The sequence below is a fragment of the Phodopus roborovskii genome, unplaced genomic scaffold, assembly GCF_943737965.1.
Source record: "Phodopus roborovskii unplaced genomic scaffold, PHOROB, whole genome shotgun sequence".
In the NCBI taxonomy this organism is placed as follows: Eukaryota; Metazoa; Chordata; class Mammalia; order Rodentia; family Cricetidae; genus Phodopus; species Phodopus roborovskii.
The window spans coordinates 1,078,833-1,223,011 of NW_026125640.1; the positions used below are offsets into that span (position 1 = coordinate 1,078,833).

The 144,179-nt window shown below is 38.8% G+C and overlaps 1 protein-coding gene and 1 pseudogene across 1 annotated transcript; both read left to right on the plus strand.

Moving 5' to 3' along the window:
• The first annotated feature begins 16,638 nt into the window (after positions 1-16,638).
• LOC127217119 (PRELI domain containing protein 3B-like) lies at positions 16,639-17,179 on the plus strand (annotated as a pseudogene).
• Positions 17,180-25,295: 8,116 nt separating this feature from the next.
• On the plus strand, positions 25,296-88,319 carry Otc (ornithine transcarbamylase). Its single transcript, XM_051177933.1, has 10 exons — positions 25,296-25,514; positions 36,212-36,350; positions 37,961-38,042; positions 47,282-47,369; positions 67,947-68,100; positions 72,851-72,973; positions 77,294-77,347; positions 77,434-77,583; positions 80,621-80,758; positions 88,154-88,319. The coding sequence occupies exons 1-10, from the start codon at positions 25,438-25,440 to the stop codon at positions 88,211-88,213; spliced, it is 1,065 nt and encodes a 354-aa protein (XP_051033890.1). The 5' UTR covers positions 25,296-25,437; the 3' UTR covers positions 88,214-88,319.
• Positions 88,320-144,179: the final 55,860 nt, after the last annotated feature.

The window sequence follows — 144,179 nt, forward strand, 5'->3', positions numbered from 1 at the left end:
AGGGAGCAGGAAGATTGAGTCAGGGAAAGAATAGAGGAGAATAAGAAAAGATATACCATACTAGAGGAAAACATTATAGGTTTTAAGAGAAATCTGGCACTAGGGAAATGTTCAGAGGTCTACAAGGATGACCCCAACTAACAATCTAAGCAATAGTGGAGAGGCTACCCTATATGGCCTGCCCTGATAATGAGATTGATAACTACCTTATATGCCATCCTAGAGCCTTCATCTAGTAGCTGATGGAAGCAGAAGCAGAGACCCACAGCTAAACACTGAGCCGAACTCCTGGAATCCAGTTGCAGAGAGGGAGGAGTGATGAGCAAAGTGGTCAAGACCATGTTGAGAAACCCACAGAAGCATCTGACTTCAGCAAGTGGGAGCTCTTGGATCTCAGTTTGACACCTGGGGAACCAGCAGTCATTTCTTCTATCACATCTACAGTGCATGAGATTCTTTTGTATTATGTTGGCAAGGCTTGATGTGTGAGGTATTTGTTTGAATTCCTAAATATTTCATTTCCAGCTTTCCTTCTATTTGGGTTTTCTTTATTGACTCTATTTCCACTTTCAGTTCTGTGGTGGTTTTATTCATTTCATTCCTGTTTGTGTTTTCATAGATTTCTTCAAGGGATTTATTCATTTTCTCTTCACAGTTTTCTATCATAATCTTAAAGACTATTTGAAGGCTTTTGTCTTATGTGTCAGCTATGTTGCAATACTCCAGGCCTACTGTTGTAGTAATGCTGAGCTCTAGTGGAGAGATATTATTGTGGATGCTGTTTAGTGTTTTTCCTAGAATATAGGTATATGGATTGCTAGATTATAATTCTAGGTGCTGATAGTTGGTCTTATTTATTGAGTGGACATTTTGTTCCTTGGTTTCTGTTGCCCTCTCTGGTACTTAGGAAAATGTGGTAGCTATATGCTGCCTTGTAGAAAATTCTTCTAGGGTCCTTATAGGTGTGATCACTGAGTGCTCTGAGTGAAATGTGTTTCTAAGTACATGGAGCCATCAGGAATGTGGATGAGTTTGAAGCATGGGAGGGGGCCTGAGACGTTCTACAGGGTGGAGGAAAGCATGGTGTTCCAACAGGATCTGCTTTATTCCGTTGGGAACAGAAGTGGAGAATAATAGAAGCCAAAACAAGTAGTCTGCTATAACATTGTGGTTGGGACTGAGGGATTGGCTATGGAGAAGCTTGCCTATCTGCCTATTTGCTGGCCTTCTTACTTCTCTGGAAGGCTTGGCTTGTGGGTCCCCAGGCAATACCTGCTGGAGTTGGGGTTGGGATAAATCTATCAGTCTGGTGAAAGGAAGTTTGGAGGGGAAGTTATGTGTGATCCATTAGAGATGGATAGATGGGGGTGGGGGAAATGAAGGCTGCAAAATGTTGTCTCCTATGAAGCTGGGGATGAGACTGGGGATTGGACTTGGAGGAAAGGAAGGAAAGGTTAAGGTCTGTATGTAGTTGCCCTACCTGCTTCCCTAGCTGGAGTGGTATGCAATTTCCCAGGGAGTTACTGCTGGAGTTGGGTCCTGGGATAAAACAATGAGTTGGGGTAGGGTAAGATCTGTGGGATCCACTGGATATTGGGAGGGTGGTGGAGAGGCTGCATCAGTGGGCTGCTACAGAGCTAGGGATGAGACTAGAGGAGTCGATTTGGAGGGGAAGAGGGAGATGTGAAGTCCTGCAGTCAGCCTTCTTGCTTCCATGACCAGAGTGATTTCTGATAGTTTTAGCTGCACTCACATCTGTGAACTGAGGACTTACAGGTCCCAAACTATGGAGTTTCAATTGTGAAAAATACAGTGAAGTGCATGGTGTTTTCAACAATAGGGACTTTAACTTCTGTAATGTCTTGGGAGTCTTATGAACAACCCCGATCAGCCACCCCAAAGATGGCTTCTTGTGTCTTAGGCTCTTGGAAGGGAAGGAGCTTTGTCAGACCAGATGGAAATTTTCATAAATTTTCAGACTTAACATGTCTTAATTTTTTAGGTAGGTAGTATGATTCTTTATCACTTTTTTCAGATATCCTTATTGTTATTTTCCCATCCTCCATCCTTCTTCTGTATTTATCTCCCTCTGCATCCCTAATTAGAGCCACTCCTTTTCCATTTCTTCACTGAGATCACTTGAACCCTGATAGTCCCTACTTCATTGCTCTCCCATCACCCTAACTGAAAATGGTCCCTTTTTACGTCCATGATTTCTGAATTTACTCTAGGCTATGGACTTATATCTGAAGATTTGGAGCTAGGTGCCTCAGAAGAGAGAGAATATGCAACATTTATTTTTCTTGATCTTGATTATCTCACTCAGTATGATCTTTTCTAGATCCATCCATTTACCTGCAAAGTTCATGATTCCATTTTTTCTTATAAGTGAATAGTATTTCATAGTGTAAGATGTCACATTTTCATTTTCCATTTATTGCTTGAAGAACTTCAAGTTGTTTGTATTTTCTAGCTATTGTGAATAGAGCAACAATACAATTGCTGAGCAAGAAGCTGTGGATAGGATGTCAAGTTGTTGGTCATATAACAAAGTATAGTTTGGTTTGGGTGTGATAGTAGGTTTATTTTTAGATGTGGAGAATTATCTATGCTGATTTCCATAGCTGCTGCACTATTTTGCCATCCAACCAACAATGAATGAAGGTTCTCTTTCTCTGTATTTTCTCTAGTACTTGTTTTGATGATATTTGCCATTCTGTCTGGGGTAAAACAAAAATCTCAATGTTGTTTTGATTTACATTTTCCTTATTGAAGGAACAATGAGCACCTTTGGAGATATTTCTTCATCATCTTTTCCTTCCTTTGAGAACTCTCTGTCTGAGTCCTGGGCTTATTTTTGAATACATTATATTTTATTCTTTGGTATTTTTTTTAAATTCTGGACATTAATCCTCTCTCAGATGTATAGCTGACAGGGATTCTTTCCTATTGACTATTTTTTAGTGGTGAAAATAAGTTTTTAAGCACTGGCCCAAAAGCCTCCTCCCTGAGGACTAACTTTCATTGTATCAAAACAAGCTACATAAGTTCCCAAAGCAACCAACAGTCCTGCCCAGCTATGATGCATATGAACAATGATGACCAACATGGTAACATAACACCAAGGGTACAGTAGTGGTAACTACTAGCTCTGTAATTGGACTTAAGGCCTGCTCAACAAGAAGAAAGTCATGTCTGGTACTGGAAACCCAGCCAACTACCAGGGCTAGTGAAGCCATAGAAATTGGAAGAAAACTTATAGTCACCTCTTTACTAAACCAGCATAATCCTTAACTACATTTGAAATATTTGTCATTATAAGTATAGTCTTCTTCCCTCATCAAGTGAACTTCTTTGCAACAGATTTATACCATTCAGAAAACCACAACCAATCAAAATCCAGGGTTGTTGAGCCCAGCCCAAATGGATACATCTACAATACAACTCCTGCACCTAAGGTTGAAGGACCACTTTGGAAGAGGGGTAGAAAGACTTTCAGAGGTAGTAAAACAGGGAGTTTGATGTGAGACTGTCTCCTAGTAATGTCACAAGCTACACACAGCGAGTCTCACCAGCACCCTTGCTTCCACATTAGTTGAAAAGGACAAATTTCAATATTCCAAAGTGGATGGGAAAATCTCAGGAGGCTTCAGCTCTAGATAAAGAACAACTGACAAGGAGTGCTTTAAGCAGAAGAAATCATTTTCCCCCAGAGAAGAGCACACCAATTGGTTACCCAATATCAAATGGTCATCCCTGAAAACATACATACAAAAGTAACATTATATAGACTGAGACAGATATATACAGAAATATATAGATATAAATATAACCTATGTGTACATAATGACAGTTAATGAAAAAAGAGGCCGTGAATTTTCAAGAAAGCAGGGAGAGATTCATAGCATGGTTTGGATGAAGGATAGAGAAAGGGGAAATAAGGAAATTATGAACTCAAAATAAATGAAATAATTTTTTAACAAAAAAGTGAAGGCAGTTAGGGTTTAGTTAACTATGCTCCAGAGGGAAAATCTTACACTTTTATTTCCATTCTATTAGATACAGTATTTATCTTTAACTTGAATATAAATCCTTAAGTGATTTAAAAGCACAATGCTAAGCACAAACTAAGCTCAATTTAAAAGATAACTTGTCTACAAAGAGGCATGAAAGAAGAGCCTCATCATAGTATTTAGTCTAGTTAAAAAAATGTGGAAATAACCTGCTCCATTTAGATAAGATTCTTCCAAAGGCCCATGTGATGAGGCTCAGATGCCAGCTTTCAATACTACCAGCAGGTGGTGCAAATTTAGAATGTGAGACCTAGTGACACAAAGCTAGTTTATTTAGAATGTGTTCTTGAAGGGTCCTTGGTCTCCCCCTGACTTCCTCTGGAGCAGTTTTCTTTGTCACAGGCTCCTACTATGGTAATAGGAACAACCATTCATTGTCACAGGCCCACATGCAATAGAGTCAACCAGACATAGACTGAAACATCTGAAAGTATAAGTGAAGCTTAGAGGGTAATCTTCTTATGTTGGGTAATTTGTCACAGTGGTGGAAAGCTAACACACATACGCAATTCCTGCATCAGTAGAGGAATATGGATGGACTTTATTTACAAAGCAGAATATTAGCAGTTAAAATTAACAAATTACTTATGTTTTTGGTTGTGAGCCTAGCCTTTAATGGCTGAGCCATCTCTCCAGCCCAAATATGTTCATAGCAGCATTCTTTGTAATAGCAAGAACCTGGAAGCAACCTAGATGCCCCTCAACTGAAGAATGGATAAAGAAGATGTGGCACATCTACATAATGGAATACTACTCTGCAGAAAAAAATTAATGGTATCTTGAAATTTGCAGGCAAGTGGATGGCGCTTGAAGCAGCCATCCTGAATGAGGTAACCCAGTCACAAAAAGAGGAACATGATATGTACTTGCTCATATATGGATTTTAGACCTAGAGCAAAGGATCACCAGCCTATAATTCACACCACCAGATACACTAGGATACAAGGTGTATTCTAAGAGATTCATATAAAGTCACTCACAGAAGGGGGAAGTGACAAGTCCCCCAGAGCACATGGGAAGTGAGGGGGCAGTGAATGGAGAGAGAAGTAGGAGAAAGAGAAGGGAGATTGAGTCAGGGTAGGAATAGAAGACAGGAGAGAGAGAAAGAGAGAGAGAGAGAACATACAAAGGGAGCCATTATTGGTTTGAAGAGAAAACTGAACCTAAAGAAAGGTCTAGAGACCTACAAGACTGCCGCGAACTAACAATTTGAGCAACCGTGGAAAGGCTACCATAAATTCCCTTCCTGGATAGTGAGATCAACAACTAACTTATCCACCATCATGGAGCCCTCATCCAGTACCTGTTGGAAACAGAAGCAAACACCCATAACTAAACACTGAGTCAAACTAGAATCCAGATGCAGAGGACAATACCAGGTTGCAGAAACACGTAGAGACAGCTGACCTGAACAAGGAGGAGCTAACAGGCCCCCTAGACTGATAGTTGGGAATCCATCATGGGACTGACTCAGACCCCCTGAATATGGGTCTCAGCTAGAAGGACTGAGCAGTCTAAGGGACCTCAGACAATGGAACCAGGATGTATTCCTGGTGCACAAAAGGACCTTGTAGACACACCCCCATGGAGGTATACTGCCTTAACCTAGAGAAATCCTAGTCCCACTTCAAATGACTTGACAGATTTACATGACCCCACCTGGATGTCATTGCCCTACATGTGGGATGGGGGTGGGGGGATGGGAGAGGAGGGTGGTCAGGCTGCATGTGAGGGGGCAGAGAGAGTAAGAAGGAGGGAGGGAGGGAGGGAAAGGGAACTGGGATCGACATGTAAAATACAAAATAAATAATAAAAGATAATTAACAAACTACCTTGCATCTGTGAACAGGAAGAGTTCTCAAAATGTAATGTTCTATTAATAAATTAGAAAATTACATGCAAAATATGACATATAAAAATGATCAAAGTGGTTAGAGAGATGACTCAGTGGTTAAGAGTACTTACTGCTGTCCTAGAGGCCCAGAGTTGTTTTAGTTAAGGTTACTGTTGCTGTGATGAAACACCTTGACGAAATGTATCAAATGAGATTGGGAGTTTGTGCAAAAAAAAAAAAAAAAAAAAAAAGAAGAAGAAGAAGAATGAGGAGGAGGAGGGAAGGAAAGAACGAATGAACGAAAGAAAGAAAGAAAGAAAGAAAGAAAGAAAGGTATGGTAACACAGGCCTTTACTCCCAACACTTGGAAGGCAGAAGCAGGCAGATTTCTGTGAGTGTGAAGCCAGTCTGGTCTACAGAGTGAGTTCTGTAGAGAGACCCTGTTTCTGTTTCCTGAGTGATGGGATTAAAGGTGTGTGCCAGCACCACCAGGCAATATGCTAACTTTTAATGTGTGTATGTCTTTAAATAAGAAGGGGTTGAAAGGGGGTATAGAATATGAAATTAAATAGGATACCACAAGTGGACAAGAGGTGTTGAGAAATAGGGATAAGGGGGCAAAAGGTCACATGAGACAAGAATGTGGAAAGGACGATGCTGGTAGTGGAAGGCATGGGGAAGAAGGAAGGGTGTGAGGTGGAGTAGAAAAACTTTTTTTAAACAAAATGTCATACTGAAACCTTATTCTTTGTAAGCAAACAATCTTAGTAAGACTATTTTTAGAAGTATATAATTGCTAGAATAAAATTAAAGATGTCTAAATGACTTCAATAAAATAACAAAATAATTCAATTTCCCCTACTTCCCTTTTTCCTGTTTTCTTCATAGTGGGAGTGGGGCATTGTGGTACAGGGAATGAAACCTGGTGCCTGGCTTAGACTGGCAAAGTGCTGTGTCACTGAGCTGCTCCTCGGCCTGCATGTTACTCTTCATTTGTGGCAGGATCTCACCAGGTCAGCCAAGCAGGCCTTGAATTTGTAATCTTCTCACCTCAGCCTCCCAAGCAGCAGAGATTATATATAGGTTTGCACCACCTGGCATGACTTAATAAATATGTCCTAGGAACTATTAAATCACTTTATAGAGGTTAGTGATCTGTAGGTGATTCCATTAGAAAACATTGGCCCATGATTCAGCCCTAGTTTTATTAGACACGGATGACTGGACTTGTCCCATTACACCATTCACTTATAAAATGGTGAGATTTTTGCAGTACCTTGAGAATTATTTTCTTAAGGTATAACTTATTTATCCAAATGAGACATTTATTGTCTTTTAGCAGATCACCCAGTCTAGCATTGCTTTGATTACTAAGAATTGTTTTGCCTCTTTGTTTTAAACAGGTGCTAGACTATAAGATATATTGTGATATGTTACCAAAAGCCATAGATATAGAGAATGCCCAGTCTTCACATTTAAATACAATTCAAAAACAGATTGAATTAAAGTTTAGAAAACAAAGTTACTTTAAAGAATACTTTGAAGCTTGAGCTGGTGGACACTTAGAACATCATTAGGGAGAAAAAAGGAATGATCATTGTACTGGTTATTTTGTTGTCAACTTGACCCAAGCTTTGATCATCCAAGAAGAGGGAATGACAACTGAGAAAATGCTGCCAGCAGATAGGACTGTAGGCAAGATTCTGGGACATTTTGTTGATTAGTGATTGATGTGGGAGGGCCCAGTCCATTGTGGGCAGTGCCATTCCTAGGCAAATGGTCCTGGGTGTAGAAGAAAGCGGGCTGAGCAAAAGAAGCAAGGCAGTAATCAGAGTAATCAGAGTTCCCCTATGGTCTCTAGTTCGCTTCCTGTCTGCAGGCTCTTGAGCTGACTTCCCTTGGTGATAGACTATAATCAGGATTAGTAAGCCCTTTCCTCCCCACACTACTTTTGACTATGGTATTTATCACAGTAATAGAGAACATAACTAAATGTTCCATTATTTGTTTTCTTCAACCAAGATAGATTGGCTTGAGCATTCCTAGGGAAGTTGTCCTGTCCCCTCAATTTAGAGAACAAGCCTGATATAAGCCAGGCTTCAGACACATGATTTTTTTTTTTTTTTTTTTGGCTTACTAGCCTGGTCAAGTTGTTTCTGCTCTGTCTCTCATTCTTCATCTGTTTAATCTGGGATTCTAACTTCTAACTTGCAGGATTGTGTGTTTTAGGGTGGGAGGGTGTGGATAAATTCTCTACATTGCCTGCTTTCGGCAAGTTTTTTACACATTCCTTCTCCTGTTACTTGGTTTCCATTCCCGTTTCTTGTGTCTCCTGGCCTGTGCTCTTTAAATCACATGGTTTGCACACACTCCCATTCTCAAAAGGAGGCAGCCTTGCAGTTGAACTTGGTGCATCTAGATGGAGCCAGATTAATAGCTTTCTCATACTGCATCATTCCAAATACAGCACAGCCTTTCTCTTTGACAGCAAAGAAAACGGGAGAAGAGGCAGCTGGAAAAAGCTGCATGCATTTTCCATTTTGAACAGCACTATAGGAATGGGGAGGGAGAACCTAATCTCTGCCAGACAATTCAAAATGAATGCCCCACTGTTGACCAATTGTGTGTCTATGAACACAAACTCTTATATCAGCTATTAGTCCTTGCCCTTTGTAACTGGAAATAAGGCTTTTAAACTTTCTAAGTGTATTTTGAACTATTTTCATCTGTGCATTTGTGTGATTACCATTTTATTAGCATCTATTCAGTGAAATGATAGGTTTCATAAATGATACTTTCACAAAAGTATGTGGTACAATTTACCATATTCATACCCCATTATTTTTCCTGTCCCCTTCTTTTCCTATTGGTCATCAATAGCTTTTGTTCAACAGGGTCCCTCATATAATTCAGTTTCATTTATAATCATTCACTAAAATTCTCACCGTTCATGTCAATTCTGAGGTATTATTCCTTCTTAGTCCTCTTACTAGGATGTTGTGGTCCCTTTTGAAAACATTAACCAGAAAGGGATGTACATACATGTCTATCAGGCAAGTTTCCAACTAACAAATAGCAGTCTGTTATTAAGATATGGATGGAACGTGAATAAACCATCCTGAATGAAGTAACCCAGTTACAAAAATAGGAACGTGGTATGCACTCAGTCATATATGGATTTTAGACATAGAGCAAAGGATCACCAGCCTATATTTCACACCGTCAGAGAAACTAGGACACAAGGAGGAACCTAAGAGATTCATACAAGGTCTCTCACAGAAGGGGAAAAGAACAAGATCTCCTGAGCATATGGGGAGGAGGTGGGGAGGCAGTGAGTGGAGAGGTAGCTAGGAGAAAGAGAAGGGGAGGAGAGGAAAGCATGTGGGACCAGGAAGATTGAGGCAGGGGAGGAATATACAAGAGAAAAAACAAAGAGAGAGAAAGATGTCATGAAAGAGAGAGCCATTATAGTTTTGAAGAGAAAACTGACTCTAGAGAAATGTTCAGAGACCTACAAGGATGACCCCAACTAACAATCTGAGCAACAGTGGAAAGGCTACCTTAAATGCCCTTCCCTGATAATGAGATTGATGACTAACCTATATGCTATCATACAGCCCTCATCTAGTAGCTGTCGGAAACAGAAGCAGACACTCACAAGTAAACACTGAGCCAAACTGGAATCCAGATGTAGAGAGGGAGGAGTGATAAGAAAATGGGGTCAAGATCAGACTACAGAAACCCACAGAAACAGCTGACCTTAACAAGGGGAGCTCTTGAACCGCCAGACTGATAGCTGGGAATCCAACATTGTACTGAATCCGACCTCCTGAATGTGGGTCTCAGTTAGAAGGCCTGGGCAGTCTAAGGGACCTCTGCCAGTGGAACCAGGATGTGTCCCTGGTGCACGAATGGAGTTTGGGGACATGTTCCCCATGGAAGGATGCTCCCTTAGCCTAGAGACAGGAGGAAGAGCCTAGACCCTATTCCAAATGACTTGACAGATTTTAATGATACCTCCTGGAAGGCATCACCCTCCATGGGGAGTGTGTGTGTGGGGGGGTGAATGGAATGGGAGGGTGGTTGGGGGCATGGGAGGGAGGGAGGAAGGGAGGAAGGGAGAGAGGAAGAGGGAACTGCGATCAATATGTAAAATAAAAATAAATAAATAAATAATAAAGATAATTTGAGAAGAATTTACTTAGAAATAATTCATTTGAAAAGTTGTTAGAACACACAGAAAGAATGGTGTGACCACTTAGGGCTAACATCAGTGGGACTGTCGATATGGTGTGGCCCGAAGCAATGAAGGAACAGAGCATTTGTTAGAACCCAAAAGGAGAGACAGCCAGAGTGGCACTGCCTTGAGAAAAACCGAATTTCTGTTGAGAATAAGCCAAACCAAGGCGTCAACATAAGGGTGGAAGAATGAGTTCGTATATGTAACTTCACTTCACTCTGTCCCTCCATTCTCCCTGTATGACTCCAGTGGCCAAACCTAGCCAGAGGCTGAAAGACATGGTAATTCTTTGATAAAGCCTATGCACATGTGCTCAGTAGGCACTACACCTGCCACTTGAAGTTAGCAGCTGATATCCAGACTAAATGAGAAAGCAGGCCTCAGAAAAAAGAAAAGACTGATCTAGAACGGCAACCTAGCAGACACAAATTGGATAGGCTATTAGTGCCAGGCACAGCAATTGCGTTCAGCATACTGCTAATTTCATTGTCCCTTTATAATTTGCTCACATTCTCAAGAGCAAAGTCCTGAGTGAAAACATCCATTTGAGTAGGTTAATTGCTCTGCCTACATCTTTGCTGAGGAATAGACACTATCAACCACCTTACACTTCTTTGCTGGGAATCCATGTGCTTCCTTCTTTCAACACTCATATTAAAATACTCATATAACTGGAGATTTCTAGATATTAAAGAAGAGTTCAGGATTGGGCCTACAACTCAATGATACAGTGCTTCTTAAGTATGTACAAGGTACCAGGTTCATTCTTCAGTGCAAATACATAAATGAAGTTCAGAAAGAATATTCTGTCCCTTTTTTAAAAAGAATGCTTCACTGCTAAATGGCCTCTTCAATCCTTAAACTACAACAGTTTAAGACAATAGAGAATACAGGGTGCCTGGTTTTGTATTTGCAGTTTCAAGTTGTCTTTCTCACTTCCTTCCTTCCTCCACTTCCTGTTTTCAAGAATGCCCCTTCCACTGTTATCATTCTAGATCTTTATACAATAAGGCAGGGCTAAGTTACATATCTACTTAGGAATTCAAATGTTGGACAGTTGAAATACATATATGCAGTCACTCAACCCTTGGGACTACTGATTTCTAAATGTCAATGAACGCACATGACTTTCAATATGACCTTAGGGTTTTTTTAGCCATCATTTACATAGATATTTATAAAATGTTTATAACCTTAAAACACAATGTAACATTTTGTAAGAGCCAGGGTAGTTTTATTTTGGAAATATATAGGAGTAATAAATAAGACAGACTGAAATTTCCTCCATATAGTATATCTTCTAGTTTCCATTCACAGGCCCATCAACAGTCTGACCGTAAGAAAAAGAAAAGTTCATTCTCTCTCTCTCTCTCTCTCTCTCTCTCTCTCTCTCTCTCTCTCTCTCTCTCTCTCTCTCCTGTCTTTGTGTGAGAGAGAGAGAGAGAACATAAAAGAGGGAGCCAATTTTGGTTTGAGGAGAAAATTGAACCCAAAGAAAGGTCTAGAGACCCACAAGACTGCTGCCAACTAACAATTTGAGCATCCATGGAAAGGCTACCATAAACGCCCTTCCCGGATAGTGAGATCAACAACTAACTTATCCATGGAGCCCTCAACTAATGCCTGTTGAAAACAGGATCAAACACCCATACATAAACACTGAGTCGAACTAGAACCCAGATGCAGATGGAGAGGACAAGACCAGGCTGAAGAAATACATAGAGACAACTGACCTGAACAAGGAGGATCTAACGGCCCCCAGACTGATAGCTGGGACTAACTCAGGCCCCCCTGAATATGGGTCTCAGCCAGATGGACTGAGCAGTCTAAGGGACCTCAGACAGTGGAACCAGGATGTATCCCTGGTGCACAAAAGGACCTTGCTAACACATCCCTCATGGAGGGATAACTGCCTTAACCTAGAGGCAGGAGAGAAGTCCTAGTCCCTACTTCACATGATCTGTCAGATCTACATCACCCCAACTGGATGGCATTCCCTTACATATGGAATTGGGGTGGGGGATGGAAGGGGAGGGTGGTTAGGGTGCATGTGAGAGGGCAGAGAGGGTAAAAGGGAGGGAGGAAGGAAGGAGACAGGGAAGGAGGGAGAGAGAACTGGGATTCACATGTAAAGTAATAAATAATAAAAAAGAAAGAAAAAAACGTTCATTCACATTTTTTTCTCAAAACCTTCTTATCTCCAGCCCTTAATTTTATTTCTTCCATCTTTTCACTTCTCTGGGACTATTAATTCATGAAGTTGTATGGATTAGTGCCCCAGATATTTTCTCACTCCTTTGCCTTATGCATCCCTTGGATTAAGGGTAGCTGCCCATTTCACCAGGAATCTTGGGGTGTTAGATTCACAGCAATCTAACGTTGCATTTCTCAACCTTGATTAAGCATCTTCATTGTCTTTCCCTATATATATTTCCTGGGGTTTTACATTTAAAAAAAGCTAGAAATGTAGAAATGTGGTTGTATTCTCTGTTTTTTTGCCTTTGTTAATGTCACCTCCCCAAGGTCATGTTAAATCCAACAAGCAATATGGAAGCAAAGTGAATGAAGAGAACTGGTTTCACATTGTGGGGTAACTCTCTCAGGTTAAATAATATCTTCAATTAAGGTAACAACAGTTTCATCAGGAAAGGTAGGAGAGATTTCTTAATCTAGCAAGGGACATTCAATGGGAATTAAGAATTCAGCCCTCATAGGGCCTTCTAAATCCTCTCGTATATTTCTGTGTCAATTTCTCAGCTTTCAAACTAACTCTGTTAATACCACAATGTGCAACTCTGAAACCTGTCAGAGCTGTGAATACCACAGATATTATAATTATAATCCGCACACTGGATCTAAGTCTGAATTTATATTTGACCATCTCAGTTCTACTAAGGCAAATTACTTTTTTTAATACTATTAAGCTATTTATTGTAAAGAGCAGCCACTTCATTATCTGTCATTGAATTAATTCCTAAGACTCTTCATACTATTCTTTCTGAGTTAGATAAATGATGGGCATTGCAGATGACTATGGGCAACTGACAAGCTAATTTGTTGCTGTATTTCTGAAGAGGGATGTTACTTCCTGCCAGCAAATTCTGATCTTTATTAAGTTTTTCTGCAGCTTAGTTTATGATAGCAATTTCTGAATCAGAGTTCTTGAAAGAAAATAATTTAGTAAGAAAACATCATATAACTCAGAATTAGCAGGCATTCTGGAGACAAGTCCCTGGGTGAAGATAATAACCTGTGGAAGTAAAGCAAGAGCAACAGAAGCCTGGGTCTGGATACAGTTGATGCCTTTGCATAGTCTACAGGCATTGGTTTTGGATGCCAAGGCAAGGCCAGGCAAAGGCCTTGACACAATCAGCTCTGTTTATTGTTAAGGATACTGTCAATTTCATCAGCATCATTTCTTCAGTGATCCAAGTTTCAAAATCCTACGTGGAAGAATCCACTGGGTCCTCTCCTCATAACCTGGCTTTGTAGGTTATAGAGGGAAGCACAACAAAATAATTATATGGTAAGGCATACAATGGGGACTGGATGTGAGGTTCTGATTCTCTGTACTAAAAACTCCTTTTATTTCTCAAACCATGCTGGAAGAGCTTTTATTAGGAACACCAAAGTTATTTACTACTTCTCACATTCTCCCTACATTTTCAACTTTGGAGAATGTCGCTATACTTATCTAGTGTTCCTGGAGAAGAGAATTGGATTAAGATATTCAGAGTCCATCTGTTTAAAGCATGATTGACGACATCTCCTGAATGTAGTTTGGAAGGAATTATGCTTATATTAAGAATTTAAGAAATACACCATGTAAGATTTTCCTTTTTATTCAATGAGTTGTTTCAAATGATTGTGTTAAGCTAGTTCCTCTTTGACTATGAGGCTTTTACACATGCCAATTCTATGTATTTATTGAAATTCTCTATAATAGTAAATATAGGAGCATTGTTCCTCGCTTGCTTCTTGACATTTCATATTGATTTTCGTAGTTTCCTTAATAACTTATCTCTTCTCTACCAATTTAAAATGCGTATAAACATCAAGGTGAATCTAACGGAGCACAATGATAAAGGAAGTTGATATTTTAGGAGGCCTAAAGGTCTTATCAAGGTTGAAGCATCAGCTTTATTTAAATCTCTTATCTATCTAATTATTTAACCACTTGGATTAAATAAAGGCAAAATTGGTATTGATGAAAAGAGAAAGCACAATCAGACAAGCAGATAAGCAAATAATTGAACACAAATAACTTTTAATTATACTTACTTAATAGAGTTAAGGAAAGATCTCAGGTGCCAACATCACTCTAGCAAAATAAAAGGCAGTGTCAGGGTGAAAGCAAGAAAACATCACAGAGTGTACAGAAAATTTTGGTCATTTTCAAAATTGCGAAATACTTTCACATGACTTTGATTCCAGAGTAGTTCTAAATCATGAGTGAAGGACATATTCATGCCAGTCAATGAAAACATAATTTTTTTTCTCATCCTTTTACATGCTGTGATCTTTTGTAGGCTCCTGTGAAAGTCGTCAGTTTCCTTCAAACAGAAAATTGGATGGGCTTCCAGGCAGTTTCATCTGGCAAGATTAAAATGCTGTTCCACTTAAAATTATAGTAGGACAACTAGCAAATAGCTTTTGTTTTAAGTCAATCTTATAGTTTCTCTTAAACTAAATAGTGAACTTTCCCCTTTACCTCCTCCTAAACCAGATTGCCCGGGTTAGTTATGCTTTCTGTCTGGGGTCTTTCTGATATGATCCAATGCACATATAGGGAAAAAACCCATGGTAGTGATTTCTTTGTGATTTATAACTTTATAGTGTATGAAACAATACAAATTTAACAGAAAATGAGTATGCAATTCAATTTTAAACATTTTTCTATTCGAACATCATACAGTTCAATAAGCTCCTGTGCTAGACAGCAAGAGCAAGTCACAGTGCCCACTCAACTGCATGATCACAAAGGGAAATAACCAGCAATTTACCATGTACTACGTTGCTAAGCTACAACTTTCCATAGAGTAGGCATTTTGAATGCATGAGCTTATTTGGACGTAACTCCCATTATAAGTTGAGGAACATTTGAAAGCTAACCAACACATGCCAAAGAGATGTGAGCAGCACATTCATTAATTACAGAGAGGAACTCTGGGTTAGGTGACTCAATGACATCAGGAATTGAAGGTGATCTTCATACATTACTGTCATCAGATCTTGACTGAGGGAAGCATATTTTAGAAAATGACTGGATTGCTTTCATGTTTCTCATTGCTTTGAATAAGCAGGCTTGAATTGTAAATGTTAATGGGAAGAATAGGGTTGTGGCCATAGCAGGAAGTGATTTTGTGAGACATTTTTATACTTCTACTTTCCACTGGCAGGCAAAAATTTGCTCTTGGCATTATAGAGTGCTTTGTAGTTTTGAGGCACTTCATAATCATTAATTACATTATCTCCTTTCTATCTCAAATGAAGTAGGCTATAGCATGACAAGTTTATGCAAGAACGGTAAAAAATTAGAAACTCACAATATTAGGCAGTTGATATATTGAGAACAGGATTTTTTGTTTTCACATCATGTATAGAGAATAGAAACCATGAGAAGACACCATTTCCCATTGAGAAACATTGAATATCTTTCTTTTTTGATCTTTGATTAATTTAGAGGTTGACAATTATTTTAAAGTGACTTTTAAATAACAATTCCAAATAATAGATGAAAGAAAGAAGCAGACATCAATACTTGTTTTACTAGGAAAATAACTAGAGCTTGCCTACAACTAGGACAGAGATTTTTCAGAAGCTAGTATTTATCAAGGGCTGTAATAGGCACTTTGCTACAGCACTCTACAGTCTACTATGATATTTAAGCCTCATAACAAATCTACCAATTGCTAGTGTCACTTAATGGGGGAAGAAACTGAGTTTTAGAGAGACTGAATAATTCATCTCAATAAGATGCTCTCCAACCCATAACTGACTTCCAAACCTTTTGATAGTTCTTATAACAATCCACACATGACCTGAATATTCCTTAATGGAAGTACACTGGGTAACAATCCAGGGTAACTGAATATATATGACCTACTTAATTCCCTGGAAGAAATTGTCTAACTGAACTCCACTGAAGAATTGTGAAGGAAGAAATCAGGGACGGTGAGCACCCAAACCCAATGAACAATGTTCTATGCAAACATTAATATTGGATACAAAAGGTTTTAATGAAATTTGTCTTCTAGATAGTGTTAATAGTAGAGCAGCCTTAAGAAAAGATGGCTGGAGCAAACCAATAGCTTAAGGTGAGACAATGTACTGTGTAGCAGATATGATCTAAGACAATCTAGAGAAGACCAAGATGAATTCACAAGTAGGTGAGCTGCAAGGTTGGCTAGCCGGGACAGGGTGGGGCTGGTGAACTTCTGTGATTCATCATCCCCCGGACACTCTGGGACCCCATGCAGGAAGCTGGCACCATGAAGAACTGGACTTCGGAGCATGTCTTTGACCACCCATGGGAAATGGTTACCACCACCCAAACCCCATGAACCCAAACGTGGTGGGCATTTATGTGTTGGACAGACTTGTTGATCCCTCTTGAAAAATGCACAGCCACAGTCTCGGCAGGAAGAGCCGTGCCTTCCATTGTGAAGTCTCTTACTGGTGCAGTAAGAGCGAAAACATATGCAAGATCATTCTGTGTCCACTAACATCTCATTTACAAATATGGTCTCAGTAAATGAGAGGCTCATTTCCAAGCTGTACCCCCAGGACCCAGAGAAAACATTCCTTATCCAGGAAGTCATCATCACTGTGAAAGGGATCAGACTCAGCAACTACCTGGAAGTACTCACAGCAAGCACCATATTTTCCAATGCTAACAAAGGTCGAGAAGTAACAGACTGAGTGCTACATAAACTGAATGTTGAGATTGAAGAATTGACAGCATCAGTAAGAGAAAGCATAAGGACACCAATGGCAACCATGGCAGTGTTGGTGGAAAAAATGACAATGTGAAATTGACAAGGCCTCCAGGACTCTCTAAGCTGATATCATATTTGTTTGTTTTTTAAAAATACAACTATTTTACATAGATTTTTATTATAATTTTAATGATCTCAGGTAATGCTGTAACTTTTGATCAAAACAAAAGATGGAGTACTGATGGGAGATGTCATTCTGTAAATATGTTTCTCTTATTGGTTAATGCATAAAGCACTGTTGGCCAATAGGAAAGGAAGATAGGAGGGACTAGGAGACCAGGAGGAAAGAGCAAGTAGTAAGGAGGGTCAGCATGTAGAGAGAGGAGAGAACAGAGATCCTGGCTCACTCTCCGGTAAGATGAGACCACAAGGAAATAATTAGATTAATAGAAATGGGTTAATAATTAAGACAGAGCTAGCCGATAAGAAACTAGTACATGGCCAACAGAATTATATCTAATACAGGGTCTCTGTGTGTTGTTTGGTACAGGCATGGCTGTGGGACCATGGGGGGAAATCTACTCCTAACATATGGCACCGCAACGTGGCTAATAGGAACTTCCACTTAAAATTTAACAAAAGCTTAAAAAAGGGTTTTACAAACAAAAGAACAAAGATAAGCAAGGCTTTTTGCTAACAGCATTTTTCTGGGTTGTACTCTGTTTTGAGTGAGACAAGCAAAGACTTGTGCAGCTCCTCTAAGGGAGGTTTCCTGACTCAGCATAAGCTGCAAAAAACCACAAGGCTTTTAAAGAGCTCTGCTAGCAACTGAATGGTGTGTACAAGAACTGGCAATGGCAGTGACCACATCTCCAAGCCGGCAACATGGTGCTGGGTGCAGAGTAGACCAAGGCAGTGGGCACAGCTCTCAGTTCTGGTGGTAAAAGTACCTACCGCCATTTTGAATAGACCTCAGCTAACACAGCTATGACTTTCATATGACTTTCAGCAATATTGTTGTTTACCAGATAAAGACTCCTGGTCAGAAAAAGATAAAACATTTACAGTAAAGACAGATTCACATTAAGAAAAAGCACTAAAAGTTTACAGTGTGTTCTAAAATATACATAGGCTTGGGAGAGAAAAAGAATAAAATGGTTTTTAAAAGACAGTGTGGAGCTGGGTGTGGTGGCACACACCTTTAATCCCAGCACTCTGGAGACAGAGGCAAGCAGATCTCTGTGATTACAATGTAAACCTGGTATGCAGAGTGAATTCCAGGACAGATAAAAGTTACACATGCATCCTGACCAACCCCTCCCATCCCCCCACCCCAATTCCATATGTAGGGGAATGACAACCAGTTGGGGTCATGTAGATCTGACAGGTCATGTGAAGTAGGGACTAGGGCTTCTCTCCTGTCTCTAGATTAAGGCAGTTATCCCTCCATGGGGGATGTGTTCACAAAGTCCTTTTGTACACCAGGATACATCCTGGCTCCATTGTCTGTGGTCCCTTAGACTGCTCAGTCCATCTGGCTAAGACCCATATTCAGGGGGGCCTGAGTCAGTCCCATGCTGGCTTCCCAACTATCAGTCTGGTGGCCCATTAGCTCTTCCTTGTTCAGGTAAGCTGTCTCTATGTGTTTCTGCCACCTGGTCTTGTCCTCTCCATCTGCATCTGAGTTCTACTTCAACTCAGTGTTTATGTATGGGGATTTCTATTTTTATTTCCATAGAAAATGAAAAGCTGTGGACTAAACAGATTAACATGGTTTGATCAGGCCAGACCCTGAAACAGAGTTCCTGGTGATCCAACATTTAAAACAGCTTGAACAAGGCAGCCTTGCAGACTACAGCCAGGATTTCTGCATCTTTTAGGATCCCCATAACAGCGCCCCCTACCAGCAGGAAGCAGTTTGGAAAGAACAACTCCCAATTTTTCAAATATTATTCATAAATGTTTGTTTCCATTTAAATTTGGTTGGTTATAAATGGTTAATGACCACAACCAATCTCTTTTTAAAGGTAAAAATGGGATTATAATATAGCTATGAATACTTTGTTTTGGAATGGATTTTCATTTATTGATATAATTTAAGGTCAATTTTGTGATATGTATATTTCTCCTCTTATTTTCAGAGAGCTTCTAGACCAAAGTGATCCTCTGAGGTGGAAGGGCTTGAGGGAACAGACTGGAGTCTTGTGTTCATGCAAATAGTTCATGGGTTTGTTTGCTTTAGGTGTTTCAGTACTTAGAATTAATTTTGATCTTGAATCTCCTTAGGTAGAATCTTAGAGCCATTCAGGTACTGGAACACTATCTGTCTGTAGACCAACCAGAACACAATCCAAGTGCTCTCCAGTCCAAGCAGTTGCCCATTGCTGTGAACTAGAATGGTTTTTGTGAGGAACTCACTTGAAAAGAGAAATTGTGTAATTTCAAATGACATTAATTTGTATAAAATAACTTGCTCTATTGGAAACCGGTGTTTGCATTTGGTACTTAAATGATATTTTTGGAGTGAAAATTAGCACTAAGGTAACATATGACTCCAACAAAAATAGCATTTTATTGTATTGACAGGTACTGTATTGATTGCCCAAGTTTTATGACTTAGTAAAGGCATTCCCTTCCTCAAATTTTACTTTGTGATACGTGCTGTATTGGGGGTGGATATGCTAACTGAAAGAATAAAGTCATTGCCTGAATGTCACATCACTCTTAAACAGGACAGAGAGAGAGAGAGAGAGAGAGAGAGAGAGAGAGAGAGAGAGAGAGAGAGAGAGAAGAGAGAGGTAATAACCAGAAAGATGACTACAGATTTCATCAAGATCTGAAATTGAGAAAGGGGACATCCACTAAGCAATGACTTTTGAGGGTATTCAAGGACATGTGACCTGGGCTCCAAGAGAGAATATTGTCATGGAAAATATTTCCCAGACAGTGCTTTTCTATTAAACCCTTGTCAACAGAAAACAATGCCAAGGTTCTCACAGAGCCTCCGTTCTCCTGGCCATGGAAGTGTCTGTTAGTCACTTAGATGTTTGATGAACTTTAAACTTTTGTGATTTCCTTGTTTGCTTAATATCTGATAGCCTTTGGTGTGCTAATAAATCTGCTTTATGCACAGGTTGATCTCTGAACTTCTAAGGGGTGGGATAGGAATCAGCCTATGGGAGAGGAGATGGATTGAGAATTCTGAGTGGGATCCTGAGCTAACAGAGTTATCCTTGAAAAAGAATTGGCCCCTTGCATCTCATCTGCCTCAGACACAAACATGGATTACTTACCGTACTTACTTGCCCTTTTCCAATCTCATAAATTGTGCTGTGCAGTTTCACAGTCTTCTCTGTTTTGCTGAAATTTATCAGATCACAAAAATGAAAAACACCCAGGAAGAGTTGAGATTTTTCTGTTGTTGTGTAAACTCTGAAAAATTCTTTGCTCTGCTCAAAATCAAGAACTACCAGAGTAAATGATAAATGGAGAATGACTTCAATGGTAATATGGTCTATTTCACAAGAGAGAAGAAATAGTAGAACTCAGTCCGTTGATCAGCATTGCACAGGGTTCAGAACTTTGGTCTTTAAATGTCTCACTTGAAAAGGTATGGTGAGGAAGGGGTGGAGATAATCTTTACTGATTTCACAGTTTTCCCTAAGGCCTGCCTGTTTGAACAAATATTTAGCAATGACGTAGAAAGAAAACATCCCTGAGTCAATATTTTTAGTCAAAGTCCCATTACCATCTGTTAATTGAACAGTAATTTTCAGCTTTCTATAAATCATGAGCTCTTTGGATGACATATTTATACAAGGAAAGAAAAATATAGCCAGATGATAGGTAATTTGGTGTTTTCACTATCTTGATTCAACTTTATTTCCTATTTCTAGTTCTCATGCACATCCAAGCTACTTGCAGCTTATGAAGCACTGCCAAGATAATAAGAATTACTGGATTCTCCAGCATGTGTATATGACCTAGGACATAAAAGGAAGATAAGAAAAGGGAAACTGAACACCAGTTTATGGGGGGGGGAGCTCAACATAAACCTAAACCTTTACATAAAACAAGTAAGAATGGATCATGGATCTGAATTGATTGTAAACTGTAAGGCTATAGAATCTTTAGAAGATAACAGAGTAAGATGATGAACTGAACTTGATCAAAGAACAAATTTTTGTTTTAAGAAAGGTACTGCCCTGAGAATTAAAAAGCAACTACATCCAATACAGTATATATATATATATATATATATATATATATATATACATATACATATACATATACATATACATATACATATACATATATATATATATATATATATATATATATATATATATATATATCAAATGGATTACCCAGACCTTCTAAGTGAGACCCATGTTCAGGGGATCTGAGTCGGTCCAATACTGGTTTCCCAGCTATTCGTCTGGGGGTCCATGAGCTCCCTCTTGTTCAGGCCAGCTGTCTCTGTGGGTTTCTGAAGCCTGGTCTTGACCACTTTTCTTATCACTCCTCTCTCTCTCTGCAACTGGATTCCAGGAGTTTGGCTCAGTGTTTACCTGTGGGTGTCTGCTTCTGTTTCCATCAGCTACTAGATGAGGGCTCTAGGATAGCATATAAGTTAGTTATCAATCTCATTATCAGTGAGGGGCACTTAAGGTAGCCTTTCCATTGTTCCTCAAATTGTTAGTTGGGGTCATTCTTGTAGGTCTCTCTCTCTCTCTCTCTCTCTCTCTCTCTCTCTCTCTCTCTCTCTCTTTGTTTTCTGTTCTTGTCTATTCATCCCCCAACTCAATCTTCCTGGTCCCACATGCCCTCCCCTTCTCTTTCTCCTATTTCCCTCTCCACTCACTAACCCCCCACTCCCATTATTCTCAGGAGATATTGTTCCTTTCCCCTTCTGTGAGGGACCTTATATGAATCTCTTAGGTTCCTCTTTGTATCCTAGTTTCTCTGGGGTGTGAATTATAGGCTGGTGATCCTTTGCTCTATGTCTAAATTCCATATATGAGGGAGTACACACCATGTTTGTTCCTCTTTTTGTGACTGGGATACCTCACTCAGGATGGTTTCTTCAAGTTCCATCTATTTGCCTGAGAATATCAAGATTCCATTTTTTTTCTGTTTTTTGTTTTTTTCTGCTGAGTAGTATTAACTTCAGGTCATATAAATCTTTCACCTTTTGCCAATAAAGGTCTTATACCAAGAAAACACTGCCTCTACATACATGTGTGTGTGGATACAAGAAAACAAACCAGTTTTTGAAAGCAGGAAAGAAGATTAAACCTATATCACTCAAGAGGAGATGGAGTGATGAAAACTAATCACAGGAAAAACATTTAACATTATTATCCTTTAACTAAATGCAAATTATCATCATCAGTTAGGATGGAAATCATGAAAGCTTACTTACAATACCAAATGCTGACATGGATATGCAACAACTAAACCTTCCTTGTATTTCTTATGATACTGCAAAATCATGCAGCCATCCTGGAGAGCACTGACAATTTCTTCAAAAGTAAAGCCATTATCTCATAGGTCTTTACCCTAGAAAGATAATATTTATATTCTTACAAAAATCTATACATATATATTTGCAGAAGATCTATTAACAAACTTCCTGGCAAGAGATAATCGAAGTTCTACGTAATGGAAGAAATTGGGAAATAAACTGATACATCCACACAATGAGATACTGCTTAATAAAAAAGGAACATAGTAATGACAGTACAATAATATAGCTAAAGGATAAATCTCAAAGGCATTAGGATGACTGAAAGAAGCCAGTCTCAAAAGAGCACATACTGTATGGTTCTGTTTGTATTGCATTATGGAAAAAACAAAAGTATAGGGAAGAGAGAAAAGATTAATATTTCATAGCTTAGGAGAGAAGAGAATGTGGTTACCTGTTCATTTAAAAAGTAGTCTTCTGTTGTGTTAACTGTTCTGTACCCAGGTTGTGGTGGTAGTTATCTAATCTGTACACTTCACACAATTATAAAGTGGGGTACTTCAATAGTCTACTCTTAAATGAAGGTAGGTGTTAAAACTCATGTATGCACAGAACAAAAATAAGGTTATGATATGTTAATTTACAATTTTAACCAATAATAGAACTTATCAGGCTAGAGATATGGTTCAGTGATTAGGAGTACATACTGCTCTTAAAACGGACCCAACTCACACTCTGTAACTCCAGATTCAGAAGGTCTAACAATATTTTCTGATCTCTGTGGGTGCCTGCACATGTGCTCATGCATACTCATACACAAACACAAACACACACACACACACACACACACACACACACACACACACACACACCATATAATTAAAAGTCAAATCTTTAAAGATAAAATACATTAATTTAAACAAAAATAAAAATTGTATACATATTGTTTTCCATTTGCAAGAGAAGAAACTTAACTTTTCAAGGTCATTCAACCAATAAATATGGATCTTTAGCTGAATCCACACCCTTTGGAAAGTTTTTGCTTTTTCCTTATTGTTCTATGAGAAAAAAACTTCAAACACTGAGCTAATTTTGTGTTGTTGGCATTTGAATACCAATGCACAATTTAAAAAATATGTCCAGAATGCTTTAAATACTAAAGACATTTATTATTTTACATTGCAAAGGAATTTGGTGGTAGGGAAGGTCATGAGGTTGGCTGGTGTGAAAATTTAATAAGGTCATGAATGATTAAGCCCTCCTTCTAACACTGCCTATCATGACCCCATTCTAAGGTTGTCTCTCATCCTGCTTATATGCTGTGTGCTCATCTCAGACACCAAAACAAGCCCTATTTGTTCAAATCTAGCTTAAGGTATATCACCCTCAAAAATTTCACAAACCTTTTAAGATCTAGACATGTACTGTATGCAAATGCTGTGATTTCTAACGCTTAGTATTATATAAGTATGTAGGGAGGTCTCTGTGTGAGTGTATGTCATGCAAATATATATGTGTGCATGGGTGTGTGTGTGTGTGTGTGTGTGTGTGTGTGTGTGTGTGCATGTGTGTGTTCTTGTAGATGCCAGAAGAGGGTGTTGGATTTCCTGAAGCTGATCTTTGAGGCAGCTCCATCCAAAGTGAGTTCTGGGAACTGAAACTGGGTCCTTTGGAAGAGCAGGGCATGTCTGTCTTCCCCTGCCTCACCTGTGTATCTAGGCTAAAAGAGTATCCATCCACAGGAAATGAACTCCCGAAGACAATTTGTGCACAAGGATAAAAACTGGTTCCACTGCCAGAGGCCTCCTAGCTGACACCCATGTTCAGGGGGTCTGGTTTGTCCTATGCTGGTTCCCTAGAGGTCAAATTGGGGTTCATGAGCTTCCACTTGCTCAGGTCAGACCTATAGCATTTGACATCCTTTCCCCCCCCCTGTCTTGTCTTCCACCCTTCCTGGCTTAGTTTTCCCTCTTGTGTGTTATGAAGGACATCTTTCTCTGAACCTTTCATATGGGCTTGTACTAGGAATATTATTTACAGATGTCGTCACTATTGTTGAAATCTTAAGCTCTGCAGTGATAGGATCATTTCCTCTTTTGAAATTCTAGTCTATCCTAGATGAGAATTTGAAACTAGTCAATTCCAAGCTATGGATAAAGGAATGGATGTGAAGCTGTGGACCTCAGTGACCTGGGGAGTTGCATGAGGAATCACAGCTACTCAATGGAAGTGCATACCAGAATTGATAAATACCTACTTATTTATTAAAGACCTATTATGTGCAAGACATAAAAGGAGCCCTGGGACCAAGATCTTTTTTTATTATACCTCTATGCGTCTCTAGCTTTTTGCCATGGAAACCCAACTTCGAGTTGCCCTTTTTCCTATCTGTTTTTGTAGAAAGGATGGGAGTGCCAGGTAGGAAAGTGAAGTCAACAGAAATACTCAGGGCTGTCATATCTCCATCTGTGGTTTTGTACTGACAATTCCCATTTTCTGAATGAGTTATTTCTGTGTACCTTCACAGCAGCCAGCACGGCAGTGCCTTGCATATATTATGTGCTCAGTGGGTACTTGTCAACTGATTTTATACAAGCAAGTGACAGCATAAATACATACTGAATAAAGAAGAGGCTGGGCTCTGAAACAGTTAGGTTCTTTCTTTAAAAATCAACACTGGAGTTAGGCTTAAAGTCCAAGTGGCCCCACACTGTGCCCTGCTCTATCTCTAAGCAGGCTGATCTGATAAGTTAGGGGAAGGGTGCTAAGACCTTTGCTCCCTCTCTGCAACTGAAGCGTTCTCTGCTTTCCAGTGGCCCTCACTGCCTGGCTGGCTGAGGAGCTCTTCAGAACAGAGATTTCCTCTTTTGCACTAGTAAAAGAAGATGCTGTCTAATTTGAGGATACTTTTCAACAATGCAACTCTTAGAAAGGGTCACAATTCCATCGTTCGAAATTTCTGGTAAGTGGCAGAGAATGGGAGCTAGCCAGTCTGAACCCTAGAATTATGTTCTGCAGGGGAGCACACATAGTGCTTCCTTCTGCTCAGTAAATGTAGTGTCATAGTTAACAGTTGCATGAGACAGCGTCTCTCATTCTAGCTGGGTTTTCATTTCTCCGTCATTGTGTAGTTGAATTATACCATTCTAACCAAGGCAAATACACTAGACTGAATGTTCTTGACATCTCCTATTTGAGTACATTTTAAACGAGCTACTGGCTGAAGGAAACTAGAGGCAGTAATTTACAAGGGCCTTCAACTCTTATTTGATTTTTCTGGAAAACAATATGTCACTCTAAGGTGTCAGGACTAATTCAGTCTTGAAAAGACAAAAAAAGCTGCAAATGGAATCGAAGTGAATACTTACAGAGTTGCTGCAAAGAACGCTTAAGTATTTGGGCTACCAGTACCTACAATGGCTTTTTTTTAATGAAGTAAAAATTTGAAAATAATCTCTGAAATAGTTGGTGGCAAGTACAGCAAGAGTCTATTTCCAATGAATGTGTTACAAAAGTTTATCCATTGACCACTCACAGCCATAGAGCACATGGCCGAAGTTGGCATCCTGTGCACCAATGGTAAACAGGGAGGGAGAGAAGTTAGCTGGTCAGCAAAGCTATCAGGTACAGACCTGGTGGCCAGAAAGCTTGTAGAAAAGTTGTTTGATGACAATCAGAATTTCCCCACAGCCATTTTGCAGTCTAAATCTACCAGGGAACAACATCCCTGGATTACTAAGGAGAGCTTCCAGTTGACAGTTTTCTCTCAGTATTAAGAAATGTATTTGAAAATCTGGCTACAGAAACCCACAGAGACAGTTGACCTGACAGACTTTGATGATCCCTCCTGGAAGGCATCACTTTTCCTGTGGAGTGAGGGGGGATGAGATGGGAGGGAGTTCAAGGGGGCATGGGAGGGAGAAGGAACTAGGATCAATATGTAAAATAAGAATATGTATGTATGTATGTATGTATGTATGTATGTATGTATGTATGTATGTATCTGAATCAGGCAGTGGTGGTGCATGCAGTTAAGCCCAGCATTCAGGAGGAGGCAGAGCTCTCTGTGAGCTTGAGACCAGCCTGGTCTACAGAGTGAGATCCAGGACCACCAAGGCTATACAGCCCAGTGAAACCCTGTCTTGAAAAACAAGCAAAAAAGAAATGTATGTGTGGCAGTGATTCTTGGGTTTCCTTGCTCTCAACTACCTGATCTAGATTCATTAGCCTCCATCTTTAACACCCTTTCTCTGATATCTGGCTCTGACAAAAATATTATACACAATATTGTAAATTAATCTCATGTTATCAGACCAGCTGAGAACTCAAGTCATCTAATTATGCATTCTCTTGTTTTATAGATAGATACGTAAGTGGAGCCCAGAGATCGTGGTGCATTAACAATTAACGCTATTGTATAAATAAATCTTAGAAAGCAACCACAAAAAACAAAAAATACCCTCAGGTTTTAACAACTGCAGAAATAATCACTAAAAGTATACTCTTGTCCGGAGGTTTTGGAATCTATAGAGCTGGCCTCCAGGCTTGGCAGCATTGGTTATTGACTGTATGACCTTGAGCAAGTCACTAAGTTTTTCTGCAATGTACTCCACCTATAAAATGGACAGGGATTTAACATATGCTCCATATTATAGAGTGATTCATTAATTCATTCTTGAGTACAAATTTGGTCCATTCAGTATGCATTATGTGAGAGATACAATGGCAGATAAGGTGTGCCGGCTAGTTTTATGTTCACTTGACACAAGTTTAAGCAACCTGAAAGGAGGGAACCTCAACTGATAAACTGTCTCCACAAGGTGGGGCTGTAAGCAAGCCTGTATGGTATTTTCCTAATTACTGATTGATGGGGAAGGGCCCAGCCCATTGTGGGTGGTGCTACCCCTGGGCTGGTGGTCCTGGGTTCTATAAGAAAGCAGGCTGAGCAAACCATGTGAGCAAGACTGTCAATAGCACCCCTCCATGACCTCTGCACCTGCTCCTGCCTCCAGGTTCCTGCCTTGTTTGAGTTCCTGTCCTGACTTCCTTTAGCAATGAATAGCAATCTGGAAACATAAGTGAAATAAACCCATTCTTCCCAAAGTTGCTTCGGCCATGGTATTTCATCACAGCAATAGAAACCCTAAGTAGGATATAAGATACTTCATTCCAGTCACATGAAGTGATACTCTAGTGTTAATCGATGAGATAATTTGTGCAAAACCTATAAAAAAAACAGGTAAGTGCTCCCTGTTTTTCACTTCACCTTTCTGAGTAACATCAGATAAAAGGGTGATTCCTCTTTACTCTATAGTTTTTAACAAAGAAAAATCACTGAACTGAAAATACTATGGTGAATAAATAACCAATGCTTAGAACTCAGACGTTTATTCTTTTTAGCAGGTTATATTCTGCTTTAAGTTTTATACTCATAGCAGGTTGAAATTTTTAAGTTAATTTTTCTTTAAATTAAAGCCATCTTATTTTACATACCAATCTCAGTTCACTCTCCCATCTGTCCTCCCATTTCCCCCATCATCTCCCCATCCCACCCCCACCCACTCTGCAGGGAGAATCATCCAATGGGGGATCATCAAAGTCTGCAGGTTGAATTTTATAAATGAAACCTCTTCTTCGACCAGTACTGATATCCTCTTATCCATACATACTAGCCTCAGTACCAATAGTCTCATCTGAGCATTCACTACCAAGATTGCATTTCTAAAATTCCTAGTCAGCCATTTCTAAAACCAAATAGGATCTGGAGTAAAATCAGCTAAATTAGCCCACATCTGTATTGGCTTTAAAAAAATTCAAGTCACCTAGGTTTTTGGAAAACTGAATAGTATATGTCTTATTAAAAATAAGATGATGTTATGTGATGATTAACCTCTTTAACTTGACCACACTGAAGAGCATCTAGGATATTAGTAAAGCGCAGCTCTAGGTGTGTCAGAGAGGATCAACTCATTAGGAAAACCTGCCCATTCTCCTGCTTTCTGGCCGCCATAATGTGAGCTACTCTTCTTTGACACATCTTTTCCAACACAATGAACTGAACTTTCTGGAAGTCTGAACAAAATGATATCTCCGTTAAGTTGTTTATATTATCATCTATATCATTCCAATGACACAAAGGCTATGAACACACACTGAAGTGTTTTGCATGGGGTATTCTCATGTATTGTGCGCATTTGGCATTCCTGCTGCATTTTTTAGGCCTACATGCCATATAGATTAATTCTGAACTGCTAGTCTCTCTCATGACCCCCAGACTTTGACAAGGTTCCTTTACAACAGAGAAAAGCTCCCTGTATTCACAGTTATAACTCTTCTTAGATTTTTCCAGCCTTCATTCAAGTTTGACTTCTTTCTCTCTTTTCCATCACTGGGGGAAAGCGGAGGGTTCCTGTTACACAACATACCATATGAATTTACCATTAGAGACTCACAGGAGATGTGTGGTTAGGATTTTAACAGAACTGTATAGCCACATATTAAAATGTACACAAGAAAATAACAGCTGGAATGATGCTGAAGTCATCGACAGACACCTGGATCAATCAGTTCTAGCCAATTAATTTTTGTCTTTTTGTTTCTTTTTCAAAATCAATAGGATCAGACACTGAGAATGGTAAAAACAGCAAATCATCATGCATTCCATGTCATGCACAAGGCTGTGGAGCCTGGCTGGGTTTGGATAATAGTAGTCCATGATTTGTTGGAAGTTAGGAAAACCACTTATAGCTTTTAAAGAAACCACTAAAAATCTCTTTCTTTGTCAGAGAAGACCAATTTATAAGTGCAATTCAATTTCATCTTCCAAATAGAAATTTCTTCAGAGAATATTGAGCCAAGCCAGCCAATTCTGTGGAGGTTATGGATTGCAGCTGGAGGTGACTGGTTTGGGGGCATTTCATTCCAGACCTCCACAAGGACTCACGTGACTCATTATGTTTTCTTCATTCTAGACATACATTCCCCCATACACACACAGACACATGGATAACATGATCACAAACAGTGCACAGAGGAGAGAGAAGCATGAAGGATCTTTGATTGTTTGCTTTTTAAACTGCCCTAAAATGGTTTTCCTATTCTGACCTTAGAAAACCATATAAAGCATGGGACCAAACTGGAATGGGGATAACAAGCTCTCCTTTGGCCAACAGTGGATTCCCCTCCACATCTACTATTTAGTAATTTCACTAAAATAATGGAAGCCATTTAGTTTCAGTACTCTAGTGATTTTAGTGAAGAAAAGTCATCAGGCTTTTAGTAATAGGTCCACACAAAGCTGCTGCCAGTCTTTATTCTTCAGTGTTCAAAGAATTTTCACAAATTTTCACTATTGATGTTCTAAAATGTTTTTAGAAATCATCATTGAATTATCAACAGTAAGTTATGGCACACACACACACACACACACACACACACACACACACACACACACACACATGTAGCAACAGTAAGGAAGGTTTCAAATAATTCCATGAAAAATTATTACAACAGCTTATAATAAAGTTTCTAAATTTAGAAAAAGACTTGTGGTTGTCTGTTAACACCAATGCAATCCAATCAGGAGTTTTGTGTGTAAATAAAGTCCTGTGACTGCTTTCTAATGTGCCTTATTAAGAAAGTCAGCCAGGCACTGGAGGTACACACCTTTAATCCCAGCACCTGAGAATCAGAGACAGGTGAATATCTGTGAGTTCAAGGCCAGCCTGGTCTACAAAGCTACACAGAGAAGCCGTGTATCAAAAGAAAACAAGAAACAAATGAAGGAAGGTAGGAAGGAAGGAAAAAAGGAAGAAAGGAAAGAAGAAAAGAAAAAGAATGGGTTTAAAGTTGGCCATTGAAAATTCTTGAGTTTACTAACTTTTTGGAAAACCAAAGACAGGAACAACCACTGACTTAGTTCCCTGACTCAGCTTTGCAGAAAAGAAATTGATGCTAGATCTGACAAATGACCTTATCAAGGTCTTAGTTTATTCCTGTGCCTAGGACTGCAATTCAACTACTTATAAAAAAGTAATTCTCCAACTTTGAAACTTTTGATCCCTCCAAATTGGTGAGATTGGCCAAGCTATAAGGATCCAATATTCTTTTTTAGATATAGCCAAAATATATTAATAAATCAACAAAAAGAAATATGTATTAACTTTTCACATTACTGCAAAGTTAAAGACGCATAAAATCTTCAGCATGAGGTCCATTGTCTCTCTCTAACGTCTTCAGAAGCTAAAGTCTTCATCAAATTCTCTGTAGGGATCAGAGGATCAGTTAATACTAAAGTTTTTCCTATTCTCAAAAAATCAGTTCCTAAGTGAACACATTTTACTCAAATCAACCAGTTTCTATTCCAAAGAAATACAATTATCCCAGAGAACACATCTAAGTACTCCCCTCAACTAATCTGTCAGAATTGGAAAATTCAGACTGAAGTAATAAAAGGCTTTATTCTGCCAGTAGCCCATACACTTCCGTTTCCTAGCTTAGAAAGATATTTAGGTAAAGCTCATATATGACTCTTCACTGAGCTTCTTAGTATTTAGTGATTTGGGCTTAAGAAAGCTCTTCATTTATTTTTTCAAATCGTGTAATTTGAGGAACTAATTATGCTTTTCTCAAAGGCTCTAGCTCTAATTAGACTGCAAATTGGTTTTTAAATCTTATTTTATTTTAATTTTGAATTGGCACATACTATTGTATATATTTGCAAGGCACAATACCTTTAGATTCATGTCTATGAATCGAAAATTGAGTAAAGCCCAACTGGTATACATGTCCCATTGACAACCTTAATGGGAAGACTGTACACAGTTCTCATTGGTCCCAATACTGTATTCTGTCTGTTATATGAGAGCTGAAGAATTATAATGTGGGGCTGTAAATGTAACTCACTGGCAGGAGGCTTTTCTGGCATGCACAAGGTTCTGGAAATCCCCAGTTTTTCAATAAGATAAAATAAAGGTATTTCTTTTAAAAAGGAGACTGATAATGTAGCTTGGTTCTGATGTGAGAGATGCCTTTATTTAATTTTAGTTTCTTTATTATATGCTGTAGTACAACAAGGGTAAATACTTCATGGGAAAAATGAAGAGTGGTTTGTGTGGGACTGGAGAGATGGTTCAGTGGTCAGGAGCCTATCCTGCTCTTGCACAAGGTCTCAGTGCTGTTCCTAGCACAGACATCTGGCAACTTACAAACACATAACCACAGCCTAGGGGGATCCAAGGTCCCTAGTCCAAGTAGAAACCTGCACTTCCATGCACATACCTCTCCACTACCCACTCAACCAAAAATTAAAGAAATTTCTTTTTGAAAAGAGTGATTCGTTCCTTGGTTTCAGCTCTCCTGAGTTAGAGCAGGCTATGTCTGATTGGAGCTTAGTATCTTGATGTCAGTGCCTTTATCTGGCAAATTTGAATGTGGCTTTATCACCCCAATCAGACAATGTTTAACAAGGACGAGGAAAAAGAGGTTTGTGTGTGCATTTTCTTAATGTGGCCCAATTGTGGAGCTCTTGTACTTTTCTCTAATTTTTATTAGCTTGGGAAAGAGGTGTGGCAATTTCATTTTGTAGCCAAGGCAAATTCTATGAGTTGATAATAAACAGGATAGGAATTAAACTAAGACCATTGTCTTTGCTTCCTTTTAATGATAAATTTTCCTGGTTAGTTCTTGGTATCTCTGAAAAACAACTTTTTCCCAAGCTAACATTTCCTGCTCCTCCTCCTGGATAGAATTCAAAAAGGTAATGACTACTCTAATGAATTTTCAATGGCATAAACAGGTTGAGGTACATTTCATCTTAATATTTTTTTCTAGTCAATAGGTAAAACTCTCCCATATTGGTGTCTCACAATGTAGCATGCCTATTTATCTACACTTTTTGACACTGAGAACGATGGCAACTTATTCTGTCTGAAGGGGGATTGTGGATCATTCTTAGCATCCTTAAAACTCATCTTGGTGCTGGGGGTACATGTTAATTCCATCTGTTTTTCCCAACAGTATTTTTTGTAGGTTCTAGACACCTGACATTAAGAGATATGTATGTTTAGGATGTACACTAATTTCTGAACACATGCCCATTTATTTTTCTCAGGAGATCAAATATTGTCACAAACTAACTTGAGTCCTAGGGGAATTTGAGCTTTAGCAGTATCACAGGCCATGAATAGTTATTTTTCATACCTCACAACTCTTTGAGTAAATCCACATGAAATTGTAGAATAAACAACTGGCTATGGGATTGTTGATTGCTCCCCTGCTTGAAAGACACTAATTATACAGCCAGAACAACTAATGAAGAATAATTTTTGACATAAATGCAGAAAATGGCTGTAAGGAAAAAACAAAATTGTCTGTGAGGAAGTGATACTGACTACACACATGTTATTAAAGAATTTTTGAGAGATAATATACAACATTGAAAGTGCAAAGGGTAAAGCATTAGCAGTTAATCCAATCTGTGGAAGGAATATGGCGATTCCTCAACGGGTAGAAGATGGCCTAGTTATATTTGGGAAAATATATGATTAAAAAAAATCAAACACTATGAAAACTGCTCTTGATGGGTTTTATAAAGGAACTGTAGTGCATAAAAGAATTGTAGTGCATGAATGCTGTGATGATTTTGCCATTCTCTCCACAATCATGCTGGGAAATAAGAGAACTTTTTAATGCTTTGGTGATGATTTATTAGAAGTCACAGAATACTAGCAATTTCCCACTAATTATTATATTTAATGCTTATTTGTAATCTCACACAAGTATGCCGAGGCAGGAAACACCTTTGGAGGATCTAACACTAAGTAAATTAGGCTAGCCACTGAAGGACAACTACTACATAATTTCACATACATATCACATAGAAAATAGTCCTGCTTGGAGAATCAGAGACTGCAGCAGTGATTGTGAGGCTGGAGAATGAGCAATATGAATTAAGTTTTAGTTATGCTACACAAAAAAATTCTGAGAGCCCTGTTTGGTACAGTAGTTTGTAATGACTACAACGGTATCTTCCACTTCAACATTTGTGAAGAGCCTAGATTTACTTATTGCAAAATAAAGCCAAAAAGGGCACAAGGAGCCTTTGATCAAGAAAGTGTATTTGCAAATTCTTGTTATAGTCTCTGGGTAATAAAAGTCAGGGCAACATTATCAGCTGATGCTGCAGAAAATCTAGCTTGTGTCATAAAGAGAGTTTTCTGTCCCTCATACTCCATGAGAAGAATTTTTTCTGATGTAAATAAACTTATAAATTAAAGGGCTTGACCAAAAGATAGTCAAACATGATGTTTGTCTGCCACCTGTACCTTGATACTCAAATCTTCTGGCAGTGGAGAAATATCAATATCAACATTTTACCTTGAATCTCAAAGGCAAGACATTTACCTTAAGCCTTAACATGGGATTTGAAATATACAATAACAAATATGAGGAAGACTGGAGACCCCATGCCTCCTCCAACTGCTCTTTTTGAAATGGGGATAATAAGATGTAGAAAAGAGATACCATAATAGAAGGAGCCATTATAGGTTTGAAGAGAAAACTGACTCTAGAGAAATGTCCAGATACCTACAAGGATGACTCCAACTAACAATCTAAGCAATAGTGGAGAGGCTACCTTAAATACCCTTCCCTGATAATGAAATTGATAACTAACTTATCCACCATCATAGAGCCCTCATCTAGTAGCTGATGGAAACAGAAGCAGATACCCACAGCGAAACACTGAGCCTAACTCCTGGAATCCAGTTGCAGAGACGGAGGAGTGATAAGAAAGTGGGGTCAAGATCAAACTACAGAAACCCACAGAGACAGCTGACCTGAACAAGGAGGAGCTAATGGGCCCCCAGTCTGGTAGCTGGGAAACCAGCATTTTACCAACTCAGACCCCCTGAACATGGGTCTCAGTTAGAAGGCCTGGGCAGTCTAAGGGACCTCTTACAGTGGAATCAAGATGTATTCCTGGTGCAGAAAAGGACTTTTGGAGCACATTCCCCATGGAGGGATACTCCCTTAGCCTAGAGACAGGAGGGAGGACCTAGGCCCTACTGCAAATAACTTGATAGATTTTGATGATCTCTCCTGAAAGGTCTCACCCTCCCTGTGGAGTGGGTGTGGAATGGGATGGGAAGGGGAGTTGGGGGGTGCATGGGAGGATGGGAGGGAGAGGCTACTATGATTGATATGTAATATAATAATAATTTTAAAAAATCAAGAAAAGATTATAAGTTAGAAGGTATGAATCACTGAAAGGCATTGGTATTTTTTCTACTTCCTTTTATAGAAATCAGGAAGTAAATGCATATCGAAATCATTCAGAGGATGCTAGTTAGAGCGAGGGTAGTGAATCCTTTAAGGACATTGACTTGGAAAGCTAGCTTCTGTGTATTCCAAAAATAATCAGAAGACTGAGCTTAAATGCTGTGTCAAGGGTAAAGCCTTAAAATGAGCTCATGAGTATGTTTTCCTGTTGTTGGTAGATGAAAATCCAATAGGTATAGTCACGTTTCCTATATTCCCTGAAACACAGGGTGTGGGGTTTTCCAACCAAATATTTTTTTCCTTTAAAAATAATGTTTATTCTCTTGATGGAACTTCTCTTATCAGCAATATGGAATGCTTCCCATGATACAGGATAGAATAAGAAAAAGAACTGTTAGTATGGCATTGTTTCTAATCATGAGAGATGTTTTTGGAGAGGTGTAAAGATCTCATTGGGGTGGTGGTGACTGGATAAACGAAATAATTAATACCTGAAGAACTGTTTTCATTCACATCAAAAAGTGTTCTGGGAGTCTCTCTAGAGGGCTCCCAAAAATAAACAGTCGCCCTTAAACACCTACACCAATAGTAGAAAACTAGAATGTGACTAGCTTTGGTCTCCTCTGGTTGACTGAAGGCAAAAAAAAAAAAAAAATTAGAGGAACCAGCTTCTGACTTGTCTTTCCCCCAATAAAGGAGACCAATCTGAATCAGACATAAGCTGAAGGCAAGAGGTGTCAATTTTCAATGAATTATTGTTTATTACTTTACTATCATTCTTCTGGGTGCAAAAATAACCAGAGTTAAACATTCTTTCTGCACCATGCTAAAAAAAGCTACAGGGCTGACTATATTTTTCCCCTAATGATGAAAGGAATGCAAGTCTTCACAAAGAGATCAGAAAAGAGTAGGGGTTAAACAACACAGTTTTCTGTTGAGCATTATAAATGCTGCTTGCATAGATTTGAATAAGAGTAAGTAAGTTCTACCTAGTGCATGTTATGTCGAATACTGGTTTGTATTTTCCCAACGACATTATAGACTATTAAACTCATTTTTGTTGGTGAGAAACCTCTGCAAAGAGAGATTGGGTAACTTGCCTGAAGTGGTATGAGTTAATAAATACACAAAACTGCCCATCGAGCTAGTTCAAGTGTTTCAGAATTCAATGTCCACAGATTTTTCTTTTCTCTCAAACAATTCCCGGATGTATAAAAATCAAAATCACAGGCATATCAGTTTCATTAACACTTTGCAGAGTGACATGCTATATCATGTGATTTACTGTGTTTGATTTCAAGAATAGGCCAATGGACAACCCCATAGCACCATTTTCTTGAATACATATTGTCCTCTTCTGGTTTTATCCTTCATTTGTAGGTGTGGGAAGCCACTTCAGGGCCAAGTACAGCTGAAAGGCCGTGACCTCCTCACCCTGAAGAACTTCACTGGAGAGGAGATTCAGTACATGTTATGGCTATCTGCAGATCTGAAATTCCGGATAAAGAACAAAGGAGAAGTAAGTGACATTCTTTCTTTCTTCTCTTCCATTACCTTTGGGACGCAGCTTTCCTAAGGCAGAGGGAAACAAAGTACATTAAAATTCCTGAGTGTTATCTAAGGAATGAAACTACACAGGCAAGGTAATTGATTAGCAACGGATGTACAGGCATATAAATAAGCATAAAAGGCTTGTACATTTTTTTCCTCAGAGGAATGCCAAAATTCATTAGTAACTGGATAAGAAACTGAGATATCATTTGTCTAGAAAGATTTTGTTCTTATACGTTCCCTTTCTTTCTGAGTTTTCTATCAGTTAAAACTTAAAGATGATACATTGTTTTTTTTAACAATGCACTGTTATAGATATATATCTGATATGTCATCATTATGACAATATTTATAATGATGAGATTGTGTTTTAAAAAACATTCCAATTATGAAGGAACAATAGGGGGAAAATTGAATGTGGTGCTTAACTCTGGGCATTGTTCTGCATTTTGAGCAATTTATGTTTCAAAATACTTAATGTAGCAGCTTCATTTAGAGATCTTATTTGTGAAAGCAGATTTGTATTGTGAATTTGTTCAAATGTTATTTGTTTCTGAGACTGGGTCTCTCTATAGCTTTGGTTGACCTGTAACTCCCTAAATAAACCAGACTGGCCTTAAACTCAGAGATCCACCTGCTGCAGCCTCCTCAGTGCTGGGATGTGTCAGTTTTCTTGGCTCAAAAGTGTTTTTTTTTAAAGACTTGTTTCAAAGCTGAGGAAGTTTGATATGATTCTGGCTTTCTTATCTAGTTGGCTAGCTTTTCAAGCCCTGAAGAGGTCAGGCAATGCTCCAACTTCTATGTGCTGATGTTCTTGTAGAATACCCAAAATAGGGGGAAAGACTTCCTTAGGTTACAAACCTCTGCCAGAAGACCAGAGTACATCTTAACAGGAAGTCAACTAACACCAGAGGAAGGAGGAAGAGCTCCACCCAATACCCAAGCTCCCAGAGAGTTTTCAAATGACTTCCAGGAACAAAGCCTTCTATCATGAGGGAGACTGAGGAATATGAAGCTGAAAAACTGAGGTTCATCAGTGTCCTAAGTAGGACTCTTAGTGTCACATGTTGTGACAGAGTAGGATCCTCCTAGCTCAGAAAGTCCTGCTGAATAAAACATCTTCAGCATCACTGAAAATTGAATGGGATGCAATCAAGTTCAGTAATATGATGGCTCCAGTGTGAAATAGTATACTTTGGATAAGCTCCTAAATTGAACCTACTCATAAGTAATATGTGCCAGGCATAGTGATAGTCCTCTGTAACCCTAGGCCTTGAAAAATGGAAGTAAGAGGATCATGAATTCAAAACCTGCTTCTGCTACACAGCAAGCTCAAGACTAGACATGAGAAACCTGTGTCCTAAACCAGTGTTAATTCCTTATTTCATGTTAATAAGCTATGTGCATTGAATGAGAAACATCTTTTATTGCAATTTTAAATAATATTGTGACCAATTCTTCAGAAGTAGTGATTAATTGATTTGTATTTTTATTAGCATTTTGAAATACAATCCTAGGCATTAGATAGGAAGTATACCTTGCATTTTAATTGTTTTTATTTTTGTCCTTGATTTTCAGTATTTGCCTTTATTGCAAGGGAAATCCTTAGGAATGATTTTTGAGAAAAGAAGTACTCGAACAAGACTGTCCACAGAAACAGGTGAGTCCACTGACAAGCTCACACTGGAGTTGAAGAGTTGGCTTCAGTGTTGGCATTTGGAGAGTTTATAGAGTTTATGTCACTAGAGAGGGTGTGTGTGTGTGTGTGTGTGTGTGTGTGTGTGTGTGTGTGTGTGTAACAGCTACAGTGAGTAAGTATTTCACTGGGGGCAGCAGTGCATGGGTGTCCTTCAATTTTTGTAAAAGCTATAGGCAGAAAGACCAACCTCATCTGTAGGAAGCCTGTGAAGAGTTGACCAGAATCTTCAGATATTGTTTCATGTTAATGGTCAAGCATAAGTGAACACAAATCCTGAGGCCCTATATTCATGTGAGAAATGTATCTATTTTTACTCATGAAAATTTTTTTCTGTGATGATTCTATTAGACTGTGGAAACTTAACCTCTTCTGCATTCAGCAGTCCATATTTGTTTAAGGGTTTATATTGTGGATATAGGGTCTCCTTTTCCTGTCTCTAGTTATTATTCCTAAGCTCTGATGGATACGTGAATGTCTAGATAGCTATGGATCAGCTAGTGCACTTGGTCATCAGGGCACGGCCATGTAATGTTTACACTGGGGTACCTCTAATGGCTCTGCAGTTTGATGAAGGGTTTGTCTTACTCTGAGTACAAAAACTTATTAAGATTGTCTTGTTCTCAATCCTGGTAGTGCCCCATACTTCACTGAAACAGAGATACCATAAGGCAGTCCATCTTTACCTAATTGCGCATTTCTCAAAGACAGTGCAAGGAAACTCCAGACCATTTACTGCCTCCCAGTGTGCTCTGTCCTAAAGGCAGAAAACATATGTTCTCAGCATTGGTGTTCCTCGAACTCATATGAGGGTTTTATGCTTCCCATTCCTTGGACGTTGGTTTGGGGAGCACACAGCATGTACAGTGGCAAAGGTCCACCTCTTTCTATTGCTGTTACCTCTTCTCTCATACTCTCCTTGTTTCGCTTCCAGGTTCCTGTGCTAGAGGTCATGTGAGGAAAAGACAAGGAAAACTTGCTCTGACTTCCAAATCTAGTGCTACTGTCTGTGCCTAGATGCTAGGCAGTCAAAAATTCAAGTTGTTTTCATTTTTCTAAAGCTATTATCGCCATAATGAGTTTCAAAAAGTCTATTTTGAAGCTTGAAAACCACAAATTACCTCTTTTCTTTTTTTCTGTATTTCTCCTCTATCAGACCTCAACTGAATCAATGATGTGGTCCAAATGACCAATCAGGGTTGAGAAGGAAGTAGCACCACATAAACATTTGCCGATTCTTCAGTCCTCAACTGCCTTACCCTACCTTATAAGCATCAGTGAGCACTTTTTCAGGCTTCAAAATGAGCTAGTACTCTATTACATGAGATTTGGCTTCATAGTGCTTAATCATGAAATTCATCAAATAGGTAGCCCCTTCCCCCCAAAAAAGAAAGAATCTTACAAGAATTAAGTTTACTCAGTAAAAGTAGCACCAAGGTTTGGATCTCCTCCTATTGAAATACTTCTCTTACCCCTTGAGAGACGGAAATGGGAAGAGGAAAATATATAAAATGTCACCGAATCTTAGAAGTCCTAGGAAGGAAACAGATGGCTCATCTTCCCCTTTAAATCTGGTTCCTGTAAGACATTTCTTTGGCATCTGAGCTATAGTGATGAGAAATGAATAAACCTGCCAGTCATTCTCAAACTCTGTTTCCTTCCAACACTGATCTTCTAGGAATTGGGAAGAATTTTATTTTATCTTTAAAAAAATTGCCATTAGTACTTTAAGAGAGAGAGACTTTTTCCAAGCCACCAAAAGAATTAGTTTATAAAAACTTTTCACTTTTTAATATTTATAATGAATGTGCCTTTGGTGTTCCATAATTTTCTGTTTAAATATTGTACTTGATATTGAAATATGTCTAATAGTTTCCTCCATAATGATGTATTAAAGCAATCATAATGGAGAGAGTAAGGCTATATCACAGTTTTGGGTAATGAATACATGAAAATGCTCCATATTAACTATATGAATCACCTCACTCCATCCTCTTGACAATGCTATGAAAGTAATATGGAGGATAGCCGGTTGACCTAGGCTCAGGAAATGGTTCAAGTGCATATAGCTAATATATGGCAGACATGTGATTAGAAGCAATTATTTCTAAAAAAAAATTTCTAGTTTAATTGAAGCATGAGATGGTCACCTTTTATTCTAGTGAAATACTTTCCACAAATGGCTCTAAGCATGTTGTTAGATGACAATTGTCTTTAAAGAAGTGCTTTGAGCATACCTGAATTGGCCATCTACTGTAATCACATTGGTGACTCCCCTAATTATCATCCGAGAGTCTTCATCCAGTAACTGATGGAAGGAGAGGTGGAGATCTACAACTAAGCACTGGGCCAAGCTCCAGGAGTCATCCTGAAGAAAGGGAGGAGGAATAGTAGGAGTCAGTGGGTTCAAGATCATGATGGGGAACCTACAGAGACAGCTGACCTGAGCTCCTGGGAGCTCGTGGACTCTGAACCAACAGTTAAAGAGCCATCATGGGACTAATCTAGTCCCTTTGCATGTGTGTGACAGCTGTGTAGATTGATTTGTTTGTAAGTCGCCTAGCAGTGAAAGAAGGACCTGTTCTGAGTCTTAGCTGGATTTTGGGAACCTGTTCCCCATGCTGGATTACCTAGGCCAGCCTTGTGACACGAGGGCAGGAACTCTTGTCTGCCTCAACTTGATGTGGCCTGCTGTGTTGAAGCCCATGGGAGGCCTGCCCCTTTCTGAATGGAGATGGAGGAGGAGTGGATGAGGAGTGGGTAGGCATTGGGGAGGGAATAGGAGGAGAGGATGGAGGGGAAACCGTATGTAAAATAGAGTAAAAAGTAATAATAAAATAATAAAAGAAATGCTCTAAAACATGCAAAAAATTGCAAACTCTATCAACAAATTCACGAGGACAGGAATATTTGGCCTTTAAAATATATGGTTCACAAAGTATTTGTCATTATTCTCAGTAAATCCCTACGGGACTAATTGGATATGGCGTGCTGCCAACCAAACTCAGTAACAGACAAATCAGAGTGAGAAGCTGCCTTAAATGTTGCAGAAATGGCAAAGCCATGGCAAAACAGTTGTGTTATGTAAATGTGTTGTCACTGGGGATAGACACTGGGATCTTGTTTGAGCACTTTGTTAAAGCACTGCATCTCAGTCTCTGCATGTGCATATTAATGGTTGCCCTTTAGAATACTTTTTTCAACAGTTACAACATATACCCTTGGTATTTAGAATGAAAGTGGATTGTATCTCATTGTCTATTACTGCCACAGAATTGTACCACCTCTGAGATGAGGCAATTATTATAGTATAGTCCTTAGGATTCCATTTTAAGCCGGAGACACAGGTATCCAACAACATTTCTTCTTATTTCAGGAAATAGAACATGATTATTCACCCATATTAATTGTTTGTGAAACATGTATATTAAAGCCTAACACACTTCCAGGCAAGTGTGCAGATCACTAAGTATGTGACAATTCAATGAATTCTTACAGTAAATACGTAATTGTAGCAAATACCCAAGAAAGAAGAATGTTAACAGGACTCAGAAGCCCTTTGCATCAACCCTGTTTTTCATTCAACCTGCTACTCATTCATCCAAGGGGAACCATTATGTATGTTTCTCTTACCACAGACTAGCCTGTTTTCAACTTTTATATTAAAGGAACCATTTACCATGTGCTCCTTTTTTTTTTTTTTTTTTTTCCGGTCTGGCTTCTTTCCTCTGCATTATGTTTGTTGTAGGACAGTAGTTTTAGACTATTCATTCTGCATCCCTCAGTGTATGGCTCCTTGGCAAAGCAGGCAATTCTCTTATGTATCTACTGGAAATTGCATTCTTTTACTGCAAATTAATTGAGCTGATAGACAGACACATGCTTTTTAATCTTTGTAAATGCAGTAGCTGAGAGAAAAACACAGAGAATTCCAAGTGATGGTTCTTCCCATTATTTAACACGAGCATGTCACTTCAAGGTGAAATTGAAGTTGGTACTATAGCAGCTGTTTCAAATTCATCATCTTTACAAAGCTATAAATACAAAAATTGGGATTCTAGTCTAAAGCCAAGGCAGTAGCACACAGAGAGGTTAATAACTGCCTCAGTTCTACCAAAAAGAGGCATCAGATCCCTCCAATTTAGACTGAATAGATTCTAGTTATATCCTTTGTTCCAAAGCCCACAGGGATATGAAAAAACAAAACAAAAAACAAAAAGAAACATAAGATTTACTTTATTTTCTCAAACAGAAATAGAAAAATTAACAGAAGAAAAACCACTGAATGAAAATATCTGGTATGAGAGCAGGAACAAATGTAATAGGTAAAAGGATTTGTCTGAATGAAGGGTGGAGGGATAGTAGAGACCCATACTCTGTCCTCTCCTCTGCCATATCTGATCTTAGTGATGTTCAAATCCTCTAACCCCCACCTAAATACCACATCACCACCAAGCCTACTAAATTAGCCAAGAGTTGTCTCAAGCCTTTGGATTGCGGTCTGAGTTTGTTTTTGAACAGTTAATAAAGAGAAACCCCTCTCAGAAGCAGTATTCAACCTTGAGTGTCATTCCATACACACTATCTACCTTCTGTTTGTTTGTTTTATGAAACCAAGCATCTCTTTGACTTGGACCCCAAATAGACTAAGCTGATAGCCTGGTGAGCCCTGAGGCTTATCTCTACTTTCTCAGAACTGGGATTATAAACACATACCATACCACCATGTCCAATATATTTACATGGGTTCTGGGCATTGAAAAGAGATCTTCATGCATCAAATGAGCTATCCTTTAAATGTTATTGAATTTTCTTTGCCTTCTTTCTTCAGAGTAACAATCCTCAGTAATGCTTATCATTTTTCTTGCCATGTGGTAAAGGAGAAAATAAATATTTTCTTGATAAATATGCAGTATTCAAATTAGTTCGTGTAACTGTATATGCTTACACACACATGGAATATTCAGGTATAATTATCATTTATAGTCATCACTGATCTTCAGTAGTTGATTCCACTGATAAGAAGTTTCTGTTCTTTCATCGACACTACAGAGATGTTTGATGGTGATGAATCAAATGAAGGCATATCAGTTTGGGAAATGAGTCCTCTCCCTTCTCCCATGGTGCTTATTTTCTAACTGGTACAGAGATAACAAATATTAGACAAAATAAGTAAACAACTTACAGAATATGTTGAATGAAAATATGTACTTTCAGCACAGAGAATGTGTCTACTGACAAAAAAGAAAGGTTTGCATCATTACTGGAATTTGTGCTTTTACCCTGAATGAAATAGAAGATCATCTGAGAATTTTGGGGAAAGATAGACATAATTTATGTTGTATTTTATAAAGTTACACAGACTACTCTGTTGAAAATAGACTTTGTAAGGGGTATGGAAATATTACAAAAGAAAGGCTAGACCTAGTGTGGGAGTAATGAGAAAGTTAAGAGGGATGGATTCTAAATATGCTTTAAAATGATATGCAAAGTGAATAAATTTACTTGGCAAAAGATAGATGTCAAAGATAACTTTAATATTTCTGCCTGAGAAATTATGAAAACTTCAGGTGGAATAGTTTGAAAGGGAATGACCAGATATTAATTGTTGCTTGTATTGAGTTTGAGATGTTCATTAGGCACACAAAACTTGATACAGTGAATGATGATTGAGAGAAGAGGACCAAGAACTGACCCCGGAAGGCTCCAATATTTAGAAGTCAAGGAAAATAGTAGAAACCAGAAATCAAAACCAAGAAGAAATAATTACCAAGCTGGATATAAAAGTAAGAAGGTGTGGTATCTTGGAGTTTGTATAAAGGATGATTATTAAGGAAAGATGATTATTAAGGAGAAACAGGTGTTCCATTTTGTTAAAGAGATTGAGAAGAAAGAGCAAAAAGATGGAGCAATATGGAGGACATGTAAACATCGATGGGAGGAGTTTTGCTGCAGTGATGATTAGCAAAGCTTTATGGAGCTTTGATGGAAATGAGAACAGTGAAAGACTTACTAAAGGGGAGCAATGAATTTGAGAGATACTTGAAAGTGAATGTAGTGCCAAGAAATTGTTTCTATTAATGATTGAGCATAGTTCTGGATGGCTATGATATGAGAGAAAAAGAACTGATAATGTTCATGAGCAGTAAAAGGGGTTGAATTCTAGTGTATGAAGGGGAGCATGGGATAAAGATGACACATTGAGTAAAGAGCTAATGAATATGGGTGAGTTGGGCATGTTAAGACAGTAGGAAGAGACATGGAAACGTGAGAGACGAGAAGTTCATCTATTCTTAATGAGAAATAAAGCAGAATAAGTGGATATAGATGTAGGTAAGGGGAGTGTGGCTAAGGAACCTGGAAGTCCTCTGATAGCTGTAATATACTCTTTGAGGGAGGAAATAGGCCCAGCAGTTTAATGCTGCTGCTACCTTCAAAGTACAAATGTAGCAATTGTACAACCATTTGCTTATTACTCCAGCTTCTGTCATCCTGGTCTGAATTCTGAACTTCCATCCAAATTTTATAAATGTCTCTCCTTCTGGCCTCTTTGATTCTGTCCCATTATTTATATACTCCATTAAAGCTTAAGCCTAATTTTCTTACTCATCTGCTCCAACAATCAATAGCTTTCCATTTACCTCGACAAAAAAACAGTTCTTGCCTCTTACTCCTACCTTCCTTTGCAGCCTCACTTCTAGCCCTCCTCACACACTCTGTATTTTTCACACCCACATTCTTGCTATCCTCTTAATCCACCAGTTGGGATCCTTACACAAGACAATTAACTGTTCTTTCTCCCATCTTATATATTTGTCATGGTTCACACTCAAGCATTCCTTAACTTTCACTCAAATATCTCTTCAGTGACCATGACACATAAAATGGCAATTCCTATCTTATATTTCCTGTTGCCTTTTCTTACTGAAATCTTATAACACTTATCAGCATCTCATATCCAATATATGTATGACATTACTTATAATCAGTATTTCATCCGCTAGAATATAAATTACAGAAAAGCAAAGAGTTACATTATATAAAATTCATATAAAATTTCCTCGGTTTCTCAGAGGAAATCAATAGAGAAAGGTGTGTAAAGTGCAAATAAACACTCTTTATTTGTATTGTAAGATACAGGACACACTGGCTCCTAGTAAATTAACAGAACTAGTAGCATAAATAATGATTAATAATGATTATTGTAGTTTTTGATGTTTACTTTTTATTATAGAAGTTTTCAAATAAATACAAAAGTAGATTAGATTAAAGGACATAAAATACCACTTATAGTGATCTAGCAATTGTTAGAATATTGTTTGCCTTAGTTTGTCTATTTCTTTTCATTGCTAAAGCACTTTTAATGTAAATTAAAACTATGACATTTTATCCCCCAACCTTCCTTTATATTATTTAAAACATACAGAATATTTTCCTCTGTAGCTGCAATGTCATTAACACAATGATCTTAATAACATTTAATAACAGTCTGTCCTGGGGAAGAAATGGATTATTTCATATTAATTAGAACTCTCAGGTCACAGTCCTTCATGAAATGAAGAGGACAGGAACTCAAGGCAGGAACCTGAAGGCAAGAAGGGAAGCAGAGGCTATGGAGAAATGCTGGTTACTGACTGTCTTGCTCCCCATGGCTTGCTTAGCTTGCTTTCTTAAAGAAACCAGGACAGGGGATTGGCATCACCCATAATAGGCTGGGCCCTCCCCCATTAACTGCTATTTTAAAAAATGCCTTACAGGTCTGCCTACAAATCAATTTTATGGAGACATTTCTCAACTGAAATTCCTTCTTCCCAAATGAACCAGCCTTGTGTCAAGTTGATAAAACAATGTCTAGCCAGGACATTGTTCATATTGAACTATTATTATTCAAATTATACTAATACATCAGTGGGGAGTTTCAGGAAATTTTGAATCAAACTCCAATTCATAGGTCCAGAATTCTTTATCCAATTCACTGAGAGATTCATAATTTCCTCCTTACAAACTAATTCCCTAAACAGATGGGATTAGCAAGTTGTGACAGTTACATGTTTTTCAGGACATAAATTTGACATGTCCCAATATAAAGGGCAAAGTATGTTTATAAAATACAAGTGTTTATCTTGAAATTATGCTTCTTTGTCCTTCATTATATACTGGAGCAATGCTGCCCATGGACTGTGTCTCAAGTGGCATAATAAAGTTCTGGTCAGCTGCCACCACCTCCCACAAATTTGCCTCTAATCCTGTGTCAAGAGACTGCTTGTTGTCATCACAGAGGTGAACTATGGCTTGAGGCTGACTCGTGTGTGTCTAATCCCCTTCAACCTCTCAATAGAATTGTTGGGATAGGGAAGGCATCAGGCTTCTGTGCTCCAGCACCTTTAATACTCTAAGCAGATATATGGTGGAAAGCAGTGAGGGCAATGGCCCAGTTGGTAATTAACTTTGGCTTCAATAGAAGATGATGTCCAGCAACCTGTTATCTCTTAGTGACTTTAAACTACCATCTTAGTGCTTGCTTTCTTGTTTCACTTAAAGTATAATTTATGTTTATAATATGGCCAATATTGAATGCGTTATTCAGCACTGACAAATGCACATGCCTGTGTAACCTGTAAACTCTATGAAGATGTAAAATACTTCAGTTAACACAGGAAATACTTCAGTGCTCCTTTCCAGTCATTCACACCCTCTCAGCTACAGCAACAGCTATTTTAATTTCTTCCAGATACTTTCTCCCTACAATGGTTCTCTTTCATTTAGCACAACATTTCTGAAGGTTTGTTCCTTTTTTATTACTAATTAATACTCCATAACCCAGAACATCGTGTATGACTCCAGTTTATTTTTTCTGTCCTTTCAGAAGGATATCTTTGTATAATTTGAAGACTTAAAAAGTAGGCATAGTTTCCCAAAGGCAGCAATGTCCCATAATTGCTAACTCCTAAATATGGGGGAGGTGGGGAAATAAGGATGCATTTGAAAGTTGGATGGGTTTGCATATTCATATTTTGCATATTTTTCATATTCATTCTTCAATTTATCATCTTGCTATGCTTGGAAATTCCCTACAGAATGTTTGAAGAGCCTTAAAGTAGAAACTTTTAAGTTGAGGTGGTATGAGTGCTGATGCCTCATGATTTTGTTTTGCACTTTAGTTCTATTTTCCAAAACAATGCTTTCTTTTTCTTTCACTGTAGGCTTTGCTCTTCTGGGAGGACACCCTTCTTTTCTTACCACGCAAGACATTCATTTGGGTGTGAATGAAAGTCTCACGGATACGGCTCGGTTTGTAAAAAATTTATTCTTTCTAAATATTACTTCAAACACTGATAGATTTCATTTCAAATGGCTCATAGCTCATCTGTATCAATAATACATATAGGTAACACTTATCAGACACTATATGGGCAAGTATTATTTTAACTTATTTAACCCTGGTAACTGTCAAAACATATTGATACACAAAAGTAAAATGATATAATTAATAACATGCATACTAGCTGAGACAGCACTGTCTCAAATGCCAAGGTATTAATATAATATAGATATTCCTGATTAGCAAAAGAAAATGACAGGCCATTAAAATGTAACTGTGCCCTTTTTAGTTCATACAGTAACTTCTATTGTTTTATATGGTGGAATAAGGGTAAAATTGGATCCATATAATTATTTCTGATCATCAAAGCCAACCTAAAAGATTAAATAAAAATAATAGTCACTTCTTAAAGTATGTTTATCACAGTCTTCTTTGTTATCACCGTAAAATTTTTACAAAGTATGTATTATTAGCCCATGAAGAAGCCAGGATACACAGAAGTAATGAAAGTTAGATGCTGAGTCTGAGTTTCCAAGTTTTTATTACCTACCGATGCTGCTTCTATTCCATGCAAAGAAGCAAATTATAGACAATATTGAACTGGCATGTTGGAGCTCTCCAAGACGATGCTGAGGTTTGGTGAGTCACTATATTAGCCCTCATAGGACTTTACACAGTCATACTCATTGTCATGATTTATTGTAATGATAAGATACCAAATGGAAAGGACGCATGAATTAGAGTTCAGGAGATACTAGATACAAGCTTCTAAAACTCTTCTGATGGAGCCACACAAGATATACCTAATGCATGGGATGACAAGTGACAGTGTGTGAAATATTGACAAGAGGCCGCTCACAGTTTTTGATGAAGACTAGTCACATTAGCACATTCCATTCAAATTCCTGTTCCCGCCAACAGAAAGTATGTGTTTATTTCAAGCCATATTGTTTATAGAAAACATTTAAGGCACAGTTATAATTTCCTGAAAATGGTGAAAACTCCCCCAAATGAAGTTCCATATGTTATTCCAAGAGCCAGCTTTAGATTCAGATATTGTAAAGGTTAACAGTCAGGTCTGCTTTGTTAATTCAAACCACTGTCTCCTCTGTGAGATGAAGAAGTTAGGATCCTTTGGGTTTTTAGTTTTTAGAAGATGATGTTGTTTCTTTTATTTGTGTGGAGCTCTCTCTCTCTCTCTCTCTCTCTCTCTCTCTCTCTCTCTCTCTGTGTGTGTGTGTGTGAGAGAGAGAGAGACAGCATACATTTGTGCATGTTGAAATCAGGAAACAACTTGTGGGAATTGGTTCTCTGCTTCCATAACGTAGATTCTTAAGACTGAAATCAGGTCATCAGACTTGGCAGCAATGTCTTTACCTGATCCTTCTCACCAATTACCAAATGCATGTAATGTATAACATATTAAGTGTGATCACTAAACTGAAGTGTGTTCCAATGTAAGCATCTGTACATATGTGAACAGATGTAATTTGGATTACAGTAGAAATGGAAGGTAAGAAGATTAATGACAAGTCTTTTAAAACCTAGTTTGGGAATTGGTAAACTTGTTAAAATTCCTGCCCCTCACAAATTTCCCCCCCAGGTAAGTTTAAGATAGTTTGAAGGACTATAATGATGATATAAGAGCAACTGAAGTCACTTTGAGAGATTTTGAGGGCTAGGGAGAAGGCTTGTTCAGCAAAGTGCCTGCTGTGCAAGCATGAGGACTCAAGCTTTAATTCTCAGTATCCACAGTAAAGCAAGGTACTGTGGCATGAAACTTTAACTCCAGCGCTGGTGGGCAATGAAGACAGGTAGATCCTTGTAGTTCTTTAGGCAGACACCCAATCAGCCTAGCTGAATCAATGAGCTTCAGGTTTAGTGAGATACCCTTATCAAATAAATACAATAGAGCACAAGCAATAAGACACCAAGGTCAACTTCTGGTCTCCACACATGTGTGAATGTATACACATGAAAATGTGCATACATCACGTGTGTGTGTGTGTGTGTGTGTGTGATTCAGTGAGTGAAACAGAAAGAGAGAGAGAGAGAGAAGGTTTGGGAAGCTGTGTGCGAAATCTAGGCTATTGCACAGTGATCTATTAATGAAGTCACAGTAAATAAAGGAATAGATAATACGAGATCCACATGATTTCATGATAATTGATTATAAAAGATGAAAAATAATGGTAGCTAAATTATTTCATATTTGTTGTTAATTAAGTATATGTGTATGTGTTTGCCCTTGGAAGAAGGAATAGTTTAACTATTGGGTATATTGCATTAAAGGTTGAACCTTCAAGCACATATAATCTACAGCTAATGGAGATAAGAACCTTGGGTGACATTGAGATCTGGAGAAGTTTTATTAACTCAGTGGTTTAAAAATTGAATTCCATGGGTTCCCAATGGGAGAATAGTGGAAGACCATACCTCAAGGGCAGACGCAATTAGGGTAAAACAGAGAGTTTGTGTACTCCAATATAAGAAGTTGGGCTGGGAGATGGAGGCGTCAGAAAAGAGTAGCAGTTATTGTAGACATTTGACTATCTTCTCTGTATCCTATCACTGCTTAATCTGTCAAATATCTGACAAACAAGATATGCTGAGGTTCAGAAATTCAATAAATTCAAATTGAAAAAGACAAGAGAAATCCACAGAGGCAATTGAACAGGAGGAGGGAAGTGAATCTTAATGACATCTACTCTGCAATATACACCAAACAACCCTTAGCGATTGGATCCTTTGCTTTTTGTAGAAGTTTCACTTTGGAAGATGCAAAGGCATTGTGTGGTGGTTGAATGACAGTGCTTGCCCTTTCTAGTCAAGAGAACAGTGCACATCTGACACTGATTGATGGCACTGCTTTTCCAATCTACCTGTCTGACTGCTTTGGGGGCTTGGAACAATAAAAAGTTGGTGGAAGATGAAACTGGGTGGAGATTCAATAGATGCAACCACCAAAAGATGGGAGATAAAAGCAAAACTGGCTGATTTCTTGATGGCTGTTACACGCAATTTCCAAAATATAACATGTTATTTCAAATGATTGAATTTTTTAGTTATTCAAAAACAATTGTTAAATGTCTGGTTTTTCTATTAAACCTTGTTTTAGGATTGAGAATCAAATGCTGATTAGGTCAAACAAGATCTTTGTTGGAGTGGGGATATGCACAATTCTATATTAAACAAATAAACAAGCATGAATAGCAGATCAGATTGGACGGTGTGCTAGGTTGAAGACAAGGCAGGGTGATTTGCTAGTGGCATAGACATTTCCTTACTCAGGTACTGACTACCTAAACATCTCAGAGTACAGTATATGGAATGTCCCTGAAGCTTACTCATCCATTTTTTATATCAAGCTATTTAGGCCTATTGAATAGCAACTCTGAGTTTTTTGCATGTCCATATTTCCTTAACTCCTTAGAAAGCACCATGCTGTTCCTTACTTCTATGAGTTTAAATTTTTCAGATATATCATATAAGTGGGAATTGCACCATATGGCCTTTTGTGGCTGGTCTATTTCATTGGACATGATGTCTTCTAGGAATAGCTGTACTTTTGCAAGTGGCAGGATTTCCTTCTTTGAGAGCTGAGTGACATTCCATTGTGTGTATATACTGCATTTTAATTTTCCAGCTATATGTTTATCTAATGGTTTCCACATCTCAATTCTTGTGGCTAATGATGCCAAAAATGTGAAAATACAAAGGTCTTTTAGGTCTTTATTTCAATTATTTTGAGTAAACGCCAAGAATTGTTAGTGCCAAATGATAGATAATTCCATTTTTAATATTTGAAGGACACTCCTTATTCCTTTCCCTAAGTCCAATACCTATTTACATTCTCACCCAGTATACAAGGCTTTGCTGTGTCCCATACCTTTACCTCCACTTACCTTTTATCTTTTGGATGCCATCCATTCTAATAGGTGTGAAGTGCTAGCTCAGTGTGGCTTTGCTTTGCCTTTCCCTTAGGATCATAGTGAACATGTTTTCATAATATATGTTGGCCAGTGTATAGCTTCTTTGCAGAAGTGTCAACTCACATGCTTTGTGCATTTTTAAAATTAGGGTTTGTTTTGGTATTGAGTTGTAGGAATTCCTTAAATATTCTGCATCTGACCCTTGTACTCAGATACCTGCTTTGCAAATACTTTTTTTCTTTTCTTAAAGAAAAGTTCTTCTGACTTGTTTTCCCACATTAAAATTTTATATTTAGTATCAAGCAAGATCTTAGAGATTAGTAGAAAAATATGCCAATGATGATTTTACAATTAATGAACAAATATTCTATTTTTCTTCTTGATTTGTAATAATATAACCTGTTTATCATACAACATATTGAGGATAAATTCTCCTTAGCTAAGCCTTAGTTGAATACTGGCTAATCTGAAGGTAGGTAAATTAAGAAAGACAATGAGTGCTGGGCGGTGGTGGCACACACCTTTAATCCCAGCACTCAGGAGGCAGGGGAAAATGGATCTCTGTGAGTTCCAGGCCAGCCTGGTGTATAAAGTCAGTTCTGGGACAACTAGGACTGTTACACATAGAAACCTTGTGCTGAAGCGCACACACACACACACACACACACACAGAGAGAGAGAGAGAGAGAGAGAATGAGAGAGAGAATGAGAGAGAGAGCATGAGAGAGAGAGAGAGAGAGAGAGAGAGAGAGAGAGAGAGAGAGAGAATCTGAGATTAACCTGTCCAGTGATATTGGGGAGAAGCTGCTATGCTGAACATTCTTAACACCATATACAGGTTCACTGATTCATTAGGTGGGTTCAGTTGCTTCTTGATCAAGATTTATGGCAATTGAAAACTACAAGAAAAATCACAAGATGAAGACTGAGGGTACAACTCAGTGAACCAGCATTTGCCTAGCATGTGCAAGGCAATGAGTTGCATCCCAACACTGAAAAAAAATTACAAAAGGAAAAGACATATGGGGTGAAATGTGGACCAGACTAGCCACAAGTTTCTAAGTCTTCACTGAGTGAAGTCAGGATGTACTTAAATCACTCATCAAAACAGTTCCCAAGGTGTGTGTGTGTGTGTGTGGTTTTTTTTTCTGGAGACTTTTCACATGAACACATTTAATTATTCCCTCAGGAAAACAAAACAAAACAAACAAAAAACAGAAAAACAGATTCCAGGGTTTTTATTGGGGTCTGGTCTCCTAAATGCTACATTTGAAGATGCCATCCCAGGTTCACCCTTGTGAGTGGGTCATTTCAAAGGATAACCTTTTCAAGACTGCTACATGGTTCTTTCCTACACAACTATGCTTTTCAACCTTGCTACCCAGGAAATAGTCCGAGGAAGTTTGGTCATAAACAATGACACCATCAAGATCTTCCTAATAATTTTCTAAACAATTGTCCCCTATTGTATTTCTTTTTCAAAGCATCTCCTAGAGGATAGACAGGCTCCCTTTCAGATGTTCACGGATAAAGGGATAGGTTCTCAGTTATCAAGCATCACTCAATTTAAAAACTGATCAGAGAACTTGAATTTATACTATACCATGCAAGGACAGTCTTAAACTTTGTCATTTCCTTAATGGAGCATGGATCATTGAAGGACTGGAATCTAACAGAACAAAATCTGTCCCACTGCTTCCGTGCCTTTCTCAAACTCCTTATTTGCAACTCTCTTCCACTACTTAATGTATCAGAAAACACAAAACAAACTTGTGGACGCTCCCTGAAATTTGCTTCAGATTTGAAGGTATTTTCAGATTCTCTGGTGTTCTACTGGGGTTAAGAGTTGAATTTTGTTCCTTGCTCTGAGATTGTACTTTTAGGTGTCATACCAGGAGTGACACTTAACTATGATTCCAGTCACTGATTCTTTGGAATTTTAAAGTCAGATGTAACTCAGCTACAATAGTAGGGCATTATCTCTCTACTACTAAGGCTTTGTGTTTCTTCCATAATGACAGTTGTTCATGCTAATGTTCTGAGCGTGCTACTGAAAGGTGTATAATGGCTTCACAGTCATTTTCATTTTAATACAGTACTTAGTGATATGGCTTCAAAAGTCCTATGTGCGAAAGGCTCAATATGAAAAACAAATAGTTTAGTTCTACTCTAATAGCTCTCACTGAAGATGTAATTTACTTATGGTAGTGATTGCTAAAGTGTTCTTCTGCTGATGGGACACTAAGAAAGCCAGCACGAATCACTATATTAGGTTTCTGCAGCTACCATAACAAATTGTCATAAAGTTAGAAAATGGCCTTCTTTATTCTTTCATAATTCTAGAGGGTAGAAACCCATATTCATGTGTCACTAGCATCTTGGTTTCCTTTCTGCTTTCTCCTAAAAGTTCTTCATATTTCTTGGCTTGAAGGTGCATCACATCACTTCTAAGTCAGCCTTCATTTTCTATTCAGCTCTTTTTCCTCTGTGTGTTTCTCTTTATCTTCTCCTCTTTTTTCAAAATAATATTTTTATTAATTTATTTTATTTTATTTTATATAACAAAGTCCAATTAAATGAAAACAAACATTTATACACAATATTTGGGAATCTGGGCATTGTTCTTTCCAAACTACTTCCTGCTGGTAAGGGGCGCTGTCATGGGGGATTCGAAGAAGATTCAGAAATCCTGGCTGTAGTCTGTAAGGCTGCTTTGTCCAGCTGTTTTGAATGTAGGATCACCTTGTACTCTGTTTCAGGAGGTCTGGCGTGATCAAACCACATTAGTCTGGAAGGAATCCACATCTTTTCATTTTCTGTTGAAACAAAATAGAAATCCTTTTCCCCAGTAACTTGTCCTTCAACTTAAATTTTGGAGTCAAAGCATTTTTTTAAATTTAATTTATTATTTTACATGTCAATCCCAGTTCCCTCTCCCTCCCTCCCTCCCTCCTTCCCTCCCTTTTACCCTCTCTGCCCTCTCACATACACTCTAACCACCCTCCCCTCCCATCCCCCCCACCCCAATTCCATATTTAGTGGAATGCAGGCAAGTGGATGGCACTTGAAGAAACCATCCTGAATGAGGTAACCCAGTCACAAAAAGAGGAACACAGTATGTACTCACTCATATATGGATTTTAGACCTAGAGCAAAGGATCACCAGCCTATAATTCACATCACCAGAGGAACTAGGATACAAGGTGTATTCTAAGAGATTCATATAAAGTCCCTCACAGAACTGGGAAGGGACAAGTCCCCCAGAGCTCAGGTGAAGTGGGGGGGCAGCGAATGGAGAGAGAAGTAGGAGAAAATGAGGGGGAGGAAAGGAAAACATGTGCGACCAGGAAGATTGAGCCTGGTTAGGAATAGAAGATAGGAAAAGAGAGAGAGACAGAGACAGAGAGAGAGAACATAAAAGAGGGAGCCAATATTGGTTTGAAGATAAAATTGAACACAAAGAAAGGTCTAGAGAACTACAAGACTGCTCCCAACTAACAATTTGAGCTTCCGTGGAAAGGCTATCATAAATGCCCTTCCTGAGAGTGAGATCAACAACTAACTTCTCCATGGAGCCCTCAACTAATGCCTGTTGAAAACAGGATCAAACACCCATACATAAACACTGAGTCGAACTAGAACCTAGATGCAGATGGAGAGGACAAGACCATGCGGCAGAAACACATAGAGACAGCTTACCTGAACAAGGAGGAGCTAAGGGCCACTAGACTGATAGCTGAGAAGCCAGCATGGGACTGACTCAGGCCCCCCTGAATATGGGTCTCAGCCAGAAGGTCTGAGCAGTCTAAGAGACCTCAGACAGTGGAGCCAGGATGTATCCCTGGTGCACAAAAGGACTTTGCGAACACATCCCCCATGGAGGGATAACTGCCTTAATCTAGAGACAGGAGAGACGCCCTAGTCCCTACTTCACATATCCTGTCAGATCTACATGACCCCAACTGGATGGCATTCCCCTACATATCAAAATAATTTTTTTGTTGATTATTTGGGAATTTCCCAGAATGCACCCAGATCACACTTTCTAGTCTGTCCAGGTCCACCCCCACCCTTGTGACCACACACACACACACACACACACACACACACACACACACACACACACACACACCAGAAGGAGGATAAGGAAAAGTAGGAGGAGGAGAGTTGAATTTGTGTTGAGGAGCAGTATCCATTGACTTTAGGATTTCTTTTACGTTAATAGCATTCATCTTAACTAATTTAGTCTTCAAAGACACTACTTGCAAGCATGCTCCGAGTTTCTGCATGTACAGATATTTTGAAGGGCTACCAGTGAAACCACTTTGGCCACATATACATTTATCCTTATAGCAGAATGGAAGATTTTCTTATCAGTACCATGCTGATACTTCAAACAGTAAACTTCAGGGAGGGATTTGAGCATGAGAAACAGTTGAAAGGAGCAAATCATCATCTTATTGAAAAGAATATTGTAAAAGGATAGACTTATTTTCATTAATATTTATGTTAGCATCATTAATATCAGAAAGGTGAAATTTCTTAGGCTTTTGGTAAAACATTTTCAAATTTACCCCCAACAATAGATAGGTGCCTAATTAGATGCTAATAAATTACTATGACCTATATGACATGTCCAAGACAGTTGTATAGCCTTGGTTAAATGGTCACAAAAGCCAATATCTTCAGGCTTGAATCATGCTGTATTCTTTTAAAGAAACCACAGTGTAGGGTCATGATCAAGGAATTTGAAGCAGGGCCAGTTTTGAATTCAATTCACAGCTTTCCCACATACTAGCCCTTATGGGTTGGTTCAGTTATTTCTGATTCCTAGTTTTCTGAATTGTAAAAGGAAAATAATATTTCATGAGTTTCATGAAGAATAATGGGTTCATGTTGTAAAGGACCTGGGTACAGAAGAAGTTCATGTAATGTTGATTTACGCAAGTTATGGTTTAACTCAATCTCAGGACACTCTATGACTCAACTCCAGTCATTTCTGTGGTTTCCTGGACAGCTTGCACAGACTCCACCCTGAAATTCCTAGGGTACATTGTGAGGAGGTCATTCCAAATACGGTTACACCTTAAATGCCCCCCTCCCACTGGAGTCCTCAGACTCAGAATCTAACATCTAAACCAAGACAATCTGATCATTGGAGGTAATTTCATAATGAAATAAATATGGCAATTGAATTCATCCCTAGTCTTTCAATACCAATCCATTTGACAAGATTATGTTTCCTGAAGCTATATATTTTTTGTTTCTTTATCAATCTTTATTAAGACAGTGCAAAGGGGCCAAGCTTATTTTAACCTGGTTAGAGATGCTAGAGGGTTGAGGTATTTTCTGTCCTGGAACATATTCATTAGAGAGTATTGATCATTTTACACTAGAGAGACTGACTGTGTCCTCTGTAGGGCCTTAGACTGTTTTGGAATTAAAAAGAAAGGAAGAAAGGAAATGTTCACATTGAAATTGATTACAAAGTTCTCACTGTTGTCACTATATACAACCAAATTTCCTCCCACTGTTTCCTGCTCAGCTTTTCAAGTAGTATTTGTCATTGGTAATTCACTGGAGTTCAGAAGGTACACAGTCTAGGTGAAAGTAGGATAGGGACCAGAGGAGGTATGAATTGCAGAACCCTATGAGACTAAACCTACATTTGCTTTTGGCTTTTGGCTTTTATAACCTCATAGGGATTTATCTTTACCTTACTGTGAACATCATAATCTTTGGCCATCCTGATTATCCCCTATATGATTCTTGCCTTTAGATAAATATACAAAAACCATGCAACCAGTGTTATGAAACTATATAAGCAAACCCTGGCATCTTAGGTATTGGAATATGGATGATTTTTTTTTAAGTTAGACTATGTCAGTATGTGATCACACACAGCTTGACTGAAAGTCACTTTGCCCTGGTGACATTTAAGAGCACCTTCCCTGTTCCTCCTCAAGTCTTTCCCCTTCACTTTAACATCAGCAAATCTCCAGGAAATTGTGCCCTGAGCAGTCTTTGATGTCTCCACCTCTTTCTGTCTTCTCAGGCACCTTGCGGCTGCTTTTCATATACCAGTGTAGATATTCCTCATCAATTTCTTGAGGGCATGAAAACTGCTGTGTGATTGTCTATCTCATCAACATCTGCTAAAGCCACAAGGTCACGCAGTAATTATACAGCCAACATATCATGAGATAATTCAAAAGAATTAAGAATTCTCCTGATAGATGAAACCAGTACAAAGCTGTATCTCATGAATGAATTGACAGTGTCTTGATGTAGGTTCTTTCTGTAGCTTATTCCTTTCTGTAACAAACTTGAGATTTACTTCCCACAGTTTAGCACTGTCTGATCATTTACTGGGAACAAATTTCTCCCATGCATTGGGAGTTTACTGGTTATACTCCCTAGCTATGTGTAAATCCCTGTTCTCCATTAACAGGTCCTAGTTTACTGAATATATTCCTTAGCTATGTGGAAGAACTATCAGGTCCTTGTTCCCCTCTCCATTGTAATCGCAGAGATATACCTTCCTGCAATTACCTTTATTTTATTAACAGGTATTTGGTCAGTGTTTAGGGCCCAAGCAAAAGGATCCCATCTAAGACATTCTCAGACATCCAAGGACACAGAATTACTACACACTCAAAGTTGTAATTTCATAGTTGCCTAGATGGATAGAAAAAATAAGCATGCCCTTGTCTTTACCTCACTGGTAGGTAGAGAAGTGATAACCTAAACTAACCCTGCACTAAAAGATTCTCAAACTTCTTGTTGTATTAACTCAAGATTCTAGCTCAGAGATTTACTGCTCCCTCCTGTTTCCCCTGAGAAGATAAAGACAAAGGTAATCAGCTCATTTGCTCATCCTCCGGGAAAAGTCAACTTTCTTGAAGACCAGTGCTGCCACTGAGGCCAGAGCACTGGAAGGCACCAGGTTTTGTTTCTTGTGCAAATTAAACTTAGACTCTCTCTTTGACCTACAGCCCTAAGTAACTGATGCTAAAAGTTTCTCCTAGCAGCTTTAGTTCATGACCCTGTGTGTAAATCTTATCAGCCTTGCTGACCCTGAGGAACTCAAGCCTCATATTGTGTTGTAAAAAAGAGTCACTGTTGCAAATGTATATATACCCCCCAAGAACTGGAGAGAGTTAGAGAGAAAAACAGAGAATTTGAGAGACAAAGAAACATGCACACACATACACCGCACACACACACACACACACACACACACACACACACACACACGAGAGAGAGAGAGAGAGAGAGAGAGAGAGAGAGAGAGAGAGAGAGAGAAACACAGAAACAGAAAGAGAGAGAGATCAGAGATCAGAAGAAGAATAATGAACATGCAGAGAAGCAATTGTGTGAGAGTCAATTCCCTTTTCCCTCAGATTTTAGTTCCTTTGCTTATTTGTAGTTCCTTGTTTTTGAACCCTGAGCAAAAATTTTAGAAGCTGAACTTTTAAAGATTTTGATAAGCGATAAACACCCACATTGTCTCTTAATATGTGCCTTAAAACATGACCTGTGTTTTTAAAAGTGTGTTCACTTAATCCCACAAACTCTGTACCAGACCTTCAGTGGACCACGGGAGACTTGACTATTCGGTTTTGTTTGGTTGTAAGGGTGTTTAAGTTAATTCCCAAATAAGTTTACAGTCAAGTAAAAGAAAAACATACCAAAGAACAGCAGATACTGTGCTCTGGAAAAGATTGATTTAGATCAGCCACACTTGGCAAGTATCTTTCATACCATCCTTTCAATGATCACTGTCCTGCATGGGTATGATAGTCATTATGGCATTCCTTTTTGGTGTCATCATTATTTTTTTAAGATCTACTGTATTTTATGCACACCAGATGAAGGCATCTGATCCCATTATAAATGGTTGTGAGCCACACTGGGTGCTCTGAATCAAACCCAGGTCCTCTGCATGAGCAAGTGCTCTTAACCACTGCACCACCTTTCCAGCCCCAGGGCACTCTTGACATACTGAACAACCTTCTTCCATTTTCATGTAGTTTAGCTTGGTTTTTATTATAATACTTTTTTTTATTTGTTCTTGTTTTCTAGACAGAGTTTCTCTGTGCAGCCCTGGCTGTCTTGGAACTCATTCTGTAGACCAGACAGGCCTCAAACTATAGACCCACCTGCCTCTGCCTCCTGAGTACTGAAATTAGAGGTGTGCAGCAGCACCACCCGGCTTATAATTCTTAATATTCTTCTAATTTAACATATTTATAAACTCAGGGATTTTAGTATATTTGAAAGTTTCAACAAACTGTTGAATAACATTTGTTATCCTGATGGATGTACATATTGTCCCATATTTGGAAAATGTGATGTATTCCCAGTTGGCTCATTTTGAAACAAGCCCCATCCATCATTGATGACAAAACATTCTAGAATATTCTCATTTCTTTAACAGGACCAAGAGTTAGCTATTAATGTAAGGGGCTTTATGCTACTTTCATTCTTTTTGTTTATTTGTTTGTTTTTGTTTTTTGTTTTTTTGTTTTTTGAGACAGGGTTTCTCTGTATTGCTTTGGAGCCTGCCCTGGAACTCGCTCTGGCTTCGAACTCACAGAGATCTGCCTGCCTCTGTCTCCCAAGTGATGGGATTAAAGGTGTGCACCTCTAACACCCAGCTCTTTCACTTATTTTTAAGATCATATTTGAGAGAAAATTTTTTTATGCCATGAGGAGGCCTTGCATGTGCTAAGTGAGTGCCCTGTCACTGGGTTATATCCCTAGCCTGCCCCTCCATCTTTGAGACATAGTTTTGGGATATATCAGTTGATAGACTTGAAATCAATATGTAAACCAGATTGGCTTTGAACTTTCAGTAAATTTACAGCCTCAGCATATTTCATTCTGGTATTATAGGCAAGCACCCACTACAACAACTAGACATTTTTTCTTTTGTTGAATTATAATTTTCATAAACATTTTAAATTTTTTATTGTTATAATCATGCAGACATTTATTTTCTGATTATTACAGTACAACTCCTTTTGATAAAAACCACTCAAAGATATTATTGACAATGATGCCTACTGCCATTATCCAGATAGAGTCAGAGTTAACATCGGTTGTCCTTTACCATCTTTCCATTGAAAGTCTTCAACTATTCCTTTTACTGAACAGAGAGGAACACATGATGTTTGCCATATCAACGATCTAGACGAAAATAGGATGTATAAATATTTTAAGCTATATCTAAAGTGGAGAAATTTCAATATTGGCTATTAACTACATATGGCATGATGGTGTGTATAGGGACATATTCAATATAGGAAATACAGATTTTGCCAAAACTGTTTTTGCTGTAATTGTTGGCAGAGGCCTGAGAGCATTTAAAAACTTGCAGGAACTTACTGCAAATCAAGCAAAACTCAATTTCCATTCAGTAGAAATGAAGAGAGACCAAAAGGAAAAAAAAATTTCACAGAGTCAGAAGTATTTTTAACTTGCTAGCCTTTCATCTGTAACAATCAAGATCTTAAGATGCTGAGGTTTTACATGGCTAAAGAGCTGCATGAAGCCCCCAGCTCTAGTTGCAAGCTTGTCGTTGTTTTCAGTGAGAGGGTTTGTTTATATTTTAGAATGATCTTTATTAGCATGGAAGCATAAAAAGAGCGATTTCTCTATTTCAAGCAACTATAAGCATGAATAAACCAGTGCCACAGACAAAATTATGAGTATTAATTACCTAAAAGTGTTTTCAATATCTTTTGTTCCCCCAAGTGTTTCTAATGTAAAATACATTCTGGAAACTGCTTCTCCCAATTGACCCACATCACAGCCACATCATTGGATGCCACCTGACCTGCACCTTTTGTGGCTAAAGGGGGACCAAATGGTATTTTCAATAAAGTTTTGACATAGTTCCTTTTTGCAATATTCCTTAGGCCAGCCTTTGTTTATGGTCCAATCTATTAACCACATGGATTTCTCAAACATTTTCCAATCGTTTCAGTAGAATACAGAATGCATTCCTGTAAATCACTTACTTTCAAAATTTGGTTACCAAAGCAAAACATAAGCAACCCTTGGGAGCTTGTTAGAAATGCAAACTCTCGGATCTGAAACCAGATCTTCTGAATGAGAAATAGAGCTGATGATGCTTTGCAAGCCCTCCTGGTGACTCTAATGTGCATTCAAATTTGTGTTTCTTTAAAGATGTGTATGGAAGTGCTGACTTTATAACTCAATGGTAGTGCACTTGTATAGCATGCATGAGGTCCTGGGTTCTATCCTTAGCACTACAAATAGAAAAAAAGATCCATATTGCTTATACAATCAAAGGTGTAATAAATGTAATAAGCAAACAACACATATCTCAAACATTTCAATATTGATTGCAATCAAATGCTTTCAACATTTTAAAGCACATCTTAATATTTCATATTTCTCTGAATGCTCTAAGCATTTTACAAAGGAAAATGTACACGTAAAATATCACATTGCTTATTTTGATGATATTTTGATATATAACATAGTCTTATATTTTGATGATAACATAGTCTTAGAAGTTAAACAATATTGGGCTGTATGTGCTTTTCTTATCCTCTCAGGGTTTAAATAATCTGACCAGGATGGAAAGGAAAAAAGTAATCTCAGGAACACAGGGGTACAATTTAAGTGGGTTGTTAAGCACTTGATCTTGATTCTGATTGGTTAGTGAGGACTGGTTGCTGAGATCATGGTGAATTGAACTCCATGGCAACTGGGCTATGTATATTGTTATCACAATAGTTTTCTCTTTTGTCATGGGGATGTTTGTTTCTTTTTGCTTCTTTAACATATCTCAAATGTCTTGGCTTATGCAATTAAAAAACAAACTTAATATTTTGGGGTCAGAAATTTAGAAAAGTTCCTTCCTTCTGAAGGTTCCAAGGAATACTTGAATTCTTGCCCTTCCCAGCTTTCAGAGGTTGCCCACACCCTTCAGCTCATCCCCAAACCTCTTACTACTGTATTTTCTTCCATTTCTCATCTCTTTTCTCTATCTTATAACGACATCTGAGCTTCTTTTAAGTACAACCCAGTAGAAATTTTTTCTCCCCAAATCCTTACTTTGACTATCTCTGTTCAATCCATTTTATGAAGGTTCTGAGGATTGGAACATGGGCATCTTTGCAATCCATTATTCTGTTTACCACAGGATCCTTATAACTATATTTCTTTTTTGTTATTATTACTATATTTCATGTTCATTCTGGAGTTTGCTTTTTATTTCTGACATTACTCTTTGCCACAGCCTTGTAATATACCACTCTTGTCCTCTCTCAATATGTTAAAGTATATACCTTGTTTCTTTGAATTGCGTTAGAATTAGTTAAGTCATGAAAATATTTCCCCTTCAGAGAAACAGGAAAATAAATCTGAAACTTTAGATTGACAGTTAAACTAAGTCATTATTTTAGAATAACAGTTCTATCCCATTTCTATGGGAAGTCCCATGAAAACTGATGCTAGTTAAGTTCTGACATCTCTGCTATTTCTCTTTTATAGAAGGCCACAAATGCTGACAAGCCCCATTTTTGGAACAGTTTCTACTGTTTCTAGGGCCAGTTGACTGACAAATTATGGGAACTTGTTATGGATTATGCAGGTTTAAAATATTAGATTTATGTGCTTAATATTCAGAAAATATATTTAACAAAAATCTCATAAAATATATATCTGAAATACTTGTTTAAATAAATTTAAATGCAGAGGTAATGTTCAATTCTCTGTCATAGTTCTCTTTTATGTTTGTTCCTTTTCTTCCTATTAATCCATTTCTTATAAGTACCACTGCCTTTTACAAATAGAACTTGTTTCATGTAATAATTTTTACTGCTATAAATAATTATAGATAGAAAATAGAAGCTCCTTTAAATTGACTCCCTCCTCATTAGCTGTGCCCTTGCCATTTAAAAGCCTCTCTTGCTTCCTGGCAACAATGTGATGTTACAGACCTGTTCTGATTTCATCCTGCCAAGGACATTGAATTGAATGTCCTCTAATGGGTCTCTTTCCATTTTTTTTTTAATGGAATAATGCTAAGACCAAACTGTTTGTGCTAAAGATGCTTGCAGGAATCTAGGGGGTAAAAAAAATAACAGTTTCTGTACTGTTGACTGTGGTAGCTGACTGACCTAAAATGAAAATACTTAATGTGTGTATAAAATCTTAATCCTTCCAGTCTATTGTATCATGCTGTTTTCCCATTCTTGCTCTTTTAACACAAGAGGGACTTTACCAGAATACATCAGGTTCTTTCTAGTATTTGAATAGCTGTAATAGATCTATAGTGAGACATGCATATTCCTGAAGTGTAGGGTACCATTTTGTCATGACAAACTTCCATTCTGATACTGGATTCTGCATGTTAATGAAGAGATTATCCCAAGTGGTAGCTTTCTTTGTACCCTGCATAAGGAATTAGAATGCAGATTTATTTCTGCTTTGTGTGTATGTGTGTGTGTGTGTATTTGTGTGTGTGTTTGGGGTGGGGGGATGTCTTACTGTATACCTAAGGCTTGCCTTGAATGGGTGGTAATCCTCTTATCTCAACCTTCTGAGTGCTGTACTCAAGGTGTGCACCACCATACTTGACTTTTCCCCTCAGTGCTGGTGATGGTGTTTTATTGATTTACTCTCCGAGTTCTTACTGGCAGCTTTTTTATTTTTACATTCCTTTATTGTGGTATCAAACTTGTAGAGCATATGTTAGCAGACATTTCATGAATTTATACCTCTCCAAAACTGCATATGTTGATTTTTGCTTTCTGAAGGCTGGTTTATTGTGTAACCACAAGATTCTACTCCCACGTTCTTTGTGATCATAGAGTGCAGAGAATTTTCTAGAGTATAATCTTCCCAAGATACATTACATAGTACTTGTGTACTCTAAATCTAGAACCATGTCCAGTACTATTGTCCTCCCATTTCAGTCACATATGTCTTCAAACCACACATATTTCCTCCCCATGCCTAGCTACTCTTCCACGCTGAGGTTGTTGTGGTTTGGATTTGACATATCTCCCACGGGTTCATGGCTTTGTCACTATTGCAGAAATGTTCAGAATTGAGACTTTGTTGGAGTGATTAAATCATGGGTGCTGTGACTCTTCAGTAGATTAGCACATTCATTTATGAATCATTAGCTGTTGGGTTAATAGGAGGTGTTGAAAATTTAGGAGATGAGACCTAGGCATCTGTATACACTGTAGGAACTCATGCATGTTTAAAGAAGTTTAAAACATGTTATATAAGTTCAAATATATGTCTGCATCTCTCTAATGGGGCTATAGGTACCACAAAATTAATTATCTTTAAATATGGACATAGTCATTGGTTATGATTTAGATCTTATTGATTTGTCTGCTTTCACTGAGTTATTTTTCCATAGTAGAATTAGAAATGTGCATTCTACTGGGAAGATTTGTATTATGATTCCTAAGAAAGGAAAAACAGACATAAAATTATTTTAACATTGGTATCAATGCCTTGGTTGTTAAACTTTGGAAGGTAATCTGAAACACCTAAGGGACTCAGAAATCATCCTGTATTTTTGGAGAAAGTTCTGCTAGTCAACAAACTACAGGTCAACAATGTCTCAGCTTATCAGATCTGTGGTTATCTGGTTGTTCTAATGCAGGAGGCTTTACTGGAAAATATTTACTGGTGAATCATTCTACATTCAGAAGATTTGAGATACCTTTTTATTTTAACTGACTCAGAAAGTATTCTCTACCATCTATTATAAGCTCTTACCTCAGAAGCATTTTTAATTCTTGATTTTTTTCTCTAACATGTTAGGATTCTAAGAAAAGAATCAATGATATTTTTAAAAATATGTTATCTTTGATTCCACTTTTCATAAGAACCTCAAACTTTAGTCTGCAAATTAGGGCATGAAGATCCAATTCCATTGAATATTATGCATCAGTAAATCTGGGTGGATGCTAAGGGTCCAGGTGCTACCAATACTGATATGAAGAACAGTGTGCTAGTTTTAGTTTTTGGCTTTAATTTAAAATTGGCATGTACTTGGAAATTAAATCAACCAACCAACCAACAAACAAAGAAACAAAAATACCATTGATCCCTAAGTAGCATCCCCTTGAAATTCTGACTTTTCTGACATAATGTATACTATGTAGAGAGAACATCAAAAAATTCAAAAGTGAGTGATTTTCATGTGGAGCAATATTTGAAATTCCTTGTCTTAGTACACCACCAAAGGATAACAGACACCATGTGTGTTTTCTAAAAATATTTTACTGATTCTTTAAGAATTTAATATAATATGTTTGATTATATAACTCCCATTCTTCCCTCTAATCCTCCAAAATCTACCCCACCTCCCAACTAACATACAACTTTTGTCTTATAAAAATAATAATCCACAGAATCCATTTTGTATTGCCCATATTACCCTCAATATAGGCCTATCCATTGGAGTGTGGTTTAAGCTACCAGAAACCACAACTAAAGAAAATTAACCCTTTCTCCCCCAGAACCCATCAACTGTTCCTATCTCCTCAGTGGTAGGGGCTCATAAACCCCTTCCTACTTCATGGTAGAATGTTGATTGCTTTAATTATGGGCAGGTCTTGTACAGACAACTACAATTCTTGTGAGTTCATGAGTGACCCTGTCGTATCCAGAGGACACGAATTTACTATGGTATTCTCCAACCACTGGTTCTCCCAATCTTTCCAATCCTGTCCTCTGCAGTGGTCCCTGAGCCTTGGGGAAGAGTGATATTGCCTAAACTATAAAGTGGCTTCTTATTCACATATCTCATGTTATAATACAGAATGTACTTCCATAGTTCAGAGGTACAAAATTTCTGGATTCCTCTCCTGAGGCCCTACTATGGAAAAGCTCCCATCCATAACAAAATTTGAAAAATCCAATTACAGAGAGGTAGAAGTGATGAGCAAAGGGGTCAAGACCAGGCTGGAGAAACCCACAGAATCAGCTGACCCGAACAAGGGGGAGCTCATGCACCCCAGTCTGACAGTTGGGGAACCAGCATTGAACTGACACAGACCCCCTGAGTGTGGGTGTTAGTTAGGCAGACTGGGCAGTCTATGGGGCCTCTAGTAATGGATCAGAATTTATCCCTAGTGTACAAATGAATTTTGGGAGCCCATCCCACATAGAGGGATACTCTCTCAGCATAGACACATGGGGGAGGGCCTAGGCACTGCCCCAAATGATGTGACAGACTTTGAAGACTACCCCATGGAAGGCCTCACCCTCCCTGGGGAACAGAAAGGTGATGGACTGGGGTTTGGAGGGGGTGATAGGAAAGGATGGGTGGGTACTAGAACTGGGACTGACAACCTTGTTTTTATGTAATTTACATGTAAATTAAAAAGGATAAAAAAGAGAAGTAAAGCAATAAAGCGAATTTCAGGCAGTTCAATTTATGGATTTTAAGGATTACTCACCACACCTCTTTATCTTCAAATGTTCTCTGCTTTATTAGAGAAGGGTAACAATGTATTATACTTATTTATTTTAAATACCTTTGAGTTACTAGTCAGAGAGTTGGAAATATTTTGTAGATAGATGTTTTGGGGAACTTTACTGATTCAAAAAAGACCTGGGACCTGGAGGGACAAGAAAAAAAAATCAGCAACAGAATCTAGGAATCATAGCTGTGAACAATCTACTCACATTTGAAAGAATCGAAATGCCTAGAAAATGTTTTTATGTAAGTATATCTTTTAATCTTTGATGCTGTAAGCAAGGGATCATGGGGGAATGCTTTACTTGAATTTTATTAGCACCAGAGTTCATTTTGAGCAGTTAGTACAGACCCACAATGAAGCAGACTTCAAGATGGAATTAGCCATACAAGACATTTATTAGAGGAAATACCCATGGAAGATAAAAGAGGTAGAAAGCCTGAAGGGATTGTGATAGAGCCTTCATAACAGCATGCAGGACTGACCTGTAAGGAAAACATAGGTAGAAGTAGGTAAAGCAAAGCAAAGACTAAATAGCCCAGCTTCATTCCCCTCTACTGAACTAAGCCATCGAATGGGAACAGCCTGTGGAGAAGGTGGCCTTGGCTTTCATGCTGCAGTTGTAAAAGGTATGCCATCCAGAGTCTGTCAGTGAATAGTCTGCTATACAGTTCATGTGTGTTTCCACAGCTGCTACATGGATACTTTATATTTTAAAGAAGCAGTAAAAAAATTCCCTCTGTGGGCTAATGTAAGAGAAAATTAGCAGTATATTAGGTCATTAACATTTCTTTGAATGTCTTCCTTTTGGTCTTCTCCCTTTAAACTCAGATAAACTGACAAACTGGCATTTATCAATTACAGCTTATTGTGTTTTGAGGATCAAATTGATTTCTTATCTCCACAAAAATGTAACATGGCTGATGGATAGGATGTGGATGGAACAACATCTGTTTTCTATAATGAGTACATATTTAGTGTTAGTTTTCAATCTGTCATGTTCATAGGTATATTGTAACACACATTTTCATTTGTTAGTACTCATTCATATATTTAAGGATATTGTATTAAAGGAGGGTTTATTAATCAAAACATGCTTAGAATGTCTCTTCTTGGTTTACCACAGGGTGTTATCTAGCATGACAGATGCAGTGTTAGCTCGAGTGTATAAACAATCAGATCTGGACATCCTGGCTAAGGAAGCATCCATTCCAATTGTCAACGGACTCTCAGATTTGTATCATCCTGTCCAGATCCTGGCTGACTACCTCACACTCCAGGTTGGTGTATTTCTGTGCTTTTCAAAACAGAAAAAAAATTGCAAATAATTCTTGACTATCATCAAGTGGAACCACTTATTTAAATGATGTTGAATCATTATTATGAATCACTTCTCAATCTCTTGAAAAATAATTATAGCATATATGTGAGTACTATAGATAGAGAAAACAGTCAGTGCATTGCTATAAACAGATTGTATGACACTTTTCATCTCAATCCCATTTCCATACCCCTTCTAGCCCCCCTCACATCTTCTCTTCTTTCAATCACTTTGCTTTCTGTGCTCCATTTAACAATTGCAACAAGGGTTGCAATTACATGTAGAATTAACACTACTTAAGTGAATCTGCTACTTAAGATTGTCAACTTGGTAGCTAGGGTCTAGAATCACCCAGAAGACACACCTCTAGATTTGTCTGTGAGGGACTGTCTACACTAGGTCAACTGAGGTGGGAAGAGCCACATTAACTATGGGCAGCACTATTCCATTACCTGGGGTCCTGAAGTGGAAAATAAAGGAGGAAGTGAGCTGAATACTGTTACTCATCTTTCTCTCTCCTTTCTGACTATGGATGCCATGTGACCAGCTGCTGCAAGCTCTGGCTGCTTTGACTTTCTCACAATGGTAGAGTGTATCCTTTAGCCTTTGAGCCAAAAATAAGACTTCATTCCTTCCTTAAGTTGCTTTTGCCAGGTATTGCAATCCAGCACTGTGGAAAGTAAGTAATACAGTGATCTGACATTCACCAGACTTTGTACATTTGAAATGAAAATCAGGGGAGTTCAGTGCAGATGCTTGAGATGGTCTATTATTGGTTAGTAATAGAAAGAGGGAAGCATTGTCTGTCTTTTTATAAAATAGATTAAAAATAGAGTGAAGAATATGTAGATGTTATAGAGTTAACGGTCTCATTCAGCCATGTGCTTTCATTTCACATCAGGAACTTGAGTAACTTTTAAGACTGATGTTATTTACTTAGACACAGCCCAACCCCGGTGTTTTTCTCTTGGAATCTTAACAATCAGGGGTTCTGTGTTTCTGAATGATTTTGAGGAGACAGGACAAATTGGATATGTTCACCTTCCTTCTCATTTGAATAAGCTAGGAAGATTGAAATGAGAGATCAAATACAAAGAAATGCTGTTTAGAGATGAAAATGAGATCCACACAGAAAACAAAATACTGAAGTCAGATGGGTAGTTGCTGTTTTTTTGTTTGTTTGTTTGTTTTTTGTTTTGTTTTTTTTTTGTGAAACCTTACATAGATACTAGGTGGATTCATGTTTCTTCCTGGAACTTTATCACTGGTAAATCATGAGCTCATTGGGGGCAGGGATGAGCTGTTCTATTCATCATAGGGTTTCCTGCTGGTCCCTGTGCAGTGCTTTCACCAAGGTGACACCAAAATAGGGTTTTGGTGACTAAAAAGCATGCAGTGTAAGTGAGATGAACCTGGCTTTACATCCTAAGTTAGCCACGTGGTAGTTCCATGATCTCTAAATTACTTAGTCTTCCTCCATTTATGATCTTTGCAAATACTTAACTATTTTACGCCTACAGAAATTTCAAGACAAATAAAAACTGGGGCTGGTATAGTGGCTCCATGAGTAAAGGCACTTGTCACCAATCCTCATTATCCAAGTTCAATTCTTGGGAGTCACATGGTGGAAAAAGACAACTAACTGGGGAAGTTGTCCTGTGTCAATCACCTCCATAAAATACATATTTTTAAACTTAAATAAACAAAACTGAAAACCAATTATTATGTGTACATTATAATACTTTATCATAATTTTTTTCTTTTTTGGTATTGGGGATGGGATACAGATGGGATCTATGGCCCCATGCATGCTTGAAAAGATCTTTACTAGTAAGTCCCATGTTCAGAGCACTTATGTCAAATTCTAAGGTGCTGAAGCAATTACTTTGGATTTATTTATTGTTTTAAAATGAAATGATTGAGCTGAAACCAAATGTGTGCATTTGAAATGCAATTATATGATTTGTTGATTTCTAGTTTCTTGAAAAAAATATACATATACATATATACATACATATGATATTAGCCCTCTGTCAGATGTGGAGGCAGTGAAAGTCTTTTTCCATTTTGTAGGCTGCTGTCTTGTCCTATTGCAGAGCTTTACTGTTTCATGAGGTCCCATTTATTAAGTGTTGCTCTTAGTGCTTGTGGTATCAGTGTTGTGTTCAGAAAGTTGTCTCTTGTGCCAATGTGTTCAAGAGTATTCCCCACTTTCTCTTTTATTAGGGTCAGTGTATCTGGTTTTATGTTGAGGTCTTTGACCTGCTTTGGACTTGAGTTTTGTGGGGGTGATAGATATAGATCAATTTGCATGTCAGTGTCCAGTTAGATCAGCACCATTTGCTGAAGATGCTTTCTGCTTTTCGTTGTGTATTTCTGTATTCTTTATCAAAAATCAGGTGTTAATAGGTGTGTGAATTTATATCTAGGTCTTCAGTTAAATTCACTTGATCAAACTATCTGTTTTGATGCCAAAACCATGTTGTTTTTACTAATATAGCTCTGTAGTTGAGTCAGAAATCAGGGATGGTGATGCCTCTGGAAGTTCTTTTATTGTTCAAGAGTGTTTTAGCTATCCTGGGTCTTTTGTTTTTTTTCCATATGACATTGATTACTGACCTATAAAGGTCTATAAAGAACTGTTTTGAAATGTTGATGGGAATTGCATTGAATCTGTAGATTGCTTTTGGTAGGGTGGCTATTTTTATTACTATTTTTCCCTTCTACTAGTGTCACCTTAATTGCTTTCTTAAAAGACTTGAAGTTTTTTTTTTTTTTTCATACAACTCTTTAATTTGCTTGGATAGAGTTACCCCAAGATATTTTATACTATTTGTGACTGTTGTGAAGTGTGTTGTTTCCCTGATTTTTTCTCAGCCCATTTATCATTTGTATATAAGAGGACTTTTGATGTTTTGAGTTAATTTTGTATTTGGCTACTTCACTGAAGTAGTGTATAAGCTGTAATAGTTCCCTGCTAGTTGTTTTCCTCTTGCTTGTGTATACTATCATATCATCTGTGAATAGCAATACTTTGACTTCTTCCTTTTAAATTTGTATCCCCTTGCTCTCCTTCAGTTTTCTTATTGCTCTAGCTAGAACTTCAGGTACTATATGGAAAGAGTGGACAGACTTGTATTGTTCCTGACTCCAGTGAAGTTGTTTTGAGTTTCTCTCCATTTAATTTGGTGTTGGCTATAATCTTGCAGTACATTACCTTTCTTATGTTTATGTATGTCCCTTTTATCCATAATCTGCCCAAGACTTTTATCACGAAGAGGTGTTGGACTTTGTCAAATTCCTTTTCAGCATCTAATAAGATGATGATGTGCTTTTGGTTTTTTCTTTCAGTTTGTTTATATGGTGTATTACATTGACTGATTTCCATATGTTGAAATGTTGCTTGGTATATTAGTCTGGGATGGCATGTGTGGCCTCTTAGGGTCTGCATGACATATCTCAATGTCCATCTACAGTCCAGGATCTTCTGAACTTTAGTATCTCCATTGAAAACTTGGGTGTAATTCTAATAGGTCTGCCTTTTCCCCTTGCAGCTTTTAAATATTCTTTCTTTTTTCTGTATATTCAATTTTTGTTTGTTGTGTTTTGAGGGGACTTTCTTTTCTGGTCCATTCTATTTAGTGGTCTCTATGCTTCTTGTACCTTTATAGGCATCTCCTTCTTTTGACTAGGGAAATTTTCTTCTATGATTTGTTGAAGAATTTTTTTGTGTCTTTGAGCCAGAATTCTCCTCTTCTCTTCCTATTATTCTTAGTTTTGTCTTTTCACAGTGTCCCAAATTACCAGAATGTTTTAGATTTAACATTTTCTTTGACCTAGGTATTGATTTCTTCTATCCTGTCTTTAAAGCCTGATATTCTTTTTTCCATTTCTTTTGGTCTATTGGTGATGCTAGATCTAGAGCTCCTGTTCATTTGCCAAGACTTTTTAATTTCCAAAATTCCCTCAGTTTGTGTGTGTGTGTGTGTGTGTGTGTGTGTGTGTGTGTGTGTGTTTTATTGCTTCTATTGCCATTTTCAGCTGTTAAACAGTTCTGTTCATTTACTTAAACTGTTTGCTTTTTGTCATTTCTTTAAATAAAGGATTTATTCATTTCCTCCAATTTTATTTTGTTTGTCCTCCCCTTGATGCTGTTAAAGAATTTGTTCATTTCCTCTTTATGGACCTCTAGCATCTTCATAAAGTTGGATTTAAGGTGCTTTTCTTATGTTTTAGCTGTGTTGGAATATTCAGAGTTTGTTGTAGTGGAATGAATATCTGGTTTATGGTGGTGACGTATTGCATTGGCTGTTGTTGGCTCTCTTGTTATCCTGGCATCTAGGCATCTGGGTTTGGAGTGATTATAGGTCTAGATGCTGACTTCCGAGTTTGTCTTTGTTGGATGGTTGTTTTGTTCTTTGGTGTCTGTGTACTCTCTCATCTCTTGTTCAGAGTGGTTTTTGGTTGAGTAGAGGGTCTCCACCCAGTTAGGGGATGGACTTCTCATCAAGCTATTAGAACATTTAAGCTTCTGCTTTTGGATTGTATGTTCGTGTTTTTTAATTTAATACAAAAATAGAATTTACACACTCCAAAAAGACACATTTATTGCGAGTGAAAAACTATTTCCTTTATCTTAACTCTATTAACTGTTCCATAAAATGAGTTTCCTCCCCAGTGCTAATCTCCTTTACCTCTTGTTTTTTTAGGAACACTATGGCTCTCTCAAAGGCCTTACCCTCAGCTGGATAGGGGATGGGAACAACATCCTGCACTCCATCATGATGAGTGCTGCAAAATTCGGGATGCACCTTCAAGCAGCTACTCCAAAGGTAGGAAAGCTTTCTGCCCTGAAAGAACTTCCTTGTTGATTAGATGCTATTACCCAAGCCTCTGATCAAGGACAGCACAGCTGAGGCCACCCAATTTAAGGTATATTACTAACATTTCTATTGAATGGCTATCTGGCTTCTTAAGAGCCCAATTTTCCATTTCTGTAGAGGAAGCTAGTCTTGGCTGATGCTTTTTATTCCTCTAGTCTGTGATAAAAGCACATCCAAATTATGCCTTTGAATGCCCTAATACTAGTCATTATGATGACTGACATCTTTGTGTATTATCACCACACAGGCTGAAAAACACAGTGGAAAGCAGACAATGTAGGATCCTTAGTGCTTGGAAATGGAACTGTAATCTCTCCAATACAGCAATTTGATTAAAAAAAATTAAAGAAAGAAAAGTCAGTCTTCTGTGAAGGGCATATTGCTGGTATCCAGCTTAAAATTTCAAACCTCCTCTCTGGGGTCTTTTGGGATTTTTAAATCTGAGTCTCATGTGCCTGTGAAAACTATCCCTACATGTCTTCTATTCTGATTATACACTTTCATAGACTGTATGGGAAGTCCACTCTTTCATTTCTTAACTCTTGCTATATAAGGAAATGGTAATTGTTGTTGCCTCTATATAGAACTAGAAGCTTCAATAGTAGAGGTAAAAGGGAGATTTCTCTCTCCCCAGGGGGAAAGTTTGCTGTTTCTCAATAGTCATATTTGTGGCTCATTCTGACCTGAATATAGGGAACTTCAAATTTTCTCTCTCTGCTTCTGCTTTTTGAATTTAATGCTTATTTATCAACTACCAAGAACCTTAATTACATCATAAAGATGACTAGCTGAAGTTTTTGAATAGTAATCACCCAGACCTTGAGTATCTCATGCACATTTCACCCAAACCAAACCTGACCACTGTTTTAGGCTAAGTTTCCTCCTAAAGTATCCCTGGTAGGGATTTAGGAAACTTACAGGAAACTAGTAAGAGAAGATCAGGGAAAGGAACTAATCAAAGAAGGGTACCATTTGCGGGAACCAACCATCCTGGTTTCTCTAGACCTGAGGTATTCCTGGAGATGAGAGACATTAAATGCTAAAATTTCAAGAGCATTTGGGAACCAAGCATGATTTGGTCATCTTAGCACCCTGATGTGTCCAGTCCAACAAAAAGAAGCTTAACTTGATACAACAAGCAAGCTCTAGAGTGTAAGGTATGCTTTAGAATTGTCCCAACTTGGAGGCACAGGAGCAGGTTTCCATCCTTCTGGACTGGTTACTGCTGAGTGACAACAGGCATAGTGGAGTGGCAAGTTCTTTGATGTTTACAGTGAGAAGAGCAGCCTGCTAGCCAGAGAGTGGCCTTCTGACAAAAGCTGCAAGTTCTGTGTTGGAAATACACTTGCATGGCCTGTTATATATCCCAAACAATTTAACATAAAACACTACATCATTTTCTCTAGTCTTCAGCTGAGTCAATTTGGGTCAATGCATCCTTTTCTCTTAGTTTCCTAGGGTGGCCAAATCAAATTACCATGGACTGGGTGACTCAAAAAACACAGTAATATGTTGTCTGAAATCTAGGTGTTGGCACAGCTATATTCCATTTTTTAATTGACCTCTTCATGAATTACTCCAAGCCTTTCCTCTATCATGTTCATTCTGTGTTCATATAGCTTTATGGGCAATGTTACTGCCCTTCAAAATAATAGCATATTAAATTTAGGTCTACTGTCACTCACCATGGCCTCATCTAAAGTCCTTATATGTGCAAAGACCCTGTTTTCAAATAAAGTTATATTTTGCCCATTTGGCAGAGTGTGTGGTGGTGGTGGTGGTGGTGGTGGTGGTGTGTGTGTGTGTGTGTGTGTGTGTGTGTGTGTGTGTGTGTGTGGTGCAAGGGGATCAAAGCCAGGGCCTCATATATTCTGCCTAACTACTTTGCCACTGAGTTGGCAGAGAGAGAGGACAAGACCAGGTTGCAGAAACACATAGAGACAGCTGACCTGAACAAGGAGGAGCTAACCGGCCCCAGACTGATGGCTGGGATTCCAGCATGGGACTGACTCAGACCCCCCCCCCTGAATATGGGTTTCAGCTAGAAGGACTGATCAGTCTAAGGGACCTCAGACAGTGGAACCAGGATGTATTCCTGGTACACAAAAGGACCTTGCGGACACATCCCCCATGGAGGGAAAACTGCCTTAACCTAGAGACAGGAGAGAAGTCCTGGTCCCTACTTCAAATGACTTGACAGATCTACATGACCCCACCTGGATAGCATAGCCCTACATGTGGAATGGTAGATGGGGGATGGGAGGGGAGGGTGGAGAGGGTACATGTGAGGGGGGAGAGAGGGTAAGAGGGAGGGAGGGAGAGGGAACTGGGATCGACATGTAAACTAAAAAAATAATTAAATAAAAAAATGAGTGTGCAGGAGAAGAAGTTGAGTTATGATGTCCCAAACCACAGTGTCAGTCGACCTACAGAGCATTTTATATATGGAATGGCAACATAGAACTGTCTGGGCTTGGGCAGAGAGGGTCTGATTTTCATATCTACCTATCAATCACTCCTTGAATATATGGGGCCCTAGAAGGCTATGTTTGTTTGAGTGAGGTAATCTTCTACAGCTGAGTCAGTGTCACAAGGGAGCTGACAGAAGAGGCCACCTTCTGGCACCACCATAGCAACTGAGAATAATAAGTCCTTTAATCATGATTATTCATATTCGTGGGGGTGGGAATGGGGATATCACAATATTCAGCAGAAGTTCATACTAAAAATGCATAAAAATTGATTCATAATAAATAATAAGCATTCAAAACTGAGGAAGATGGAGGAGGGTGAGTATAAGTGTGGAGTTTGAACTGACACAATTCTATATGGAGGCACTGGAGATAAGACGAGAGTTCGTGAGCTGACATGTTCTGATGAAGACACCCACCAGAAGGAGGTGTTCAAGGGTGAAAGGCTGGGATGGCAGAAAAGAACAAAATGTGTACAGGGACGCCAAGAAGATTGGCTTGTCTGTGGCAGTACACTGAGAAGAATCAAAGGAGATGGAAGTAGAGGATGTAGCCAGAGAGGCTGGAGACTCTTAAGCTTTGACATAAGAAGCAAGTACTAAACAATTCATAATGTTGTGTACAAAACAAACAAGAGGGTGGGGGAAGCTCTTCATGGTGGCTCACAGAATGTCCATTAGTGCTAGGATAAGTAAACAAGACCCCCAGAATGCAAAATTACTTAATCATATATATATATATATATATATATATATATATGTGTGTGTGTGTGTGTGTGTGTGTGTGTGTGTGTGTGTGTGTGTGTATCACTTTACATACCAATCCCAGTTCTTTCTCCCTCCCATGACCCCCGGCACCCCTCCTACCACCACCCCCAACTTCACAGGGAGTGTGCTGCCTTCCAGGAGTGCATCTGTCAAGTCATTTGGAGTAGGGACTAGGCCTTCCTCCTGCCTCTAGGTTAAGGGAGTATCCCTCCATGGGGAATGTGCTCCCAAAGTCCTTTCTTGCACAGGGATACATCCTGGTTCCACTGTCAGAGGTCCCTTAGACTGCCCGGGCCTTCTGAGACCCATGTTCAGAGGGCCTGGGTCGGTCCAATGCTGAATTCCCAGCTATCAGTCTGGGGGTCCATGGTCTCCCCCTTGTTCAGGACAGCTGTCTCTGTGGGTTTCTGTAGCCTGGTCTTGTCCCCATTTTCTTATCAGTGTTAAGAATGAGTACCTCTTTACAGGCAACTTGCTTATCTCTTCAAATCATTCTAAATACATGTATCAATGGCATTTCAATACAAGTCCCACTCTCTTGGCAAAGAGTAAGGCAAGAGCCCATTAGTATTTAAATTGAATGATCAAAACATACCTAAGGAGAGACTTCAAAATATTGTTCTTGGAATGGATGAAGGAAAGCCATGTGCACAAAGGCACAGATAAAAATGCACTAGGCTGTACAATTATGTTTCTTACCCTCTTACGCCATTATAAGGGTCAAAGAGAGATCTGTCATTAGGTAGAAAATATCATGTTCTATATTTGTCTTTACAATTAAGGAAGACAGAGATAGTCCAGGAAACATGGAACAATTATTTGCCTTTTTAAAGACCAGAAGACAGCATGAAAGCTAATGTGCTCCTCGAGTGAACACGGAACATCTTTTTTAAAGCAAAAAGAGAGACTATTATTGAGCTTTATTTTGTTTTATTTTAAGTCATTAGCTATGTGGTAGGTAAAAGATATAATAGTGTCATATATAATTAAAGTATCTAATTACCCAAATAACTGTTTTTTTCTCCTTGTAGGGTTATGAGCCAGATCCTAATATAGTCAAGCTGGCAGAGCAGTATGCCAAGGAGGTATGCTCTTTACTTAGAATATTCAAATTGTCTTTCATTGTTCCATGCAGTTTTTGTTTTTTAACCAGCGAATTTCTCTGTGCTAGAATGGTACCAAGTTTGCAATGACAAATGATCCATTGGAAGCAGCACGTGGAGGCAATGTATTAATTACAGACACTTGGATAAGTATGGGACAAGAGGAGGAGAAGAAAAAGCGCCTTCAGGCTTTCCAGGGTTACCAGGTTACAATGAAGGTACAAACAGCTGCTTCACTGAAGGTTCATTAATTGCATCTATAAAGACTAAAAGCACCTCAGCACTCATTGATGGTAGACTGGCCTTTTATATCCTATTAAGAACTCACTGCATCACAAAATGATCCCTCTCCTCTGAAACATTAGTGATATCCTTTGGAAAAAAACACTTATGAAACGTAGGCTCTAGAGAAAATTAAGTTTCCCTCTCCAACAATAATCGAGATCCCCAAATGCTGTACTGTGTGTAAGTCTGGAAACACTGGGTTACTTTGGGTGAATGCAATTTCTTAAAATTTCTCCCATAAGGAGTGCTCCATAACTGTGCTCGCCAGGTTAATTCTTGCTTTTATTTACTAATGTCTGTTAAATAGCATTGCCAACTCTCCCTAGGGATTCGCAAGGGACACCCCTTCAATCTAATGCCTTCCAGGAAGACCAGAAAAGCTGCATATCAATCTTTTCTTCCTGATTGCCTCCTTCCCTTACCTCGACTCTTTCTTGTATTATCTGTAATGTTGGACGCTGCCTAATGCATGTTAAGCAAAGAAAACTACCACTCAACTAGATCTTCCTCCACACACTCTCTGCTTCCATCAATCTTGAGTAATCATCAGAATGGTCTGTGTATATTGCTAATACTCAGCTGGATAGCCCCAACTGCAGGGGTTCTGACTCAGTAGGTCATAAACATAAGAATTTTCATTCTATCTGATTCCAGGTGATGCAATTCTGCTACTTGAGGGCCACACTTTGAGAACCTCTGTTGAAAGCCTACCCCAAATGACAGGAGCACACTGGGGTGGAGAAGTAATTGCACAAACACACAAAAATTATGAATAAAATAACAAATAATTTTCTTTTCATTACATATCAAATAGAATGGAAATTTGAAAAAAAACACAGCAAAAATGTTTCTCCCCTTTAACAACTATTGTAAACAAACATGGTTATTTTCCTTTCTCTCTGCCCCTCTCACAACAATGATTATTTTCACAGATAGCCATTATCTGACATGTTTCTTTTCAGTCCATTTCTACACATTTACATATGTTTGCCCATTTGATACATGGTACTTTAGACATATTATTCTCACTTGCTTTTTTTCATTTGACAAAATTTAGATTTTCTTATCAATTCATTTAGATACTTTATGTTTGTAAAAATGAATTTGCTTTCATTTTTATTTTATGTCTGTGTTTTAGGTCCATGTATGTCTGTGCACCAATTACATTCAGTACTCATTGAGGTCAGAAGAGAGCATTGGGTCCCCTAGAGCTGGAGTTACAGACAATTGTGAGCCACCATCTAGGTACTGGGAATGGAAACTGCCTCCTTTGGCAGAATAGCCAGTGCTCTTAACTGCTGTCCCATCTCTCCAGCCCCAGGGCATTTTTGAATAAAGTTTTTGTTAAGGAACAGCATGCATGTAAAGAAAAAAAGCACAAACAATATGTATAAAGATGATCCCATTTCCACAGAGTGAATTTACTCTTAGCATCTAGATGGAGAAACATGACCGGTATCCCTGACACTTCCTTTCAATCACAACTCATTTCCAGAGGTTAACTCTATTTAGGTATTTTATTCTTTGCAATGTTGCACATAGAATTTCAAAGTACAACTGAATGATAATTTATTCATAATGATTCCTATTGCTTTCTTTTTAAAAGAATCTTAATTTTAAACAATCCTACCTTATTCACATTTCTTTATTTTTATATGTATTTATTCTTTTAAATTTCATTTTACAGTTCAGCCACAGTTCTCTCATCCACCCCTCCTCCCACCCCCTGGCCTACCCTCAGCCCACCCCTGGTCCACTCCTCCTCATGGATGCAGGCACTCATGATAAGTTTCTGGAGGAAGAATTTTTGTGTGATGTGTTATATACATTTTAAAATGCTAGTGGTGTCCATCCCAACAGGGTGAATAATTTGAACTCTTCTAGATGAATATTATTGTTCTTTCTCCGTAATCTTTTCTATTTACATTTTATGTTTTGTAAATTGAAGAGAAAATAGTATCTTGTGATTTTTAAAATTTGCCTTATTTCTGATTATGCTAAGCCTTTCTCATATTTATTGGTCATTTCCATTTCTATGTCATTACATTGTTATCATATCTTTACTTGTTTTCTGTCCCCCCTTTTATTACTGTATGTAGGAGCCTTTTGTACTCTGTGGTTATTCTTTTGTCATATATATTTCAAAAACTTGGTGGAGCTATTTTAACTTACCTATGGTTTGCCTCCTGCTTGCCTTGGGTGATTGTCTGATTCTGGTACTGTAAGCTTGCAGAATAATAATTTTACTGATGTATGACAGGTATAAATGTTACTTCCTTTCCATCCCATTTTGCCAGTACTTTAGAAGCTCAATTATTCTCAACTTAAAATGGAAATAAAATTTCAGTATGAAGGTAGTAATTTAGAGGTAAGAAAGCATGAGGCAATGTAGTTTTGAATCTGTAAGTGAAAAATGGATATGAATGGGGGGATGGCACTTTGGGGGATTAACTGTAGGTGAAAATTGAGAGTGGTAGCACATTTTCATTGGGAGGAAAATAACTAGGGCAAAGTGCTCAGAATCTTTTTAATGTGCTCCCACCTCACTGCTGTCCTCAAAATTATTTTAATCTGTGTCAAAGTATGCTTCAAATTCTAAAACTCGTAATTTGAAAAGAGGCTCAAAATATAATACTATTGCATCAAAGTAATTTTTTTTTGTATATTGCAAACTTTCGCTATCAACTACATATTAGGAGAGTTCATTACTAAAAATGTCCATTACCCTGCTAGACTGAATACCAGAAAAGAGAATTACTGGTTTAATTTGTAGTGAAGATTTCCCAAATTTAAAAGAGTGACTACAAAATGCCATAAGTTACAGGAACTTATTCATTATCCCTAGTATCTTTAAAACTTCACTCTGTCCCTTTACTTTACTTTGTAGGGATACATTATGCCAAGAAAATGTGTTATTAAATACCGAATAAAGTTAATACTTAAAATGCAATCTTATCCCTATCTCTTTAGACCGCTAAAGTTGCTGCGTCTGACTGGACATTTTTACACTGCTTGCCTAGGAAGCCAGAAGAAGTGGATGATGAAGTGTTTTATTCTCCACGGTCATTAGTATTCCCAGAGGCAGAAAATAGGAAGTGGACAATCATGGTAAGGAAAGGGGTGTGTGGAAGGGTAAGAACTGTACTGGGTGTTCATATGTCATCTATTTTTATTTTTAGGTTATATTTTACTTGTTTTTGAATGCAGGGGTGGCATGCAGTTCACATGGCATGTAACTGGAGGCCAGGGGAGATTCTTGCAGCAGTCAGTTCTTTACTTTCATTATGTGTGTCTTGGGAAACAAACTCAGCTCCTCATATTTGGTAGCAACTTGTCTCAACCTGCTGAGACATTTTTTGCCAGTCTAGTATCTTTTTTTGTTCAGACGTTCATAAGTCAGTACTTTGTATTAGTGCACATAGTATATTTTAATGAACTAAAACTGATCCCCTCCCAAATTCATCGATTTTAATCTAAATTCTAAGTGCTATGAGAAATAGCTACTATTATTGGCCAACTGTTACATGTTACAGAATTTCTCGATTTTAATCTATGTTCAGTAAAGATAATCCAGTGCCTGGTATAAAACAGGCATTCAAAAATTACCCTTCCCTTTCTTCCCTTCTTTTCCTTTTTTGTTCTTTTCTTGATACCTTAACCAAATGATTATAGCTCTCTGCTTGAGTTTAGCCATATAGATACATGTGTTCATAGGTATAGAACATTTCCAAAATTAATGTCAAATTTTAGTCCCTTTCAGATGAAGCCATTGGTCATCTTTATCACCGATATGCTAAGAAATATCAACCTTAAAACTGTTTTGCAATATTCAGTGGGAAATTTCTCTGGAAAACTGAAAACATACATACTATAAGTTAGTTCTACCATTTTAAAGCAATTTAACCGATCTCAATTACTACACTAGCAGAGTCTTAGCTGCAAACAGAAGACTCCATCCTAGGTGGATAAATGGAAAGAGGATCATTAATAGACATTAACAATCTCTTGGAAGAGGGCATAGAGTGAATCATTGTGGAGCATCACATAGCAAGAACATCTGCCACAGGCAGGGAATTACAGCAAATCGCCGTGGATATTTCATAGCCTTAAAAACCACAGATACAGACACCCGTCTGGTATCTAGGACCATTGAAATTGGATGCACTAGCTTCTACCTGCACATGGAACAGAAGATTCAATCTTTCAGAGAATGGCTTTCATTGTATGTTGTTCACTTGTATAGTAGATATAAATTATTACCATTCCTGAACTAAAACTTCAAGGAAATCTAGGCAATGTAGTATTAGCTTCTAGTCATAGTAGAGTAAAGCAAGTCAGGAAGGACTATCATCTTATTCTTTCTTTATCTGTCAGTGAGGATAGAATCATTGTAAACATTAAATAATACATGAAATATTTAGTATAGTGCCTAATGTATTATAAGTATTATCACAATTAACATAATTATTTTATTTGGGGTTGATCTGATACAGTGAACAGCAGGACACTAACTTTGTCCAAAATTGCAATTGCTTTGTCATTTAGGCTAGTCCCTGAAGAGTTAATGTTCATTTTACTCACCAAGTATCTGGCTAGGTGTAAGTTTGGACTTACTGGTTCTGAGATGGGACCAAAGTGTTGGTATTTCTAATGAGGACCTAGAGAACTCGGGTGCTATTGTATTATGGTGCACCATTTGATTAGTAATGATCTAGATGATAAGAAACAGAAAATGGAAGCTTTCCGACATTCACCTTAGGAAAAGACAGTAAATTTCCCCCTCCAACTCTATTTTTTTTAAATCATGAAAATACTATTAGTGTTAATTTTTATTTATTTGTATTGATTTGTTGATTGATTTTTTTTATTTTTAAAATAATCTTTCCTCATTTTACATACCAATCCCAGTTCCCTCTCCCTCCTGTCCTTTCGCTCCCCCCACCATCTCTGAACCACACCCCCATCCATTCCTCAAAGAGGATAAGGATTCTCATAGGGAGTCAATAAAGTCTGTCACATCTCTTTGAGGCAGGATCAAGGCCCTCCCCCTACATCTATGCTGAGTAAGATATCCCCCCATAGGGAATGGGCTCCAAAAAGCCAATCCAAGCACTAGAGATAAATCCTGGTTCCACTGCCAGTGGCCTCACAGACTGCCCACACCACACATCTGTCACCCACATTGTTTTAATCAGAGGGCAATTGATGTCCCAAAGATGATCTAATTAAATCTGTTAAGGCATAAATGATTAATTAAGAAGCCTGACATGAATATTGAAGAGGTAACAGCACATGGCTGTACTCCTTGTGGCTATGCTGGAGGATTTGTAGGACTCTTTGAGTTCCGTTCATTTCAGCCACATGATTTTAGCTTCCAAACTTCGCCAAATGCTCTGCCAGTCACTGGGAAATTTCAAATGAAAATACAAGAGGATAATATGCAACCCTCCCACAGCCTGTTACAATTCAAAGTGCAGAACATTTACAAGCATAATGAGACCTTGGAGGTCATCTAGACTGCATTCCTGTTTTACAGGCAATGAAATTCTCTGCTTGCTCAGAATGGCCTTTAGATTCAGCACCACTGTGATAATTTTGACAGGATGCTGTAAATGGACGATGCCTTACAATTGTTCTACTACTCCAGTAGCCACTAGGTACACATAGCTATTTAAATTTATATTAAACTTAATAAATTGAAGATCCAATTTCTCGGTCAAACTAACCTCAAAACCCACATTAAGTTCAATACTGTACGGAGCTAGTGGCTACCATATTAGACAGTACAGGCGGTCTTTTCATCACTGTAGACAGTTCTATTGAACAATACTACCATGGGGAATGATTTTCTACTATCTAACTTCATTTAAAATCAAAATGGAAGGAAGAAGAAAAGATACGACCTTGTTTCCATGTCTGAGATGCATACAATGACTACTAGGAGGTATGTCGCTCGCAGAAGGTAGAGCCTGTTCCTAAAATGTGTAAGATCTTTAAGCAGAAGTGTTCTCATTCAGTTCCTTTATAAGACCTCCACACTAAGTAATTTGGCACGGATCCATTCCCAGCATTCTCATGTACACATCATTCTCTCCATAGTACCCAGGCCTTTAGGCTCTTTCATTTTAAAACATTAGCAAAAGGCACCCTTTCCTCTCCAGAAAGTTTGGTTTTGTGTTTTCTTTAAGTGATAAGTTTTATTAGAAAGGGAAGTGAGAGAGAGGAAAGAGAAAACAGGCAAAGAGACAGACAGAGACAGAGAGAGGACAGAGAGCAAAAGGAGACAGGAAAAGTCCTGTGTGCCCCAGGAAAACAGCAGGAGAGAACAGGGAAAGAGAGCTGGTTGTGTATTTTTATGTGATTAGTAAGAAAGCAATACTTGCAAAACTCATGGTAGATATTCTTCCCTTTGTCTACATTTTCTTTTACCCTCACTGCTTGAAAAAGCCAAAAGAGACTCCTTTGAAAAATGCAAATACTTAAAAGCTTTGTTATCTGGTTTTCCTTAAGTACAGAACAACTTTGCAAATACAATTCACAGTAGTCGAAATCATTCACTCCTCTCCAACCTAGGATTGGTATATTATATGCTCTATGCCCAGTTAAATTTCAATTTCAGATGAACAATTTATCTTTAATATAAATATATTCCATACAGTATACTTACAGCAATGAAAAAAAGTATCGTTTAGCTGACATCTCTATGTAAGTATAAGTTTTAATTTGAGTCTACCTGGCAACACTGCCCATTTCTAATTTGTGTGTGTGTGTGTGTGTGTAGATATCAGTTTGACGTGTATGAGTAATAAAGGAAAACTGAAAATGCAGTTTTAGAATCTCATAGAAGAATTAAAACAGTTTTGCCTGTTACATTATTTTGTTCTAGAACAGCCTCACTGGGTCCCTTTTTCTTTTTATCAATGTTTCTCTTTACCAAGGCCTCCCTAGGCTATCACCTACTCTTACTTGATTCTTCAGCATCCTTTTAACTACTTTAAAATTTTATTATCTTAAAGTAACACCTTGTACTTTTTATTTCTTTGTCTATTTGTTGTACTGAAATGAGAGACAGTGATCATGCCTAAGAATAATGACCTTGTCTGTGATGTTCTTCACCATGTCTAGAAGAGTGCTTGCAACGTATCCTAAATATGTGTTGGAAGCATTATTTTCTACTCTAAAGGCAGTATATGATACTGGTCTTTGGAAAATAGGCTTTGAAAAATGGGTTTAAATTTAGTTCTGTGATCTTGGGAAAATAACTTTATTTAACCAAACTTTCTCACATGAAAAAAACCGAGGCTAAAAAATGAAGCAGATTTGAATGGTCTTGAGGATTTAATGAGGCAAGAGTTATCTGAGCACAGAGATGAGATTCTCAGGACAAGAAGAACAGACCTACTTCTTACCACCAACCATTGAGAAGAATTGTACCTCATCTTTATTATTTATAGTTCATGTATCTTACCACTTCATGAATATAAAAAGTCTTAAATGGTATGATGTACACAAACCAGTCAGCACAGGATAGCTACTTAAAAGTACATTTGGGGGTCTGGAGAGATAGCTCTACAGTTAGGAGTGCATAATGCTTTTGCAGAGAACATGAGGTCAGTTTCAGCATCCACAAAAGGAAGCTGATAACCCCCTACTAACTTCAGCTCCAGGGGATCCAGAGTTCTCTCCTGGATACTGTCTACACTTGCACATAACTACAATCACATGCACATGCCCACACACACGTGAACACATATACCCACAATTAAAATAAAATCTGTTAAAGCATATTTGGTGAACTTCATTGAAACACAACACTACATTGCTGCTGTAGCCTGAGTACACTGGTACATTACACTTGCTTAGAAGAATGTATTTCAGAGGCAACAAAGCTGCTTCTTTTTTAATGGTTTTTTGAGACAGGGTTTCTCTGTGTAGATTTTTAGACCAAACTCCCACCTGCCTGTGCCTCCCAAGTGCTAGAATTAAAGGTGTGTGCTGCCACTGCCCAGCCCTAAAACTGAATCTTAAGAGGAAAGTCGGCTGAGAAAGGCATCCCTCCAAAGAGAATGGGCTCCAGAAAGCCAGTTCAAGCACTAGGAATAAATTCTGATCCCACTGTGAGTGGTCATACAAACTGCCCAATGCTCCCAACTGTCACCCACATTCAGAGGGTCTAGTTTGATCTTATGCAGGTTCCCCCACTGTCAGTTCAGAGTCAGTGAGCCCCCACTAGCTCAGGTGAGCTTTCTTGGTGGGTTTTCCCAAAATGGTCAACCCCTTTGTTCATGTTATCGAACCTTGTTCTTTTTGACAGGACTTTGGGAGCTTGGCCCAGTGCTTAGCTGGGGTGAAGGAAGGATGGGATAGCAGGAGGAGGAGAGGGAGTGGGAATTGGGATTGGTATTTAAAAATGAGAAAATATTGTTTCTAAAAGTTAAAATGTGACAAAACAGCAAAATTTTACCAAAAAAAAGTAGAATCGGAGAATTTAGCTTTTTTCTTTTCATTTTTTATTTAAATATATTTTAATATTTTTACATACCAATCCCAGTACCCTCTCTCTCCCTCCCTCCTATCCCCCCTGACTCCCTGTCCTATCACATTCCCTGCCCACTCCACAGGGAGGGTGATGCCTTCTAGGAGGAGGGATCATTAAACTCTATGAAGTCATTTGGAATAGGGTCTAGGCCCTCCCTCCTGCCTCTAGGCTAAGGGAGTATCCTTCCATGGGGAATATGTTCCCAAAGTCCATTTGTGCACCAGGGACACATCCTGGTTCCACTGTCTGAGGTCCCTTAGACTGGTCAGGCCTCTAACTGAGACCCACGTTCAGGGGGGGGGGGTCTGAGTCGGTCCAATGCTGGTTTCCCAAATATCAGTCTGGGGGTCCATGAGCTCCCCCTTGTTCAGGTCAGCTGTCTCCGTGGGTTTCTGTAGCCTGGTCTTGACTTCTTTTCTTATCACTCCTCCCTCTCTGCAACTGGATTCCAAGAGTTTGGCTCAGTGTTTAGCTGTGGGTGTCTGCTTCTGCTTCCATCAGCTACTAGATGAGGGCTCTAGGATGGCATATAAGTTAGTTATCAATCTTATTATCAGGGAAGGGCATTTGAGGTAGCCTTTCCACTGTTGCTCAGATTGTTAGTTGGGGTCATCCTTGTAGTTCTCTGGATATTTCTCTAGAATCAGTTTTCTCTTCAAAACTATAATGGCTCCCTCCATTATGGTATCTCCTTTTTGGTCTATTAGTCCCTGGACTCAATCTTCCTGGTCTCACCTGATCTCCTCTCCTCCCCTTCTCTTTCTCCTAACTCCCTCTCCACTCACTGCCCCCCTACTCTCTGCTCTTTCATTTATAAATGATAATGATGCATGCCCAAATTAGAAGGTCATTGCATTAAATGAGATAATGCATGACAGTTCACTTCTAACTCACCCAGTTATTTGTACTAGTGGCAGGAAATATTTTTGACTGACAGATAATAAGGTATTTAGTATACTATATTGACAAGTACCCAAACAAGTACTTGCTCTGTGTGTGTGTGTGTGTGTGTGTGTTCACTATTATTGTTTCTGATAGCTTTCTACGGTCCCTAGCATGGATATTGGAGAGAATAAAGTAAAAGTGTCAATGACTATTTGTGGTTCACAGCCCAAGACCAAGTTACACTCTTGTCTGTAAAGATAACCATCTTTTCTTTCTTTATTTTACATGTCTATCGCTGTTCCCTCTCCCTCCCTCCCTTTTACCCTCTCTGCCCCCTCACATGCACCCTGACCACTCTCCCCTCCCATCCCCCACTCCAATCCCATATGTAGGGCAATGTCATCCAGGCGGGGTCATGTAGATCTGACAGGTCATGTGAAGTAGGGACTAGGACTTCTCTCCTGTCTCTAGGTTAAGGCACTTATCCCTCCATGGGGGATGTGTTCGCAAGGTCCTTTTGTGCACCAGGGTGGTCCTTACTCACCCTCAACATTAATGGTCTTAACTCACCTATAAATTGAAGATAACCATCTTTTCCAGAGGACAAAAATTCAGACGGCAGGAGTTATTCATCAGCCTGAATAGTTTACATTTATTATTACTTGCATATGGCTTCTCCCAAACTTCTCTAGGTTCCAAGTGGCCAAACCACAGAGTAAACATGAGGAATGGGGCTAGGGGGAATTATATGGCTATAAGACCAGCCAGTATGCATGTTCCATCTACTTACTGAAACACCCAGTCATTTCAATCACTATGGCCTCAAATTTCAGTCTCTGAGTGAGTCCTAAGTAAGCATGATGCTTATGAATATGTTTGAGTCTGTCTAATCCCTCAGGGTCTTCTCTTATCCGAACAAAAATGAGTATCAGTTGAGAACTGTCCTTATATCATGTCCTTGGGAAAACACATTTTAACTCTAGGTGTAAGAAACTGAAACCTAATTCTCTTGCTTTGGGTCCCAAGGCAGAGTGTTGTTAATATTTATCAATTTCTTTATCTTTCTTATGTCATCCCAGGCTGTCATGGTATCCCTGCTGACAGACTACTCACCTATGCTCCAGAAGCCAAAATTTTGATGCTGTGATGCATGCCAAGAGAAAAACAATGCTCTTTAGCAATAGAATAAGTCAGTTTATGGGAAAAAAGGAGAATTTAAAATGTAAACAAATCCCTAATAAATGGTATGAATAATATATGTCATTGCTTTGTTCTTGTGAGACTTTCTAGAAGCCCCTGGTTTAAGTGTCAAGGTACTTTAATATCCTGCTTGACTGGGTTTAAACTTACTCTTTAGTTCACAGTTTCTGAATTACATTTGGGTATCAAATTAATTATCATACATATTTCCTTCTGTTAAACATAAAACACTACACTTACAATGCATAATGTCTTACTCATTAAATTTAACCTATGCTTATTACCTTAATGAATGATAATTCTTGCTCATTTATAAATAAACATTTGCCAGGCAGTCAAGTGCTAGTAGTTCACTATGTTCACGGGCCTTAAGAAAAAGTTAAGTGACAGACATCCTGCAAATAGAGTGCAGTTTTCAGGCCAATGAGGAAGACAGACAGTCACAGAGAAACCATAAAATTCTTTTAAAATAACAACTTGAGCACAGGGAAGTATTTTTCAAGGTATTTATGGGAAGAAGGGAGCCCTTCAAAAGTATACATCTCTGTTTATTGACTACTTCATGTTATAAGTGGAAAGAAGCCCTGTTAGCATATGGTAAAGCCATGGGACTGATCCAGGAATGCAGATCCATTAGAGACTGATGTAGCCCTTGATTCTGATTTTTCCAGTAGGAGCAATTTAATTTTTCACATCTGTATTTATCACAAATCTATTCATATCATGCATTGACTTTTTTCATAAATCTTCTATTTGTCATAATTTAGCTTGTCATCTTCTCCCTACCTGGAATCATTACAATTTGAATAGATCTTCTTTGTGGAGGATCAAAATCTGTGTCATCAAATGACAGTGACATGATTTTAAATGTTTTCAGTTGAAATCTTAAATACTACAGGTAGTTGTTCCTCTAAATAACAATTTTACACAGGACCAAATAATGTAATTTACTTTATATTCCCCCTCTACTTAAAAAAATGTTTTCAGCTGAGATGGGCACATTCATGGTGGTATGGCCATAGACATAAGGACTTGACAGATTTAGATGACCCCTCCTAGAATGCATCACCCTACATGTGGAGGGGGGTGGGTGGGATGGGAGGGTGGTTCCGCGGACGTGGGAGGTGGAAGAGAGGGAGAGAGGGAAGGGAGAGGGAACTGGGATCAATATGTAAAATAAGAAAAATAAGTAATTAAAAAAATACAGAGAACTACAAAAATGTGTTCAGTCTGGTTGACTGATACTCTTTAACAGACATTTATGACTAAAATGAGTGAGCAAGACATGAATAAAAAATTATATTTACTTCGACTCAGTGTTTATGTATGGGTGTTTGCTCCTGTTTCCAACAGACATTAGTTGAGGGCTCCATGGATAAGTTAATTGTTGATCTCACTCTCTGGGAATGGCATTTATGGTAGCCTTTCCATGGAAACTCAAATTGTTAGTTGGCAGCAGTCTTGTAGTTCTCTAGACCTTTCTTTGTGTTCAATTTTATCTTCAAACCAATATTGGCTCCTACTTTTGTGTTCTCTCTCTCTCTCTCTCTCTCTCTCTCTCTCTCTCTCTGTCTCTCTCTCTCCTGTCTTCTATTCCTAATCAGGCTCAATCTTCCTGGTCGCACGTGTTTTCCTTTCCTCCTCCTCATTTTCTCCTACTTCTCTCTCCATTCGCTGCCTCCCCCCACTTCACCTGAGCTCTGGGGGATTTGTTCCCGGTTCTGTGAGTGACTTTATATGAATCTCTTAGAACACATCTTGTATCCTAATTCCTCTGATGGTGTGAATTATAGGCTGGTGATCCTTTGCTCTAGGATTAAAATCCATATATGAGTGAGTACATACTGTGTTCCTCTTTTGTGGCTGGGTTACCTCTTTCAGGATGATTTCTTCGAGTGCCATCTACTTGCCTGCGAATTTCAAGATGTCATTATTTTTTCTGCAGAGTAGTATTCCATTGTGTAGATGTGCCACATCTTCAGTAACCATTCTTCAATTGAGGGGCATGTAGGTTGCTTCCAGGTTCTTGCTATTACAAATAGTGCTGCTATGAACATAGTTGAACAGATGTATTTGTTGCATGGATGTGGATCATTTGGGTATATGCCTAAGAGGGGGATTGCCGGGTCCTGTGGTAAACTAATTCCCATTTTCCTGAGGAACCGCCATACTGATCTCCAAAATGGCTGTATGAGTTTGCACTCCCACCAGCAGTGGAGGAGTGTTCCCCTTTCTCCACATCCTCTCCAACATGAGTCATCATTGGTGTTTCTAATTTTAGCCATTCTGGCAGGAGTAAGATGGTATCTCAAAGTTGTTTTGATTTGTATTTCCCTGATAGCTAAGGGTGTGGAGCACTTTCTTAAGTGCAGATGGAGAGGACAAGGCCAGGTGGCAGAAACACATAGAGACAGCTTACCTGAACAAGGAGGAGCTAAGGGCCACCAGGTGGACAGCTGGGAAGCCAGCATGGGACTGACTCAGGCCCCCCTGAATATGGGTCTCAGCCAGAAGGACTGAGCAGTCTAAGGGACCTCAGACAGTGGAGCCAGGATGTATCCCTGTTGCACAAAAGTTCCTTGCGAACACATACCCCATGGAGGGATAACTCCCTTAACCTAGAGATAGGAGAGAAGCCCTAGTCCCTACTTCACATGACCTGTCAGATCTACATGACTCCAACTGGATGGCATTCCCCTACATATGGAATTGGGGTGGGGGGATGGGAGGGGAGGGTGGTTAGAGTCCAGGTGAGAGGGCAGAGAGGGTAAAAGGGAGGGAAGGAGGGAAGGAGGGAGGGAGGGAGAAGGAACTGGGATCGACATGTAAAATAATAAATTAAATTAAAAAAATTTAAGTTCAAGGACAAGTTACTGGGGAAAAGGATTTCTATTTTTGTTTCAACAGAAAATGAAAAGATGTGGATTCCTTCCAGACTAATGTGGTTTGATCAAGCCAGACCGCCTGAAACAGAGTACTAGGTGATTCTACATTCAAAACAGCTGGACCAAGCAGCCTTACAGACTACAGCCAGGATTTTTTTTTTTTTTGAACAGATAATTTTTATTTTATTGCTTATAGCAGCATTATTCACACAATACTAACTGGTGGAAGCAAATGTTCACCAACAGATATGCCTCCCAAATGTGGCATGAATATAGAGAATATTATTCAGTGTGAAAAGGAAAGAAATCCTAACATGCTACAACATATATTTTTTTATTTATTTATTTTTATTTAATTTTATATAACAAAGTCCAATTAAATGAAAACAAACATTTATACACAATATTTGGGAATTTGGGCGTCGTTCTTTCCAAACTACTTCCTGCTGGTAAGGGGCGCTGTCTAGGGGGATTCGAAGAAGATTCATATATCCTAGCTGTAGTCTGTAGGGCTGTTTTGTCCAGCTGTTTGGAATGTAGGATCAGCTTGTACTCTGTTTCAGGTGGTCTGGCGTGATCAAACCACATTAGTCTGGAAGGAATCCACATCTTTTCATTTTCTGTGGAAACAAAAATAGAAATACTTTTCCCCAGTAACTTGTTCTTCAACTTAAATTTTGGAGTCAAAGCGTTTTTTTTTTTTTTTTTTTTAATTTATTATTTTACATGTCGATCCCAGTTCCCTCTCCCTCCCTCCCTTCCTCCCTCCCTTCTTCCCTCCCTTTTGCCCTCTCTGCCCTCTCCCATGCACTCTAAACACCCTCCCCTCCCAACCCCCCACCACAATACCATATGTAGGGGAATGCCATCCAGTTGGGGTCATGTAGATCTGACAGGTCCTATGAAGTAGGGACTAGGGCTTCTCTCCTATCTCTAGAATAAGGCAGTTATCCCTCCATGGGGGATATGTTTGCAAAGTCCTTTTGTGCACCAGGGATACATCCTGGCTCCACTGTCTGAGGTCTCTTAGACTGCCCAGACCTTCTGGCTGAGACCCATATTCAGGGGGTCCGAGTCAGTCCCCTGTTGGCTTCCCAGCTATCAGTCTAGTGGCCCTTAGCTCCTCCTTGTTCAGGTAAGCTGTCTCTATGTACTTCTACCGCATGGTCTTGTCCTCTCCATCTGCTTCTGGGTTCTAGTTCGACTCAGTGTTTATGTATGGGTGTTTGCTCCTGTTTTCAACAGGCATTAGTTGAGGACTCCATGGAGAAGTTAGTTGTTGATCTCACTCTCCGGGAATGGCATTTATGATAGCCTTTCCACGGGAGCTGAGATTGTTGGTTGGGAGCAGTCTTGTAGTTCCCTCGACCTTTCTTTGTGTTCAACTTTATCTTCAAACCAATATTGGCTCCCTCTTTTATGTTCTCTCTCTCTGTCTCTGTCTCTCTCTCTCTCTTTCCTATTTTCCATTCCTAACCAGGCTCAATCCTCCTGGTCGCACATGCCTTCCTCTCCTCCCTCTCATTTTCTCCTACTTCTCTCTCCATTAGTACAGCCAGGATTTCTGAATCTTCTTCGAATCCCCCATGACAGCGCCCCTTACCAGCAGGAAGTATTTTGGAAAGAACGATGCCCAAATTCCCAAATATTGTCTATAAATGTTTGTTTTCATTTAAATGTACTTGGTTATAATATATATATATATATATATATATATATATATATATATATATAGTAAAATAAAAAATACTGAAGTTAAAAAAATTTAGATTTACAAAGAAGATACAATAAGACATTATTCTATAATATCATGAAAAATATCAGGCTTTCCAATAAATGTCAAAAGTGACCTTCACATGTGTTGAAGTTTATTGGAAGCACTTAAAAGAGAAATAAAATGGGGTTTATAGGAATAACTTCTTTCAGCAAAGAATATTGGAACAATTCAACCAGCAAGTCCTATATGGACTATGAAGGCTCACCTTCAAACTACTACATCAAAAGTCATGGGACTAGGGTAATGGCTCAGTTGGTAAAGTACCTGCCCATGCACAAACACTAGGATCAGAATCCTGACCTCCAAATCCATGTTTTAAAAACTACATGTGGTTTCTGTGTCTGTAATCTTAACATGGCCATGAGAGAATTGGGTTGTGGAACCAGGCTGATACCGAGAGCTCACTGGACAGTCAGTTTAGGCAATAGGTGAACACCAGGTTTAGAGCGTGAACCCATCTCAAAAGATACTCTGTAGAGCAACTAAGGAAGATATCAGATGTTGACTTTTGGCATGTATATCCACACGTGGAGAAAGACATGTACATATACACAAAGTACCAGATGGTCTCCCATGTGATGGGCTCTCATACTTTACCTGAGCCACATGTATGGTCTAGTGTTGTTCCTAAACCAGAAATAACTTGAAATCATTTTCTTTGGTAAATACTGTAGTCAGTTTTTCCTCAGTATTCTCCAAGTATTTTGTTCCACATGATTTAACTTCTATTAAAAAAAAAATCTGGAAAGAAATTTTTAGCTCTGAAAACTTTTCTCTTTAAGAAAGCATTATTTATATCATTAGAAAAAAATAGTGAAAGAAGAAAGTTTGACCTTAAAGTTTTTTCAATGATATATGTATCTTCTTACACTTTCCTCCTTGCTCTACCTGCCCTTTATATGATTACTACAACTCCAAAGATTAACAAAACTCTAACAGTCACCCTTAGGTCACTGGCATATATAAGAAATCCTGTCCATTTAATTAACAAAACTAACTATAGAGTTATTTTCTTCCAAGCTTTCTCTGCTGTAACACTGGGAATAGAAAAGCACACATAATTGCACTCCAGTGATTTCTACACTGGGAAGGAATCATCAGTAGTGTTTTATTTATTTATTTATTTATTTATTTATTTATTTATTTATTTGGAGATCAAGCTTTAGTTACATCCAGAAATACAATTTAATGTTAGCTATTTCTAATATACATAGTTTTAATGATTTGACTAATCTAAAATCCCAGTGTAGAAACATCTTTCCAGAAGATCAACAACTGACACTATGTTATATATCTCATGCATGTGTATTAGTTTCTTCCTACACCACTATGACAAAAATACAGGGTTTATTATCTTGACGGTGCAGCTGGAAAGGCATCTCAGAACATTCAGTCATGGTGGCAGGAGCTTGAAGTTTGTTCACTTCTGGACAGTTCAGGAAGCAAAGAACTCAGTGGACACAGAACCAAGCTGTGATCCTTGAAGACATATGGCCAATGACCCACCTTTATCTGTGAAACTGGTAATGCAAGTTACCATAGATCTTGATAATAAAAACCTGGAGTCAGATATGAGGGTGTGAAAGATGAAAGACCAGATAAGCAGAGCAACCAGCCACTAGAGCTCTTAGCTCTATGAAATCCTCAGTCTGATAAGAGATCGAGTTCCTGTCTCCTCCTGCCTATATTCTCTCTGTCTAGCCATCTCACTTCCTGTCTGTCTGTGCAGACCTCCAGACCTCTATGGTTAGCTAGTGGCTAGCTCCACTCTCTGATCTTCAGGCATGCTTTATTTGTTAGAGTATAAACAAGATATGAAAACAGAAGCTTCCCATCTTGTAAGTTCACAACATTCCAGAACATGCCACCTATTAGGGACCGACTTTTCAAATACATGAGTTCATGGATTGATAGTTCATATTGAAACCACAATGGAACATAACTCTGTAGCCTTAGTTAGCAGGCTGGGAATTCCTTCTTCCACTGCTAAAATTCCAGGCAAGTAGTCTCATGTGATCTTAAGAGTGGAGAATGCATATTGATTGAGAAGATTGCCAGGAAACATTCCTTCAGGACCTTTTTGTCTTAGAAGTCCTCACTGATGACTTCTTTAAGTTACTTCTTGAGAGATGGCATGACTTAGCTGTGCTTCAGGATTGTTACCTTTGACAAATATGAAGGGTCATACTGAAAATGGAAAATCAGTCAAGGGGTCCTGCAAGCACAAATGTCATCGGTGCTATGCAAGTTGTACTCTGTGCAAAAACAACATGGAAAAGTCCAAGACAAGGTTGAGATCTAATCTGTATCTCAGTGTCAATCTTGTGTTGCCTTATAGGCCTTTGAGGCAGGAGAAATGCCTTTTGCTGTTGCTGTTGGAACTTCTCCCCTCAGTGGGGACATTTTTTTTCAATGTTGCTTATGCCTGAATAGGTGCTTTGTTTTCATGAACACAAAAGGCTGGTATCCTCTGGTAAGTATATAAGTCATCTACAATTTACATCAGGCAGTTTTTCAATATCACCTTGTACTTGAGGACAAAACACACAGAAATAATGCAGCAATTGTTTTGATGACTTGCCTCATTTCCTGCTGTGTTCTTTAAAAGCTTATAGTTAAAAAAAAGGGGGGGATGGCATTTGATGATTTTGTGTGGCATGTATGCATGACATAAATCATTGAAACAAAGATTTGAGGATCGACTTTGCAGTTCTATGATATTGTAAAGAAATTCTTTAAAATTATCAAGAAAAAGTAGTATCAATTACGGATGAAAGAATCATAGTCCTATCAAATGGCATGGGATTCCCTCCTGTGGGCTTAAACACTATTAATACTTAATTTTATCATTAATACTAGATTTAGTTTTTAATTTCTGCTTTTGTGAAAGAACTATTTTCTGAACAAAAACTGTTACGCAAATGAATTCTGACAGCTGGAGAACCAGCATAGGGCTAAATCGGGGCCCCGGAACATAGGTGTCAGTTGGGAGGCCTGGGCAGTCTATGGGACCTCTGGCAGTGGAACCAGTATTTATCCCTAGTGCGTGAATGAGCTTTGGGAGCCCATTCCCCATGAAGGGATACTCTCTCAGCCCAGATAACACGGGGGAGGGCCTAAGCCCTGCCCCAAGAGATATGACAGACTTTGATGATCTCCCATCAGAGGCCTCACCCTCCCTGGGGAGTGGATGGTGGTGGGATGGGGAGATGGTGGGGGGGATGGAAGGACAGAAGGGAGAGGGAACTGGGATTGGTATGTAAAATACTATTGTTTTTAATTTAAATAAAAATGTATTTAAAAAGAATGCAGCAGAATTTAATAGTAATTCACTATATGCCTTCATTATACGGGAAAAAAATTAAGAAATAACAAGTATTTCAAAAATTAATATATATTCAACTGATAAAGGTAATTCTTGGGCTCAGTACTCCTCTATAAACTGTTTAGGATATAGCTACTTAGCTTGATTATCCATAGATAAATAAGAAATTTATAAGAAATAGGAAACTGGCTGGCACAGAGTTCTGTGGAGTCAGAGGCTAAACAATAGGAGAAATCTCACATTAGGCAGAAATAAACACCAGTATCTGAAACTATAAACAGAGTCACAAAAAAAATCTATGCAATAGTTGCTGGGGAGGGTCCATCTGGGTCCTTTTGCCTATATTTATCCACCCACCTCCCCCATCCCTGGGTGTTACGTTTTTCTGATGATGGCTCTTAGCTACCCATTTCTCTGTAGTGCTACTATCAGGATTCAGGGAACTTTCAGCCAGGAAATCATACTCACCACCACCCTATAACTAATATACTTATCTTCCTCTCACTGCTCTGTTTCCTTTTTTCTGAGAATGCTTCTTCCGTACATTGCTTACAACAGAATTCCCACTCCACGCTCTGCTTCCAGGAAATTGGATCAAAGATGTCTTTGAATAAGATATTTTGGGACTTGGAGGGTACTATACTACTTATCCTTCTGGCATCAAGGAGAAGTAGGAACAAACCATTAGACAAATATTGACAAGGTTGTATTTGGAAATAAGCACTTCAGTTACCAAGATCATACATTAGTATTCTGAATATTAGTGATAGCAAATACTTCATCTCACATGTTCAAATTCATAATAGGGAATGCATCACCTAGATGGGACAGGACTGAGACCAATTTACTTACCTGCAGAATAACAGAAATAAGCTAACTGACCCAGTACTTGTGATGTATCACTGTGGTGATCTTGCATTTCTAAAGCTAGGCAATCTTTAGAACTGTTGAGTGCTTCTGCCTCTGCTTTGCCTTTCTGGGATAGTGTTGGCATACTTAGTAGTCTTTTCATTTGATGGTGGAGCAGAGTTTTCTGGAGATGGACAACACACAATTGATGAATCTCACCTCCAAATTTGTTTCTGCTGGTCTATAGTGAGGCCTGAGAGTCTCCTTTCTTTTCTTTTTCTTTTTCTTTATTCTTTTCTCATGCATTACATCCCCACTGCACTTTCCCCTCCCTTCCTTCCTCCCAAGTCACTGCTTCCCTTCTCCTTCAGATCTAATGCTCCTCCTTTTCCTTCAGAAAAAAAGTAGGCTTCCTAGTCAAACGAGTCATAAAAAGATTCAGTAAGACTAGGCATAAACTCTCATATCAAGGTTGGAAGAGACAACCCAGAGGGAGGAAAAGTGTTCCAAGAGTAAAAGAGTCAGAGATAGCCCCTACTCCCACTTTTAGAAGTCTAACAAAAACACCAAGCTAACAACCATATATGCAGAGGACCTAATGCCCACCCATGCAGGCCCCATGCTTGCTGATTCAGTCTCTGTGAGTCCCTGTGAGCCCTGTCTCCATTTCTAACAAACTCCCAGAGTTACTAGTACCTCTGGTCCAGGGACTGCGCTTTGAAAATCACCAGTCTGAAGTAGGTCTGAAGATTTTTGAAAGTTGTTTTCATCTCCACAGCAACGAAGTATAAATGTACAGCAGTCCACAGAGCTCAAGGCTGTAACTATTGTTCATCTTCAAAGTCATTGAGGCCTAGGCCTGCATTTTGTCTTTCTTTTGATATACTTTCATCATATCCAAAATGCAAACATTAATGTTCACCTCCTCTCAGAGGGTTATTGGGAAGAGTAGATGTAGTATTGTGTATTAGTGTTTGATCCATAAAAATGCTAAGCAAATATTATTCACATTTGATTTGTTTAAACATTTCTAATACTTAAATTCTTTAAAAGAATTACAAAGGGTCGAAGAGAGAGAGAGAGAGAGAGAGAGAGAGAGAGAGAGAGAGAGAGAGAGGTATATGTATGTATACATATGACCTATCATGACAAAGTAGAATAGCTGATATAAACATAAGTACAAAGAATGGACTCACCAGAAAAAAAGAAATGGAAAACATTTTTTTTAATTTTTGGAAGGTAATACAAATTTATAGAATTTGAAATATTTTTTAAAATCTCAAGTTTTGTCTTTGACAATAATCAGTTGACTCCTTGGAAGTAGCAGCCTTACCTTTTGTTTTAGAGTGCAACACTTTGCAAATGTCAAAATCCAAATAACCATAGCTAGCCAATTTTTTCCAAGTATAATGAATATCCTAATTTTTGAAAATGATTACTTCTTCATGCATAACTCAAAGAACTGTACAATCTTCCTTTTTAGTATACTTTTATCATGTACATACTTTTTTTATGCAATACAAGGTCTAAAGCTCTAAATTTTAAAACAAGAGAATACAAAAAGATGTGTGCTCACAGGTTGAAATTTTATACTTGGTCTTTGTGCAGGGACAGGTGCCCACCATGGCAGACCAGCCCATCTGGAGTCTGCCAGCAACCTGGTCCCAACTCCAACCGTGGTAGGAAGAAGTAAACTTGGGCCTGTTTCTGGCCTGCTTTCCGTGGCTCTGCTAAGAGCCTCCTAACAACTGGGGACTGCATGCTGGAGAGTTCACCCTGGCAGACTGGCCCACTTACCAGAGTCTGCCAGCATCCTGGTTCCACTTACACTTGCAGGAGGAGTCCCACCACTGACCACTGGAAGAGGAGAGCCATTGGAGTATTGGACCTGCTTGCACCCAACAGAAGAGAACCTTGGTCCTATATATACCAGAAGAGTGGGAGACCCTACTGGTAAGCACTGGAAGAAGAGTTTTGTAGATGACAGTGTAAGAACATAGTCAACAACAGAAAGATCAATATGACACCACCAGAGTCTAGGGACTCCTCACTGGTAAGACCTGAACATCCCAATACAGATGAAGCAGAAAAGAATGACCTAAAACCAACTTTAATATGATGATAGAGACCATCAAGGAAGTATTGAGACAATCCCTTAAGGAAATGGAAGAAAAAAAAATTCAAGAAATAGAGGAAAATACATACCAAAAAGTGAAAAATCACAAGAAGCAATTCAAACAGAACAAGGCTTGAAAACTAAAATAGAGACAAAAACAAAACAAAAATAAATAAAAACCAGTCTGAGAGAATACTGGAAATAGAAAAACTGGGTAAATGATCAGGAACTACAGATGCAAGCATAACCAACTGAATACAAGAGATGGAAGTGAGAGTCTCAGGCACTGAAGATAGATTCATTGACCAAAGAAAATCTTAAGTCCAACAAATCCCTAACACAAAATATCCAGGAAATGTGGGACACCGTGACAAGGCCAAACCTAAGAATAATAGGTATAGAAGAATGTAAAGAAACCCAGCTCAAAGGTGCAGAAAATACATTCAACAAAATCATAGAAGAAAACTTTCCCAATCCGAAGAAAGACATGTCAGTGAAAGTACAAGAGGCTTACAGAACATCAAATAGAGTGGATCACAAAAGAAAGTCCCCTCACAATATAATAATCAAATCACCAAACATACAGAATAAAGAAATATTAAGAGCAGCAAAGGGAAAAGGCCAAGTAACATATAAAGACAAACCTATCAGAATTACATCTGACTTCTCCATAGAAACTCTGAAGGCCAGAAGGTCCTGGATAGATATTCTACCAACACTAAGAGATCAAGGATGCCAACCCAGACTACTCTGCTCAGCAAAGCATTCAATCTGTAAGGAAAACTCCAACCCAAGGACGTTAACTATCTTCACAAAGACATAGGCAATAATCCCACTTTACCAATAGCTTAAGGAAAATGAGGGGAAATCCACACACAATACCACCACCACCAACAAATTCAAAACAAACAAGAATTAACAATCAATTGTCTTTAATATCCCTAAATATTAATGGTCTTAACTTGCCTATAAAAAGACACAGACTAACAGAATGGATGAAAAGACAAAATCATCCTTCTCCTGCATACAAGAAACACACCTCAACTTCAAAGACAGACGTTCCCTCAGAGTTAAGGGTTGGGAAAATATTTTCCAATCAAATGGACCCAAGAAAAAAGCGGTTTTGCAATCCTAATATCTAACAAATTAGACTTTAAAATCAATCAACATAGATGAAGAAGGTCATTTCCTATTCATCACAGGAGAAATCCATCACGATAAAGCCTCAATTGTGAATATCTGTGCCAAATACAAAGGCACTCATATTCATAAAAGAAACTTTACTAAAACTCAAATCGTGTAGATTCTCACACACTTATAGAGGGCTATTTCAACACCCCACTTTCAACACTAGACAGGTCCACTAGACAGAAACTTGACTAAGAAACAAAGGAACTAACAGAAGTTATGACCCAATTGAGTTTAATAGACATGTATAGTCCATTCCATCCAAACACAAAAGAATATACTTTCTTCTAAGAGCCACATGGAACCTTCTCTAAAATCAACCACATACTTGGCAATATACCAAACCTCAATAGGTACAAAAAGATTGAGATAGCTTGTATCTTATCAGACCACCATGTTTTAAAGTTGTAATTCAACAATAACACAAATTACAGAAACAATACAAACTCATGGAAACTGAACAACGCTCAATCATGCCATTCATGGGTCAAGGAAGAAATAAAGAAAGAAATTAAAGACTTCGTAGAATTCAATGAGAATGAAGACACAACATACCCAAACTTATGGTACTAAGAGGAAAGTTCATAGCACCAATTGCCTCCACAAAGAAACTGGAAAATAGTTATGCTAGAGAATTAACAGCACAACTGAAAGCTCTAGAACAAAAAGAAGCAAACTCACCAAGGAGGAGTAAATGCTAGGAGATAACCAATTTGAGCCTTGAATCAATCAAGTAGAAACTAGGAAAACAATACAAAGAATCAATGTAACAAAGAGTTAGTTCTTCCAGAAAATCCACAAGATAGACAAACCTTTATCCAAACAAACCAAAAGATACAGAGAGAATATGCAAATTAACAAAATCAGATATGAAAAGGGGGACATAACAACTGACACTGAGGAAATCCAAAGAATCTTTGAGAACCTGTATGCCACAAAATTAGAATATTTAATGGAAATGGACAGTTTTCTGGATAGATATTACTTACCAAAATTAAATCAAGAACAGATAAGCAATTTAAACAGACCTATAACCCCTAATGAAATAGAAGCATTCATCAAAATCTCCCAAAAAAAAAAAAAAAAAAAAACCAAGGCCAGATGGTTTCCGTGCAGAATTCTACCAGAAATTTAAAGAACATTTAATACCAATACTCCTTAAAGTGTTCCACACAATGAAAGCAGAACGGTCATTTCCAAACTTTTTTTTACGAGACTACAATCATCTTAGTACCCAAGCTACAAAAAGACACAACTAAAAAAAGATCTACACACCAATATCCCTCATGAACCGTGATGCAAAAATACTCAATAAAATACTGGCAAATCGAATCCAAGAACACATCAGAGAAATCATACAGCTGTAGTGAGATAGTCCTTCTGTGGCACTGACCACGCCCATTTGGGGGTGGAGCCATGGGCGGAAGTGACCTGCTGGCAGCGTGATCAAGTAGGCTTCATCCCAGGGATGCAGGCATAGTTCAACAAAACAAAGTGCTTCAATGTAATCCACTGTACAAACACACTGAAAAAGAAAAACCACAGGATCATTTCACTAAATGCTGAAAAAGGCATTACAAAACCCAACACCCTTTTATGATAAAGGTCTTGGAGAGATCAGGGATAACAGGAACATACCTAAACATAATAAGAACATTATACGACAGCTAAAATCCAACTAAATGGAGAGAAACTCAATGTGATTCCATTAACATCAGGAAGAAGACAAGGCTGCCTACTCTCTCCATATCTCTTCAAGATTGTACTTGAAGTTCTAGCGGGCAATAACACAACAAAAAGAGATCATGGGGATACAAATTGGAAAGGAAAAGTCAAACTTTCACTATTTGCTGATGATATGGTAGTTTACATAAGTGACCCCCCCAAAAAAAAACTCTACTAGGGAACTCCTACAGCTAACAAACATCTTCAGTAAAGTGGTACCTTCTTTAATGCTCTTGGGTAGGTAAGATTAACATAGTAAAAATGGCAATCTTGCCAAAAGCAATCTACAGATTCAATGCAATCTCCATCAAAATCCAAGCACAATTCTTCACAGACCTTGAAGGAATAATACTCAATTTTATATGGAAAAATAGAAGACCCAGGATGGACAAAATAACTCTGAACAATGAAGGAACTTGTGGAGGCATCACCAACCCTGATGTTTAAACTCTATTATAATGCTATGGTCCTGAAAACAGCTTGGTATTGGCACTAAAGTAGACTGGTAAACCAATGGAATCTAATAGAAAATCCTGATATTAACCCACACAGCTACACACACCTGATTTTTGACAAAAGAAGCTAAAATTAAACAATGGAGAGACGAAAGCATCTTCAACAAATGATGCTGGCATAACTGGATGATGGTGTGTAGAAGACTGCAGATAGACCCATATACATACATACATACATACATACGTACATACATACATACATCCTCATGCACAAAACTTAAGTTCAAATAGATCAAAGACCTTAATATAAATCCAGCCACACTGAACTTCCTAGATGAGAAAATGGGAGGTACCCTTGAAGAAATTAGATTAGCACAGGCACTGAGATCGACAATTAATAAATGGGACTTCCTGAAATTGAAATTGAATAGCTTAGATAAGGCAAAGGACACAGTCAACAAGGCAAAACAGCATCCCACAGAATGGGAAAAGATATTGGCCAACCCCACATCCGACAGAGGGCTGATCTCCAAACTATACAAATAACTCAAGATGTTAGTCACCAAATGACTAAGTAATTTAAATGGGGTACAGAACTAAATAGAGAGTTCGCAATATATTAATGCCAAATGGCTGAAAGACACTTAAGAAAGTGCTCAACTTCCTTAGCCATCAGAAATATGCAAATCAAAAAAACTCTGTCAGAAAAACACCAAAGACAGTTTATGCTGGAGAGGATGTGGAGAAAGGGGCACACTCCTCCACTGCTGGTGGGAATGCAAACTTGTACAGCCACTTTGGAAATCAGTATGGCGGTTCCTCAGGAAAATGAAAATCAGTCTACCTCAAAATCCAGTAATCCCACTCTTAGGCATATAACCAAATGATGCACATGCATACAACAAGGACATCTGTTCAACTGTGTTTATAACAGCATTATTTGTAATAGCCAGAACTTGGAAGCAACCTAAATGCTCCTCAAATGAAGAATGGATGGAGAAAATGTTGCATATTTACACAATGGAGTACTACTCAGAGGGGGAACAAAACAAAACAAAAAACCCAAATGATGGAATCTTGAAATTTGCAGGCAAATGGCTGGGACAAGAAGAACACATCTTGAGTGAGGTAGCCCAGTCAAAAAAAAGACAAACACAGTATGTATTCACTCATATATGGATTGTACACATAGAACAAAGGATTACCAGCCTACAATCCACAAGGAGAACCCTAAGAGAGACATACATGATGCCTAGAGAAGGAGAAATGGACAAGATCTCCCAAGCAAATTGGAAGCATGAGGGAGGGAAGAGGAAGTTAGGAGGAAGATGAGTGGGCATGAGGGAGCATGAAGTTTGAGTCAGGGAAAGAATACAGGAGAGCAAGAAAAGATATAATAACAGAGGGAGCCATTATAGGTTTAAAGAGAAATCTAGAACTAGGGAAATGTCCAGAGATCTACAAGGATGATCCCAACTAACAATCTAAGCAATAGTGGAGAGTCTACCTTAAATGCCCTTTCCAGATAATGAGACTAATGACTAACTTATATGCCATCCTAGAGCCTTCACCTAGTAGCTGATGGAAGCAGAAGCAGACACCCACAGCTAAATACTGAGCTGAACTCCTGAAATCCAGTTCCAGAAAGGGAGGAGTGATGAACAAAGGGGTCAAGACCAGGCTACAGAAACCCACAGAAACAGCTGACCTGAACAAGGTGGAGCTCATTCATTCTAGTCTAATAGCTGGCAAAACAGCATAGGACTGTCCCAGACACCCTGAATATGGGTGTATTTAGGGAGACTAGGTAGTCTATGGGGCCTCTGGTAGTGGATCAGTATTTATCCCTAGTATAGGAATGGACTTTGGGAGTCCATCCCACATAGAAAGATATTCTCTCAGCCCAGACACATGGGGAAGGGCCTAGACCTTGCTCCAAATGATATGACAGACTTTGAAGTCTCCCCATGGAAGACATCACCTTCCCTGGGGAAGGGATGGGGTCCGGTAGGGGGCAGGTGAGGAAGGGAGGGTGCAGGAATTGGGATTGACATGTAAAACAAGCTTGTTTCCAATTTAAATTTAAAAAGGGGAAAAAAAGAAATTTGACATTCGTCCTTTTTACCATTTAATCGAAGACCTTTAAAAGTGAACCTAGCTGTTTTTCAAAGTGCCTCTGTGTGATTGGGAGGAATACAATAGCTCTTGGTTATGCAACTTCAACTTATGCTAAAGTTAACCTGTCATTCCTTTCACTTCATTCCCTGATATGTCAGGTCCAGAGTTTTTGTGAATCCTGGTGCTATAATGCCCTCAGGGATACAACAAAAACCAATGAGAAAAGGGCTGGAATGTCCATTTTGATTATACTAGAACAACTGACTATATACTTCTTTTGTCTCCCAAAACATTTTCCTGGATACTAAAATGTTTGTGACTCACTGTTACAAAGACTATTTTACTAGTCTAAGATTTTAGCCCCAGGTTTGTGCCAGGCCTTGTGTTGATGTTTGCGATGAAAGAAATTGGCTGGAACGATTTGTTTCTTGTTCTTATGTTGCCTAGCCTAGAAGCTGAGACTGGCAACCACATGTAAATCAAAGTTGTGACAAGAGCTGAGTGGGAAACAAAGATCATAGAAAAATGAATAGATTCTATAAAAATACATATTTGAATCAATAGGTCTCAAATTTTGGTGGGTGACAGAGTCAGTTGGAGAGGTGATAAGAATAGAGGAGTTCTGACTTGTAGAAGTAGGGAGAGTCAGGGTCACTGTGGCTCTACAAACTGATTTCCAAATTTTTACAAGTAGTGCTTTAAATGTAGTAGCCAGAGCAAACCTCTCAAAGAAGGTGACATTAGCTAACAATCTAAGCAATAGTGGAGAGGCTGCTTTAAATGCCCTTCCCCTATAATGAGATTGATGACTACCTTAAATGTTATCCTAGAGCCTTCATCCAATAGCTGTTGGAAGCAGAAGCAGAGACCCACATCTAAACACTAAGCTGAACTCCTGGAATCCAGTTCCAGAGAGGGAGAAGTGATGAGCAAAGGGGTCAAGACCATACTGGGAAAACCCAGAGAAACCGCCGACCTGGGCAAGTGGGAGCTAACAGACCCCAGTCTGACAGCTGAGGAACCCGCATAGGACTTAACCAGGCCTTCTGACAGTGGGTGTCAGTTAGGAGGCCTGGGCAGTCTCTAGGACCTCTGACAGTGGAACCAGTGTTTATCCTTAGTGCACAAATGGACTTTGGGAGTCCATTCCCCGTGGAGGGATACTATCTCAGCATAGATACACAGAGGAGGGGCTAGGTGCTGCCCCAAATGATGTGACAGATTTTGGTGATCCCCATGGAAGATCTCACCCTCCCTGAACAGTGGATGGAGGGTCAGATGAGGGGGATTGGTGGGGGCCATGAGAGAATGGGAGGTAGAGGGAACTGGGATTGATATGTTAAATAAGATTCTTTCTAAATTAAATTGTGTGTGTGTGTGTGTGTGTGTGTGTGTGTGTGTGTGAGTGAGTGAGTGAGTATGAATCTAGAGTGATGAGACCAACTAGGAAACCTTGGGATTGGGTCAGATTTGTTGGAGGTGATGTTGTTCTGCTGAAGGCTTACCCATATGACTGGCAAGCTCACTGAGTCATTAGGTGAGCCCATTTATTTCTTTTTCTAAAAACATGTATTGAATTTTTTGCCTGCATGTAAGTCTGTACACCATGTGCTTGCCTAGTATACATGGAGACCAGAAGAGGACATTGGATTCCCTGGGACTGAAGTTACAGAAAGCTATGAGCTGCCATGTGGGTACTGGTGATCGAACCCTAGTCCTCAGAAAGAGCCAGTGCTCTTAACCACTGAACCATCTTCCCTGGCCTGAATTCCATTTATCACAAAAAAATATTTATACATTATTTAACAGCAGGTGCCTATATATTCATGTAATGGCATTTAATGAAAAAGAGGCCATGAATTTGAGACAGAACAAGGAGAGGTGTATGGTAGGGTTTGGAGGGAGTAAAGGAAAGGGAGAAATGATAAATTATAATATCAAAAACAAAAAATTGAATTCTGATCACATATCTAAAATATGGAACAGTTTTAAATACGCTTAAAGACATGTAAAGCTATATTTTTTTAAAGAAAAATGGGATAGACTGTACATCTTTAAAAACTGTTGACCAAACAGGTATGTTGTGGGATATTAATTGAAGATGTGGTGCTACATTTGTTTATGCTGTGGAACATTTGCTTACTAATGCAAAGATGTGCTACATTCTTTTATATTGCATTTGCTTAAATCAGTGAAGCTTGCCTATTTTGCCTTTGTAAATCACCTGATTGATCTAATAAAGAGCCTAACAACCAATAGCAAGGCTGGAGAAAAGAGCGAGAAAAAGAAGGGGCCAGCAACCCAGCCACACAGCCAGACACAGAATAAAAAGGAAAGAAAAGATATACAATAATAGAGAAAGACAAAAGTCTAGAGGCAAAAGGTAGATGGGATAATTTAAGAAAAGCTGGCCAGAAACAAGCCAAGCTAAGGAGAGACATTCATAATTAAGAATACGACTCCCAGTGTGATTTATTTGGGAGCTGGGTGGTGAGTACCGAAAAAGCAAAGAATAAAGAGTAAAAAACAACCAATAACACAAGAATCTTTCTCATAGTGTCTTTTTACAAGCTCAGTAGACTATATATGTTCTCTGAAATTCATTCCATTGTATTGCTAAGGTTAACAGCCAGCTTGACACTTCAAATTAATTCTCAAAATACTTGTGCTAATAAGATTATCTCACCTTAAGGCTTCTCATTAAATATAATTGTAAAAATTACATTTCTTTAACTAAGGCCAGTAAAAGACATTAAAGTATTTAATTTCTGATTCCTATATAATTAAGTGAAAAATAGAGAGGAGGAGAATTCTAGCTGGGGAGAATAGTGAATACATTGGTGTAAGATGGAAAGAGGAATTTATTCTTTGAGGAACTGAAAGGACAGAGTAATGGAAATGAAGTGAACAAGGAAGAAATGAACACAGAGATGCTCTGGAAAGTTTGGCAGGAGTTACCCCATGTTGACATTTCAGGCTGATGGAAGTAGTTTTGTTTTTATTTTCCCATTTAATTAGAGGGCATCAATAGGGCCTATCTATTGGAAAATGTTCTGTGAAGACAACTTTGAGGCAATGTATCATAAAAGTATGTCATTATGTGTCATAAAATTTAGTCATTATAAATTAATATACCATATGCTAAGTTTATGATTACATTAATTTCTTGGCTATTTAATTGGATATGACACAGCCCCTAAAGTCTACTCTACTGTTGACAAGCCAGAAAACAAAAACAAAAACAACAACAAAAAACACAAAAATGTAGAATAGAATTTCCACAGCTTTAAACTGATATATATATATATATATATATATATATATATATATATATATATATATATCACCAAATTTGAGGCAAGATCGAATCTAGATATGAATTTGTCCATAAAAAAGAGCATTGTGGGGGACAGTCAATGATGCTAGAGCTAACATTGTCCTGACACATATTTCATTCTAGTTGTGTTAGTTCTCAACCTTCGTTTGTTTTTTCCCTGTTGCTGTGGTAAAATATTCTGACAATAAATTTAAGGAAGAAAATGTTCATTTTAACACATCTTGATGAAGAAATCAAGGCAATAAGAACTTGAAGCAGCTTGTTCCATTGTGTTCACAATAAAGAAATAGAATGATGAATGCAGGATAGTGCTCAACTCACTTTCTTTGTTTTACATACTTCAGGGTCCTCTGCCCAGTGAATGAAACAGCCAATATTAAGATGAGTCTTCCCACATCAATTAATGTGATAGCCCCTCACAGGCATACTCAGATACTCAAAAGCCCAATACTCCTGATGTTTCTTGCCACACACACTTCTCCATTTCTCTCTATTCACCATTCCATTACTATTTCAACACACTGAAAGTCTCCCTAATTTCCTCATGAGGCAACTGAACTTGAAACTTTTTATTCCTTTTTACAGACAGCTTGGTGATGAGAATATTCCACCTCTCTTCTTACTGTTGTGATGACCTTTGCTAACACCTATAGCTTCAAATCCATCACCTATAAATAGGGAATTATTGTGCCTACTTACAGAAATAAAACTGCAAGTACAAAGGAAATACTTAGTGCATGGTCTCCTATATAGTACATGCTAAAAAAAGTTAACAATGTATCTTTGTTCCCTATGTGAACTATCCATGATTATGCTATTTTTTGGCCTCTTTATTTTTATTTTATTTTATTTTATTACTTTACATGTCGATCTCAGTTCCTTCTTGCTCCCTCCCTCCCTTTTACCCTCTCTGCCCCCTCACATGCACCGTGACCACCCTCCCATCCCATCCCTCCACCCCAATTCCCAATGCCACTCAGGTGGGGTCATGTAGATCTGTCAGGTCATTTGAAGTAGGGACTAGGACTTCTCTCCTGTCTCTAGATTAAGGCAGTTATCCCTCCCTGGGGGATATGTTCGCATGGTCCTTTTGTGCACCAGGGATACATCCTGGTTCCACTGTCTGAGATCCCTTAGACTGCTCAGTCCTTCTGGCTGAGACCCATATTCAGGAGGGGTCTGAGTCAGTCCCATGCTGGATTCCCAACTATCAGTCTGGGGGGGGGGCTCCTTAGCTCCTCCTTGTTCAGGTCAGCTGTCTCTATGTGTTTCTGCAACCTGGTCTTGTCCTCTCCGTCTGCATCTGGGTTTGCCTCTTATAACTTAAAAAATATATCATTCATTGTCAAATCTACTTGCGCTCTGTAAGTATTTGCACCCTGCTAGGAGGTGCAACTTAGAAACATAGTAAGTTTCAAGAGGAGGGGGAAACTACCACCTTTAAAGCCAAGAAGGAAACCATTTAGTGAAAGGTGGTGGTCGCACACTCCTTTAATCTGAGCATGCAGGAGGCAGAGGCTGATGGAGGGAAGGAGGGAAGGAGAGAGGGAGGGAAGGAGGAAAAACCATTCAAGTCTGTGGGTGAATATAAGTCAATTGCTGCCAAAAATTAAGTGGGCCAAGAAAGAGACATTGAATTTGAGAGGACTGTGAGCAAATATGTGAGAAGAGAATGTTCATTGCTTATTTGGAAATAAAGTAGTTTTCTATATCATACAATTGGGGGATTTGCTTGTGGAAATATTTGGGGAAGTTTGGTAATATTAAACTAAGGTACATCTTCACCATCAAGTTTACATTTACTTTTTACTGCAAACTTTGGCCTAATAGAAATATGCAATCAAAGTAAAATTGCATCAAGGTTGATCTGGTAATACCATATAGATTTTGGGGGGAAAGTCAATCTCATGACACCTTGTGCCTTGAATTAGGCCAAGCAGTCAAGGAAATGAAAGACGTGAGCCAAGAAGAACCTGGCAGAAATTTGTGATTGAGTCTAAAACCTAAGCAAGGATCAAGGATCAAACATTTAAATTGAAATTTTCATAAGGAAAAGTCTTCCACTTCACCTCACTTCACCTATTTGTGTGGCAATATTGCTATACAAAAAAAAAAAAAACCCCAAAAAACAAAAAACAAAAACAAGAAACAAAAAACAAAAACAAAACCCAGCAGAAGTAAACTGTATGGACAGATATTTGGTTCTTGATTTATGGAAATAGAAGGGGCAAAGCATGATGTAGCATATAAATATAATAGATGATTCAGGCTCCTTCCTTTTACTTAACTAGAAAAAGAAAAGCAATAGATAGATGTTGGTTCGTTTTTTAATTGTTTTTGCTATTTTGGAAATATAGCCTAATAAACAAGTCAAGACAGTTTGATAGAGAAAACAACACTAATGCCCCCTTGTTTTTTATCTTTAAATTTGACTTGCAGATTAATGCATCAAGCAAACATTTTGTGCTCATTATTTTCACAATTGCATCAGCAAAAGCTCAATAACAGCATTAAAATTTAGGTGAGCATCTCTGTTTCTTCAACCTGACAAAAGTCCAAGTTCTTGCATAATCAAATGATGATCCCTTTAAATGTCACTGGAAAGAAATAATAAATGTATAAAGGAAGCGTGGGAAGTTGTTGACAGTAATAAAAACATGACCTATTCTTTCCTCTTGTTCTGATCACTTGTCTTGTATCTGAAGTGACTACTTGCAACCTTGTACCACTTCAGTTCCAACAGTAGAACTAAATTTCTTTTTCCAGAGATCACTTTCCAAGATGTTGTCTGTGGCCTATGTAATTCTAAAACATGAAGAATGTCTTTTTCAAAATACTTTTAAATTTAATTATAAAAAATATTATTTGACATATCAATCCCAGTTTCCTGTCCCTTCCATCTGACCATGTCCCTCACCGACACCCCCATCTCACCCGCATCCACTCCTGAGGAAGAGTGAGACCTTCCATGAGGTATCATCAAAGTCTGTCACATCATTATACATTATATCTAGGCTGAAATGGTAGCACTCTATGGGGAATAGGTTCCTAAAGATATATATATATATATATATATATATATATATATATATATGTATATATATATGTATATATATATGAAAATGAAAAACCACATGATCATCTCATTAGATACTGAAATATCCTTGAACAAAATCCAACACCCTTTCATGATAAAGGTCTTGGAAAGATCAGTAATAACAAGAACATACTTAAACATGATAAAGGCAATATACAGTAAACCAGCAGCCAACATAAAATTAAATGGAGAGAAACTCAATGTGATTCCTCTAAAATCAAAAACAAGAAAAGACTGTCTACTCTCTCCATAGTTCAAGATTGTACTTGAAGTTCTCGTTAGAGCAATAAGACAACAAAAGGAGATCAAGGGAAAACATAAAGGAAAAAATCAAACTGTCACTATTTGCAGATAATATGATAGTTTACATAAGTGACTTGAAAAATTCTACCAGGGAGCTACTACATCTGATAAACACCTTCAGCAAAGTGGCAGAGTACAGGATTAACTAAAGAAAAAAAAATCAGTAGCTCTACAATATACACACAATAAAGAGGCTTGGGAAGAAATCAGAGAAACATCACACTTTACAACAGCCACAAACAACAGAAAATATCTTAGGGTAATGCTAACCAAACAAGTAAAGACGTACATAGCAAGAACTTTGTATCTTTAAAGAAAGAAATTAAAGAAGATACCAGAAAATGGAAAGATACCCCATGCTCTTGGGTAGGTAAGATCAACATTGTAAAAATAATAATCTTGCCAAAAGCAATCTACAGATTCAATGCAATATCCATCAAAATCCCAGCACATTTCTTCACAGACCTTTAAAGAACAATACTCAACTTTATATGGAAAAACAAAAAAACAAACAACAAAATCAAAACAAGGATAGACAAAACAACCCTGTACAGCAAAAGAACTTTTGGAGGCATCACAATCCTTGACTTCCAGCTCTACTATAGAGCTATAGTAATGAAAACCCTGATATTAATCCATATTAACACCTGATTTTTGACAAAAAATAAACTTATTCCATGGAAAAAAGAAAGCATCTTCAACAAATGCTGCTGGCACAACTGGATGCTGACATGTAGAAGATTGCAGATCGAACCTTATCCATCACTATGCACAGAACTTAAGTCCAAATGGATTAAAAACCTCAACATAAATGCAGCCATACTTCACCTCTTAGAAGAGAATTGGTATAGGAGACTGCTTCCTGAATATAACACCCGTAACACAGACATTATGATCGACAGTTAATAAATGGGACCTCATGAAACTGAGAAGCTTCTCCAAGGTATAGAACACAGTCAACAAGACAAAACAACATCCCATGTCTTTTGAGAAACAGGCTCTATCCTGACAGGGATAGAATAGTTGACAGTGGGTAGCAAATAATCATGTAGCTTGTGCTACCTCTTATGAGTGGGTACTTTATAGTTAACCAAGTGAGAAAGTCAGACAGGCCTGATGCCAATCTGTCTTACCGTGGAATTGGAACATCCAGTGTGGAGCCTGAATGAAATCTGAGGACAGAAGTAAGTTGCATGAGGCAGGTAGGATAAACTCTCACATCACCCTTGTGAGGTATGTTGGTACTTTCCCCCATGCCTCTTACCCATACTCACATGGGGAAGACTCTTACATAAATAAATAATTGAATGAGAAGAATAAAACTCCTGATTTGTTTTCTGAGGGAACTGCTCAATATGTGTATGAAAGCTGTAAATGGAGGATTGTGATATCTGGTAGCCTGAAAGACAGTTAGACAGGGAAATCTTCTAAACACATGGAACTGGAGTAGTACCTTTCATCGCCTATTGTATGGGGGAATAGAGGTAGGCCATGTTAACAGTACTTTCAGATTAACAGGCAACTGACTTATATTTTCTAGCCACATGGTCAGAAGGCTAAGGAAAAATCTGTATAAAAAGAGAAGGAGTTCTGAGATAGAGGCTCATTAAACTGAATTCAGCATGTAAAGATTTTGCACCACACAAAAATATCCACAAGTAAGCACCCATCACAGAAAGTGCCACCTAAGGAGTATAGTGACTTAGTCACTTAGCCAGCCTTCTACACCATTTGAACAACCACAATGGATGTATATATGGATTGCTTATGGTGGCAGACATAGGCAAGTAATGTTTTCCGGGGTGTATCTGGCTATAGATGCTTCTAGATTGCCAGCTAGTTAGTAAGAGTGACCCATACTGAACTCCCCAGATATGGTCCATAGTATTTCCTCTTGGTCACCTGGTTTCAAGTTGACAATAAAAGGGCCTTCTATAAAGGATAGCAAGCAATTTGTCCTTACACTAATGGATATATTTTCCAACATAAGTTTGTCTTTCCTGCTTCGAAACTTCACCAAACATGCCCATCCAGGGAATATTGAAAGCCTGATTCATATGCAAAGCTTCCCATGTAAAGTAAGAGCTGACTGAGTGCTATTGTTTTAGATGCAGTCTGAGTATATTCCTACCATCCATTGTGATTAAAACTTTGGTCCCTAAGGTGGTGCTGTTGCAAAGTAGCTGAAACCTTGAGAGGTTGAACATAACAGGAGGTCCTTAGGTCATTGAGGGTATGAGACAGCTTATGGGGGGATTCCTTGGTAGATATAATCTGACTCTTTGAGTTCTTGTGAGACAATTATTATAAAGGGGACAAGCCTTCACATACGGTCGTAGTTTTCTATTACTGTGACAAAATACCATGTCCCAGGCAACTTATTTTAAAAGGCATTTAATAGCAAATTTGTTTACATTTTTAGGCTATTCCATGATCATTGGTGGAGAGCATGACAACAGACAGGCAGGCATGATGCTAGAGAGATAGCTGAGAGGTTACATCTGATCCACAAGCATGAGGGAAAAAGAAACAGGAGAGAGAGAGACAGACAGACAGAGAGACAGAGACAGACAGAGAGAGCACTAACTTGGCCTGGTATGGCCTTTAGAGACCTCAAAGCCCATCCCCAGTGACACACTTCCTCAAATGAATACACACCTCCTAATTGTTCCTAAATAGTTCTACCAACTGGGGACCAAGCAAGTTGAGGCAAAACTCATTTTCAAGAGAAAGAGGGGCTGATCTTATTCAATGAAAGACCATGTGTTTTGTATCCAGCTATACCTGATTCCAGTGATCTTGAGTTGTAATTATCATGACTACATCTGAGCATCCCTGCTCTATTTCCTTTGCCTAGTTTTCCTACATATTATAAATAAATAAAAACATGGAAGCTTATGGGCAGATCTATTGCTCTCAGCATCAGGAATCTACCTGATTTTTTTTTTTACTTCACCTTGAATAAATAAATAAGATCAATTAATTAATTCATTAATTAACATCTCAACTCAGAAGAAAGTCACATTTATCTTAATCACTATACAAGCCTCTTTCTTATTATCAGAATTTCAGTAATCCATTGATCTTGCAAATACCAACATTATACTTTTATTTCTGAGTTCCAAACTCTGTATTTTGTATCTTTTTACCCATTGATTGTTCTCATAACCCTTTGTAGCCAGTTCTCATATACTAGGACTAAATTTTTTCTGGTCCAAGTGTTACCCAGGTGATGATACACTTGGATGGTTCTCAGTACTCCTTTGCCTAAGGATGACTATGAATGAGCAAGTGTAGTGGCCCTATTGTCAGAGGGTATGATTGCCAAAGACTCAAAGTACTCGGGAATGATGGACAGCTCAGGTCAAACTACTTGGTAAAACCAGTAAGACTTGTATGGATGAGGGCTCAGGGTGATGGAAATTAGAAGGGCTAGCAGAGGCGAGGACGATAAGCAACAACTTCAGCTCCAAGTCCAATCTAGCCCCCAAAGCACAGCATTCATCTCACTAATCTCTTTCTGAGTTTGACCATGGAGAAAGATCTGGCCTACAGGTTTATAGGAGTTCCCTCAAATCACATCTACCCCTGCCCCTGGTCCATTGGCTAAATGCAGAATTTGCATTGCTGCCTTGCAAGAACCAGAAAGAGAATATAAAAGAGTTCTTGACCAAGCTGTAGACAGCTCCTTCTACATCCCTAGGCAAGATGATTGTAGTGCAGCATCTTAGAAAATGGGTCAATGCTTGGAAGACGTTTATCTCCCAAAGTAATTTCTCTTCACTTTGACCAGGTAGGTCATCCTTCCAAGAAAGTCAGCCTTCTTATATGACCAATTGGCACTGGTTAGAATGTCACAGAAGCAATTAAGCTAGAGAAACAATCTACCTTAAATGAATTTATTAAAATATTTATTAAAATAATGTTAGAGGACTACAAATTCTCCCATCATCATCATCAGTTACTCTAAAAAAATATGAAATGCAGTAGCAAGGCAAGATGACTGCAAACCACTTCTGGAGAAAATTAAATACATACATTTTAGGGTTTACACACACATTGTTCTCCCTCACTAGCCTTGAATATTTTCTATGACATTAATTGTGTTCTGCTGTAAAAGCAGACATGATTGCCACCTAATAGATCCGTTCCCCATGGGAGAGGATTTTCAAGGATGGCAATTCTCTTCTCTATTATTAGTGGCAATGCTAAATCCATCTATTTGACCTAATTATTTATGCATATATTATTATAAATGATCCCAATATTTTGCAGTGTAATAAAATATGGATGGTGTCAAGCACTTTCCATATGCTCTGCTTGTCCCATCCCACTTTTTCTGGTAAGGTTTCCTGAGTTTTTGGTCTTCAAAACAGTGAAGTAGAGCATTGAGGATCTAAATAGGCCCATAAAGTGCTCACCCTAAGGACAAGGAAAAAGTCTGATCCTTAGCACCCATGGGTATGGTAGTGAGAGCTGGGGAGGCAGAGACAGGAGAATTTCTTGGACTCTGGTGGCCAGCCAGTTTAGCCTACCTGATGAGCTCCAGGGAAATGAAATAAATACCCTGTATCATAGAACATGCTGGCATCCCTAAGGATGATGTCTGAGATTGCCTTTGAGCCTACACGTATCTGGTCACACATTCAAATATGCACAGATGCATTTGAAAAAGATGAGGTAAAAGTCTTATTTTATGGTGTTTCCACGGCCCAGCCCCCCAGATACCAACAGTTTCATGTGACAGACTACATGGCTTTTCTAGGATCATATGAGACTAGAAGAAAAGTGAGGCTTGGATCTGGAGTCTAAGCAGAAGCGAAACCTTTTTATGAAAGCAAAGGAAGGAATAAATGGCCCGTTGTTAAGAGCAACAGCTCTGTGAAGCATTCTGGTACTGGTAGCAAGATTTGGGGATAAAGAGGCTGCTGGGGAAAAGAACACTAATGAGAACACTCTTCATTTCTGTGCCCATAGCTATTTCTTCCAGTGGCTAAAATTCCATGCTTATTCTCTTTGGAACAAAACATGTATTAGAAGTCTATTCCAACACTGGGTTTGAATTGATTTAAACCCCCTAAGTGCCCGTTGATCAAGCACCTAATCTTTAGCACCTAAATTTATCCATTTTAAAGCTAATACTATGTCACTTATCTCTTCTCTGTTTTGTAATTTTTATAAGGAGAAAAGTTGCTCAAATTTTAAGTGAGTCAAGTATATGATGCAACTGTTTTTTCAGGACATCTGGAGGGGAATAGCCAGAAACTATCACATTTCAAGAAGCTAAGCTCCATCTACCTCCTATCTACCTTTAGATGCTCATCTAAAACTTGTTGCTAGCACATTGCCATGAGTTCTTATTTCTTTAGTCATATGACATGACATGATCAGAGATCCAATACTAATTGAGTTGGAAGTTTTCTGAATCTTCATTCACCAAAACTTGTTTATGATGACAGCTATGAAAAAAAATCTCCTCTCTCTCTCTCTCTCTCTCTCTCTCTCTCTCTCTCTCTCTCTCTCTCTCTCTCTCTCTCTCCCTCCTCTCTTACTTTGTGCTGAAACTAATTCTCACCTTGTATCTCATGTACCTTGAACTCACCATCTTCCTTTCTCTGCCCCCTGAATTCTGGGATTATAGATATGTACCACTAAGGCCAGCTGAGCTTTTTGTTTCTTTTTAAATTTCACAATGCACCATGTAAAACAAACAAATGAGACAGCAGAAAATTTTGATTTGAGTACATATTTTTCTTTATCAAGGAAAAAATAATTCCCAGTAGTCCATGTGCATTAAATAGTTTACTTGGCATTTTGTGAATCGCATATGTCATTCTAGACAGGAAGGTGGGGTTTGGGGGAAATATAATCATGTGCTTTTGTGACACCAGAAAAAGGACTGGAGAAAGCAACATAAAGATTAACATGTGAAAGATTCCAGTTTGCAGAGAAAATCTGGAAACCTTCCCTATTTAGCTGTGTGCATCAGATAAAGCATATTCAGGACAACAAACAAACAAACCACAATATGCAAATACTAGAGCTGAGTGCTACATAAATGTCATGAAATCAGGAGCATTGTGGCTCAACACCTTTTGGGCCAATGACTTGTCCATGTTCATTATTCCTTTCTCATTACCAGGAATTATTTCCTTCCCTTAATAAAATATCTCTGTCTCTATTCTAACCATATAGACCTGGTATGATTTTTGTCTTGAAATACAAGATCCTAGAAGTTTCAGTGGACTCCCTCAAAACTCTGATCCATATCTATAACATTTTAAGCTAGGTTTTGTGTTCAACTACATATTGTATTGTATTATGTTATGTTTGTTAACAGGTTCATCTCCACCAATTCACTGACCTGTTGAATACTATGCCAATAGCTTCCTTGGCTAGAGATGTGCTACTTAAAATTCGGCCTGTCATTAGGAACATGGAAAAGCTGTATGCTGATGAAGATGAGGGACAAAGATGTGAAGAAAGTGAAACCTTGGTGTTCGAGAACAAGAAAGGCTTTGCCACAGGTTTTATCTTTCTCTGGAGTCCCCAGAGCTCAGAATTGTCCAGAACTCCTTAATTTCATTGTGTTTTAGTCTGTCTGCTGTTGATGAGAAACAAAAACAAGGTCACTGTAACCTCCATTCTGAGGAAGTTGGTGGCATCAATTGCAACAACCACTTGTTTCATATTCCTTTTTCTCGTTATATTTTGTACTAGAAATTGAACACTGAACCTTATGTGTGTCAATTACATGTTCTATGGCTCAGCAACCCCACCCTATTCCTTCAATCCTTCCAGATTGTCTTTAAAAAGCAGAAGAATTGAGTTCAGATTTCTGGAAGCATCATTGCAGAACTTCTTCTTTCCTTTATGTGTATTAAACAGGGAGACTAGTGCTAATTGGGCTACAGCCCTTGCTTGCGCATTGGTAGAGTAAAAAGAGCGTTTATACCCTAGTCGTTTGCATTCAATGTTAGCGATGATTATGATATAGGCAGAGGCACAGTTGCCCTCTGTGTTGGCCTGACCTCCACAAAAGTCTAAAGAATTCCCTTTCTCTTTAGGAGATCTCCATTCAGGAAAAACTGGGATGTGTGGCTTTGATGAATAATAAAATTTCAGGATAAGCCAATATGCTGTAGAATTTTATTTATTAGAAACAGAAAGGTGACCCCAAAAGAAAACAGCATATACATTACTTTGAGCATGGCTCCTTGAGACAAAGTTGCACCCAAATGTTTTTACAAGATGTGGATGGCTCTCACATCACATCTTTAATTATTGCCCACAGAGGGTAGTTTGTTACAAGGTTAAAGGTTAAAGAATTATTTTTTGCTCACAAAGTTGCAAAATGGATTCATGAGGGATACTGTTTACAGTTAGAAAAGAAACCAGGTTATATGTTACGTTGGCCCTAAGTTAGCACTGTTTATTTACTGTTCTTGACTTCTTTTATTAAGCTGTCTTCAGGAATACATTATCTGACAAGATGCATTTGGAAAGCATATATTGCCTCCATGAGCCATTTGAGCCTTTTAGTAACAACTGAGACTTGGCTTTCTCAGCAGAAAATCAGATTACAGATCAGGATAGTGGATCCCTTCCCTCTCCCAAGCTTCTCTTCCCAGGTCAGGATAATCCCTTACCTTTCTATTCTTCCTTGATTTCATTTCTCGACCAAACAGTACTACCCCGACTAGGTGGTCTTCTCTTATAGCTGTCACTCTCTAAGTTCTAGTACTTTAACTCTTCCTTTCTACTATTTAGGCATTGGGTTAGTGAGACTCAATCATCAGAATGCTAAGACACTTCATTATTCCTTATATGTTTTTCTTGTATTTGTAATGTCTCCCTCACACACATATGTTCCAATACTTGCCCCCCAGTGTGTGGAGCTATCTGGTGAGGTTTGGGAACTTTGGATATACAGGGCCTAGGGCACAGTAGGGTTACCACAAGTAGTTCTTTAAGGTTACACTTGTTTCTGAGTCAGCCTGGGTCCCTGCTTCTTGCCTATTACAATATGATCAGTTACTTTGTGCTCTCAACATGGACTGAGCCACTCCAGCTGGTCTCTTTTTTCTACCATAGTGGACTTAATCCTCGAAAGTGGGAGTTAAATAAATACTTCTTTTCTTGCATAGTTTCTGCTGGGTGTTTTGTCACAGCAATGAGAAAAGTAGCAGTAGTACTTGGTAAGCAGTCCTTATGAAACTATATTCCACTTATCTCATTTAGCAGTGCCATAATGTTTTAGTCTGACATATCTTTATTGATGATACAGGGTTAAGGTATTGGTTGATAGACCTAATGAGTTTGACAGTTTACGATGATTCTTACTGTATGTTGTTCACTAACTGAAGCTTCTTAAATCATAGCTTATATAAGAAATATCATAAATCCTTCATTGTTTTTCTTTATCAATTTTCAGAATAGTATTGATAGCCGAGGGTACTCCAAAGAAGCTCTTCCCATTTCAAAATGTACAAACCCACAACTATTTATGTATCTGGAATGCTCCATTACTTCTTTCGATGCTCAAATTGGTCCATGTCATCAGTGGAAGTTCCTTCATGGTGTTGCTATTTCATCGTGACCCCAACAGATTTTGATAGTTTCCTTGATTTCCAGAACAATGAAATATCTCAAATTCCCTTTAAATTTTATGCTCCAAACTTGGAAGCAAACATTGCTCTGACAAGCCCTGATTCTTTTTCTGGCAACTACTATTTAGAGATCATAATTGGGGCATTGAAGATTCTCATTCCTACTGGGTTTTCATTGCCGCTATATTTTCTTCAATGAAGAGAATTCAGAAATCTATATATTTTTAGAAATTACAAATAATCCTGACTGTATACAGACCATTCCAAGACAAATTTACATCGAAAGTATTCCTAATGACATAAGTATCATGAAACATATTCCTACTTTACATATCAAGATTCAAAAATAACAATATTATTATTGAAATATGACTATTATGTGCAGTGTAACATTGATCTTAGGGTTATTTGGTTTTCAGACTGTGTTTCTCAAGGAATAAATGGTGATTTAGAAGGAGTACATTTTAAAGTCACTTGTGCTTTATGCCCCAATGTAACTTTATTTAGATCTGTGGTTACAATTGTTTTATGTTTTATTGGTTGCTTTGTTTCTAATTTTAATTTAATTTCATCTATTTTTTGTCTACAACAGTCATATAATTCAAAGTCAAAACTATAGAACAAGCTACATTCAGAGAATTCTAGCTTTAGTTGCTCTTTCCAATATATTTCTGCTTGCCTCATATAAATAATACGTTTTTTTATTTCCCTCTATTGTGTATTATTGAAAAGTAAAACTCATATGCATGTGTCCAAGTCATTACTTTTATCAAAGGTACCAAGCATCCTTTATTTTGCACTTAAAAATTAGCCTGACTAATATTCTGTAGCAATATGTATATATTCATCTCCTTTTAATGTAAACATATATTTCATTATTTAGAATAGTTATGGTTTATTCAAGCATACTCCTCTTTAGTGTATTTAGTTACTTCCAAACGTTTGCTATTATAAATAACAATGAAATGAATGAATTATTTGGTAAATTCAATACTGTATTTTATAATTTATTACTGAAAGGAAATTATATCATCAAAGCATTAATGCATACTTGACAATCAAAAGATGCTAGAAATTTCTCAAACAAATTGTGCTTCCAACAGTTATAATGAGAATGCCTATTTCCACAAAACTTGATCAGAGTAGCATGTTAGCAAGCCTCGGATGTTTTACCCTCATGTGGTATCAAAGTGTGGTTTTCTTTATTTCTCTTTCTTTCTTTTATAAGTCCTTATTTTTTGAGATTGAGTCTTATACTGTAGCATTGGTATGCCTGGAAATATGTAGCCCATGATTGTCCTTTGCTTTGTTGCATTCCTTCTACCTCAGATTCCTTAGTGCTCCAAATGAGTCACCATGCCCAACTGATATTTGGTTATCTTTAAAATTACATTTTAAGGAACTGCTATACTGATCTCCAAAATGGCTGTTCAAATTTGCATTCCCACCAGCAGTGGGGGAGTTTTCCCCCTGTCCACATCCTCTCCAGCATAAACTGTCATTGGTGTTTCCGATTTTAGCCATTCTGGCAGTAGTAAGATGGTATCTCAGAGTTGTTTTGATTTGCAATTCCCTAAACTAAGAATGTTGAGCACTTAAGTGTCTTTCAGCCATTTTAGATTCTTCTATTGAGAATTCTCTACTTAGTTCTGTACCCCACATTTTAATAGGGTTATTTGGTGTTTTCGTGACTAGTTTTCTCAGTTCTTTGTATACTTTGGAAATCAGGGCTCTGTCAGATGTGGAGTTAGTGAAGATCTTTTCCACTCTGTGGGCTGACATTTGGTCTTGTTGACTGTGTCCTTTGCTTTACAGAAGCTTTTCAATCTCAGGAGGAACCATTTATTGATTGTTGATCTCAGTATCTGTGTTACTGGTGTTATGTTCAGGATGCAGTCTCCTGTACCAATTTGTTCAAGAGTACCTCCCACTTTCTCTTCCAAGAGGTTCAGTGTGGCTGGATTTATGTTGAGGTCTGTGATCCATTTGAACTTAAGTTTTGTGCATGGGGATAGGCATAGATCTATCTGCAGTCTTCTACACACCATCATCCAGTTATGCCAGCACCATTTGTTGAAGATTCTTTCCTCTCTCCACTGTATAATTTTAGCTGTTTTGTCAAAAATCGGGTATGTGTAGGTGTATGGATTAATATCAGGGTTTTCAATAAGATTCCATTGGTCTATCTGTCTATTTTTGTGCCATGACCATAGCTCTATAGTAGAGCTAGATGTTAGGGATGGTGATGCCTCCTGAAGTTCCTTTATTGTACAAGGTTGTTTTGGCTATCCTGGGTCTTTTGTTTTTCCATATAAAGTTCAGTATTGTCCTTTCAAGGTCAGTGAAAAATTGTGCTTGGATTTTGATGGAGATTGCATTTGAATCTGTAGATTGCTTTTGGCAAGATTGCGATTTTTACTATGTTGATCTTACCTATCCAAGAGCATGGGAAATCTTTCCATTTTCTGGTTCCTTCTTTAATTTCTTTCTTTAAAGACGCAAAGGTTTTGCTATATAGGTATTTCACTTGTTTGGTTAGCATTACCCCAAGATATTTTATGTTGTTTGTGGCTATTGTAAAGTGTGATGTTTCTCTGATTTCATTCTCAGCTGATAAACACCTTCAGAAATGTAGCAGGATACAAGATTAACTAAAAAAAACCAATATCAGTAGCCCTGCTATATACCCAAGAGATAAGAGGGAGTGGATAGCCTTGTCTTGTTCCTGATTTTAGAGGAATCCCATTAAGTTTCTCTCCATTTAGTTTTATGTTTGCTGTTGTTTTACTGTATATTGCATTTATTATGTTTAGGTATGAGAATCAGTCTATCACAGGATCTGGCAATTCCACTCTTAGGCATGTACCCAAAAGATGCACATCCATGCAGCAAAGACATCTGTTCAACTATGTTCATAGTAACTTTATTTGTAATAGCAAGAAGCTAGAAGCCTCTCAACTGAAGAATGGATAAAGAAGATGTGAAGATGTGGTATATTTACACAATGGAGTACTACTTAGTGGAAAAAATCAATTGAATCTTGAAATTCACAGGTAAATGGATGGAACTAGAAGAAACCATCCTGAGTGAGGTAACCCAGGCACAAAAAGAGGAACATGGTATGTAACTTACTAATATATGAAATTTAGACATAGAACAAAGGATCACCAGCCTATAATTCACACTGCCAGAGAAGCTAGGCTATGAGGAGTACTCTAAGAGAGACATACAAGGTCCCCCAAGAAGGGGAAAGGAACAAGATCTCCTGAGCATATTGGGAACAGGGGTACAGTGAGTGGAGAGGGAATTAGGAGAAAGAGAAAGGGAGAATAGGAAGGAAGAGGAGAACATGAGGGAGCAGGAAGATTGAGTCAGGGGAGGAATACGTGAGAGCAAAAATAGAGATACCATAATAGAGGGAGCCATTATAAGTTTCAAGAGAAAACTGACTCTATAGAAATGTCCAGAGACCTACAAGACTGATCCCAAATAACAATTTGAGCAACAGTGGAAAGACTACCTACCATAAATGCCATTCCTTGATAATGAGATTGATGACTAACTTATCCACCATTAGTAGCTGATCTAGTAGCTGATGGAAACTGAAGCAGACACCCACAGCTAAACACTGAGCCAAACTGGAATCCAGATACAGAGAGGGAGGACAAGACCAGGCTGCAGAAACCCACAGAGACAGCTGACCTGAACAAGGAGGAGCTAATGGGCTCCCAGACTGATAGCTGGGAAATGAGCATTGGGCTGACTCAGACCCCCTGAACATGGGTCTCAGCTAGAAGGTCTGGGCAGTCTAAGGGACCTCTTACAGTGGAACCAGGATGTATTTCTGGTGCACAAAAGGACTTTGGGAGCACATTCCCCATGGAGAGATATTCCCTTAACCTAGAGTCAGGAGGGAAGGCCTAGTCCCTACTCCAAATGACTTGACAGATTTTGATGATCCCTCCTGGAAGGCCTCACCATCCCTGGCGAGTGGGTGAGGAATGTAATGGCGTTCGGGAGGGCATAGTATGGTGGGAGGGAGAGGGAACTGAGATCGATATGTAAAATAAGAGAAAATTTAAAAACTCTACCAAAAAAATTGCATTTTAAAATTATGTTTTAAAAATTTTCATGCCCTGCACTTTGATCATATTCTTTCTCCATCTCTAAGTCTTCACAAGTCTTCCTACACCCCCTTGCTCATTCAACTTGATGTTCTTTCACTATTGTGTTTTTGTTTTTGTTTTGTTTGTTTTATTTTGTTTTGTTTTGTTTTTTCAGTGAAAACATTCTTCTCTCACATAATTTATCTGGATTACAGTTTCTCCTCCCTCTTCTCCTCCCAGTGCCTACCCACTTCCCTTCCTCTCTATATCCACTTCTTTTCTGTTTCTCACTGGAAAAGAGCAGCTTATAAGAGATAACAACCAAACATGTCAAAATAAAATACAAAAAGATCAGACAAAATCCATCACACTGAGGCTGAACAACATAATTCAACAGAAGGAAAATAGCCCCAAAAGAAGGCACAAAAATCAGAAACCTTCTCATTCATACATTCAGGAGTCCCATAAAATTACTATCTATCTATCTATCTATCTATCTATCTATCTATCTATCTATCTATCTATCTATCTACCTACCTACCTACCTATCTATCTGTGTATGTATATATATATATATAATTACAAAGGACCTAGTGCAGATCTGTATGAACTTGCTGGTTGCTGCTTCAGTCTCTGTGAGTTCATATGAGCTTTGTTCACTTGATTTAGAGGGCTTTGTCCTCCTAGTGTCCCCCATACCATCTGGCTCTTGTAATCTTTTTTACTCCTTTTCCACAAGGTTCCCTAAGGTCTGAGGGAAGGGATTTGATGGAGACATCCCTTTTAGAGCTGACCCAATCCCTTTCTCTCTCCCTCCCTCCCCCTATCCCCCTCTCCTGTATAATGTCTGCCTGTGGGTCTCTATGTCTGTTCACATCTGCTGCAGAAGAAAGCGTCTTTGATAATGGCTGGATAACTAATTCACCTATGAGTATAGCAAAATATCATTAGATGTCATTTTATTGATACATTTTTTTTAATATCAGTAGCATTTTGTTTTATCCTAAGTTCCTGGGCAATCTAGGCTCTGGTTCTTGGTCACCAAAGGTGTGTCAGGGTAGGGTTTTATATGGTGGAGTGAGCCTTAAGTCAAATCAGACATTGGTTAGCAACTCCCACAAGCTCTGTGCCACATTGCGCTAGCATGTCTTGCAGTCAGAACAGATTGTAAGTCAAAGGTTTTGTGGTTTGTTTGTTTTCATGTTTCTTTTTCAGCAGCCTGCAGAGTACTGTTCTGCACCAAAGACACTAGAACAGAAAGGAGCAGGCTCCATGTAGGCACCAGCTTGCCTTCCCCACGTTTAGTTGTATGGGGGTTTTCTGTAGCAATGGGGCCCTGCTGTTAGTTTATAGAGAGCAGCCACTGTCTTAGCAGTAGCCTGGGTTATTTGAGGATTTCCATAGGCCTCCCTTGGAAACAACAACTCAATTGACTGCAACCCAGCCCTGGTACTAGAAGCCTCATTAGGTGAGAAGAGATGGCCACTTGGGACCCAGTATCTCCCACTGTTAGGAGACCTCATTAGCATCGCGTTCAAATGCTTAGGAAATTTCTACTGTATGTATCATCCCTTAAATGGCCCTCAATTACAGCTGCCTTTCCTCACAGTCCCTCCCTCAACAAGATCTCCCCTCTCTATCCCAACTTGATACTCCCATACCTTTCCCCACCTGCTCCAGTCCACCTGTAATAGCTACTTTATTCACCCCTCCAAAGGAGATCCATGTGTCCTTCCTAACTTCTCTGGGTCTGGGTTACCTCTCTCAGAGTGATGTTGTTCTAGTCCCATCCATTTGCCTGCAAATTTCATGATGTAACTTTTGAGAGCTGAGTAATAAATTGTTGTGTATATATTTTCTTTATCCATTCTCCTGTTGAGGGACATCTAGGTTGTTTCCAGTTTCTGGTTGTCATAAACAAATTGCAATGATCATGACTGAGGAAGTGTTCTTGTGGTAAGATGGAGTTTCCTTTGGGTATATGTCCAAGAGTGGTATAGCTGGATCTTGAGGTAGATTGATTCTCAACTTTCTGAGGAACTACCATATTGATTTCCATAGTTGCTATAAAATTTGGCACTACTATCAGCAATGGAGGTGTGTTCCCCTTGTTCCATATCCTCTCCAGCATGAACTGTCACTTGTGTAATTAAACTTAGCCATTTTGACATGTGTAAGATAGAATCTCAAAGTAGTTTTGATTTGCATTTCACTGATGGCTAAGGCTGGTGAGCATTTCTTTAAGTGTTTCTCAGCCATTTAAGATTTCTCCACTGAGATTTGTCTGTTTAGTTCTGTAACACAATTTTAATTGGATTATTTGAGTTTTTATATCTAGTTTCTTGCATTCTTTATATATTCTGGATATTAGATCTCTACCCGATGTGGAGTTGGTAAAAAATAAGTTTTCCACTCTGTGGTTTGGTACTTTGTTTGAATGTTATTGTTCTTTCCCTTACAGAAGCTTTTCAGTTTCATGAGGTCCCATTTATTAACTTTTTTATTTTAGTGTCTATAGTATATATACCTATTATTCTTAGGTTTGATCTTTTCATAGTATCTCATATGTTCTGTATGATTTCTATTTCCATTTTCTTGTCTTGAACAGTTTTATTAAATTCCTTGCACTGGGTTTGTTTTCCTGTATTTCTTTTAAGGGATTTATTAATTTTCTCTTTAAGGACCTCTATCATATCCATACAGATGGCTTTGAGGTCTTTTTCTTGTGCTTAACCTATGTTAGCATACTTAGGGCCTGCTGTGGTAGGGTTTCTGGGCTCCAGTGAAAACATATTGACCTGGCTGTTATTGATTGTGCTTCTGATGCTGATGTCTAGGCATCTGGGATTGGGGTGATTATCAGTCTAGGTGCTGATACCTAGGTTTGTCTTTGTTGGGTGGATATTTTATTCACTGGTTTCTGTTTTCTCACTGGATTTTGAGTGTTATGGCTGTGCATTGCCTTGTAGGAAATTTTCTTTGGTTTTGATAGTTGTGGCCACTGGGGTTTCCAGATACAATGAGTTTCTGAGTATTGATTGGAAGCTGACCCTTAGGAATGGGCATAGGCTTGGGAGTCTGGAGGGGTTCACAGGAAGGAGGAGAACAGAGTGTTCAACCAGGATCTACTAATTTCCTTGGGAGGGGTAGACCGTGAAGAGAAATCATCCCAGAAGGTTGGATCTGGAAGAGCACAAGGAAAGGAAAGATGTACAGACAGCCTACCTGTTTTCTTATGGGTTAGTGGAGAGTGCTTGCTGGAGTTGAGGGCTGGGATAAAGTATTACTGGGGAGAGGAAAGTTAGGAGAAGAAAGTCTGTGGGATCTACTGGAGATGTGGGCAGAGGAAGGAAGGCTATAGCAGGTGCTCTGCTGCAGAGCTAAGGATGTGAATGGGGGATTGGGTTTGGAGAGGAGGGGGTAGAGGTCTGTTTTCCTGTCCCGCTCAGCTGTTGTGTTCCCAGGGAGTGCCTGCTGGTGTTTGAGGCTGGGATACTGGGATGACTTTGGGGAAGGAAGGTTGGATGAGGAAGCCTTTGTGTGGTCCTTTTGGGATGGGATCAGATAGGAAAGGAAGACATCAGTAGAGGAAAGGGAGACAGCAACAGGTGGCCTGCTCTAGAGCTGGGGAAGAGACTGGGAGATTGAATCTGGAAGAGCAAAATAAAAGGGTGTGGATCTGATGTCTGTTTACTTGTTGTCCTAGCAGGAGTGACCCTTGGGTTATTAGGGGGTGCCTCCTGGGTTTGGGAGCTGAGACAAAGCAACAAATGGGGATGGTTAGAAGGGGAATATCTGTGGGGCTCACAGGAAAGGGGGACAGCAGTGCACGGAAGGCTGCCACAGGTATTCTGCTGCAGAGCTTGGGATGAAACTTGAGAGATGGAGTTTCCATAACAGAAGGAGAAGAGAAGGTCTACAGGCAGCCTGCCTGGTCCCCTGGCAGGCATAACCTGTGGGTTTATCAAGAGATACCTCCTGGAGTTGGAGGCTGGAATAAAATGATAAGTAAGGAGAGGGAAGTTAGGAGGGGAGTATCTGTGGGGTCCATGGAGGATGGGAATAGAGGTGCAGGGAATGCTGCAACATGTGTTCTGCTGCAGATCTGGAGATAAGACTAGAAGATTGGATATAGGTAAACACAGAGAGAAGAGATTTGCAGGCAGCCTACCTAGTTTTCTAGGAGAAAAGAGGAACTGAAAAAGTGAGAAACAGGCTGAGTAGGCCTGCTTACCACCTGGAGCCATAGTGATGCCCATGCCTGAGCTGCTGCCAAGGGTCATATCTGGGTCCATGGTCCAACCTCAGCCAGATTCTGTGCTGTCATCCATGGCCCATGTTCCCACAAAAGGCTACATGAATGCCCAGGATAGAGTGGGTTCTGAGCCACCAACTGTGGCTGTGTTGGTGCCCTAAGGCTGTGTGCTGGAGGAGCCATACTGATCTGAGTGGCCTGCATTGCCCCTTTGTGCCATGGTGACACCTGGGCCAAGTTGTAGCTGAGGATCATGTCTGGGTCCAGGGATGAACTGCAGCCAGCCTCTGTATTGATGACTGAGGCTCCTGTTATCACCAAAGGCTATGCAAATACCCAGGATGCTGCCTGCCACCTGAGGCTATGCTAGTGTTCAAGAGCCATGCTGAGGCTATGCATACTGATCTGAGTGGCCTGTGCTGCCACCTAGGGCCATGGTAATATCTGGGGCTGGGATGATGCTAAGAACCATGTCTCAGTCTGTGGTCCTACTGCAACTGGGATGTGTGTTGATATCCATGCCACATGGAAGACCAGAGTGTGGGTGTGGGCCACAGACCATGGCCATGTTGATATCTGAGGGTCTTGCTGCCACTGGGGCCACTCCAAGCTGAGTGGCTTGAGCCATAGAGCCTTGATGATGTCTTGGCCTGAGCTGCTGCCAAAGGCCATGTCTAGGCCCATGACTCTACAACAAGCAGCCAGGGTATGTTGATGTCCATGATTTCAGTTACCACTGAAGAACAAGTGAATGCCTAGGGCCTGGGCCACCACTTGTGGCCATGTCAGTGTCTGAGGGCTCTGTTGTCACCAGGCCCATGCCAGTCTGAGTGGTCTGTGCTGGCATCTGAGGCCGTGGTGACATCTGGGCCTGGACTGCTGCATCTCTGAGTCCATGGTCTTACTGCAGCTGGGGTGTGTGTTGAAGCTTATGGTTGTGTTGCCACCAAAATCTACATGGATGCTCAGGGTCTGGGCTGCTACCTGGGGACATGTTGGTGTCAAAGGCCATGCTGCCACTGGGATCATACAGATCTGAGTGGCCTGACTTGCCATGTGAGTCCATGGTGATATCTGAGCCCCAAGCTGCTGCCAAGGGCCATGTCTGGGTCTGTGACCTTGCAGTAGCCAGGTCTAAGTTGATGTCTGTGGCTCCTGTTACCACTGAGGGCTGTGTAGATACCTGGTGTCTGGTCAACTACCTGAGACCATGTTGGTGTCCTAGGTTCATACTGTCACTAGGGTCATACAGATATGGGAAGCCTGCACTGACACCAGAGCCAAGGTTACTTCTGGGCCTGAGCTGCAGATGAGAGCCATGTCTGGTCCATAGCCCTAACCACAGCCAGGGTCTGTATTGATGTCCATGGCCCCTGTTACCATTAAAAGCTATGTGGTTGGGCTGCCACCTAGGGCCATGTTGATATCCAAAGGCCACATTGCCACTGCGGCCATGCCAATCTAAGTGGCCAGCAGTGCCATCTGGAGCCATGCTGACATCTGGGCCCAGGCTTCTGCAGAGGGCCATGCCTAGATCCATGGTCCTGCTGTAGCTGGAATCTGTGTTGACCTCTGTGGTCCATGTTACTACAGGGGATACAGAAACCATGCATGTTGAAATCAGAGGGCTGTGCTGAGCTGGCACTGCCCTTTGTTGGCCCTGGGAGAGCTGAAGAAAATTGATTTTTCCTCTCCCAGCAGCTATCAACTGCAAATAGCTTCTTGGTTAGTGGTGGACTTTGTGTTCATGCCCCTTTTCCATATTAAAATGTTGTCTGGCTTAAATTTGTGCAGGTCTTGTACATAATGTCACAGTCTCTGTGAGTTCACATGTGCATCAGCCCTGCTGTGTCTAGAAAGCTATTCACTACTTCTGGCTTTTACAATCTTCCCGCTTCCTCTTCCACATAGATCCCTGAGATTTAAGGAGGTGGGTTTGGTGAAGACACCCCATTTACAGCTGATTGCTACAAGGTCTCTCACTTCACATTTCCTAGTTGTGGGTCTCTTTGATTACCATTCATTGCAAGAAGAAGCTTCTCTGATGACGGCTGAGAGAGGCACTGATCAATGATAGCTAGCAATATGGCACTAGAAGTCATTTCATTGCTATGTTCATTTAGCAGACTAATACCATCAGATTTTCTCCCTGGGGCCCATGACCAATCTTGTTATGAGTAAGTTTTTCCCACCAGTCTTGTCCCACAGCCACACCAGCCCCAAATAACACACAGAGGCACTGTATTAGATATAATTTTGTTGGTCTGTTACTAGTGTTACTTATTGGCTTGCTCTGTCTTAAATACTAACCAATTTCTATTAATCTAAGTATTTCCACGTGGTCTAATCTTACCGGAGAGAGGGCCAGACCTCTGTTCTTTCCAGTCTCTCCATGCTGACTCTCCTCCCTATTACTTCCTCTCTCCTCCTTGTCTCCTAGGCCCGCCTATCTTGCTTTCCTATCGGACAACAGTGCTTTATTCATTAACCAATATAAGAAACATAATTACAGAATGACATATCCTATCACTATCTAGTCTCAAATTCTTGGCTACTTTAGTAGCATCAGGTATGGGTTCTATCTCATGGAGTGGACCTTAAATCCAATCAAAAAGTGATTGGTTACTCCAAAAGTTTTTGTGCCACTATTGCACCAGTATATTTTTCATGCAGTGTGCTGTTGTAGGTCACATAGTTTGTAGCTGGATGATATTGATTACTTTTCTTTTCTAATAGTGTACTTTTCTCTTTTAGTATCATAAAAGATAGTCAGTAGGGCTGAAGCGTCTACTTATCCACCAGCTCACTTTCTCCATTATCTTATTCAGTGTGCTATTTCTGTGAAGAGACACCATGACCACAGCAACAACTCTTATAATGGAAAACATTTAATTGGGGTTGGCTTACAGCTCAGATGTTCAATCCATTATCATCATGGCAGGAATCACAGTGACATACAGACACACACAGTATAAGAGAAGGATCCGAAAGTTCTACATCTACATCTAGGCATCAGGAAAAGAACTGTGAGCCAGTGATCCTGGGTTTGAGCATCTGAGAGCTTAAACACCACCCTCACAGTGACACACTTCCTTGAAAAAGACCATACTTACTCCAACAAAGTCACAATTCCAAATAGTGCCTCTCCCTATGGGCCAAGTATTCAAACACATGTCTGTTTGGGCCATACCTATTCAAACCATCACATCCATATTCACTGACATAATTAAATGGTGTCCTCAGCAATAGAGCATTACCATCATGTTGTGGAGAGTAATCAATAGCATTGGGAATAGCTTGTAATGTTTGGGGACTTCTTTGGCAAATTATATGAGAAGATGTAATTCATTCCCAGTATTGAGGGCTTCAATTGGCAGCATATGATGTCTAGTTGTGGCTATTGTCACCCTCATCGTATGGTAATTAAATTTAAATATCTTTATATATTGTAAAAAGCGTCTAGAGTAGTAGGTTTCCATATGACTTTTCAAAAGGCCTTTCATGGTAGTTGTGCCTTCCCATATTTCCTCTTTTATCTTTCCTTTCTATTCCACTCTCATTTAATCCTCTTATTGTATTTTCTCCATTTAAGCTTTAGATATTTTTGTTTCATTTAGAATTTCTATAAAGGTTAGGTAGATCATAAATGGCTAGGGGAATGAATTGTTCAATAAAGGGGAAATAAAATTTAATGTTATAAGGGGGAGGATGGTAGTTCAATGTAGAGTTAGTATACATTTTTCTATCATGGTTATTGTAGAAAATGTTTTCATAAGCCTTTTGTATGCCAATTTTTGCAATCCATCTCTTTGGGATCTTAGAGGTTAGAACACTCTCTAGATAATATTTTAGTTTAATTTTCCCAGGGCTGACTTTAAGGCAAGGATTCCTATAGAAATGAATGAAGGAATACATCCATAAAAATGCAATGTGTTGGTGGAGGAAGGGGAAAAGATGGAATTGAAACCTGGATTATGAGAGCAAGGAAAAATCCAAAGAATCTTGCTTTGGCTTGGACTCGGGGGAGTTGGCAAAGACAATGTGAGATGCACTTCAGTATTGTAACCAGCTAATGCCAAGAGATCTGGGATGTTTATTCTCTTCACCATCATACACTGTTTGCTTAAGGGTGGTCCTTGGGGATCCAGATTCTATCTCTCAAGGCAAATCAAGCCCTAACCATTTGAGGGTGCTCATCTGCAGGCAGAACCAAAAGATCGGGACATAAGAAGAGAGAGAAGCCCTCAACCAGAAATCTGACTAAAATCTCTCACCACCTGAGAAGCAGAATTTTCAGTATAATAACCTATAGTTTATAAGTTTTCTCCTTTCCCAGCTGAAAGCTTACACTTTTCTGGGAATTTCACCATAAAACGTTTGTGAAACCTTAGTGGGTTCTGCTTTTATCTTATCAGATTGCAATGACATCAAATATATCTGCATTAGCCTATAGTAAGTTTCTTTCAGCGTTACTGTAAAGGTCACCAAATGGGTATGTATGGCTAAAGCTAAGACACCTAATTTTAACTCTCTCTTGAAAGGCTAGATACACTTATGTTTTGGCCCATAGAGGTCAGAAGAGGGCATCAGGCCCCTTGGTCCCTCTTGACATTGACTCTGGATACTGAACTCAGGTCCTTTGGAAGACCAGGAAGCACTTTTTACTGCTGAACCATAGCTCTAGCCCCTTTATTAATTTTTAGTACAACTCTAACCCTGCTTCATTCTGGGTAACCCCGAATACTTTTCTCTTATGATACAAGCCACACCTCCTGAGTTTTCCTGAGTCAAAATCCCTAAAAGATCAAGGGAATTCCTAGAGGTGTTGAAGGAGACAGCATGATACTATATGTCTTATCTCTTCACCAATAACAATTTAGTTAAGGGATTTGGACTGCTGGAGATGTATACCTGCAGGGAACTAAGAAGCATGAAATTATAAAGGAATTGGAAAAGTTATATGTAGAACACTGGCAGCATCTTCTTCCACGAGTACTGTCTATCCAATGGGAAATCAGTAATGTACACAGGGGCATTGTTAGTAATGATCAGAATCAATATTCTAAATAAATAAGAATGTGTCATTGGTGTTTTATTTACTTGATTTTCCTTCACAACTATTTGCTAATCACATGGTAAGAGAAAATTATAGTGTATTATGTATACCCGGTTTTCCCTAGTCACACGGTGTTGAGTCAGATGGCTCCTATGAGGTTGCCTTTGAAATTTCACAGATGTGCAAGGTAATCCCTCTATGTGAAATCAACACCCAGACTTGTGTTGGAATTAAACCAGAGTTCCCCTGACAGTAGCAAGAGGAATAAACAGAGCTTTGTTTTCCTGCTAATGAGAGCAAACAGCTCTATCCCTGGAGGCCTTCTTTGGAAGTTTTGCAACTATGAGATGATCACAGACAGGCAAGAAGTATAGCTCAAAATTACAGAATGAAAACCCAGAAAAGGAATAGAACCTGCTTGAGATTAACAAGTACTTTAACCCAGAGGCAAAATCTTACTGACAAAACACATTTACACACTTATGCTTTCAACTCTGGTCTCTTGTGTTTTGATTCATTGGAGTGATACCAGTAGATATCAAGGGTCAGAAGGTACTGCCTGATGATTCTAGGTTTTTGTGTCTGAAACAAGGAAGTGAACTGAGATTTACAATTGCAGTAGAAGCAGAGATGGTTGGTTTAGAAAAAAGAAGCTTCAAATGAGGGGAGATATGAGGTAGAGTAAGAGAGAGTTGAATAGCTCAAAGGGTCATGATGAGACTTTGATGCCATTGGGCCTATGGGCTCATTGGCACTGCATGGACTTTCTCATGAATTCTCTATTACATGTACTTTCACATTCAACTTTTCACTTCACAAGTCTCATTCACATCTTTAATTTCGCCTCAGGAATGTACATTTTAGTATTAAGTTGAACTATAGGTCAACTTTAGACATTCTGGGGTGTGTGTTTGGGCTAAATCTGGCTTTTCTTTATGTCAGATTACTTTCCTCATATGCTAACTCTTCAGCCTTGTAGGACCTCACTCTTTGTGACATTCTCTTGATTATTGAGGATCCAAGGAGCTGCAAAAGTCAAGCAAGACAGTGAGCCATTTCATTTCATTTCTTTTTTAACTAGAAAAAAGTTTAGTTTGTGTATATGGGTATATTGTCTGCATGCATGTTTGTGTAGCACTAGTGTATCTAGTGTCCACAGAAGCCAGATGAGGGCTTCAGATCTTCTGGCATAGGAGTTACAGACAGTTGTGAGCAGCTATGTAGGTCATGGAAATCAAACTTGTGTCCTCTGCAGGAGTAGCCAGTACTCTTAACTTCTGAGATATCCCTCCAGTCTCCATTTATTTTCTGAATACTTAAAACTGGTGAACAGAAATGTAAAGTACAAGAACAGGAGTAAGCAATAAGCATTCACACGGAGTCATTTTTCTACTCTCTAGATAAGGCTGTGCTCTGTTTTAAGGTTACTGCCTTGCCCTACTTTTATATCCTATGTATCAGTGGCTTTTGAGCTGAGCTTTGCCCCAGGCACCTCCATCCATTTTACAAGGAAGGAATTAGCACCATTTTTTAAATTGAGAATAAATTATTTTCCATACACATTAACCTGATCATAGTTCCCATTCCCCCAATTCCTCCCCACTTCTAATACCCTCCACATCCACTCCCTTTCTGTCAATAATTAGAAAAGAACAGAGTTCTAAGGGACAACAACCAAACATGACAAAATAAAATTTAGTAAGACAAAGCAAAAACTATCGTATCGAAGTTGGACACTGCAGCCTAATAGGAAGAAAAAAGTCCTAAGAGTAGGCACAAAGTCAGAGACCCTCTCCTTCTTATAGTCAGTCCCATAAAAATACTAAGCTAATAGCTTTAACATATATACTGAATACCTGAGTATAGACCTAGGTAGTCTCTGTGCTTGCTGCTTCACTTTCTGTGAGTTGATATGTGCCTTGCTTAGTTGATTCTGAGGACCTTATTCTGCTGCTGTCCTCCACCCCCTCTGACTCTTATAATCTTTCCACCTCCTTTTCCATTGCATTTCCTGATGACTGAGGGGAGGAATTTTATAAAGATACCTTGTCTAGACTCTCCGCATAATGTGTGGCTGTTGGAGTATGTATCTGTTCCCATCTAGTGCCAGAGGAAGCCTGTCTGTTGATAACTGGATATTGCACTGATGTATGAATATAGCAGAATGTCATTAGCAATCATTTTTGTTGATTTGTTTAGATACATAGTGTTTGGTTTTACCCTAGATCTATGGGTTAAATTGTTTCTGGATCTTCATCAACCAAGCAATACAAGGCATGTGTTCTGCCTCATGGAGTGGGCCTTAAGTCAAATGGGACATTAGTTGGTTACTAATTTGTGCCACATTGGCCTAGCGTATCTTTCAGGCAGGAAGGACTGTAGGTAAAAAGTTTTAGAGTTGGGGACCTCTCAGAGCAACTCCGAACAAAGGAGACCTGACTATCCACGCGGGACCACCTGTAATTTCCACTGGCTTGGTCTCTGACCCCGTCTCTAGTCCTCTGCTGGAGTCCCGGGCCCCTCCCAGAGATCCGCCTATCTCTGTGGGTACACTCGGAGTTCCTGCGGGCAAGATCCTTGACTCCCAAATCCGGGCCCCTGCCAAAGAAGGAGGTCTCAGCTGGAGAGCGACAGTTTCCAGTGAGATCCCACTACCCTGCAAAACCTTCTCAAGTTCCAGCCCAGCCCTCGTCCTCTTCTGCCGGCTATTGGCCAGAGAGAAACCTCCTAGAGAGCTTGGACCACACAGAACTACAGACATTGAATCTTTGATCCACATAAGTCCATCGGGGAAGGACCATCCAGAGAGAGGGAAGAGACACAACAAACACCTACTGAAAAAAACAATGGAAAAAAGGAAAAAATAAGAGAACACCTAACAACAGAAAGACAAACATGACACCACCAGAATCTAGGGAATCTACACCAACTAGAATGGAACACAACAACAAAGCAGAGGAAGCAGAAGGGTACGACTTAAAAATCACCATCATAAAAATGATAGAGGCCCTCAAAGAAGATATGAGAAAATCCCTTAAAGAAATGGAGGAAAAACAAACAAAAAAGTGGAAGAAATGAACAAATTCCTTAAGGAAAGTACAGAAAGCCAAGAAAAAACAATTAACCAGGTGAAGGAAACGGTTCAAGACTTGAAAACCAAAATTGAGAAAATAAAGGCAACACAAATGGAAGGAAAACTGGAAATTGAAAAGCTGGGCAAAAAAATCGGAAACCACGGACACAAGCATAACCAATAGAATTCAAGAGATGGAAGAGAGAATCTCAGGCGCAGAAGATAAACTAGAAGAAATAGATTCATCGACCAAAGAAAACCATAAATCCAACAAATCCTTAACACACAACATCCAGGAAATGTGGGACACCATGAAAAGGCCAAACCTAAGAATAATAGGCATAGAAGAAGGTGAGGAAGCCCAGCTCAAAGGTGCTGAAAACATATTCAACAAAATCATCGAGGAAAACTTTCCAAATCTGAAGAAGGACATGCCCATGAAAGTACAAGAAACATACCGAACCCAAATAGGCTGGACCAAAGAAAAAAGACCCCTCGACACATAATAATCAAAACACCTAGCATACAGAATAAAGAAAGAATATTAAGAGCAGCGAAGGAAAAAGGACAGGTAACATATAAAGGCAGACCTATCAAAATTACACCTGACTTCTCCATGGAAACCCTCAAGGCCAGAAGGTCCTGGATAGATGTTCTAAAAGTATTAAGAGAACACGGACGCCAGCCTAGGCTACTATATCCAGCAAAACTCTCAGTCAATATAGATGGAGAGAACAAGATATTCAATGACAAAACCAGATTTTCCCAATATGTATCTACAAATCCAGCCCTACAGAAAGTATTGGAAGGAAAATTCCAACCCAAGGAAGGTAACTACTCCCACAAAAAATGTAGACAACAGATAATCCAACTACACCAGAAACCTAGGGTGAAGCAGAACACATATATTCACAATACCACTGCCAACAACAAACCTAAACCAAACAAGCATCAACAATCAATGGACCTTACTCACCCTCAACATTAATGGTCTTAACTCACCTATAAAAAGACACAGGCTAACAGAATGGATACGAAGACAGAATCCATCCTTCTGCTGCATACAAGAAACACATCTTAGCTCCAAAGATAGACATTACCTCAGGGTAAAGGGTTGGGAAAAGATTTTCCAATCAAATGGAAATAAGAACCAAGCAGGCGTAGCTATCCTAATATCTAACAAGTTAGACTTCAAACCAAAACTAGTCAAAAGAGATGAAGACAGTCATTTCATATTCATCTCAGGAGAAATCCATCAACACAAAGTCTCAATTCTGAACATCTATGCCCCTAATACAAAGTCACCCACATTCGTAAAAGAAACACTACTAAAACTCAAAGCTCATATAAAACCTCACACACCTATAGTGGGAGACTTCAATACACCACTCTCAACACTAGACAGGACCACAAATCAGAAACTCAACAAAGAAACAAAAGAATTAACAGAAGTTATGTCTCAACTGGGGCTAACAGACATCTATAGAACATTCCATCCAAAGACAAAAGAATATACCTTCTTCTCTGCTCCACATGGAACCTTCTCTAAAATCGACCACATACTAGGAGACATAACAAACCTCAACAGATACAAGAGAATAGGAATAGTCCCCTGTATCTTATCGGACCACCATGCTTTAAAATTGGAGTTCAACAACAACACAAATAGCAGAAAACCTGCAAACTCATGGAAACTTAACAATGTGCAATTGCACCACTCCTGGGTCAAAGAAGAAATAAAGAAAGAAATTAAAGACTTTCTAATATTCAACGAGAATGAGGATACAACATACCTGAACTTATGGGACACCTTGAAAGCAGTGCTACGAGGGAAGTTCATTGCACTAAGTGCCCATATGAAGAAAACAGTGGATAGTCACATAAATGAATTAATAGCCCAACTGAAAACCTTAGAACAGAGAGAAGCGAATTCACCCCGCAGGAGCAGACGCCAGGAAATAATCAACTTGAGGGCTGAAATCAACAAAATAGAAACCAGGAAAACAATACAAAAAAATCAATGCAACAAAGAGTTGGTTTTTTAGAAAATCAACAAGATAGATAAACCTTTATCCAAATTAACGAAAAAGCAGAGACAGAACATGCAAATTAACAAAATCAGAAACGAAATGGGGAACATAACAACAGACACAGAGGAAATCCAGACAATTTTCAGGTCATACTTCGAAAATCTGTATTCCACAAAAATTGAAAATTCAAAGGAAATGGACAAGTTTCTGGATAACTATCACTTACCAAAATTAAATCAAGGACAGACAAACAACTTAAATAGACCTATAACCCGAAATGAAATAGAAGCAGTCATCGAAACCCTTCCAACGAAAAAAAGTCCAGGGCCAGATGGATTCAGTGCAGAATTCTACCAGACATTCAAGGAAGAACTAATACCACTACTCCTCAAACTGTTCCACAAGATAGAAACAGAAGGTTTATTGCCAAACTCTTTTTATGAGGCCACAATAACTTTGGTACCCAAACCTCACAAAGACACAACTAAGAAAGAAAACTACAGACCAATATCCCTGATGAACATCGATGCAAAAATACTCATAAAATTATGGCAAACCGAATTCAAAAATACATCAGAGAAATCATCCACCATGATCAAGTAGGCTTCATACCTGGATTGCAGGGATGGTTTAACATACGAAAATCTATCAACGTGATCCACCATATAAACAAACTGAAAAAGAAAAACCATATGATTATCTCCCTAGATGCGGAAAAAGCCTTCGATAAAATTCAACACCCTTTCATGATAAAGGTATTAGAGAGGTCAGGGATAACAGGAACATACCTAAACATAATAAGAGCAATATACAGCAAACCAACTGCCAACATCAAACTGAATGGAGAGAAACTTAAGCCAATTCCTCTAAAATCAGGAACAAGACAAGGCTGTCCTCTCTCTCCATATCTCTTCAATATCGTACTAGAAGTTCTAGCTAATGCTATAAGACAACAAAAGGAGATCAAGGGCATCCAAATTGGAAAGGAAGAAGTCAAACTGTCTCTATTTGCAGATGATATGATAGTTTACATAAGCGACCCAATAAACTCTACCAGGGAACTCCTACAGCTGATAAACACCTTCAGCAAACTAGCAGGATACAAGATAAACTCAAAAAAATCAGTAGCCCTATTTTTTTCAGAGGACAAAGAGGCAGAGAAAAAAATCAGAGAAACATCACCCTTTACAATAGCCACAAGCAACATAAAGTATCTTGGTGTAACGCTTACCAAACAAGTAAAAGATCTATATAATAAGAACTTTGTGACTCTATAGAAAGAAATTAAAGAAGATACCAGAAAATGGAAAGACCTCCCATGCTCTTGGTTAGGTAGGATAAACACTGTAAAAATGGCAATCTTACCCAAAGCAATCTACAGATTCAATGCAATCCCCATTAAAATCCCACCACAGTTCTTCACCGACCTTGAAAGGATAATAATCAACTTTATATGGAAAAACAAAAGACCCAGGATAGCCAAAACAACCCTATACAATAAAAGAACTTCAGGAGGCATCACCATTCCTGACTTTAAGCTCTACTACAGAGCTATAGTTCTGAAAACAGCCTGGTATTGGCATAAAAATAGACAGGTAGACCAATGGAATCGGATTGAAAATCCTGATATTAATCCACGCACCTATGAACACCTGATTTTCGACAAAACAGCTAAAATTATACAATGGGGCAAAGACAGCATCTTCAACAAATGGTGCTGGCACAATTGGATGAGGGTGTGTAGAAGACTGCAGATAGACCCATGTCTGTCGCCATGCATAAAACTCAAGTCCAAATGGATCAAAGACCTCAACATCAATCCAGCCACATTGAACCTCTTAGAAGAGAAAGTAGGAGGTACCCTTGAACAAATTGGTATAGGATACCGCTTCTTGAACATAACTCCAGGGGCACAGACACTGAAAGAAACAATTAATAAATGGGACCTCTTCAAACTTAGAAGCTTCTGTAAGGCAAAGGACACAGTTGACAAGACCAAACGGCAGCCCACTGACTGGGAAAAGATTTTCACTAATCCTATATCCGACAAAGGGCTGATCTCCAAAATATGCAAAGAACTCAAGAAACTAGTCAACAAAACACCAAATAACCCTATTAAAAACGTGGTACAGAACTGAAGAAAGAATTCTCAATGGAGGAAATCAAAAAGGCTGAAAGACACTTAAGAAAATGCTCCACATCCTTAGCTATCAGGGAAATGCAAATCAAAACAACTTTGAGATACCATCTTACCCCTGCCAGAATGGCTAAAATTAGAAACAACAATGATGACTTATGTTGGAGAGGATGTGTAGAAAGTGGAACACTCCTCCACTGCTGGTGGGAGTGCAAACTCATACAGCCATTTTGGAGATCAGTATGGCGGTTCCTCAGGAAAATGGGAATTAGTTTACCACAGGACCTGGCAATCCCCCTCTTAGGCATATACCCAAAGGATTCACATCAATGCAACAAAGCCATCTGTTCAACTATGTTCATAGCAGCACTATTTGTAATAGCAAGAACCTGGAAGCAACCTAGATGCCCCTCAATTGAAGAATGGTTAATGAAGATGTGGCACATCTACACAATGGAATATTACTCTGCAGAAAAAAAATAATGGTATCTTGAAATTCGCAGGCAAGTGGATGGCACTTGAAGAAACCATCCTGAATGAGGTAACCCAGTCACAAAAAGAGAAACACAGTATGTACTCACTCATATATGGATTTTAGAACTAGATCAAGTGATCACCAGCCTATAATTCACATCACCAGAGGAACTAGGATACAAGTTGTATTCTAAGAGATTCATATAAAGTCCCTCACAGAACTGGGAAGGGGCAAGTCCCCCAGACCTCAGGTAAAGTGGGGGAGGACAGCTAATGGAGAGAGAAGTAGGAGAAAATGAGAGGGAGGAGAGGAAGGCATGTGCGACCAAGAGGATTGATCCTGGTTAGGAATGGAAAATAGGAAAGAGAGAGAGAGAGAGAGAGAGAGACAGAGACAGAGACAGAGACAGAGAACATAAAAGAGGGAGCCAATATTGGTTTGAAGATAAAGTTGAACACAAAGAAAGGTCGAGGGAACTACAAGACTGCTCCCAACTAACAATTTCAGCTTCCGTGGAAGGGCTATCATAAATGCCCTTCCCGGAGAGTGAGATCAACAACTAACTTCTCCATGGAGTCCTCAACTAATGCCTGTTGAAAACAGGAGCAAACACCCATACATAAACACTGAGTCGAACTAGAACCCAGAAGCAGATGGAGAGGACAAGACCATGCGGTAGAAGTACATAGAAATAGCTTACCTGAACAAGGAGGAGCTAAGGGCCACTAGACTGATAGCTGGGAAGCCAACAGGGGACTGACTCGGACCCCCCTGAATATGGGTCTCAGCCAGAAGGTCTGCGCAGTCTAAGAGACCTCAGACAGTGGAGCCAGGATGTATCCCTGGTGCACAAAAGGACTTTGCAAACATATCCCCCATGGAGGGATAACTGCCTTATTCTAGAGATAGGAGAGAAGCCCTCGTCCCTACTTCATAGGACCTGTCAGATCTACATGACCCCAACTGGATGGCATTCCCCTACATATGGTATTGTGGTGGGGGTTTGGGAGGGGAGGGTGTTTAGAGTGCATGGGAGAGGGCAGAGAGGGCAAAAGGGAGGGAAGGAGGGAGGGAGGGCTGGAGGGGAGGGAGGGAGGGAGGGAAGGAGAGGGAACTGGGATCGACATGTAAAATAATAAATTTAAAAAAAAAAAAAAAACGCTTGGCCTCAAAAATTAAGTTGTAGAAAAAGTTTTTGGGGAAAAGAATATTTTTTTTTGTTTCACAAGAAAAGGAAAGATGTGGGGTCCTCCCAGTGTAATGTGGGGTGTGATCGCCTGAGCGCGTGGGAGAAAGGAGTAGAGGTGGTTCCTACATTCAAAGCGGTGGAAAAAACAGGCCTGGGGACTGCTGGTTGGGTAATTTGAATTTTCTTGTTCCCCCAGGGGGGGGGGCTTGTTGGAGGGGGGTGGTGTTAAGGGGGGGGGGCGTTTAAAAAATATTTTTTTTTTTTATTGTTTTTTTTTATTAATTTATTTTTTTTAAAAAAAAATTAAATAAAAATAAATAAATAAAAAAAGTTTTAGAGTTGGGTTGGTGTTTACATTTCTCTTTTGATAGCCTTCAGAGTACCTTTTACACCAAAGACACTAGAACTTAGGAGTAAATGCTATATGTAGGCACCAGTTCAATTTCTCCATGTTCAATGAGTTGTGTGGGTGTTGTCACTGGCAAAGGGACTTTGCTGTCAGTTTGTAGAGAGCAACCCTTCGTCTTAGTAATAGCCTGGGTTGTTTGGGGATTCCCATGAAACCTTCTTATCTAAAAATTTAATTGAATGCAATCTAGTCCTACCACTGGAAGCCTTGCCCAGCCCCAAGAGACGGTCAGTTGAGATTCTGTATCCTGCATTACTAGGATTCATAATTAGGATCATCTTCATAGATTCCAGGGATTATCCACTGCACCAAGTTTCTACAACACCCCCCCCAAATGCCTGCCAAACCAAACCTTCTCTCTCTACACTCTCTCCTTTTGCCCCATCTTCCACTAACTTTATCCACCCACTCTCATCCTCACTCACCCCATAAAATCTGTTCTATATCCCCCTAGCAAGCTGGTCCATGTACCCCAAACCTTCTTCTTTCCCTAACCTTTTTGTGTCTATGGATTGTAAATTGGGTATTAGTTACTTAATGGCTAATATCCACTTATAAGTAAATATACCCCATATTTGTCTTTTAGGGCCTTGGTTACCTCACTCAGGATGATTTTTTTTCTAGTTCTGTCCATTTACCTGCAAATTTTATGTCATTTTAAAAAAATCTGAGCAATACTCCATGGTATACATCATTTTCCTTATTCTTTCTTCAGTTAAGGAACATCTACATTGTTTCCAGTTTCTGGATATCATGAATGAAGCCACAATGAACATGGTTGAGAAACTGTCCTTGTGGTAGATTCGAACATCCTCTGGGTATATGCCCAAGAATGGCGAAGCTGTGTCTTGAGGTATATTGATTTCTAAGTTTATGAGGAACTACTATGCTGATTTCTGTAGTGGCTGTACAAGTTTGTACTCCCACCAGCAGTTGAGGAGTGGTTCCCTTTCACTACATCTTTGCCAGTATGAGCTGTCACTTAGGTATTCAACTTGGCCATTCTGACAGGTGTATGATGGAATCTCAAAGTAGTTTTGATGTGCATTTCACTGATGGCTAAGGATGTTGAACAGTTCTTTGTTTCTCAGGCATTTGAGATTCCTCTGTTAATTCTCTGCTTAGATTTGTATCCCATTTTACTTGTTGATATCTACTTTCTTGAGTTATTTATATATTTTGGATATTAGACTTCTGTCAGATGTGGAGTTGATGGGGGAAAAAATTCCCATTCTGTTGGTTGCTGCTTTGTCCTATTAGTGGTGTCCTTTTCAATACACGTTCTTTTCAGTTTCATGAGGACCCATTTATTGATTGTTGTTTTTAATACCTAAACTATGGTGTTCTGTTCATGAAGTTATCTCCTGTGCTAATGCATTCAAGACTCTTCT

What these genes read in the sequence shown, in the direction of transcription:
- Otc (XM_051177933.1), top strand. Translation starts at nt 25,438, where the DNA reads ATGCTGTCTAATTTGAGGATACTTTTCAACAATGCAACTCTTAGAAAG. An exon ending in TCCATCGTTCGAAATTTCTG is followed by an intron (nt 25,515 to 36,211) that starts GTAAGTGGCAGA and finishes CTTCATTTGTAG; the next exon opens with GTGTGGGAAGCCACTTCAGG. An exon ending in TTCAAGCAGCTACTCCAAAG is followed by an intron (nt 72,974 to 77,293) that starts GTAGGAAAGCTT and finishes TTCTCCTTGTAG; the next exon opens with GGTTATGAGCCAGATCCTAA.